The 108032-nt window shown below is 35.5% G+C and overlaps 5 protein-coding genes and 1 long non-coding RNA gene across 8 annotated transcripts; 3 read left to right on the top strand and 3 right to left on the bottom strand.

The window, feature by feature from the left end:
* The first annotated feature begins 15032 nt into the window (after positions 1-15032).
* LOC123549585 (uncharacterized) lies at positions 15033-62590 on the top strand. Of its 3 annotated transcripts, none has more exons than XM_045337778.2 (2): positions 15033-15765; positions 60556-62590. In XM_045337778.2, exons 1-2 carry the CDS (start codon positions 15152-15154, stop codon positions 61496-61498), a joined length of 1557 nt encoding a protein of 518 aa, XP_045193713.2. In that variant the 5' UTR covers positions 15033-15151; the 3' UTR covers positions 61499-62590. The 3 variants fall into 3 exon arrangements, with proteins under 3 accessions (XP_045193713.2, XP_045193716.2, XP_045193714.2); XM_045337781.2 differs by having other exon boundaries at positions 15034-15654; XM_045337779.2 differs by lacking the exon at positions 15033-15765 and adding an exon at positions 49819-50286.
* Positions 16543-18377, bottom strand: LOC123549586 (uncharacterized). The gene is made up of 2 exons (XR_006686062.2): positions 18206-18377; positions 16543-17713 (listed from the first exon to the last, which is right to left on the bottom strand). It is a non-coding gene; the product is annotated as an uncharacterized LOC123549586 (long non-coding RNA).
* A 2117-nt stretch (positions 62591-64707) lies between the features above and the next one.
* On the top strand, positions 64708-66443 carry LOC123550656 (uncharacterized). Its single transcript, XM_045339083.2, has 2 exons — positions 64708-65813; positions 65947-66443. The coding sequence occupies exons 1-2, from the start codon at positions 65489-65491 to the stop codon at positions 66441-66443; spliced, it is 822 nt and encodes a 273-aa protein (XP_045195018.2). The 5' UTR covers positions 64708-65488.
* A 237-nt stretch (positions 66444-66680) lies between these two features.
* Positions 66681-76296, top strand: LOC123550293 (uncharacterized). Its single transcript, XM_045338723.2, has 2 exons — positions 66681-68397; positions 74485-76296. Exons 1-2 carry the CDS (start codon positions 67862-67864, stop codon positions 75434-75436), a joined length of 1488 nt encoding a protein of 495 aa, XP_045194658.2. The 5' UTR covers positions 66681-67861; the 3' UTR covers positions 75437-76296.
* A 3683-nt stretch (positions 76297-79979) lies between these two features.
* Positions 79980-82789, bottom strand: LOC123550295 (uncharacterized). The gene is made up of 2 exons (XM_045338724.2): positions 82032-82789; positions 79980-81683 (listed from the first exon to the last, which is right to left on the bottom strand). Exons 1-2 carry the CDS (start codon positions 82532-82534, stop codon positions 80732-80734), a joined length of 1455 nt encoding a protein of 484 aa, XP_045194659.2. The 5' UTR covers positions 82535-82789; the 3' UTR covers positions 79980-80731.
* An 11239-nt stretch (positions 82790-94028) lies between these two features.
* LOC128557981 (uncharacterized) lies at positions 94029-98637 on the bottom strand. The gene is made up of 2 exons (XM_053546681.1): positions 98066-98637; positions 94029-95137 (listed from the first exon to the last, which is right to left on the bottom strand). The coding sequence occupies exons 1-2, from the start codon at positions 98635-98637 to the stop codon at positions 94198-94200; spliced, it is 1512 nt and encodes a 503-aa protein (XP_053402656.1). The 3' UTR covers positions 94029-94197.
* Positions 98638-108032: the final 9395 nt, after the last annotated feature.

Raw genomic sequence — 108032 nt, 5'->3', positions numbered from 1 at the left:
CACATTTATGCTGCATATAAACATTTTAGCGTACACGTGTAGTAAAATGACGACTGACATACATTTTCATATCAGCCAATCAGAGTGTGTCTATAAACTAGAACGGAACTTCACCAGGGAAGTTCAAGCAAGTTTTTTGAGTACCTGTGAAAAAACTGTAAACTACACGTTGTTTTTCTAAGATAAGAACTACTGATGAAATGTGACCGGTACACAACGGAAGATAAATTACCACTTGTTTAATATCAATAGTACACATTTACTGAACTGCGTGTTTTAGATATGAAATACGCGATTGAAATGGGTTAGTATATTTTCCCGTTCACGACCATGGTTCTTATAGAATACCTAGGGGTAGGGTGTAACACGTACGGAGGCATTTTCTTTCTGATCAGGTGCCAGTGATAAGAATAATGACATTTTGTTTGGCTAATGATTTTAACTAAATACATTGAATTGAACCTGGAAGTATGAAGTTATCAATTGATTTTGAGACACTTTGAGATTTTGTTCAGACTTTAACTTCTACGGGATATTCGTGTCCTCAGGCGGTATTGATTATACCAGAAAGGCCTTTTTGGCGTATGAAGTGAAGTTTTGAACGTCCGAAGATGTGATATCACGAAAGTGAAAACTTCAGTCTTTGAACATCTACTCTGTCCACATACTCGGCATCAAAGACTGAAATCTGGATGGAGGCATATAGCATAACAGTCATTTTACTTGAAAAATTAATGATAACGCGCGATTATCATTTGGTGAAACATTTTATTTTAACTTCCAAAAAAAAAAATCCATTTCTGTCGGACACTTAAGACAATTGCGTTTTAATTATAAACATAAAATGGTACTAGTAAGACGGGAAAAAATGTCTGAAGTATCAGACAATCTCAGATCTATGATATCATGATGCGAGAAGTTTCCTGTTAGCCGTATGTGATAACTCCATTCTTTACATGCACGGACCCAGAGCCAGGCATTGTGGGTCAATCCCCCTTTGATTCTTACATTTTACAAAGAAAATCGGTCTTGAAACTTGGTGTGACTAAGCACCCCCCCCCCCCCCTCCCCAGCCCCACCCCATGGATGGGTGACCCCTCTTTAAAGTTGGTGTCCCTCTTATCAAAATTCCTTGATCTGCACATGCTTTACTTATGAAATAGTATATTCAAACAAAATGGTGTATATGCCCACATGTTATTTCGTGCGACAATTTTCGTCTCCACCTAGCAGTTCTTGGCTGTTTCGTTAAACACATGGTGACTTGGCACGATTATATTGTGCTGTCTGAGAGTTTGGCATTATAAAGAGTCAAACTGAGTGCCACGATGCCAAAACGTATGATATCACGAGTGTATCTTACATTTGTTTCAAATCGCTTGTTAAATGTATTCATAAATTGTGTATATTGGCTCATGTTATCAACATATCTTTTAAAAGGTTAGATTTTCAACAGGTACAGTCTACAAGTAAAACGCGTATTTTAAGGAATTCGATGTACAAAGTACAATTCAAAGTGAAAAAAAAAGAAACTTTAAGAAAAACTATGAAATACTACTCAACAGTCTTTTGTGTTTGCTTTATCTCATATATTTAACTTAACTTCAAAGTATGTCGGGAAATGCATTTGTAGTAGTTGGTGTCTCATGTTTTTGTTTAAAAAATATTAACTATGATATCTTTCAAGAACACCGTCAACAATAGAATACGTTGATATTATTATCATTTTTATTTCCTATCATATATAATTTACAATCGTGCATTGTATACTGACATCATTTTATATAAAATGTTGTTGTTTTTTTTTGTAATCACACTAATATCCATGCGATGATTATTTTAATTGAAATGTTTTTATTTAATTTTCATTTTTAAAACCTCTTGTAAAAGTCATGCACTTTCGGACAATTGATATCAAAATGCACGAGAAAAACGATCATAATTACAGATAAATTGAATGGGCGGATTAAAAGAAGTAAGGTTCATTGTAAAGTTTGAAATCTCAAGGAATTTTAATCGAACTTCATCTTCATACGTTAACTTCGCAAGAGACGTTGAAGGGGAAGGCGAAGGTTGAAATCTCAAACTCTCTATTCCCTCACGGATAACTTCCTTCAGCAAATGTACAACATAAGATACTATATTAATGCATAGGTACACATGTATTCGGTACAATTTCGTCTAACAAAACACGAATTATCAACGGGCGCAGCGATGATATTAATACTCGCCTTTTTGAAACGGCAATATGTCAGACTGTAGCAAGCCATCGGATAACAGATTTGACCAACTTAAAATTGAATTGTTTTAAGACAGATTCTGCTCACTTCAGTCGCACCAAGAGTAAACCGACATAGTACATTTGTGACCAGCATGGACCTCCGAATCCGCACAGTCTGGTCAGGATCCATGCTGTTCGCTAACGGTTTCTCTAGTTGCAATAGGCTTTGAAAGCGAACGACATGGATCCTGACCAAACTGCACGGATGCACAGGCTGGTCTGGACCCATGCTGGTCGCAAACGCACTATGTTGGATTTCTCATGGTGCGGCTCAAAATATCTGGATTGATACAAATATGTATAAAAATTAAAACGGTTTCGTTTCGCCAGTTACATAATTTATTTTTCGATTTTTTTCTCGGTCTGACTAAAGTTGTAAGTTTGTCTGACTTAAATGTCCAACATTTTTGCGGCCTGCTGTTATGTCTAGCGGACTTTTGAGTACCGGTATAACAGATGGAGTGATAATAAATGCGCCTCTTAAATACACTGGCTGCAGAACTGAAATTCTGAGGTGCATTTGTGGTGCATGTTTTATGCTGTTTTCTTCCACAAAAATCTCATGAAAACCAAAGTTATCCGATAAGGACTAAATCAGTGTGTATATAATTAATGAAAGGCACTGTCCAAAAGCTTTAGAAAGAAATCTTAAAAGCTGAATGGTTTGTAGAAAAAGCTTATATTATTTATTTACAGTAAAATAATTTAAGTTGTTGTTTTCGTCACAAATAATCAAAAAGGATCAAAACTATTCGTTAAAGACAGAATCAGTGTGTATGTAAACAATGACTGGCAATGAAAAAAGGATTAATTTTGAAACCAAAGCTGAATATTTTGCACCCCCCCCCCCCCCCTCCCACACACACAAAAAGAAGAAAAGTTCTTCTGGTTTATATTAAGAATTCCTCAAATGGCACTTTCTTTGTAATATTTTACACATTGATTAGCTTTTAGCATATTATTCTTGTAAAGATATAAAACATTTCTCTAAAAAACACATTATGTTAGCTTATGATATTGCAAAATTCGTATTGTCATGTAAGAGAAAATGAAAACATTCAAATAAATTTCTTTTCTTTTCTTTTGACACTGAATCCCGCTTAACACTGAAATCCGATAATTATTTCATAAACGAGCTTTCCCACAAAAACATGTATAATAGTTTTCCTCGAGAAAAACGAAACTTGTGTGAAGATACATGTATTCCCATTTTGTCTGATTGTTCTTGTCCCTAGTACTTATGTTTAGTTTAAACAGTATTTATTTCAATCAATCAAGTACACATAACATAAACATCATTGTAACAAATACAGTTAGGCTTAGGAAAAAAGTTACAAGGTAACTTATATGAATCCATTTCCTAATACATACAAATAAATTTTTGTTATGACAGGTTGCAACAAGATTAGTACTGAAAAATGATTAACCTCGTAGAAAAGTGAATCTAAAAGAAAATTGAAGTAGAAACTGGTAAAACTGAGTATTTTTCAACCTAATGTAGACGGATGAAAAAAAAATACGAAAGTAGAAGAAAGTAATGTAAAAATATATATATATTCAGCTACTCGGGGACCCCCACTCATCAACCGTTGTGACTCGGATCAAAACGACCTGTCGCTGCTATGAATTGCTGAACTTTGATTATGACATGCTTATTTTGTTCAAATAACAGATGCTCGTTGCCGAACAGAAGGTTGTCAGTCGTAGCGGGACAAGGGAGGTTAGTCAAAAGATTTTGCCTTTGCTGGGTGTAGTTGGGACAGGATAAATAGAAGTTACTAACTGTTTCGACTAAGCCACAACTACACAATGGAGAATCAATTAGTGAGCGCCGATGGAGATCAAAGTTTAATGAACTACAACCCAGTATTAGGCGAGTATGAAGCATCTGGAGCTTGCGCGGACCAATTTTAAACAGAGCGTTGGGTTTCAGGTTGCTTCTATCATTTAAAGCATTTTTGAAAGAATGGATGGTCGTTTGGTCTGTAATAGAAGCTGGTAAACTGTTCCATTCCCGTATAGCAGAGGGTAAGAAAGATGTTCTATAGAACTCTGTTCTACATTGTATCAACGGTAACCTTTGAGAGTGTCTAAATTCAAACTTATGATCAACTCTAGGAGGAATCAAATTGCATAAGTAGCTCGGCACTAGTTCATTTTCCATTTTTTAAATAAAAGGGAAAGTTTATGTTTTCTACGCCTCTTAACTAAGGGCTCAATACCTGATTCGATGTAAAGTTTATCTAATTTACAATATTTAGTTGCTCCCGTTATTATTCTTAATGCTTCAATTTGAACGGACACTAATTCTGATTTAAAGTAGTCGGAACGACATCGCCGTATTCAAGTAGAGGACGAATAAACGAGACATATAGTCGTTCAAGATTCTGTCTAGTTAAAAGGTATTTAAAGGAACGTAGAAGTGCAAGCCGTTGCCAGGCTTTATTGACTGTGTTTGTGATATGTGCATTCCACTTGCAGTCTTCCGACAATGTTAGACCTAGATGTTTGTGTGTACTTACAGGATTTAACAAGACATTATCAAAATATAGGTCAGGATGTACAGGTTTTGTCGTTTTTCTAGACAAGGTGAGAGTCTCAGTTTTGGAAGGATTAAAAGTGACCAGCCAAGTCCTAGACCATTTCCGAACTGTCTCGAGATCTTGGTTTAAGGTTGCTGCCGACGTAGCAGGATCATCGACAATAATGTACATACTAGTGTCGTCAGCGAACAACCTCACATTTGAACGTAAATTGAGAATAATGTCGTTTATGTAGACAAGAAATAGAGCAGGTCCGAGGATTGAGCCTTGAGGGACACCAGCATTGATGAATGACCAATCAGACGAGGTATTGGCAAATACCACTCTTTGCTTTCGAAGAGTGAAATACGATTTGAACCACTGAAGTAGGTTACCACAGACACCAATTGTGGACAGTTTAAAAAGAAGACCTTCATGCCATACTCGGTCAAAGGCTTTGGAGATTTCGCAAAATACTACTCTTACTTCTTTACCGTCATCCATAGCCTTGCAAATGTCATTGTAGATACAAATGTATACACAAGCTGATTAATTGTGGAATCACCACGTATAAATCCTGATTGATAACTACTAAGTATTATTATATGTTATTTTGTGAAAGAAAATTGAAAAAAAAAGTACTTTTGTTTAACTGTCATGCCTAAAAGTTTACTCTAAAACATGATAAAATAAAGTAATAAACTTGGCATTGGCAAAGAAAAACCCGAGCAATTTAAAAACCTTAAAAACATACATGTTACTAAAACACGCACACACATGTTTTATTAACTGGCCTTGATCCAAGTTTTTTCCATAGAAATCAAAAAAAAAGAAAGAATCTATTAAATTATGAATTAATTATGATTCAAGTTTCGGATTTTCTTATCAGCATTGGTGTATGTGTATCATAGAGATTCGGACTTATTTTTTTAAACAATTAGCTTTGATTCACCCTGTCTACTTATTTATAGTGTATAAGTTACTTGTATAATCAATGATATACATGAATCAAATATGCCATTCAGATATGTGTTTATACATACTATACAATTCAATCATGAAATCAAATTTATCGTGATTAACTAAAGTCTTTAGCTGTAAAGGTGGCTATTTTGCATGCTTTCCACGAACAAAGCCGTGACAAAAAATGTAGGTCGTACTTAAGAGATAATCCTACCGTGCAAACTCTTGGAAAGCATGCCATTATTTTTCTTTTCTTTTACAAGCTTGGATTTCATTGCGTGTCTGTAAATTTCACCTTTCTTTGCATATCGTGGAAACCATGCTGTGTCTTTTGTTTAAATAAATGTACACATTCCCCCCTCCCCCAACTCTCACCAGCTTTCAATAAGCGCCTAGCTTGGAAATTACACTATTTCATAAGAAAATTATTCTTTGAAGTAGTTTTTCTCCTGCCGGCGGAGGTTTCAGTATTCCAAAGATATTTAGCTTTCAGTCGGAAATTATGTAATTGTCATGCTTTGGAAAATATAATTTATTTGCCTCTAAAGTAAAAGAAATTGAAAAGTTTCGTGTTTTCACTATATGTTCAATATAAGCGATGGTGATACTTTAAAACAAAATTGGAAGCAAGAAGATGTTCTGTTAGAATAAATATTTTCACATTAAATTGAAGAGAAGAAATTGAAGTTTACTGTCATATCTGGTAAAATATTCACAAACCAAAAGACATATTTGAAATTAATCATTGAAAATAAATTTCCTATAATCTATTGCTCAAACTAATATCAGTAGGGAAACCAGTATTGATTATCGGATAGTTTTCAAGGGGGACAACCTACTATGATAAGCCAGTCAAATATAATAAAACCTGGGGATGTGAATCTCTTACACCAATATTTCATGAATTATCCACCCTTTTTACTTAGACTTTCAGGTTAAAGTTTTGATACACTTTCACTCTATCTCAGTTATTACTGAATGGATTTGATTTAAGCTTAAAATAGTTATTCAACATCATAAGTCACATCATATGACACAAGGGCCATAACTCTTGCACCAATAATTCATGTATTATCCCCACTTTTTACTTAGAATTTCAGGTATAAGTTTTATGTACTTTCACGCTATCTCAGTTATTACTTAAAGGATTTGATTCAAACCTAAAATAGTTGTTCCACCTTATCACCCACATCATATGACTCAAGATTTATCACTCTGGTACCAATATGTCATAAATTATATCCACTTTTACTTAGAATTTCAGACTAATTTTGATGCATTTTTACTATATCTCAGTTCCTACTAATTGATTCAAACTTGAAATTGTTATTCCACATCATCACCAATATCATATGACACAAGGTGCAAAAATCACTCATGCACCAATATTTCATGAATTATACCCCGTTTTGCTTGGAATTATACACATTTAATGTTTTGATAAATTGATACATTTTATCTTTATCTCTCTTATTACTTAATACATTTGACACAGGCTCAAGCTATTGTCCAATATCTTCATTCTTATTAGAGTCATTAAACACTCTAGTGACAACTCCAGCTTCCTGAGATGTGTCAAGTTTCACTATCAAGCATCAAAATACTCGAGCGCGCTGTCTCCTGTGACAGCCGTTGTTATTTTTGAAATGCTTTCACCGGGGCTTATATGTATTTCAACTCAAATTGACATCTGGTATCTTCGTCTTGTTGATTGCACTGCCCCTAACAATGTCCGTACTCGCTTCTCTGCTTGTTTATCCCTTTCAGAAGTCGGAGTTGATTCAGTTTTTGTGTCCCCATGAGTGGCGGGAGCATATAGGTTTGGTCTTGTCCGTCCGTCTGTCTGAAGTTCGTGACGCGCCTAGCTAAAAAAGCATTTGATGTAGATTATGAAACCTTGCATGAGTCTTAATCATGATATCAACTTGCGCTTCTTTATTTTTCATTTGGCTCCGTCCCCTATTTCCAGAGTTATGGCTCCAGAAATAGTAAAAAATGCACATTTTCACCTTGTGATGTGCCTAGCTAAAAGGTATTTGATATAAACTGATGAAACCTAGCACGAAACTTTATCATGATATGAACTTGCGCATCTCCTATTTTTCGTCTGGCTCCGCCCCCTGTTTCCAGAGTTATGGCCCCTGAAATAGTAAAAAAAATGCACATTTTTCACTTTGTGACACGCTTAGCTTTAAAGTATTTGATATAGATTCGTGAAAGTTTGCATGATTCTTAATCATGATATGAACTTGCACACTTTTTATTTTTCATCTGATTCTGCCCCTATTTCCAGAGTTATGGCCCCTGAAATAGTCAAAAATGCACATTTCACCTTGTGATGTGCCTAGCTCAAAAAGTATTTCATATAGATTGATTAAACCTTGCATGAGTCTTTATCGTGATATGAACTTTCGCATCTTCTATTTTTCGTCTGGTCCGCCCCCTATTTCTAGAGTTATGACCCCTGAAATAACCAAAAATGCACATTTCACCTTGTGACGCACCTAGCTCAAAACGTATTTCATATAAATTAATTAAACCTTGCATGAGCCTTTATCAGGTTATGAACTTGCGCACCTCCTATTTTTTGGCTGCCTCCGCTCCTATTTCTAGAGTTATGACCCCTGAAATAGTCAAAAATGCGTCTAACTCACAAAGTATTTGATATAAATTAATGAAAACTTGTATGAGTCTTTATTGTGATATAAACTTTCGCACCTTTAATTGTTTGGCTGACTCCACCCCTTATTTCCAGAGTTATGGCCCCTAAAATAGTAAAATATGCTCATTTTTACCTATTGACGTGCTTAGCTCAAAAAGTATTTGATGTAAATTCATGAAACCTTGCATGAATCTTTATCATGATGTAACCATGCGCACTTGGATCTTTTCACTTATTACAGAGTTCTGGTCCTAGAAATAGTCAAAATAGTGGATATTTTGTTTGTGAATCTCATAGTTCAAAAAGTATATGACCTAGAATAATGGATCCTTTTTATAAAATATTTGTTGAGGCTATACCCCCTTAAGTTAAACATTTGAATTATTGCCTCTAGTTTGTGACAAATATACCAGTGGAGGCACACCCTGTGTCCCACAGACACATTCTAGATGTAAATAACCGTGAATGTTTAAGAACGCCTGTAGCTTGTGCGAGTGTTTATTTAATTTCTCGAAGAATTTATATAAAATATTTGAAAGTTTGCCACTATGTTCGTATTTATCCGTACTCTAAATGTGTTCGTACTCGAAATAACTTGAATGTAAAGTTATTATTCTTGAAATTGTGCTCCTGTTTACCAAATTTTTAAGTAATATGAAAACAAATTGGTAATGTAATGTTTATAATAACGAGTACGTGCTTTTAGTAGTGTTGTTGATTTGGTTATGAATGCATATTTACCGTTTCCAAGAACAACAGAATGGTTACTAAAAATGTACCGGAATCGTAATGTCATCACATATGAAAACAATACATTTAGTCCTCGTGTAATATTCTTATACAATAAAGGCGACAATACACGTTTGTGTTGTGTATTAATGTTTGCAGAAGTCTTTGGGATATATTTGTGACCCCGACCTTCGGTCTCGTTCACAAACATTCCCACGTTGATACACAAATAACGTGTATTATCCCTATATATGTTATTGTTTTCATCAACATTATAGATATTTTGAACAAAATACAGATGGATATTTACTTTTGGTGAACCTGATATTGTTTATTGATTTTTACTATCAATATGAACAATTAGTAACATTTCAATACTTATTTAAAAAAATGTCGCAGGTAACGTACCATAAACCAATATAAAAACAAAAATTGCATTTATGAATGGACAAAATTTACATTCACAGAAAAGTTTACGTGTAAAAGAATGTTAAATTCGACTGAACTAAGGGGAGTAAGTATGTTGATAAGTAGCTTTGCCTAGAATACTAGTAACTTACTTAATTAAACTCCCTATAAAGTTGATTGATGGCACTACAAGCATCTACCGGTGAGTAGAACGCGAACCCCTGATCGCCTAAATCGGCACACTCAGTCACGTCTTTCCCTCGAACAATATCCGACAATCTGGCGAAACAGACACCGTCTTCTACCAGAACTAGCCTATGTGCATCTCTTGGTTCAGCAATAATACTTCTGCCCATCATTTAATCATTCATCAGTAGCAGTTGTGCGCGCCGGCGGGACAAAATCAACTGCGGTCAGTAATTGCACGTGGCCCAAAAAATACTCGCCGACGCGTAGTATATATATTTTTTAAGTGTTCTTCAAAATGTCTTAGAAGGGCCTAGAATCCCATTTCTTTAACGCGTAGGGATACTCCCCTGCTCCGCAAATACAATTGTAGTCACATATATACTACACAGGAACTGTACCTTAGAAGGTCATATAAACCCAAACGCTGTTATACGACTAGGCAGTATGCAAGTACATGTTTCTTTCTAAGTGTCGGTTTTAATAACTTAGAATTGTTTCTCTTAATCCCCTAAGACGTTCAGACAAACGTAAGCATTGCATATACTACTAGTATTCCATTAACTTACATGCTAAAATAAAAATGCGCGTCGGCGGGACAAAACCGAGCTGCGTTCAGTGGCCGAAAATATGCTAAGTGTTCATTTAAATGTCTTAGAATGTCTTCTCTCCTTCCTTTAATTTTAGTCACATATATGCTGCCCAGAGACTGTACCTTAGAAGGTCGTATCTATCCCAGCGCTGTTACAGGACCAGGATGTATGCAAGTACATGCTCTTTCCAAGTGTCGATGTTGATACCTTAGAGTTGTTTCCTTTGTTCCCCTAAGACGTACAGACAAACTTTAGCATTGCATATACTATTATATTAAATTGTATGCTAAAAATAAAAGTGCGTGTCGGCGAGACAAGATCGAGCTGCGGTCAGTAATTGCACGTGTCCGGATAAACTCTCGCCGACGCGCAATATATATATTTTTCAATCTTAATTTAAATGTCTAAGAAGGGCTTCTCCGCTTCCTTTAACACACATATACTATTGTAGTCACGTATATGCTACCTAGAAACTATACCTTAGAAGGTCGTATAAACACCAGTGCTGTTATAGGATTAGGCAATATGCAAGTACATGATTTTTTCTAAGTATCAGTTTTAATACCGTAGAGTTTTTTCTCTTGTTCCCGTAAGAATTACAGACAAACGTAAGTATTGCATATACTATTACAGTAACTTACATGCTATAACTAAAAGTGCGCGTCGGCGGGACAAAGTCGAGCTGCGGTCAGTAATTGCACGTGGCCTAAAAAATGCTCGCCGACGCGCAGTTTATTGTTTTCTAATAGTTGAATTAAATGTCTTTAAAGGGCTCCTTCCCTTCATGTAAGGTGTAGGGACCATCCCCTGCCTGTATACAATTGTAGTCCCGATATCATTATGCTACCCAGGACCTGTACCTTAGAAGGTCATATATACCCCAACGTGTTATGCATAATTATTGTTATAATAATATTATTATCTATAATTGTTTACCTGCTGTTTATTGTCGTCGCATTGCTCGTTCTGAGCGCTTCGCACGTTGGTCTTGTGTTCCTTGTCCTCTGGAAAAACCTTTTATCGCTTGCTTTGAACCTTACGCATCCGGTACAAATACCAAGCGATGCCTGTATATCCAACGACCAGCGCACCGACAACAGTGTATAAAATATAATTAACTCTGCTCGATGCATTGAGACATTGCATATCCATCAGCACATCTGGCATTTTCGCTAACTTCGTCCTGAGCGCCTCCGTATCATTGCGGATAAAGACCAAACTCAGTCGGTTCCGGCGTTCTAGCAGCCAACTGCGCTGGAATTTGGTTTCCAGCTTGTTCATTTTCTTCTGAGCCATGTTCATCTACTTCTCCTAGACTTGGTCTGCGCTGACAGACAGGCTTGCTAAGTCTTCTGCTAGCAAGAATGACTTTAACACTGCCATATTCATAAGATCTCTGCTTGTCGTAATACCCGCCGAGCTGCCACTGCATTTGCGGATCTTTGAGGTCGAATGAATGTTATCGCCCACAATGATTTTGTTGGTGCAAGGTTACTTGAGCAAGCAGGACGTGTAGGGTGGCAGGTATTTAATGGATTGTGCATCGCAATTCAACGTAATACTCTCGCCGCCTGTCCGCTTCACAGCAAACGTGTCTTCCGTGATGGCCTTTATTCGTTGCGTGGACTGATCAAATATAATCAGTTTCAAGTCGCAATGGGCATGAATTCCTTCTGCACTGTTTGTTACGATACTGGAGAGGCGCGTCTTTGTCTTGACCGACATATCCAGGCTAACTAGGTTGAAAGGACAGGAACGGATAGTCCGCACAGACAATAGTGTACAAAATATAATTAACACTGCTTGATGCATTAAGCTATTGCATATCCATGAACACTTCTTTCCAGGAGCTTCCGGGGGCTAAACCCCCAAGGTCAGAAAACTGCCCATAAAGCTCAACAGAGACATCCTTTGTCACGCCGTCGGCTTCGGGACCAAGCCCTACACATCTTTCACGAGGTCCCAGCACATTCCCGTATTCGTTCGTGCCTCGCTTCAACAAGTGGAAAAGTCCCTGGTTAGAAACTGCCCATAAAGCGCAGTACAGACATTATGTGTCACGCAGTCGGTGCCGAGACCATGCCAATTATATCTCTCACGGGGTCCACGTATAACTCCATAGACGTAACTTGTATGTTCATCTTCGTACCTCGCTTGAATAGCTAAAGAACTGTCAGTAAATGCATGTAGACTCCCGTCTATTTGCGGACCTGACACGCCGTTCGCGGGATACCGAGAGACTGGCAACATGTCAGAATCATCTCCCGCGGGGTCCCAGCATAACCCTCTAGACAAAATGCGTACGTATATATTCGTGTCTCACTTAACTAAGCGAAAAAATATAGATTGCACTCAACGTGCAGAATCCGCACGCAGAATTTTCTTCCATATGAAGTATCCGTACTCAGGGAGCGATATCTGCACGCCTCTCCTATAGATCTGACAGGCCTTCCAGATCTTTTGTCTCAAACAGGTTGGAAGCGAACTGGTAAGGATCGGGTAGGAACTGTTCCTCCTTCGTTTTCTTAAGTCGCCTTGTCCCGCTGAGCTGCTCAGACATTGGGACAGACGGAGCAAAATATTTACGACCTTATTCTCGCATAACGTCAGCAAGTAGTGTGGTATTTCTGCAGATATCATGTTGATGATTAATAACTACACACATTTTAATATTATTACATGATTTCTTGAATACCTCGCATGTCCATAGTTTATGCTACTGACCGGTTTTTCAGACAAGACTACATTTTGCTAAAATACTTGATATTAAATGGCTTCACGGCTAATTGTCAACACTGTTGACCCATAACTTTCCAACGTCGGTCAAACCTTTGATTATTGATTGTAAAGTCATTCAGTTAGTGTGTACTTGATTATTTTAATCACTTTCATCAACACTATTGATGTTTCAAATAAAATACAGATGAATAATTACTTTTGGTCAGTCTAATATCGTGTTATTGAGTTTCACTGGTCAATATGAACAATTAGTGAAGTTTCAAGTCTTATGTCAAAAAGTCGCGGGACACGTAGTATTTAACGAAAATGAAATTGAATAAAAATGAATTGTATGGATAGAAATTACTGTCACAGAAAATGTTACGCACTAAAGAATTTTAGATGTTACTGGACTAAGATCAATAAGTATCACGATATGTAGCTTTGTCAAGAATTACTTACTTGATCAGGGGCCTCCATGGCCAAGTGGTTTATGTCGCTGTCTCGGAATAATGTGCTGCTCACTGGTTCGGGTTCGAGCCTAACTTGGGGTGTTGATTTCTTCATCTGAGGAAGGCTTCGAGCAATGTTGGTGGTTCTACCCAGGTACCAGCCCGTGACGAAATAATGCACGGAGGGGAAGCTGGGGTCTTCTGCTACCATATGACCTCTAATTGAGTTGTAGTGATGTTAAAACAACAAACACAAAACAAATTAAAACAAACTTACTTTATCAAATATAAGTTACTTGATACCGCCTGACAAATGAATTGAATAATTTGAACTTTTCTTACCAGGCTTTATAGTTACTCAATGAGTAAGTTAGATATAATAGTCACATTTTCTGTGTAAATCAAGCAAAATCAAGTGATTTATATCTCCGCCCAATAGGTTATTTAAGAAATAATAAGTTCCCAAACGTGGTTTATCGTAGAATAACCCGACTTTTGAGTTCTTATGCGTAAGAATATATCACGAAGGCCGTTGGCCTGAGTAATATATTGTTTCGCATAAGAACGAAAAACTTGGGTTATTCTACGATAAATCACACTTGGGAACTTATTATTTCGATTCTAACACGACATACTAGTATCACCAGTATTAGAAAATAATGGTAACTACTTTTTACGACCGTGCTACGCACCTGGATCGGATGACGTCATTGCACGCGAGTGGTTTATTGCAGAATAACCCGAGATAGATTTTGCTCTACATGTATGTAGGTTATTTGCTGGTCGTGTTAAAATTGTGAATGAGTGGACTATATTTTGAAAGATATAACAATAATAATAATAACTTTGCTGTTATTGAAGAGATCCTGACAAAGGTTGTGCGTGCATCATCTCACCATATTGTTCTTATTTGTATTACGTCTCATGAAAATCAATCGATGTGCTACTTTGTTTTGTAGTAATTAATGAATTTTAAAACAACTTAAGGGCAACAATTCTGCAGTAACTGAAGAGATCCTGACAAAAGATGTGCTTGCCCAGTAGTGATCTATATTTGTATTAAATTTTACGAAGATCCCTCAATGGTGGGAATTTATGGATTTTTAAACAATTAATAGGCAATAAATTAGAAGCAACTGCAGTGAGCTTGATGAAAATTGTGCATGCACCACTGACCTGTATTGCTCTACATTTATGTAAAATTCCATGACGATTGATTCATCAATAAATTACTAAGACACAATTAAGATCCCAATGTTTTACCAAATCAAGGCGTAAATCTCTGCTTTTACTGGGTCAAGGGAAATAATACTAATTTTGAGCAAAGATTATGACCTCATTAGTAATCATAAGATGTTTAAATTATTTTATTTTGATGCATAAGTATTTTCAATTTTGAACGAACTGTCGGGCGGACCTCTGTACCCTTCACCCTAAGCGGAAGTTATTTAGAAAATGTTTACTAAGACTGCATCGAATTTACTGCTTGTAAGGTTTGTATTAATGTAATTTGACACTACTCGTCAAAACAGATAATTGAAAATTGCGTAAGTCAGTGGGTGGTTTGATGATTGGATATTTTAATTCTGGTAGAGAAGTGTTTACACATTTTACAATTGGACTCGTAATAAGTTACAATGCGGCTAAAATGGAATAAATCTTTTAAATTTATGACAAGATTTACAGTGATTTTAATTATATTGAATACACTACGTAACACCTATAGGAAACATTTGACAAAGTTTGACTCTGTAGAACATTCAACCCTACTTACTGACAGCAGTATTCGCGAAAGAGTTTCATTTAACAGACTGAATGTTTCACAATTGAAAAAATGTACAGACAGGATTACTTTGAACTATAAGTTTCTAAATGTTACAAGTAGTTGCAAAGCGGCAGTTTTTCCTTCTCATCTTGCACGGAAACCATCTTGGCGTGCTGCTGACAAAAATAATCAATCATACGTATTTTCTGCGTACGTTTTACGTAAAAAACGTCAAATAGTGATAGTTGGAATAACACAAGAAGGATCATCAAAATACTATTGTCAGATTTGGAATCAAAATTTTGGAAGACAAAACATGAAGATGGAAGAGGAACCAGCAAAAGTTGTAACACTTCCGGAAGGGCGTTCACTCAGGTATGTAACTGCGCAAGTTGTTACACTGTCTACTCGGGAATATAACTGCAAAACGTATGGCATCTACTCAACTGCACAAACTGTCACATGTTTGGCAGGGCATCTCCTCAGGTAAATAAATAGAATAAGTATAGGGACCTCCAGTGGCATATACAGAATGGCTCATATCCGTATCAAGTATATGCTATAGAAAAATGTCGCCATAGGAAAGACCAGTAGACTAGCTACAAAGACGAAGACAGGACTAGGTAATAAATATGCATGAAAGCAAAACGGTAATCTTTTGAATCGTTGAGCGACCTGTGAAGTTTTCACTTTTCTCTATTTTTATATCATGATGAAATATTGCGAAATGTATGCGTGATGTACATAAAACACGCGTATTATTTTCAGTTTCTATTATTACCGATCCGTACTATCAACGTCGTTAAGGAAACAATATAGCTCAAATTGTACTGAAGTAATATTAAGTTACCGGCAGTTATATAGCAAAAATACAAAAAATAGCCATATTTGCATAACTTCTGTATTATTTCGTGTAGCGCGATCTTACATCTGACTTTCGTTTTAACTTAAAACCATATAATACATTTAGAGCATACAACAACTTTATTAATAAAATGCAGCGATAGTTCAAAGAGACTGAGCAAAACGAATTAGTATTTGACCTACTAGGCCCCAAGCTAGAAGTGGAAACCCTCTCGACCACTAGGGATTTTGAAGACCCTATTTTTTCTAAAAGCACAATGTCTATAGAGCATACTTCTGAATTCTGCCATCTGGCGATCGGGTTATCATTTAAAATACGTTACCCAAAAGGCATGTGTTTATGGCAGAAACAAACAAACTAATGAGTAGCTTTGACCTGTAAAATTTAATTGTCAATGCCCGCCTTTGATTGTTTTTATTCTAAATATATCATCTACTGTTGTAATTTAAAATATATACATTTTCATTGATACAGATTCAAGGTTTATCAACAGGTTCAGCTGGCAAAAAGTCGGCACGTAAGCCTAAAATTCTAAATATTGTACACGAATTTCAATAGATTTTAAATAATTACTGTTCAGCAGTTGTGAGAAAAGTATATACTTTATGCATTGCTATAACGTCACTTTAAACAAAAATTCAATCTTGTTCATTTTCAGTTAAATGACTATATATAATAAATTATTATCTTATCTTTATACTGATGTTCTGACTTGGAAAATGGAAATATACGCATCAACAAAATCGACCTCTGCCAATTTGATATCTTTGCCAACTTCTACTGCCAATTTTTACCACTGCACTGCTTCTGCTTCTGCTGTACATGTACTACCAATATCACATATTTGCTTTTGCTACCGCTGCTGCTGCCAATTTCACATTTTGTGCTACTGCTACTGCTATTGTTGTTATTGCTACTGCCAATTTCATATTTTTGCCACTGCTCCAGTTTCCACTGCTGCTGCCAATTTCACATTTTGTGCTACTGCTACTGCCATTATTTTTATTGCTATTGCCAATTTAATATTTTTTGCGACTGCTCCAGTTTGTTTCCACTACTGCTGCCAATTTCACATTTGTGCTTCTGCTACTGTTATTGCTGTTGTTGTTATTGCTACTGCCAATTTCATATTTTTTGCCACTGCTTCAGTTTCCACTGTTTCTGCCAATTTCACATTTTGTGCTACTGCTACTGCTATTGTTGTTTTTGCTACTGCCAAATTCATATTTTTTTTTGCCACTGCTCCAGTTTCCACTGCTGCTGCCCATTCACATTTTGTGCTACTGCTACTGTTATTGTTGTTATTGCTAATTTCATATTTTTTGCCACTGCTCCAGTTTCCACTGCTGCAGCCAATTTCACATTTTTTGCTACTGCTACTGTTATTGTTGCTATTGCTACTGCCAATTTCATATTTTTGCCATTGCTCCAGTTGCCACTGCTGCTGCTAATTTCATTTTGTGCTACTGCTACTGTTGCTATTCGCTACTGCAAATTTCACATTTATACCATTGCAACTGTTGCTCCTTCATAATTTTCCCACTTTTTTCAATAAACTGTAGTATGGAGCTGCAAAATAAGTAAACATTTGTTGAAATCATTGGAAATAAAAAAGTGATTATGTTTGTTTAGTGCGTAAAATCAGGATCATTGAGTGTAATCTCCTCAGGAAGAGCGAACGAAGCCGTATACAAATGTGGAAAATTTTATTAACCGTGGTAGTCTGCACCTCGAAAGACTCTACGGCTGTGCTCGGAGTACTAACCTAATTGCGCGACATGTGACTTTACTCTTTTTGCGGGTCCGGACTGAAATGAAACAAAAAGATCAGTGATCAGATAATTTGCAATATGCAGATTCTTGGTAAATGATCGGTAGAAATATCAGCTAAACCGAACCTTGATTATCATCTATCCGTTTATGGTACATTGCACTTTTACTTTCGTCACATGTAACTTCCTGTTACAACAGTAATAGTAATATATTCATAACATCGACTTGTCTCTTCTTAAGTTACAGTACAAAAGAAAGATATCAGTACTGTCGTAATGAAACACTTACCTTTTTGTTTTGCTGCACCGAAGTGAAGATATGGTTAATGGCTTACAGTTCCAGTTACTTACATGCAAGCTACTTTATTTTGCATTTCTATTCTGTATTTGTAATTCATAATATTCTCACCTTCCTTTGATTATAACTAAAGTTAAGTAACAGTATGCTATATATACGTGCGATGAATGTAATCAGTTACGTTTTAACTCTGTGTAGTTTGGCTGATGTCCAAAATAGCTATTAAATTATAAACTGTACAAAGTGTCTTTTGGTAAGGTGAAACAGTAATAATATAGTAGTCGCAACTTGACCGCGATGGTTGATCTTGGACTGATTATTCATATCGATTATTGTAGAAATATGGGGTGCCTAGGGTTGCCGTCAATTTTAAATTTATGAATGCAAAGAGCTGAAGAGTTTTACGTACACACCTTTTCAATAATAGTTTATATCTAATTATGTATTATAATATAAAGGTCAACCATCGAGGTCAAGTCCACTATATCTGTCATGTGTTTACGAATCGGATAGAAATATCCGTCCCGAGGGCACCTTTGCATTCAGCGGTAATGAGGCTTGCCGAATTACCGCCCATGCGCAGGTGGCCGAGGGACGGATATTTCCATCCATTTCGTAAACACATGACTGATAATTTTTCTTGCATATCGTATACATGTAAGCATTTTATTCTGGCAGATTATTTCTCTTGCATACCGTATTTTACAAATAACAGGTAGAAATACTTTCTTTGTAGCACTCTTTCTTATAGTAGAGCGCGGGAAATTAACGTCCGTAAGCAGAAGTGACGTGATGATGTTTTGCGTTACGCTCAATAACAAAGTTCTACTTTAGTTTTATCGTTTATAGCGTAACGTTATGTTCTTACAGTAAACTAACGTATTTTGAATCGAGGAATATACTATAAGGAACGGAAAGAAACTATCAAGGTACCTGCTTTTTTCGTATTTTTACATAAACAATATATTATCAGTGCATGAACCACTAGTTGTCATTAACAGCATGAGAGTCATCTCGCATGGGGGTGCCAGATGGTTTTTGCCGGCATGGGTAGAATCACCGGAAACGCCAGTCCGGTGTGCAAGCAAATGTAAATAAAAAAATGTTCTACTTGTAATAATCGACGCAAAAACTTAGTACATGTATAAACTATTCAATGTCTGTTGCTTCGTGCGTTCCCCATATTTAATCAAAGTACTGAGAGGACTGATGGGGGCAGTGCTTTGCAGTTTCAAGACTCGATGTAACCCATTCATGTCAGGAAAGTACATGCAGGCATTATGTAATGCACTTGTATGTGGCAAAGAATGGAGGGGTCACCACTTTTACAGTGCACAACTATAAAATTTATTAACTTTGTGTTCAACACACTTCTATATTTTGTTCAAAAGATAAAGATAAAAAAATCTAGTCTTGTTCAATAGCACTTGTTCATCGACAAACAAAAAACCTTTCATTGCCAGGTTTGATAAAATGTAAAAAGATGAAGCTATACAATGTATTTCAATTTCTTCAATACGTCCTGACATCATGTGTTCTTGACAGTCTAACAAAAACAGGCAAATTTTGTAACACTTTATGAAAGTTTGGAAAGAAAGTCAAAATATTCCACTATGTGAAAGTTTAAAGGAACAGGATTTCCTTGAACTGACATTGAAAAAAAAACTAGGCTATATTTTCTAATGTGTACAATACTTACCAATTAAAAAGGTCAGGAATGTTTTTTTTTTTGTTACAGATAACTTGAAATAAGCATTATTTTAATAAGAAGTCGTCATGGTGGACGGATAGCTCAGTGGTTTGCACACTGGCCTTCCAATCTTGAGGTCGGGGGTTCGGTATTGTTTTTCTATCGACCAATGAGAAAGCTCGTTATTCATTTGAGCGTGATTTGCGAAAGACTGAAAAAAAAACCAAACAACAGCCAGCTAATATCAAACAATGACAAATTAAAGTAATTGACATCGGAAACTTCCTTGAGCGAGTTCGAGTTGTAATGGGATCAATAGGTCACTAGAAATGTCATAGTCTCAAGATGCTTTAGACAGCGCCATTGACCATATCGACATTAAAGGATAAATCCCGTCTTCCGGTATTTCCGTGAATACGTTCATAGGGGCTGGCGAGATTAACCGATATAAAGACCGTGTAAAATATTAGCAATATTTTTGCCAGAAGATAAGGATTTAATAAAGTTCTTACTTTCTCACAATGAAAATACTATTTTACGACTTTGGCAACAAAATCTTTGCAAAATAATTTGTTAACCTTAAAAAATGCGAATAAATTCACACCATCGGTTTCGAGCCACGGAAGCGGCAGTGAAGAATAAAAGAAAAAAAAATCAAAAATAAAGTAAACTTTGAGGATATTTTTGCTATGTACATTTTAATTACAATAATATTTTATGATAATCTGCAATACATTTTATTAATTTTCTTTGTTAAAACCTTGAAAAATGGATAATCTTTAACACTATTCTTGGCGATATCGAGAATTGTCCGGTTGGACGCGTTGATTAGAAATGTCAACAGAATGAGTGTAGACTATCCCGGATTAGTCCAAATAATTGTACTCAAGAGTTGAATATCGTTATACTTTTTTGACTGGTCGATATCCCCCTCCTCTAGGTTGACAACGTGACATATTAGAATGTAAAATCGGTCGGTCTACCCGAGGTCTCATTATTTAGTCTGATCCCGGATGTGCAAATATTTTGACCGGTTGTCGGACATCTAAACAACCCGAACTGGGCAGGCTAGAGGTCCAGTAATCAATATACATGTACTATTATAAACTGTAATACAGTACCAGCGTATAACGTAATTGCTGGTAAAAGTTATGATTAGTTGTCATAAAGTTGCCTTTATTACGTTTATTTTTGTAAATATTTTATGTATAATTAGCTCTCACTCGAGTTCAATACAAATTGAATATGAAATTGTAACAGCGATTTCTAGTAGTCACCGTTATTTATTTCCTCTCACTGTTATGCGTTTTGAAAAAGTAGCTAAAAATCCTATATGACAATGGGAAAATCGGTGTCTTCTATGACAGAGTTATCACTTGCAAAGGCCGTGCAGTCTGTAGTTCAAAGCTCAAATTATGAGGTCAAAGAAGTAATCTTGAAACGTTATGAACGTGTTCCTGAGGCAAATAGTACCAAAATGACCCATGCTGAACTTGCCCGAGTTAAACAGGACTTATTTGATAGTTTGAGTACCTTAAAGAAGATTGTTTAATTTATTATATGCTGAGACAGCTAATTTTAACTTAAGAATTTAAAAGGTGTATTGGCACCGAGGCTTAATCCTTTTTACAGGAGGTGCAAAATTGTTGCATAAATTCTTGCACTTAAAGGTCCACGCATACAAATATACATGCACGTACGCACGCACGCACACGCAAAGCAAAGCAAGACGGTGCCCAACTAGTTTGTTCTTTGTGCCCACTTGTTTTATTTTTTGTTTACCGCTTTGTTTATGTGTTTCTTGATTATTAGATCCTAAAGTGTGAGGTTGTTCACTGTTCAAGGTTTCTGACCATTTCTAAACGATGTTCCCATTTTCAGCATGCCTTTTTCCGTAGAGGTTTATTAATATATATATATATATATATATATATATATATATATATATATATATATATATATATATATATATATATATATATATATTGTATTGTGGTGTGCACTGGTATACCGACTCCACGTTTAGATGCTGAATTAACTTTAGATATTGTTAAACATTTTAATTTGAACATTTGGTAAATTTCGTTTAATTCGGGACCAAAGGAGTAACAACGTCTAAGCCGTTTTAAGTGCCACGTTTTCATCATCAGGCGTAAGACGAATCCAAAGCTAGGCGTAAACAGGCGTAACCTGGTTATAACAATGAGTACAAGTTGTCAAACATTACATATTTCTAAAGTAGAAATCAATATATTTTGCTAGAATGTGTTTTGTATAATGATTCATGTGAAAAATCTTAAGCCGTATTTTTATAAGAAAAAAAGACCGAACATACACGAATCAACTGAATTGAAAAAATAACTTAGGTCATTAGAAATATATAGCGACGTTGAAAACAAAAAGTCTTATGTTTTATTGTTTAACCCACGATGAGTAGTCTCAATTCAAATTTCACATTTTTTCTTTGTTATTGCACTTCTAACGTACTAGAACTAAAATACGTAGTCTCCTGTCACAACTTTGCATTTGTTAGGAAAACTTTTGTGAGACTAAATACTAAAACAGCGAAACTATTTGACACAGCGATGTTTATTTCTCATGAATGTACCCTTTAAGCGTATATCCACCTTTCAGAATGTGTTGATAATTGTCAAGTTCAAATATATTATGTAACGGGTATAATTATGACTGAATATTGAATAAATTCTGTCTGCCCATATTACATTTCGGCCCGTATAAGTAAACAAATTGCACGGACGGTTGTTTTAATTGTTGAAATGTCCTTTTTACCCATTAAAATCACAGAATCCGGGATCATTAACTCTGTATCCGGGATCATTAACTTTTAGTTCACTTCATTGAAAACAGAATCCGGGATCATTAACTCTTTTTGTTCATTTCATTGAAAACAGAAACTTTTGTAAACGCATCTACCCACTCGGTTGCAAACGACCTTTAGAACATATTTTATTTTGTTTTCCCATACAAATCACAATATTTTACTGACGTATGTTACTTAGAAATATTATATATTTACGGATAAACGCTGAATAGAATCTCTATTTTGAAAATGCGTCTACCCGGATGAAATTTTATTAATTTTAATTCATATTTACCGGTTTCTATAGCTTAAGTGTCTTGCAAACTATGCAAAGCCTGCAATAGCTGTATCACGTAATGACTCTTGAGTATACAGTGCAACCTCTGCAGAGCAACACCCTTTGGGAGATTCAAATATTGACTGTTATGTAGAGGTTGTTGCTCTGGAGAGGTAAATTTGATAGTATATTTCAGCTTAGGGAAATTGATGACGTTGTTATAGAGAGGTTTTTGCATAAGAGAGGTCCGCTCTGGAGAGGCTGTACTGTACATGCAATGAGATGTTGATATTAATTAAAACAAATATAGGCTGTAATCCCGGTTGAATAAAGTATTTTAGAAGAACCTTTGCAAGCAAAAAAAATCCAATAATGGGAGGTAATGAAATATATGATACCCATCATGCCCCCTCATACTGGCTTAATCGGAGTTTACATTGAATGGAATCCGCAACACTGAAAGTACGCCCGCCTTGCGCAACAAAGCAGACATAAAAACAAAGAAAAATATCAAACAGGGAGTGCCACGCACCAAAACCGCAGCCTCCTCAAAACGAACCCCCAGCACGCAAACGCGTGCACCACACACACACTCAAAGCTTACACATCAGGACAAAACGAACAACACACACACACACACACACACACACACACCCAAAGCAAACACATAAGGACAAGACGAACAATAAGCATACACACACGCGCGCACACAAAGTCAACACACAAGGACAAAACGACCAAACAAAGGAACACAGTGGGGCACCGCCTTGGAACGGTCAGTGGCAAAAACACCACTGGGGAGCTTAAACCAGTTTATGGTGCGCACCCAACCTCACTCTTACCCCCACCATGTTCCAAAGACATGGGACAGTGTAAATAAAAGTAATCCTCTCCAGGTGAATCTCTAACACACGTAATGGAAACAAAAATGCATGGCATGTAAAACACAAAAATGCACGTGTATAAATATATAAAAAGCAAACCTTAAGAACCAAAAACGTATGTACTCAATGCCTTTTCAGAAGACAGAGCAACAAGAGAAACACCCTTAAGGGCCCGACGAAACAGGCCAGAAGACAAATATCAAAACAGTTCAGTCCTGGTAGGATTTAAAAACTGCTCATCATAGAGTCCTCCCCCTCTTCCGTCAGACGCAATCAAAGAGGGAAGCGTAGTGTCCAATTGTAAACGGGTTGAACACTAAACATGCGGTATGTCTCAAAACAGTTGGGTCGTAACCTCTTTTAATAAAACGTTTGATAATCTTTTCAAATACATTTGGAAAATTACCATGACCCAAGATCTTACGAAGTTTGTAAACCACATCCCCATAAAAAACGGGTTTAGAAATACCTTCTCGCAGAAGTGTCTTTAAATTACTATTGAATTTTAAAACTAAATCAGAATTACGATAATAAAATTTAGTAAAATATTTATGCAATTTGTAATAACGGTAGCCTTGCTGAAGAAGTTTACTTGTAATATATTGATTACGTTCATTGAAATGCTTGACATGACTACACGCTCTGGCAAACCGAATTAATTGAGAAATATATACCCCATAAGATGTAGCCTGAGGTACATCCCCACCCAAATGGGGAAAATTTACAATACTAAAATTAAAATCATCCCTCTTGTCATAAATTTTGGTATGTATAATATTGTCATAAATCGAGAGATGTAAATCTAAAAATGAAGCATCAGTATCCGAATTGTTTGTTTTAATTAACTGAAGCTCCCTAGGATAAATAGTACCCACCAAATGACCAAAAAACGGATTATCCATATTAAGAATATCATCCAAATAGCGTGATGTATTATTAAATGCAGTTATAATATCTGCTTGCGTATCTGGAGAAAGGCTCAACATAAAGTCTCTTTCATAACAATATAAAAACAAATCTGCGACAAGGGGTGCACAATTTGTTCCCATGGGAATACCAACAACTTGTCTAAAAACTGCATTCCCAAACCTGATGTAACTGTTGTTCAAGAAAAAGGAAAGGGCTTTACAAACTTCGTCACAGCTCCACATAGTATAATGTTTGATAATATTGCTAGTAAAAAAAGCTTTATCAAGATTGCAAGCGATAAATGTAGCATTCTCTCTGGCAAAAGTCTTTTGAATTAGGGCAGTTAATTTGTCATTTATTAAGTTATGTGGTAAAGTGGTATACAAAGTAGAAAAATCGTATGTACTGACTGTAGATACCTTGTAATTATTAATTTTCAACTTATCCAGGATTTCGCCAGAAGTTTAAATCGACCAAAATAAGTGTTTACCAGAGTTTTCGTATACTTTATCGCAGTATCTTTCCACGTGGGCTTTCACAGCAGTTAGACATGATGTTAATAGTTTTGAAATATTTGTAGTTGTACAAGAGCTATAATTAGCGATAAAGCGAGCTTTATCTGGTTGTTTATGCAATTTAGGAATCCAGTACATGGTCGGTAGTTTGATTTGTTGATCGTCTATACGAACTTTTAAATTAGAAACTTCAGTGATGTGATCAGTAACCAATTTGTTTTCAACAGAAGGACTCAATGTATAAGTTTTAGTGCTATTTAGTAAGTAAAACATACTTGGTTTAATAAATTCTGACCATGAAGTAATGAAATGTTGTGCACAACCCTCATGCACATAAGTAGTGAATAGTTTCTTTGTAATAGGGTCTAATATATTGTTCCCAAGTTTTGCAATAATTATCTTCCTTGAAGGAAACTTGCAGACATTTTGTGTGTCGAGTTCCTAAATATATTATAGGGATAGTTTACAAAATTAGCCAATAACAAAACAGTAAAGATATAAAGACAGTAAGTCTTGGTCTAATTCTTTAAACATTTAAAGATTACATACATTATGTAGTAACAATAAAAGAAACTTATTTATCAATAAATAAAATTTCATGGCACTGTGAGGAATTCTTCCCTAATCTGTAGTAAGTTTAAGGTTAGGAATGACTCTCAAAATGGAAGCTTGGAGAGATAATGTGTGCAGTGTAAGAAGCATCTATGCAATAATTATTCCACATTTGTATTTGTCTGTCAAGCAACAACTTAAAATAAAAGGTCTTTCTTAACATACCTGGTTATTTAACTGAAATGTTTAAATTCTTTATTAACCCGAACAAAATACTCTAATGTAAAGGATATAAGTCTGCCCTGACCTAGCTGCACGTTTTTTTTTATCATAAATTGTTACTTGAAACCTTGAAAACATAAAGAGACAAAGGGTCGCCTTTATATACGTTAGATCAATCTGAGATGTCGCCATTGAATGTAACATAGAATCCAAGGTCTTTATCTCACTTGATCCATTTAAGCTTTGTTGAACCGTAATTTTCACACAAACGAATTCGTCACACGTGTGAAAATTTCGTACGAATTCCTCACACACTGCGTGACAAATACGTACGAATATGTCACAAGTAGGTATTGTGAAATTTTCGAGCCCAATTTTCAGCTCATCTGATTTTTGGAAAAAAAGATGAGTTATTGTCATCACTTGATCAGCGTCAGCGTTGCCTTGTTAAGTTTTATGTTTAGGTCAGCTTTTCTCCTAAACTATCAATGGTATTGCTTTGAAATTTGGAACACTTATTCACCATCAATAGCTGACCCTGTACAGCAAGAAACATAACTCCATCCTGCTTTTTGCAAGAATTATGGCCCCTTTTGGACTTAGAAAATATCAGATTTCTTGGTTAAGTTTTATGTTTAGGTCAACTTTCCTCCTAAACTATCAAAGCTATTGCTTTGAAACTTGCAACACTTGTTCACCATTATAAGCTGACCATGTGGAGCAAGAAACATAACTCTGTCCTGCTTTTTGCAAGAAGTATGGCCCATTTTGGGCTTAGAAAATATCAGATTTATTGGTTAAGTTTTATGTTTAGGTCAGATTTTTTCCTAAAGTATTCAAGCTATTGCTTTGAAACTTGCAACAGTTGTTCCCATCATAAGCTGACTTTGTACATCAAGAAACATCTTGCTTTTTGCAGGAATTATGTCCCTTTTGGGGCTTAGAAAATCATGGGTAGGACAATTTTTCTATTATACAAAAAAAATCAGATGAGCGTCAGCACCCGCAAGGCGGTGCTCTTGTTAACCACCTCTTAGTACCAACGAAATTTTCACAAATATGTCACAGCAAAAAAGTTTCTAGTCACTTAGAAATGGTAGTGAAGTTTGCCAAAATCCTGGTTTTGCAAAGATATCCTGGCGGCTGTTAATAACTGATTTTCGCAAAGAGTCCGCCGATATGGATATGCACCGTGCATTTGTGTATAAAATTTTAGTAACTATTTGAAATTCAATTCATTTTTATGCAACTTGTGTGGACAAGACATTTTGATTAACGATTTACAGGTGATTTTGAGATCAAAATATATAATTATACATAATATACAATCACGAATAAGGACGGTCCGACCAAGTACATAAATATGCCTTTAAGCTTTAAAATGTTCTTAATAGTTGGTGTAAAACAGAAGTAATATGTTCATAGTTGATTTTACGAATTCAAACAATGAGAGAAAAAATCTACCGATTATTAGATTAGATAATATGATAATTATAAAAGACCAAACTGTCAAATTGATTCCCCCCCGAACCAAATAAGTCATAAATTCAAACTGACGAATAAGTAATGAATTTTAAACTGTTTTTTATTCTATTTTTTTATTATTATTATTTTATATAGTATTATTTTTATAAATAACATATCTCTTGAAAATATTTTCTAAGACATGCGAAAAGTATGTCATTTCAGCAATATATTTTCTGAATTAATATTTTAGAAATAACACGTGCACGGAAAAGATATCTTAACAGAATGCGAATCGGGATTTATAGGATTTTGCTGCATACTTATAGATTCCCCTCTGATAAACGGTACTGATCGCCGCAAACTGATAAAGATTCTCCATAATACACATCCACAACGGCGTCGAGGCACGGCAATGAAAAAATCAATAATCTATCGGCTTATCAGTGGCGTTGCAATTCCTTAGCAGCTGCTATTTTCACGCAGAATCAAGAACACATTTTTGATTGCGGGTTTATCCCGCTACCAAAGTTAAAGTGTATTTCTGACAATCATAGCATCCTTATTTTATTCCGAAATCACATCCAAAGGATGTTCATGTGCTACACAAAATAGTCCCATTCATGAACAGTGCGGATGAATTCTCAATGAACAAGCAGTTCTTATTCAACCTGTATCTACTCGCACTGACCATTTAGATTATATGAGATCTATGAATGATAAGGTATTCCAGCCCATGGTTACACCACAAGCTGGGTCAGGCACAGTTCATCTTAGATATGAGGCACATTAATTTTTTATTTGTTTCTCATTTATGTATATTCATAGACTGGCATTTAAACAGAAAATAAATCTACCAAAACCCGCAACCATCAGACTATTTCAAGGCTTTGATTTTTAGCGCATTGAAACTAGTTATTGGATTTCAGAATAGGTCACATGATCAAAACAAGCGTCGGTTTCAGAATCGATCACGTGATCAAATCAAGCGTCTTTATTATTCTTACGCTTAAGTAGATCTGTTATAATTTATATTTACAATGCAGTTTAATTTTCTTCAGATACTTTTGTTAATATAAAATGTGTAGATCTATTTATTCATATCTGGATCAAAAATATAATTGCAAAATGCAATATTAAAGTTATGTTTGGTAAATACTTTGGAACTTGTCTTCTTTGTGTTGTCAGGTTGGTCATAAGCTCGACAAGAAAATTGAAAGACGGTTTGTTAAATCTGGGGGCACGGCCCCCAAAAACGAAGTAGATGATTAAACCTACGGAACTCTCAAACAACTTAAGTATCTGTTTAATCGGTAATTCGATGTTATTTAAAATTGAGATGGTTTTTGAAAAAGTAATATGGAGGCATATTTCTGCCACGAGATAGCTATGTAGTTTTCTGAAAAGATCATCTCAATAGTGCAAGGTTTCCTGGAAATATTATTACGGTAATTTACATTATTTTGTCAATACTTTTAGTGCAAGTGCCCACAACTGCCATTGATGAAGTAGATTACCTTTCTCGATACTTTCAGAAATTTTCTCGATATTTCAAACTTTTCGGAAAAGTTTATCGCAATAGCCTAAAGTTTCCTGGAAATAAAAGGCATATCGAGAAAAAATAATTTATTGCTATAATGTTTTCAGAAAAATGCTTTAAAGGAAAGTTAAAAATATTATCAGTGATAGTTACCGAGCATCTCGTGGCAGTTCCAAGCATTAACGCGAAATTTTCCGCTAAAACATGAATAAAATATTTAGAAAATATTATTTATTTCTTAAATGTTTTCAGAAAAACTGCTCACCTTTCCTGGAAAGTTTACAAAATTATCGTGATAGCTACCTAGCTATCTCGTGGCAGAAATATGCCACCATAAAGAAATGATCTGTCTATTTCGTCAAAACACTGCCGATAAGACACAGTAAAGTTTTTATCCCCAAGTCAGAACCTTACTTATTACTGAATGCAAAATGAAATACAGTCTATAATTGATTTACTTTTTTTGAGAGCCAAATTGCATTTTATCAAATTTTTCATACTTGTTGGACCATTTGGTTAGCGTGTTTAAAAGTAAATTGGAATATATCTTGGTAGGAACGTTAATTTAAGTGATACGGCGATGATTTTTGCATCGTTTTTGTCTCCCTTTTTGAAGATCGGTGTGATAATACTATTTCCCCCAGGAAGTGGTGTATTCGCCACTACTAAAACAGCCTGCTGTAAAGTGTGTTAAAAAGCTGAGATCAAATCGTAACTTGTCTAAAATATTTTGCTTTTTTGGTTGTCTAAGCCAGGCATTTTATTATTATTATACGAAAAGACTGTTGTCCTGACTGCATCTGTAAATGTGCAATCAAAATCTTATCAATTTGATCTGTGTTTAATTCCGGACCTGCATTTTCGGAGTTTGTTTGCTCAGTACCAGACATCGATTTAAAATGGTGAGATTCTGTTTCTACCTGATCCATATTACAATTACTGCATATTCAATCATTTCTGTCAGGAGAAGCTTCGTATGGTCCCCAGTTTAAATAATGTGCTTGCCCTAAACGAGAAAACAAGGGACAGAACTAAACAAATTGGAATTTAAAAAGGTGATCTGAGGTTGTAGAGCCTGCATAACACAGAAACTGCCAAAAGACAAAATTATAAATCAGGTACCATATCCAAGGGGTGGTTATACAATACCCAACGCTATGAAAGCGGGAGTATTGAAACCGCCCCAGCCGAAATGTTCAATCTAGAAAAACTAAACAGTACCAATAACACAACTTAAAATTCGTGCTGAACGATCTGAAAAGATCTAAATATAACAGCTCCGATTGAATGTTCAGGGAGACCTTTTACGGTCGCCACAGGTCACAAACAAAAAGTTAAAAACTCTTAACTTCCTCTTCTTTGTTCAGTGTGACTTTTGCTGTATTGATAGTGCTCTCCATTGTCCTCTCAACTGTAGACGAGAGCATCTCGCAGACCAACAGAGGCCAAAAGAGTCTTGGCAGCAGGCTGTGCTGAATGATCGAAGCATTGAACTCGCCTTGGAACCAGGCGTTTCCGATGTTTTTCGTCCGTCTTCAACCATGCGTGTTGCTTATACTGTGTTGTTGCGATCACTTACACAATTGTCAAACCAGGTGCTCGGACACTTAATTGGTTTGTCGACAATTTATGCTATTCCTTCCCCCTGTACTTTTAGCTTTAATTGATTACATACTTAACTTTTCTTCACATTCTGCACTCGTGTCGTCTTTGCATTTAGCTTCATCATAGTCCAGGTAACCATTTGTCAGTGAATGGAACACCCATAGTGCCTGGATGTGTGTCTCTGGTTTGATGATGGGGTCTAGCATGAAGCCTCTGTTGGCTGGAGGTCGGATGTTGGAACAAGTTTTCGGGCCTCTGATTTACCGGTCCCCAGATTAAATGGTGTAATATGACAAACACTGTACATCTTCTTACAATACCCTTTTCTAACCGCTGACAAGACGAGGTGTAGTTGTCTACGGTGAGGTGAAGTCTGATATTGCTACTACAGTAGCTCTTCAACAGACAACGGATGCATTCTAGAACTTGATAGTGTTCTATGACCTTTTATACCAGCTTGCTTGTGAGCAATAGAGCCGTAAGCGTCGGTCAGATCAAGCCACACCACAGTCAGGTTTTTCATCTCCCGCTTTGCTTCTCTCATTAGTTTGCTAATCGTGCTTGTGTGTACCACACAGACAGAGAAACCAGTAATGACTTCTTTGCACCGAAGTGTCCACATTATGATTGTTGACAATGTACGCCGTCAGTCTTTTGACAAGAATTGTTAAGAAAATCTTGCCTTCTACACAAAGGAGGGAATTTGTTTTGAACTGAGACAGTTCTTCTGAAATTTTCTTCTTAGGAACAAAACATCCATCTGCCTCTTGCCATGAGCTTAGAACTGTGTCATTCCTCCAGACAATCTGCAGCAGAAGCCAAAGTCTCTTGAGCATCTTGGGACACTTATTGTATACCTTTTTTGAGTATCCCGCTAGGTCCCGGCGCTGACTTGTTTCTAGCATTATCCCCTATTTCCTGTACTTCTTTCCATGTACGCTCAGCAATATTCATGTTCTCTGCTGGTTGGTCTACATCTTCTAACCACAAAGAGGTTTGCTTTTTCCATGTTTGATGTGTGTTCCAAGGAGCAACTCTTCGACATATTATCTAGGTCTGACAAAGATAAGAGGTAAGGGAAGATTTCTCGACAGCACAGAGCACCAAAAACACAGCCACAGAGCCACGCATTCGCATAGTAGGCTGACAACAAAAAGAAGCTGTAATGGAAAAATATTTCAGACGGGTTGCTTCAAACATCCAACAAGTACAAATTTATTTTATGCTAAATATAGATGGAGGAGAAGGAAATGGTAAGGGGCAAAATTGGGCCATTGGGGATGCGGGGGGGGGGGAGGGGGCGGGGTGGAAGGAACCCGAAGGGGAAAGTTGAACAAGGACGAATATACAAAGGGAATGATAAGTTCCTCAATAACCGTCACACTACAACGTTCACCACGATAGCGCAGACACTTGTGTACCAAAGATAAACATACAACCACGACTAACTAAATAACATAGAAAAACAAGCTACACATAAGGAAACAGTAGGGCGCCGTTATAAACTCGCAAGCATACAAACGCACCCACACAAGTAGAAAAAAAACAATCGTGTACCGTCTTAGGATTCCGGCTGCCAAAACAAAGGGGAACCACGAAAACCTACTCAAAGTAAAGGGGGAGGGCATGCAAAAGTAGCGTAAATGCAAGGGAAAGGAGGGGCAATAGGGGGAATGAGACGGAGGATAAAACGCTTACAATAAACAAGAAAATATACGCAACAGACAATACAAGACAGACAAAACAAGCCTTCCAGATCTTTTGTCTCCAAGCAGGTTGGAAGGGAACTGTTAAGGATTGGCTAGGAGCTGTTCCTTCTTCCTTTTCTCAAGTCGCCTTGTCTCCCTGAGCTGCTAAGACATTGGGCCAGATGGAGCAAAATATTTACGACCTTATTCTCGCATAACTTCCGCAATTAGTGTAGTATTACGGCAGATATCATATAGTTGATTAATAACTACACACATTATTACATGATTTCTTGTATACTTTTCTTGTCCATAGTTTGTAGTACTGACCGGTCTGTCAGGCAAATCAAAATTTTGCTGGGTTAAAGTCAAAAGTGTTCAGAAAATATTGAAGAGTGCATTTTCTATTTCCTGTAATAAATGACTTATTAAATAGCTTTTCGGCCACTTCTCAACACTGTTGCTCAAGATGCTTCCAACTTCGGTCAATACTTTTTATTAATTGTAAAGCCAGTCAGCTAGTGTGTACTTAATCAGTTTAATTGTTTTCATCAACACTATTGGTGTTTCAAATAAAATACAGATGGATAATTACTTTTGGACAGTTTAATATCGTTTAATTGATTTTCATTCGTCATTATGAACAGTTACCTAGGTTTCAAGACTTATTTCAGAAAACGCGCGGAACGTAGTACAAAAATGAATTGTATGAATAGAAATTACATTCGCAGAAAATGTTACGTGCTAAATACTATTAAATTTGACTGGACTAAGATTGATAAGTACCTCCCTGGCCGAGTGGTTAATGTCGATGTCTGCAAATCACTTGCTACTCACCAATGTGGGTTCGAGCCTCGCTTTACGTAGTTTACGGTAGGTCGGTAGTTCTACCCAGGTGTCCGCCTGGGATGAAATAATGCACGGAGGGGCAACTGGAGTCTTCCCCATCATGAAAAGCTGGAATGTCGCCATGTATCCTATAAACACAACAAAAACAAAACAAACTTGATAAAATATGAGCTATTTGATACATGCAGCTTGACAAAAAAATTGAATAATGTAAAAAATTTACCGGACTATAGAAGTAGTATTGGCATTGGTTCGTGTGTAAAAAAACGGGCGCCATCTTGGATGACTTAGTTACTATAAATAGTAACTCATTTGCATATAAGAATTCATAATAAGTGCGCATATGCGGCGGCCGTTTTGAATTCTAAGTTTAAAATGACGTATTTATGAAAATGCTTAGGAATGTCTTGTATACTTATCTAGGGCGTGTTCGCGCACATTGAGGGTCAGCCCTACAGGTCACAATAGCCTAAATAGTTTTCACTATATATTCTATATAAAACTGACCTTTTTCAAAGAGCTACCAAACATAGCTAGACCCATTTCAGAGAACAAATCCTTACCTCATTTAAAAGAGTTATGATAAAACTGATATAAAATGAAGAGAAAAGTAGGGGTCATGTATCTTCTAAGAGAGATTTCTCTGGTCACATTTAATTACTGTAAACTGACATCAAAATCACACTTCTGTGACCTTGAAGTACTACTCATACTAAAATTGAGCTTGACTTCACCAAATACAACCTGCTCTCCCATTTTTCCTACCAAAATGTCAACAACACATCCACAATGAAATTTAAACAAAAACTAGCCTCAATTTCGACCTCTGTTGCCATGTCAAGTGAAAAATTAGTGTTCAAATACTTGACAGCCATTACACGACTAGACCAGATGGCTCACACGCTGGTTCCTTTAGTTTAGTTAGGCCGGGAGATAACACGAAAACAAAGCTATACGCATGCGTTATAAAGATCCTGTAGTATAAAAACCATTCGAAAGAAAATGTATGATATAATTACGTACTGTTGACCAATCGTTAAAATAAAAACTATACGAGAATACCTATTTATAAGATGAAATTATAAGACAAACTATTACCCACTCAACAGATGTAAACCCGTCGATATCCCACGCTAAAATGAACCAACACTTGTACGCCACTCTTTATCCGTTTAGAATACAGATTAATACCGTCGTTTCTAAACATAAAATAGCCAATCAGAAGGCGGGAAAACGAACCAATGAAACATCTCCAATAAAGTCGTTTTGACCAATGAAAACGTCGAAATTTTAACCAATCAACGCTCAATAATATTAACGAATGACATCGCGAATTCAGAAAGCGAATAGTATATAAGAGAGTGCACAGCCGTCATCCATTGGAATTCATACCGATGACTTGGAAAACTTTGACTTTATCGTTAACACTTTCACCGGCGCAGATGAATTTTGCGGGGATACAGGATTTCAGTCACGCGTTCTCTTCCGCATCTTACCGTCAAATGACAACGGTAAGTCTGAATACTGATCAGAGAATAAAATATTTTTATAGGCTTTAATCCGTACTATAGCGTACAAATACGATGATTTTACATAGCGCGATTCATGAGCGCATTAATATAATGATTATAATTTCTTTAATAAACCCGATACGAAATACAATAGAAATAATTAACTAAATTATTCATACAACTTACCAGTCCGGATAAATTCGCCTACTGAATCAAATCTTTAGATGGTTAAATAGAAATATCGTTTCACTATCAACAGCCAATCGGAATTCAGTATTTTGACAAGCGGTAACGTTTTTCCAATACACCTGGCAGGTTAAGACACGTATCGCTTTACGTCTACTCCACGCTATAGTGTACATATGTATTGATTTTAAACAGCGCGTTAACGCTTTATACATAATTAGAGAAATGATTATAGCAAAATGTCATTAATTTCTTTAATAAACCTGATACCAAAATGAAACAAAATACCTAATTTAATCGTTCATACAGCATAAACCGTGATGTGCGCTCTACCTGAGATCCTTTAACCGAATGATATTTACCTGTAGAACTGGAGTATAAAACACTTCGCTACCTACAACCAATCAGGAAGCAGAATTTTGACAAGCGATAGCGTGTAGTTTAACATTTGTCCGCATTATTGAGCGCGTTTTATAATTTCAGTGTATAGCTTTATAAATACTAACGGAATTAAAAAGCTAGGTTATTGAGTTTATTTATTTCCTCTAACGGTTTACAACAGTTTTTAATGTAATAATAGAAAGGAATGTTTACTTTTCTTTAATACATAGATGAATAAATATTGACACGACAGTCAATTAAGCACGATGGTTGTCTTACCTTACCTATCTGTTAAAAAACGTAAAGTACAACATTTCTCTATTATGCTTGGAACGACTTTAGTAGTGTTTGGTATCAAATGAAAGGTTTTGACGAGTACTATTGACAAAATGATTTGTTTTATCACATATCCAAAATGGCAGTGAATGAATTTACAGGGCGAAGTATAATAAATAGAGCCAAAGCAACGTTCTGAATAGTCAGTGTAGCTTAGCAATACTCTGATTGACTAGCGATACGGCGCATTTTGATTGGTTTAATTCTCAAAGGAAGGCTAGCTTACATGTTAAAACTTGTCATTTTTGCGATATTTTGGTTCAAAGCTTTTCGAAACTGGTATGTTATTTTATCAATTAGTGAAACGATGTTGAAGAAATAAAATACAATAAAGGAATATGTCGTTTTATTTGTGTGCACCACCACACCTACCGACGCTTCATCTTTTCCGTTAAATCAAATTCGAATGTATAGGTTATAAATAACAAAGACATATTGTTCTTTTAATTTTTTTACTGCCAAAGCTTGTATTACTAAAACAGGCTACATGTATCAACTAAAATAAGACACAATAAATTCATCATTCGACTTCTTGCGATACACATCAAACGGTTTTAAAATGTCCTTCATTTTTCGTCAGGAACATCGGTTCATAATGTAATATACGCAATACAGCCCGCATATGTTTGAATCCGTATCCTGTATTTGACTGAAGTTCATCCAATAACGCTTCTTTAACGCTTGCTCAAAATGAACTTTGTAGTGCTCTGGTCTATTACCTAGTGAATCGAAAAATTCGTCCGGCCCTCTTTTTGGAAAATAAAAGACCACCCAATGTTTTCCTGATCCCTGGCTCGTGTCTGTATTCGAAATGACGTATTTTCCTCTACGTATTTGAAGTTGGTCCGCGGCGCATATTGTCACAGGATACTCTTTTAACATTTCCTCGAGTTCGTAGTTATTCATTTTAAAATGTATAGGTGTTCCAATCTATAGTATCTTGGGTCATGCTTTCGCGATATTTCTTACGTCTTGGGCTGTCTAAATCACGACTCAAAGGTGTGTCCATTGACACTGCTTTATTCTGTTTGCCATTCTTACGCTTTCTTGGGGCAGAGGAGAAGGAAGAGGAGGAGGAGGAGGAGGAGTGGAGGAGGAGGAATGGAGGAGGAGGAGGAGGAGGAGGAGGAAGTGAAGGAGGAGGAGAAGTGGAGGAGGAGTAGGAGGAGGAGGAGTGGAGGAGGAGGAGGAGTGAAGGAGGAGGAGGAGTGAAGGAGGAGGAGGAGTGGAGGAGGAGGAGGAGGAGGGGGAATAGGAGGAGGAGGAGGAGGAGTGGAGGAGGAAATCAATATAACGAAAATTACTAATTAGATAAATTATATTTAATTTTCTTCGAACTGAATTCACCATCAAGATTAACAAAAAATCATTTTTCATGTGAAATGAAACTGATTTCATTGAGTTGAAAATGAAATGAAAATGAAATGAAAATGAAATGAAATGAAAAGAATTATTAAAATGAAATAAATAAATAAATTAATTAATTAACTACAAATGTGTGAGCTGATTTGCAAAGAGTGAGTGCGCAAACTTGCTTCATATATATATATATATGGCACCTTCGAGTTAATCAATCCATGATAATGCTACAGTCCAGCATATGTTAAAAACGTCAGTAGATGCAAGTAATGAAGTTGGTCAGAAATATACTGTAGTGACATGTGACTCGGTTGATGCTAAGAAGGCATATTCTTTGGTTCTGCAGTCTAGAGATGGATTTGGTAACATAATTGTTAGAATGGGCGTTTTTCACACAATCTGATCTATACTTGGGCCTGTAGGAATATTAATGAAGGGCAATGGTCTTGCAGAACTTGTAATAGAATCAGGAATTTGTTTTAGTGGTTCACTTGATAAAGTATTACCAGGTAAACGCTACAACCATACACTAAATGAACACAGGACTGTAATGGAAGCTCTTGAGTGTTTGCTTCTATGCAAGTTTGAAGAGACAGAACCCCGCAAGGAAAGCATTTCAGAAGACACTAATATTACAGAAACGGACTGAAAGTCTATGCAAAGAAAAGGTGTTTGAAATAATAACTCTCCTCACTTTGAAGAGTATTTCAACAGACACGAGCAGTTCAAATCAGAAATCAGAAAGATTAAGTGTGAAAGTAGCCAAACTGCTAAATTTTTGTCAATGCATGTAGACCTAATTCACATGATATTGCTGCTCATCAAAGCAACAAAGATAAATTCTTGATTTACTTTGTACAAACTGTGCTCCTTGTTTCTACGCATTTGACCACAATAATTTTGCTCGCTACCTTCTCGTTTACCTGTTGACATTGATGAATATTGATCCAGGTGCAAAAGAGCTACTCCGAAGTAATGATTTTAGTGTATCTAGGTCTTCTGTACCGGCATTGAGAAATACTGTAGATATTACTACAGAGCAGACAATTAACAGACATTCAAAGTCTGAGGTTGGCATACTTGGTTTTTCAGTAGAAACTATGCTGCATATTTCCACTGGTGCATGACTCATCATTCCAGTGCAAAGTATGTTGAAGCAACACTTCAGAATGCAGACATACATAGAGAAGACATGTTCAACCACAAGGAAGTATAACCTGCTCAAATAGGCATGAGTGAAGAGGAAGTTAACAGGGCTAAGATGGCATAGAATCCTTCACAAACCCATTCCAGGCTGAAAAAAAAACACAACAAAGATTAAATTTACTGTGTGTCGTCTGGTATTCTTGCGAAAGCAAAAGTCGCTCATTACCTTAAGGCAACTGAAATTGGTGAACAGACAATGGATGGATTATCCAAAGAAGATTGATTGAAAAGTCAGTTCCTTTCCAAGACCCCATTAAGAGAAGAAAACTTAAAACATTTTCCACAGCTGAAGTAAAAAGGAAAGTAACCAATTCTCAAAACAAAATACTACAGATAAGAGCAGAACGTAACTATATATGAACAGTTGGCTGTTCAGCACAACATAGATCTAGAATTGACACTTTCTTTTCCTCTAGGACCTGTCACCTGGCCGTTATAGCTACTGCGACTGGAAAGCCAATGAAAACAGACAAGTCAAAACTACTTCACTATGTAAAGGCTGCAGCTGTCCAAAAAGATGACATTGTTTTGTTGATTGACAGTAACGCCCTGCTACAAACTTAGTAACTGTGACAGGAAAGGCCGTACCGGCGACAGTAACCATCAGAATAAATCAACACCCTTTACAATATTTACAAATTTATTTACAAAAGATGATTATTAACAATGAATAGATGATATGAAAAAAAAACTGATTATAAGAAAGAAAAAAAAGAAAGTTCAGTATCTCTAGATACAAAAGTTCTTATAGTTCCATTCTAATCTGACGTGACACAGGTCTTTAATTTAATTGTGAACTTTAAGTAGCACAAACAATATATGACAACATATCTTCTAGTCCCTTTAAACCGTGAATACGTTGATTCCGTATTGGCTCCCTATGGTGGTAGGTGATTGCATCCCTGAGCTGACTTCAGAGGATAACAAAAATCATCGTCTTTGCGGTTTACGGCACAACCGTGGGACGAAAGCTCTGCGCTGGGAATATCACATCCAGGCGAGTGAAGACAAGTGAACCTCGGGCATTGTACTTCCGGGTTATGACATCACCTGGTAAAATCGTCTGGCGGAAGAAGCTAAAATATATAACATATGGTAAGCATCATAGCAAAACAAATAAGTCAGGGCATAAAACTGCTCCTTTGGGTACACCATACCTCCGTAGGCTCCCATAAATAATACGTGCTACTTATACAAAATATATGTGCTACTAAGTTCATACGTCACGTTATTAAAATACGTCACTAATTACTTCCATTATTACAAAAAGTACTTACTTAAAAGACTAAAGTTAAAGTATGAAATGATATGAAAAGTATATGATGAAACATTATAGATACGGACATGATAAACTGCAGCTATTATTTACAACTACAAATTAACAAAATTCAATATAAATCAAACGTTATATGATAGTTGGCATCCATATAATATCTAATGCCATACACTACAACGGACATTAATTAGATGTGCTATAGACTGGCACACAATTACAATAATATATTACATACATGGTACTAGACTTGCCATATAGATTTAAACATAACAATACAATGCAGTAATGGCGTTCCATAATTAACAAAATGTTTGACATAAGTTTTTGAAACAGTGCTTTACAATTATCACGATACAAATTTCAGTATAAATCTAACATCTTATATAAACGAAACGTTTTAGATTCCTCTTTCTAAATAATTTACAAAAGTCTGAAAAATTTTATAAATCATCCTGACATACCGAAACTAGCCAAAAATCATATGCCGAAAAGTAAATGTTACAGAATTCTGTAGAATGAACAAAAATTTACCAAATAAAAATCGTAATGCAAAATCATACAAAAATCTAACAAATAAATTTCTTACCTCGATCGAGCATAAATTTCTGGCAAGAAAATAATTCAGACATAGATTCGTCTATAATGTCGGAAGGTGGTGTGCGCAAGGCATATCTAGTCCAGTCTATTTAAAGGGTAATGTCCCGCCAAATACAAAATTTCATGGGATTCACGGATAATCCGTATGCTATGACTATTGTCATTTTCACGGGATTCACGATATAGCCGGGAAATCTAACTACTTTGGCGCGGATTTAAATTGACAATTTGAGGCCCATTATAGTGGTTTTGGGGATAAAAACACGAATTACTGAAGTTTATAAAATATCAACTTTCTTATTACTGAACAGAATTTAATAAAATTTACATGGAAATTTAAGTTATGAAATACAGAAAAACATGAGAGGTATTTTATGCGTGAAATCTGACATTTACCTCAATAACTCAAAAATTTACAAAAAGATGATGCAATACCTGCATTTACACTACAGATAAAATCAGGCCCGTATGTCAGTTTGTGACACACGTCCCCCCTTAAAAAGAAAATTTATAATTTTCTTAAATGAAAACAAAATGACATACTGAAAATAGCAAACACAACAAAAAAAAAACACACACTGTCACTATCTGTACACCTTATAATATAGCCACCTGTCTACACTCTACTTAAATAATCTGCACCTACATTTTCTCTACCAGGAATTGCTCTAATACTGATCCTATATGGCTGTAATGCCAATGCCCATCTCATCAGCCTGGAATTGCTAAGTTTCGCTTTATTCAAATAAGTGAGCGGCTGATGATGTCTCTAATACAAAGTCTTTACCGAACAAATACCGGTGAAACTTAGCTACTGCCCATACTATCGCTAAACACTCCTTCTCTATCACTGAGTACTTTTGCTCCCTAGGTAGCAATTTCCTACTAGCATACGCTACAGGTAATTTCTCTCCATCACTTTCCTGAAGCAATACTGAGCCTAAACCCAAATCTGAAGCATCTACTCTCAATATAAAAGTCTGATCTAAATCTGGCAACTTCAAAATAGGCGAACCCATTAAGCTAGCCTTCAAAGTCTGGAAAGCCTTTTCTTGACTTTCACCCCACTCTACAAGATTTGGCTGACCCTTTTTCGTCAAATCTGTGAGCGGAACTGCAATGGCGGCAAAATTTGAGATAAACTTAAAAAGTATCAATAGAAGTATGCATACAAAATAAATATCTGTCAATACCTTTGAGAAATTGTCTAACAAATCTACTACTTCCTGCTTACATTCTACTGGTAACTCCGGATTTATCTCTACATCTTTGTACGTTTCTGTACCCTGCTTTATAGGACACAAAACTATATCCTTTTCTACTCTACTCGAAAACTCATCACTACTTTCATTCGGATCTAATCTATCATAATCTCTCTGATCCTCCTCTACAATAGCTGCTCCAACCTTACTTAATGTACCCTTATCTGGTATAGACTTACTATCATCCTTCCTTTCACAGTACTGTTTCAGCATGTTTGCGTGAAAAGCTTTCAACTTTCCGTCTACATCTATCCTGTAATCTAGTCTATTTACTACCTCTATTACTACATAAGGACCCTTCCAATGTAACAACAACTTATTATGTTTCGTAGGTAACAATACAAGTACCTTACTACCTGCCTTAAACTTCCTATCTCTAGCCTTCCCATTGTAATACTTCTTGTATCTAGCACTACTTTTTGCTAACTGTTGCTGAGCTATCTTACACGTATCCTCCAACTTTTCTTGCAAATCCATAACATACTGGTAAGTGGTTTTAACCTATCATTTTCCGTCTTACCAGCCCATAACTCTCTTAGCACAGTTATCGGTCCACGGATTGTTCTACCATAAAGTAATTCAAAGGGAGAAAATTCCAAACTTTCTTGCGGAACTTCACGGTAAGCAAACAACATAGCATTCAAATACCTATCCCAATCTCTAGGTCTCTCACTACACATACGCTTCAACATTTGCTTCAAACTACCGTTAAACCGTTACACATAGGGTGATACGGTGTTGTAGTTAACTGCCTTAATGACAATAACCTACTTACTTCTGCCATAAGTTCTGACGTAAACTGCGATCCACAATCGGTAAGCATTTCCTCTGGCACTCCTAATCTACTATACATATCTACTAATGCCTCTGCTACTCTCTCAGTTTCAATACTAGGTAGTGCTATAGCTTCTGGATATCTAGTAGCATAATCTACCATAGTCAAAATGTACCAATTTTTCCTATCAGTCATAGGTTCGATCGGACCAACAATGTAGACAGCATGTCTCTTAAACGGAGTATCAATCAAAGGCATTTTTCCTAACGGAACTTTACTTACTCTACCCTTAGCTATAGTACGTTGACAAATACTACATGACTGACAGTACCTCCTAACCTCTGCCATTACTCCTGGCCAGTAAAATTCGCCTAATACCCTATCACTAGTTTTCCTTATACCTAAATGTCCTGACAGTAACGAATCATGTGCAACTTTCATCACAGTTTCTCTAAGACATTTAGGTACAATCAACTGTCTACTTTTGTCTAAATTCTGGGCGGTATACTCTCTATATAACAATCTATTCCTAATCTCAAACCTAACTGAACCTTTACCTCTACACTGCTTAATCGTACCTTCCTCAGCCTTCTTTCTACACAAATCTAAAGTGCTATTTTCTGTTGCTTTTCTAAGAACTCCTCTCTAGATATATCTAAAATCTGAGACGGAACTTTAAGCTTTACTTGCTTCTTAACTTTGGCTTGCACCCTAGTCTCTACTGCTGACGCTAAACTACTAAACTGAGGTTCTACAGCTCCCTCTACATTACCAATTATAACATCATTGGTAGGATTATCTACAACCAACGCCTCTACTGTACCCTTGAAATACGGACAATCAATATCTATTCTAGCTACATCTAGCCTATGTTCACTCCCATCTATGTACTTACATCTACGGGTTTTCTCTAAAAACTGACTTGCTTCTACTAAGTCCCGTTTCACTATCACACATGTACAACCTGTATCCCGCATAGCGATTACATCCCTACCATTACAAGTACCGGGTTTTGTAGGACATATACTTACACTAAGCATACCTAACTCCTCTACATCACTGAGTTCTATAATACTATTTCCACTCTCTGACCTACTTGACTTACTCCTATCTCTATCTCTATTTCTTCCTCTACCTCTACTCCTAGATCGGTCACGGCCTCTACCTCTATTTCTATTTTCCTTACTATTTCTATTCTCCCCTTTACTACTTTCCTGTTCTACCTCTACCTCTGCTGCTGCATTAGCACTATTACCGTACTTTCCACTCCTACAGTAATATGAGCTATGCCCTATTCGACCACACTTATTACACTTCAGTACACCAAAGGGTTGATAACCTCTACCTCTATTAGCAACATTGCTACTACCCCTATTACTAGTGCCTACATTACGTCTACTAGGATACTGTCTCTGAGGTATTTCATATGGTTTATAGTTCCGGTCCTTATTGGTTCGACTCACGACATACTTCGGACCTCCACGAGTCTTTGCAAACAAATCTGCATCTTCTGCTACATCCTTAGCTTTAACTAACCTCTTACTACTCAAATTCTGGTATAGTTCTCTATTACATACATCTAAAAATTGGTCCCTAAGTATAAAATCTAACAATCCTTCGTACGTTTTCTCTACCTTACTCAATCTAAGCCAACCATCTAAATATCTACTTATTCTGGCTAGAAACATCACAAAGGTCTCATTATCCCGAGGCCTTTCAGTTCTAAACATTTTCTTATAGCCATCGTCAGTGAGTTCGAACTGACGTAGCAAAGCGGCTTTCAGTTTATCATAATCTTTCCTATCTTCCAACGGAAGCCTATCAAAAAACTCTTTTGCCGTACCCTTTAGAAGGAACGGTAAGTTAAGTGACCATATCTCTTTATCCCAGTCCTGCGCAACAGCGTACGTTTCGTACACATTCAAGTACGCATCCATGAAATCAATTTTCTCATCAAAGGGAGACATCTTAACCTTTACCTTTTTCTTACTCATCTTTTCTAAGTCTGTCTTAAACTTATGCTCTGTTTCTAATTTCCTACTTTCTGCTTCCTCCTTCTCTGTTTCTAACTTCCTAGCTAACATTAACTTCTCCTTTTCCATTTCTAACTTAGCCTGTTCTAACTTACGTCCGTATTCTAACTTATCTAGCTCTAACTTACGTTCTGACTCTAACCTTTCCTTCTCAGCCTCTAAGCTACTACGTCGTTCATATTCTATCTTTTCCTTCTGCAACCTAAATTCTAACTCTAATCTTTCCCTATCTGCTTCTAATCTATTCTTTTCTGCTTCTACTCTTAATCTCTCTGCTTCTAACCTATCTTTTTCTCTTTCTCTCTCTGCTTCAGCTCTTATCTTTTCTGCTTCTAACCTATCTTTCTCTGCCTCTAATCTACTATGTCTTTCCTCACGTTCCCTAGCCTGCTCTTCCTTAACAAAGTTACGTAACTCCTCTCCTTCATAACCTAACTCCTGTCCTTCCTTCGTTAACTCTACTACACTAGTCATGATTACACTACGTTAACACTTTATAACACTACAGTACAACAGCTACTATAACAACCTGAGACACTAAATAAACAATCGTGAGGGAATACTAGACTACACTAGTTTACACTAAGGCTCTAACAGTCACCACTGGAGCCAACACAAAATACTATACTCTACGTATATACTACACAAAACGTCCTCATCCTAAATAATAATACACTAAGTTGCGCAACAGTACTATGTGTCAATCAAGGTTGCATAGGCAACAATCAACAAAGTACAGTGACAGTAGGCTGCAACAATACCCTAGCCTTATCAAATATCAATCAACTGTAACTAGTGTTTACACTTTAGTGTAACAAATAAACAAAAATAAATCAAAGTGCTTTATCCTAAGATAAAGTATAGATATAACACAACTGTGTAGCACTAAAACTTAAAAGTAGGTAAAAGTATGTGCAAGTAAACAAGCTTGCTAACACACACAAATAAAAAAAATAATACTGTATCTGGTACGTATACAGCACACTAATACCTAATAGGATCACTGGGAGAAGTAGGGCGACGCACCAGTAAGAGTGAGTAGGATAACTCTCCTTGTCAAGGGCGGTCACTCTCAGCACAAATATATGGTGGCTTAATCATAGAGTGACACAAAATAAACCCAAAAGAAAAATAAAAGGAACGAACTCACCCCAGAATCCAAGTGTCGTAAACAACTGTCGATCAGTCTGTGACCACAAAAGCTGGTTAGCTGAAGCTACGGATCTGTCTTGTCTTGTCTGAGGTAAGCCGTCACTCTGAAAAATGAATAAAACTATTATATGTGTACCAATAGAACAAAACAAGAGGAATCTTTACAAATTATTGCTGCAGTTAAACGGGTGTTAATAATGTTCGAATAGCTACTGTGTCTGGTCGACCAATCCCACTTCTGACACCATTGTGACAGGAAAGGCCGTACCGGCGACAGTAACCATCAGAACAAATCAACACCCTTTACAAAATTTACAAATTTATTTACAAAAGATGATTATTAACAATGAATAGATGATATGAAAAAAAAACTGATTATAAGAAAGAAAAAAAAAAGAAAGTTCAGTATCTCTAGATACAAAAGTTCTTATAGTTCCATTCTAATCTGACGTGACACAGGTCTTTAATTTAATTGTGAACTTTAAGTAGCACAAACAATATATGACAACATATCTTCTAGTCCCTTTAAACCGTGAATACGTTGATTCGTATTGGCTCCCTATGGTGGTAGGTGATTGCATCCCTGAGCTGACTTCAGAGGATAAACAAAATCATCGTCTTTGCGGTTTACGGCACAACCATGGGACGAAAGCTCTGCGCTGGGAATATCACATCCAGGCGAGTGAAGACAAGTGAACCTCGGGCATTGTACTTCCGGGTTATGACATCACCAGGTAAAATCGTCTGGCGGAAGAAGCTAAAATATATAACATATTGTAAGCACCATAGCAAAACAAATAAGTCAGGGCATAAAACTGCTCCTTTGGGTACACCATACCTCCGTAGGCTCCCATAAATAATACGTGCTACTTATACAAAATATATGTGCTACTAAGTTCATACGTCACGTTATTAAAATACGTCACTAATTACTTCCATTATTACAAAAAGTACTTACTTAAAAGACTAAAGTTAAAGTATGAAATGATATGAAAAGTATATGATGAAACATTATAGATACGGACATGATAAACTGCAGCTATTATTTACAACTACAAATTAACAAAATTCAATATAAATCAAACGTTATATGATAGTTGGCATCTATATAATATCTAATGCCATACACTACGACGGACATTAATTAGATGTGCTATAGACTGGCACACAATTACAAATTACAATAATATACTACATACATGGTACTAGACTTGCCATATAGATTTAAACATAACAATACAATGCAGTAATGGCGTTCCATAATTAACAAAATGTTTGACATAAGTTTTTGAAACAGTGCTTTACAATTATCACAATACAAATTTCAGTATAAATCTAACATCTTATATAAACGAAACGTTTTAGATTCCTCTTTCTAAATAATTTACAAAAGTCTGAAAATTTTTATAAATCATCCTGACATACCGAAACTAGCCAAAAATCATATGCCGAAAAGTAAATGTTACAGAATTCTGTAGAATGAACAAAAATTTACCAAATAAAAATCGTAATGCAAAATCATACAAAAATCTAACAAATAAATTTCTTACCTCGATCGAGCATAAATTTCTAGCAAGAAAATAATTCAGACATAGATTCGTCTATAATGTCGGAAGGTGGTGTGCGCAAGGCATATCTAGTCCAGTCTATTTAAAGGGTAATGTCCCGCCAAATACAAAATTTCATGGGATTCACGGATAATCCGTATGCTATGACTATTGTCATTTTCACGGGATTCACGATATTGCCGGGAAATCTAACTACTTTGGCGCGGATTTAAATTGACAATTTGAGGCCCATTATAGTGGTTTTGGGGATAAAAACACGAATTACTGAAGTTTATAAAATATCAACTTTCTTATTACTGAACAGAATTTAATAAAATTTACATGGAAATTTAAGTTATGAAATACAGAAAAACATGAGAGGTATTTTATGCGTGAAATCTGACATTTACCTCAATAACTCAAAAATTTACAAAAAGATGATGCAATACCTGCATTTACACTACAGATAAAATCAGGCCCGTATGTCAGTTTGTGACAGTAACCATCCCTGCAACATTCCAAGACGTAGCCGAAGCTGTGTTCAGTCAACTACCTAAGACAGCTCGAGTCGATTTTGTAACCGACACTTAAAGTCCTCGTGACTGAAAGCATTCATGTCAAATAGTGAAAACAAAACACAGTGATCAATCTAATTTCGAACAATGGAAATGTGATTCCTATGCACCAAAGATGAAGAGAAGACAACTGTATTTTGTTAATGGTGAAAAGTATTACTTACTCACAAGTGAAGATGTGAACAAAGTTCAAGCTAAATCAAAGTTAGATCCCCAGATAGAAGCGTTTGTGTTATTGGTGATATCTTCAAAAACACAAAATACTGTTTTATTTTACACTGGAACAGGTAATAAAAGACGCCATTTAAATGCTCACAACATCTTTATAAGCAAAGGACAAAGAATCTGCTTAATTTTGCCTGCAATACACCATCTGACTGGTTGACATAACCAGTGCTCGCACAGGGAAAGTAACACCAGTCAAATTAGTAGAGAAAACCCAGGTGTATGTTACAACATTAGCAGAAGTAGTGCATAGACATCACTGATCTGATGACCTCTTCAACAGCATCGAAAATCGAAAATATTGTCTGTGCAATCTATGGATTGAAGAATACAATAAAAATAACAAACTTATATATGGCATGTTTCTTGCAAAGTATCAAGTACGTGCTGGCAATGTCCCGAGTACATATAATGGTATGGACATGAGTCTATTTCCACTGTGCCAATTGTCACTTAGAATGCACATAACACGTGTGTAACCAAATATACCAAAAATAGATGAAAGTGGATAGAAATTTTGATCAGAAAATTTGTTGGAATATGACTGGTGTTCCGATAATATAGTACTTTAAGAACTAGCTGAAATTATTTGTGACACATCAGCAACATGTGACTCTGATGACTCTGATGATGACTATGAAGAAGTAGAGATGACCAATATAATTGACACCAATACGAAACAGACAGTAATTATGATGACTTAGGTGACTGAACCCCGCAACTTAATTGTTTCTCAAATTTGATTTATGTAAATTTATCTGGTTTGAAAACAGATAAGCGGTTGTAAGCGTGTAATTTTAATTACTAAAACACACATTCAGTAACGTATCGTAACGTAGGTTACAATGACAGTGCTGGGCTATATGCATTTTTATATCAAACTAGTTCGAACTTGATAAGGCTCTCACATTATCTAAGTTTGAACATCATTATAAGGAGTACATAAACAATCTTTTGACTGAGAAATGAAAATAATATATCATGAATTTTAGTAACGTATATAATAATGGTAACGTACTTGTTCTTAAAACTGTTGAACGATAAATTCTTAAATACTAATGTAATGTGTATCAAAAAATACTATACTTTAGACATATCTGATATTTTCTGACAATTAAGCCCATTGAATTAATTGATATGAGTATTTTTTATAAAACAGAATGGTAACGTAAATTGCAAAATGAATTGATCAATTTAGAGAACAAAACTAAGACGGAACATTGACAGCATATTCTGCATATCACTAAACCCACTTGCTGATGATTTTGTTTGTTTCTACCATATAAATCACCACATTCCCCAGTTTTATCATTTATTAAATAATTGTTAAGGTAACGTAAATAACAGGCTGTAACTCGAACCCGCTTGCCAGATGCCAGAATTCAGAAATATGATCTACATACAAGGGGCTTAAAAAATTATGGGGTCTACAAAAATCCCTATAGAGGGGGGGGGGGGGGGGGGAGGGTTTCACCTTCCAGCTCTAGGCCTACTAGATAAGTATACAGGACATTCCTAAGCATTTTCATAAATACGTCATTTTAAACTTAGAATTCAAAATGGCAGCCGCACATGCGCACTTATTATGAATTCTTATATGCAAATGAGTTACTATTTATAGTAACTAGGTCATCCAAGATGGCGCCCGTTTGTTTACACACGAACCAATGCCAATAGTACTTATAGATACTGAATGAATTCAAATATCATAGTAATAATTTCTGTGCAAATCAAGCAAATTCAACCGCTGAGTAGGCTGCTCCTGAATGAGGGAACTATACTTTTAAAGATATAACATCTAAAGCGTAAAAAATCTGCTGTTACTGAAGAGTTCCTGACAAAATTAGTGCGTTCATCACCTGCCTTTACTTATCTGTATTGTTATTTGCAAGCACACACGCATGTATGCACAAACGAACAGCCGGACGGACAACGTAATATCTATATCCAGGGGTCATAAAGAAGAAGTTACTAAGACTGTATTGTATTTGCTGTTCGTAAATCGACATGCGATTTCTGTGTATTTATAAATTCATAAATTTTGCATTTGTTTGCATTTGACACTTGATACACTTGATAAATATTTACACTTGTGAAACAGTCAATAGAAAATTTATTAATTTATTGTTTTACGAGGATTAGTTATTTTCATTTTGGTAGAAAAGCGTTTACATAAGAAGTTACGATGAGGCTAAAATGGAATAAATCTTTTAAATTATTGGCTATATTTTCAGTGATTCTAATTATATCAATATATTCGCTTCGTAACATCAATAGGAAACAGCTGATGGAATTTGACTCTGTAGAAGATTTTAGCCTACACCCTACTGTAGGCTGTAGTCGTCAAAGAGTTTCATTTAACAGACTGAATGTTTCACAACTGAAAAAATGTTCAGACAGGACTACAGCTTGCACGGAAACCATCTTGGCGTGCAGCTGACGTTGATAATCAGTCATACGTATTTTCTGCGTATCTTTTACGTAACAAACGTCAAATAGTGATCGTTGGAATAACACATAGAGGACCATCAAAATACTATTGTCAGATTTGGAATAAAAATTTTGGAAGACAAAACGTGAAGATGGAAGAGGAACCAGCAAAAGTTGTAACACTTCCGGAAGGGCGTTCACTCAGGTATGTAACTGCGCAAGTTGTTACACTGTCTACGCGGGAATATAACTGCACGAAGTATAATACTTCCGGAAGGGCATCTACTCGGGTTAATACATTATATAGAATTAGTATAGGGACCTATGAGTGGCCCATTTTCATATCAAATAGATGCTGTGGAAAATGCCGCCGTAGGAAAAAAAAAACAAACAAAACAGTAAACTAGCTATAAAAAGTTTGTTTGTTTGTTTTGGGTTTAACGCCGTTTTTCAACAGTATTTCAGTCATGTAACGGCGGGCAGTTAACCTAACCAGTGTTCCTAACCAGTGTTCCTGGGTTCTGTACCAGTACAAACCTGTTCTCCGCAAGTAACTGCCAACTTCCCCACATGAACAGAGGTGGAGGACGAATGATTGCAGACACAATGTCTTTTATCAAATCGTCACGGAGAACATAAGCCCCGCCTGGGGATCGAACTCACGACCCCTCGAAGCTAGAAAGTAATGTACCAGACAAAGACATGACTAGGTAATAAATATGCATAAAAGCGAAAGGGTAATCTATTAAATTAAAATATCGCGAAATGCATGCGCAACGTACATAAAACACGAGTACGTTGTATTACTTTCAATTTCGATTATCATCGATTCATACTTTCAACCTCGCTATTAACAGTATAGTTGAAAGTGTATCGCAGAAATATTAAGTTACCAGCAGTCATGTAATAGATAGAGAACAGAAACACAAGGGTATCTGACATATTCGAGAAAAAGTTACCCGCGTAATTCTCAATCGGTTTTGTATTATAACAAATGAAAATCAATATTGGCAAGTACACCTAATGTTTATACGCACCAAAGTATCTGCACTCAAACTATTCTCCTGCTGCACAATTTGTAAACCCCGGAAAAAAATTAACAATTCCGATAAGGTCGTCAAGATTTTCCCTTTTCACCTGTCGAGCAGCGGTGATTTCAGTTTGTGCCTTCATGAGACGAACATTGTTAAATTTGATAAGATCTAATAAAAAAAACCCTGAATTATGAAATCGGATGGTCTTGAGTTGTCAGTCTGCGGACGATGCGGAATGAAAATATTATGAATTACTCATAGCCAGATAATGTGTTTAACGAGAGTGACGTTTCTTTTGATCTTGGGTCGGACTTCCTTACGAACCCTGTAAAGTCAGATTTGGAGACAAACATTCAAACTAAAAGCGAAATAAAACAACAGATGAAAAAAAAGTAATTGTAACAGTTTTTCAAATTTAGATATACTACATGATGAACGGTTTGGGTAACCGGCAACGGATGAGGAAATACATGAAATCAAGTCGTCCAGACGCAATGAAAATACGACAAAAACATTTAACGGGCAGTAAACATATTTGATACATGCCGAAAATACAGACACTTTGATAATATACCCGAAATTCACAGAATAGAAAAATCGGTGCTGTCGTATTGGCTAATACGTTTTGTGATGGACATAAAAAATCGAAAAGGGGGAGATTATCCACCGAAAACGCTTAACATAATCATGTGTGGACTATTGAGACATTTGCCTGAGTGTGGTGTGCACAATATGAACTTTTTGAATGAAAGTGATCCGGTATTTGCATAATTTTATACCGTGCTTGATAGCAAAATGCAGCATCTTTTGGAACAGGGACTTGGTACTAACGTAAAACAGGCTGCTCCTGTGTCTAACGAAGACGAAAACATGTTGTGGGTCAAAGGTGTGTTCGGTATGAAAGATGCAAAAACTTAGCAACTAACTGTATTCTAACATATCCATATAGATTACATACATTAATTATGTCTGCCCCAGGAGACATATTGTTTTTGTCCTGTCCGTCCGTCCGTCCGTACGTCACACTTCATTTCCGAGCAATAACTGGAGAACCATTTGACCTAGAACCTTCAAACTTCATAGAGTTGTAGGGCTGCTGGAGTAGACGACCCCTATTGTTTTTGGGGTCACTCTGTCAAAGGTCAAGGTCACAGGGACCTGAACATTGAAAACCATTTCCGATCAATAACTAGAGAACCACTTGACCCAGAATGATGAACCTTCATAGGATGATTGATCATGAAGAGTAGATGACCCCTATTGATTTTGGGGTCACTCCGTCAAAGGTCAAGGTCACAGGGGCCTGAACATTGCAAACCATTTCCGATCAATAACTAGAGAACCACTTGACCCAGAATGTTGAAACTTCACAGGATGATTGATCATGAAGAGTAGATGACCCCTATTGATTTTGGGGTCACTCCGTCAAAGGTCAAAGTCACAGGGGCCTGAACATTGAAAACCATTTCCGATCAATAACTAGAGAACCACTTGACCCCGAATGTTAAAACTTCATAGGATGATTGTTCATGAAGAGTAGATGACCCCTAGTGATTTTGGGGTCACTTCGTCAAAGGTCAAGGTCACAGGGGCCTGAACATTGAAATCCATTTCCAATCAATAACTAGAGAACCTCTTGACCCAGAATGTTGAAACTTCACAGGATGATTGGTCATAAAGAGTAATTGACCCCTATTGATTTTGGGGTCACTTCATCAAAGGTCAAGGTCACAGGGGCCTGAACATTGAAAACCATTTCCGATCAATAACTAGAGAACTACTTGACCCAGAATGTTGAAACTTAATAGGATGATTGGTCATGCAGAGTAGATGACCCCTAACAATTTTGGGGTCACTGTGAAAGGTCAAGGTCACAGGGGCCCGAACATTGAAAACCATTTCCGGTCAGTAACTTGAGAACCACTTGACCCAGAATGATGAAACTTCATAGGGTGATTCTACATGCAGAGTAGATGATTTCTAACGATTTTAGGGTCACTCTGTTAAAGGTCAAGGCCACAGGGGCCTGAACATGGAAAACCATTTCCAATCAATAACTTGAGAACCTCTCGACCCAGAATGTTGGAACTTCATAGGATGATTGTTCATGCAGAGTAAATGACCCCTATTGTTTTTGGGGCCACTCCGTTAAAGGTCAAGGTCACAGGGTCCTGAACATTGATAACCAGTTCTGATCAATAACTTGAGAACCACTTGACCCAGAATGTTGAAACTTTATAGGATGATTGAACATGCAGAGTAGATGATCCCTATTGATTTTGGGGTAAGTCTGTTAAAGGTCAAGGTCACAGTGGCCTGTTCATGTAAAATCATTTTTTGGAAATAACTTGAGAACCACTTGACCTACAATGTTGAAACTTAGTAGGATGATTGGACATGCAGATTAGATGACCCCTATTTATTTTGAGATCACTTGATCAAAGGTCAAGGTCACAGGAGCCTGAACAGTGACTTGAGAACCACTAGGCCAAGAGTGTTGAAATTTAGCGGGATGACTGGACATGCCAAGTAGATGATCCCTATTGCAGCCAACAATCAGTGTCTCTTTGATTTTTGCTCCTGACCCCTATTGACTTCTTGCCTATAGGACTTTGCATTGGGGGAGACATGCGCTTTTTTACAAAAGCATTTTCTAGTTTTTACTAGAGAAAACTTGATGTTCTATTCTTTTTGAAATAAAAGAACATTTTCATTCCAGCGTGTTGATATTTGAGCAGAACGGAATAGTGCGGTAACTAACGGTGCGGGTATCGGATACCCGAACAGTTAGTTACCGCATTCTACTATGTTGAAAAATGGCTCTTCCCCTTCACTTAACCATACCCCTCCCTTACTCATATCCTGGAATGGAATGGAATGCCCTTGGTGTATACGATTTACTCGCACCATTTTTGTTAAGAAAAAAACACCATGCTATGATACAAATAGGAAAAATACAATAAAATTATTTATTTTTACATAAAATTACATGCATAATTTCGTAAAGCGTTAAATCTTACTTCCGTTTGAAAAGTAAACCATCATAATACACATAGAGCATACTATACCGACATAGGATCGGAAAATAAAACAACAACAACAACAACAACAACAACAACAAAAAACAATAAAACAGAATAAAAAAATCTTAATTAATAAAACAACGACTGCAACTTAAATGAGAGGGCCATGATGGCCCTATATCATTCACCTGATTTAAGTTGCTTACTTGAACAGTTAAAAGTTTCTACTAAATAAATACATTTATATCTACATTTGTAGTAGGAAATAAACCACAAGGGGATTTATAAAGAACCCTTTGAAATGCGGGGACGAATTTTAAAATGGTGGGAAAATCGGAACCTGTGGTTTATAAAGATCGGGTTCCTTATAATCTACATCATTTAATGTACGTGTTAACAAAATCGACCATATGATGTAAATATGAATGTAGTGCACCGTTGACATAGTAGGTATAGGATATAAGACGAAAACGATCCAATATGTAAAATACTGGACTGTCCGAAGCGCGTTAGCGGTTAGGACCGTCCAGTATTTTACATATTGGATCGTTTGAGGCTTATATCTTACTTAAAACATTGTTTTTATGACATAACCTATAAAAAAATACGTATAAACCATTGACGTAAAATATTCTTGAATTAATTCGGTTTTTATTCACATTAATGCATTTAATAAAAGTTGCTATATGATTATGAAATACCCTGTAGATCCTCATGACAATTTTACGCACGTTTTTCTCATAATGCACGATTGCGTTTTTCTCGGGTTTCTCGCCTTCGTGATATTGGACTTTCGTTAGCCCGGGATTCTCGTGATGCTATTAATTGTGTTTACACATGTACACTGATGTACGGAATAAGCAGTAGTATTCTCATGAGTGGCGGCGGGAGGAGATAAATTTTGTGACATTTTAGAAAGGATTTATTTTAATTCATGGCTAGGATAAAGTGATTATGTTTTTTTATTTAAATGTGTACAAGGAAACTTTCTTTGTGTTAAAAATTACAAGGGTATGGCGGATTATGATAATCAGATAATGTTTCACTGAAAGTATAGTTGAAATCGGACAGCTTGAGAAAATGAATGCTGCATGTGCACTGAATGAGAAAATGGGTTGTTTGTTTACACGCCTGACAATATACTGTTGTGATTTATTAATTCAATGACAGTTTTTGTTGGGTTGTACATGAACTTGCCCGAAAATCTTCAAATTTAGTGCAAGAAGACTTACAGAACAGACATTTTAATATATTATCGGATACAGCTACTGATAAGTCCAAATCATATTATTTTCGTTCCTTTTGACGCATAGTGGCGAGGCGGATGCAGAAAACTAAGGAAAACTTGCTTTCAGTATGATTTTTATTGATGCACTCGAAGCTACTCGTATTTATGTTGTTATTATTACAACGGATGTTTAATGTAGTCCCAACTGAAATACTGAAAAATATATTTAATATCATTCACTTTGAATCTATTAGATTTATTTTCACTAAAATCTCAGTATTTCATAAAATAGCATAGAATGAAATAGAATATACGAGTACAAAATTAAAAGATATTTCGACAAAACTAAGGTTCATGCAAGTACATGTGTCCCTTAATTGCAGTTCCTTTTTCTTTCCGAATAGGCCATCTCACAGACTGAACAAATGTGAGCAAATGCTTCACACTGGCTTCAAATACAAGAAATAAAGGCGATTTATTCTACGTAGGGTGCAATAAACGTTCATTTTTTTTTAAATGAACATCCTGTTTTTTTTTACAGTTTTTTTTCAATACGGATGTAGTACTTAAATAAACATAAACTGTAACTGTCAATACCCAACAAATCTATGAGCTGCACCATAAGAAAACCAACATATTGGTTTTGCGACCAGCCTGCGCAGTCTGGCCAGGATCCATGCTGTTCGCTTTCAAAGCCTAATGCCATTAGACAAACTGTTATCGAACAGTATGAATCCTGCCCAGACTACGTGGATGCGCAGGCTAATCTTGATCCATGCTGGTCGCAAACGCACTCTGTTCGTTTTCCCACGGCGCGGCTCATATCATTTTCAGGGGTTTACATGAACATTAACGTGTAAGCATTTGTTTTTTTTCTATGTACAGATGAACGGATAAATACGGGAAATGTGGAATGTGACATAACAAAATATGAGCCATGTATACGATGATGCAATGCTTCACCTAATTTTCGTATATCGCAAATTATTATTACTATTATTTTTATGCTTCCCGAAGGGCGAGCACTTTGCTTGACACTTTGTGCGTCTTTCCGTCCGTCCGCCCGTCCGTCCGTTGTATAACTTAAAAGGTATTAACGGCATTTTATTAAAATTTCACATAATCATAGAGCAATCAAAGAGCAGTGTCAAAGAACCATAGCTCTACCTTACCTAGCTGTTGGATTATCTCCCTTTATTATACAAAATAAGGCTTTTTCCGGAGCATTACTTGAAAAGTATTGATGACATTTCATTTAAACTTATCAAAATCATAAAGGCTATTGACAGTACGGCCTAAAAGAACTATCATGATTGGTCTTATAAAACTGCTTTTTCAATAGAGAGCAATAAATTCTTGTACAATTTTTAAAACTGGAAGAAATTATTGCTCTAGGGAAACGTCGTTTAAGGAGTAAGACTACGTTGACGCATGCAGAATACATATATGTATAATGCTATTTTTAAAATTTTGCATCTAGATCTATACATAAAATTTAATTTTGATATTAATTTTCCCTTTTATTATCAGTACTGTGTTATTTTATTGGACTGCTTTCATTTGATTACAATATTTCTATATGGAATTACGCTACATGTATTGATAAATATTGGACTACACGAAGACATTGATTTTGTATATAAATCGTTTTCCTCGTGCAGTCCAATATTAAATACACAGTCCAATATTAAAATAATATTGGACTCCACGTGGAAAATACTGAACTAAGTCCCATTGAAAGCAGTCCAATATTAAAAATACAGTACAGCGAGAACAAAGGAGTGACGTCATGACAATGTTTTAACTTACGATACTATACGTTACCGAATACATGTTTCAGCTATAGCATGATATTTGCTTCTGTTTAAACAATTTCATATAATTTTGTATCGTGTATTTGTATGATGAATAGGTAATCTGTGATGGCAAATGTTTATTGTGTAATGACAAACATTTTTACACGTGACTGTAAAAAGCTTCAAAATTCAAACATTTACTTGATAGCGTTATTAAAATTTCTCTTGATCAGTGTAATGGTTTCCATCATCAGAGTCATTAAATAACTGTATAGTATCAGCCATACTAGTCACCTCGGTGACCAAGTACGTTATTCCTTTTATATGCCTTTTAATTAATGATCAGCATGGTTTATTTCCACACAATAATACATGCTCAGAACTTCTGCAGCATGATCTTAATATTTTCCCAGAAGCATACCATGCTTTAGTTTGGTTATGCCTTTGTATGCTACATGTCCATAGATTTCACAAACAAGACTATCCTAGTTGTTATATTGAATTCAAAAGAGCAGTGATGTATATGATGCATCCGTGTTTCCCTTTTCTAGTTTCACTTGTGCTACTTTCCCTTCAATTTGCAGCAAAAAGGCAGTCGATGCTCTCTCCTGTGCTTCGAATATTGTTCTTTACATTCAGAAGGCGCCTCTTGATGCTTGTACCAGTGTATGGCAAAACCGTATCGCATGATTTCTAAGCTTATTTCACTAGTGCAATTAGCAAGTCTTTATCAGGGCTCTTTATACATGTGTATTTTGTATTCTTTCAGTATCTTTCACATTGATGTCTAAATAGTGTAGAATCACTTGTGTGTCTGCTTCTTCCTATTTGTGAAGAGTCAGGTTGTTCGTTAGGATGTATTTTGACTGATCCCATTTTTTAATCCCCCGCCGTGGCGGAGGGATTATAGGAATGGTCTGCGTCCGTCCTTCCGTCCGTCCGTCCGTCCTTCCGTCCGTAACAAAATCGTGTCCGGTCCATATCTCCTAAACCCCTTGAAGGATTTTCATGAAACTTGGGTCAAATGATCACCTCATCAAGACGATGTGCAGAACCCATGAGTCAGCCTTGTCGGCTCAAGGTCAAGGACACAACTCAAGCCTGCCATTTTGTGTCCACTCTATATCTCCTAAACCCCTTGAAGGAATTTTATAAAACTTGGGTCAAATGATCACCTCATCAAGACGTTGTGCAGAATTTATGAGTCAGCCATTCCGGCTCAAGGTCAAGGTCACAACTTAGGGTCAAAGGTTTGAGCCTTCCATTTTGTGTCCGCTCTATATCTCTTAAACTCCTTGAAGGATTTTCATCAAACTTGGGTCAAACGTCACCTCATCAAGGCGATGTGCAGAACTTATGAGTCAGCCTTGTCGGCTCAAGGTCAAGGTCACAACTGAAGGTCAAAGGTTTCAGCCTTCCATTTCGTGTCCGCTCTATATCTCCTAAACATCTTGACGGAATTTTATAAAACTTGGGTCAAATGATTACCTCATCAGAACGATGTGCAGAAATTATGAGTCAACCATGCCAGCTCAAGGTCAAGGTCACAGCTAAGGGTCGAAGGTTTGAGCCTTCCATTTGGTATCCACTCTGTAGATCTCCTAAACCCCTTGAAGGATTTTCATCAAACTAGGGTCAACTGATCACCTCATCAAGAACTCATGAGTCAGCCATGTCAACTCAAGGTCAAAGTCACAACTGAAGATCAAAGGTTTCAGCTCTGTATCTCCTAAACCCCTTGAAGGATTTTCATGAAACTTGAGTCAAATGATCACCTCATCAAGACGTTGTGCAGAAGTCAGCCATGTCAGTTCAAGGTCAAGGTCACAGCTAAAATCAAAGGTTTACCCTTTCACTATCCATAGCAGTGGCGGGGGATTTAGCTGTCTTTCAGACTGCCTTGTTTCTAGTAAAATACATTTCACTTTCACCATTCATACCAAGCGGAAAAAATCCTAGACGTTTGCTTGTAATGTCTATTTAATTCAGTGCAAATTCGGACTTAAAAGACCGATTTCCCTGAGTAAGGTATGGAACACTGCGGAAATCCTTCCAACAATGGATTTCCACATGCCTTCTTAAAAACTTCCATAAATATTCATTAACTTCATTAACTTCTATGATTTCTTTTTAATTAAATAGTCTCTCATGTGAGGTATAAAAATGTTCCATAATCTCCACGACGTTGAGCTTAGAGTTGCAAGTATACATTTGAAATTGTTTCTCGTTTCAAATAGTCTAAATGGCCGAGCGTTATAACGCTAGTGTTTTGTTACATTTAATTTAGTATGCCGCTTAATGTTTTCAGATTTATTAAAGGTGAAAAAGTTCATTACTTTATTTTTGAGTTATAAAACAAGACATTTGGCACGAAAAGTGCTACGGGATGGTCTGTGAGCATTCCCAACATGAACATTTTGAAAGGGTGTTCATTTTGAGTTTTGTGCATGTCAGCAAATACATTTGACATGTTCCGTGATTTGTAACTACTCAGGTTGATCAATTCAGTAATACGGTTTGGGCAGATTCAAGTATTGATATTCATATTACTTGATCAACTTGAGGCTGACAGAGGCTTAGATACTGTGCATTTACTGATCACTGTTCCTACAACACAGCTGACAAATTACGTAGATAAATGAACTTTAAAAGAATTTATTTTACTTTAAATCATCCTATAGACCAAAGATTGGCTTGTGATTGAACCCATGGTCACGAAAACAAATGACTACGGTAATTTGAAGCAGCTGGACACTCAAACGTACTCACACCACATGTTTTAAGTCATATACATTGTATAATGCTTCATTTTTATAAATGTTCTCGGAAATAAATCCTTTATCATAAGTAAAATTTCTCACGCATCAGTACCATAGATTAGGTGTTTTACTGCTAATTCGCTAATACACAGGCTGTCCTTTAATCTTTTATATTTAGTTTTTTTATCTTCAATTTGCTTCTTTCCCTAGATGTTATTCTTGTGATATTTGACCTTTTTGTGTCAAACCGCCGTAAATTTCAAATGCAAGGCCACCCTGATATTCCAGAAATTAGTGAAGGAGATGACTGTTGTTGTATCTGGTTTTATCAACATTGATACCGATCATGTGAATTTAGTTATCCAAACCGTTACATGTACGTACTAAATCCAAACAGTTAACTGTTTTTCGATCACGCATGCTTAACAATGGACCGAGTAATTGCAATTGTAAACGAGCTACAAGTACAGTGCTTTCGTAAATCTTAATAAAAGAATACAGAATATTTCTAAGTATCACAGTCGACATATATACTGTTACATTCTTAAAAAAACACGAGTAAAATGTAACTCAAGGTTTTATTAAAGCGTTTCAGTAATTGTGTATACATGCTGTTTTTTTTTTATTGTTTCAGATATAATGCAGTGTTGTTCCAGTGCATGTTGCCTCAGTCCGTGGAACTACCCACGCATGTTTCCTTAGTAAGCAGAAGTTGTGAGACGCCAATGAACTTGCTCGATATCCAGTACGTGCGGTCGCCGTATGTTGACAAACATAGGTTCACAGTTTGTCTGTCGCCACTTAATTTTAGATATAATCGTGATTATGAAATAATAGAATGGGTAGAACTAAACAGAATTCTTGGAGCAGACAAATTCATTATTTACAATTATTCATCCGCCATTAATGTAGCACGTGTACTGGATTATTACTCAGAACGAGGCTTAACGGAAGTAGTGCAATGGAACTTACCGGTAGGAGTAGATACATGGCCTAGAGAGAATAAAACAGTTGAGATATATTATTTTGGCCAGATTGCCGCATTACATGATTGTCTATATAGAAATAAAGGCGTTTCGGAGTTTATCGTTAATCTCGATGTTGATGAATTTATTATTCCACATGGTATAAATGTAACAAAATGGTCTGACATGTTAATGCAGCTGAAGCAGGATTCAAACGTATACTTGTTTAGGAATACTTTCTTTAAAAAAGAATGGAACAATGTAGGCATTGAAATACAAAATAAATCGTTAGTTGATAAACATCGACTTGTCACACTTCAAAAACTGCAGCACGAAACAGAAATATTTTCACCAAGGTCAAGGTCGAAATATTTTGCAAAAGCCGATGGTGTGTTTCAAGTAATGATACACGAAGTGCCTTGGATGAAGAACGCATACGTACCGATAGAAATCAGACTTTTACATCATTACAGAGACTGGGAAACACTGGATGATCCTCCGAATGTTAAAGTTTTAGACAAAACTGTACCTCAAAAGTTTGGTCAACTTTTGATCAAGAATGTACAAACTGTTTGGTCAGACTTAAACATAATAAATAATTTGAGGCAATGAGTTTAGAAAAAATAATACAAGTAAAGCCACATGCAATGCTGATCGATCATGAATTCTGTTTAGTGCAAAAGGGTAGATAGTTAGTGTTTATTTAATACCATTTGTAAGAAAAATAAAGTCTATGTATTTACTTTACACGCTAAGACGATATTAATTGATATATACAAGAAGTTACTGAGAGTGTTTTTATTTACCCTAGTATCAGTAAAATAATGATATAATCTATGGTGGCTGATTTCTGCCATTTCTCCTTCCGCCAGGATAACAATCAGCGTGCTGATACGAAAATACATTATACGTCATGTCGGCGTGCTTATTTGTTGTTCTGCAAACAAGCCAGAACGAAATGGCAGATATCATTTACCATAATTATATACTATTCTCTTAAAGTTAGCACTTTTTATAAGTTGTGATACAATTACACTTCAATTAATCATACTGTGTACATTACCGAAAACAATCTATTGGAAGTGAATCTAGGGGTTACTCCCATTGCCAGTAGGTAAGATAAATAAGAGCGAATGTTCAATACCTCTGTGTAAAGACTGTCCCTTCTAAAACAAAAGGAAAATGGATAACTAAAATTATTATATCACATTGCAATGAATTACCTTTAACAAATAATAAGACACTTACTTAGTGTAAGATCAAAAATACTTGTTTGCGCTTAGGGTAGGTAGATAAAACGTTTTTCATACTAATTAATAGATTTATCTTAAGAAAATCATATTCCACAGCCATGTTATCTTTAAACAGGAAGTTATAAGAAAGTTTTGCATGTATAGTAAAGTAAAAGCCAGTCTATTGTATTTTTCTTCAGTTTTGAGAAAAGATTAACAAAATTTTGACAAGTTATTGAATATTTAGTGTAAAAGTAATCCTAGCACCTTAATTTTATACCATTTTATGTGAAATGCCCATAATTTTAGCATACAGTATGCTGGACAAACGAAACAACCTTTTAAAACAATATTTCGGGAACACTGTTATAAAAAACGTTAAAACAATAAATTTTGATTTCTTATACCATCATGTCGGCATTCAGACTAAATTGAATGTTACTTAAATTATAAATAAATGAATTAAATGTTTCTATAACTCATTCTTTTACGTACTATTTCAAAAGATTTCGAAATTTATATATTCTCTTTCTCTATATTTATCGTCTGCAACTTTCAACAACGCTCAGTATATTCTCTTTCACAACGATGACCGCTTCTGCAAAATGTTTGCCAGTGACAATTGCCAGTGACAAACTAAAAATTCAAGGTATTGTAGGGTTAAGCTAATTTCGTTCTTTTTCTTTTTTGGTTTGCTTAATTCGTTTCAATCGTATTTTACCGTATATATGTACATATTCTATCCACACACATACAACCAGTATACATAAATACATAATGTAAATATACAAAAGTGTCGGGCCAGAAGTTATTACAAAATTAGGGGCCTTGTTCTGAGAAAGCAACCAAACGGTTATTTAGAAATACTGTCGTTATGTTATTTTTTTTTCTGTAAAATTCTAGCCATGTTTTGTAAAGTCTGGTCGAAAAAGTGTAGAATAAAGTGTTAAAAATAATTCAATTATTTTGAAATCTTGTGTGTGATACTTAAGAAATTCTACGTAATTGCTTCAAAATTCAAATTTTCATGTTAAAGAACATGTTTTCTGAAAATAAGTCCAAATTAATGTTATTTTCAGGACAATTATAGTTTCTGTCTAAAATATAGTTAATATATTCACTTATTTCCATTTTATCACATCTTCATATTTAAATAAATAAAAACGCATTTTTTTATGAGAAACAACTTTGTTCTGATGTGTTTTGATTGCTTGGATGACAAAACAAAACTACAAAATCAATAAATGTTATATCTCTTAAAACAGTTATAAGTATTCAAAGCCTTCTATGTGGCAGAAAGATAAATATCAGCAGAGTAGAAGTTAGAGATAACTCTTTAGGGCAGAATGAGTTAATACAGTGAAATCGTTTTTCTTTTATTCTTAAGATACCAATCAGCAGTATAAAGGGAAAATTTAAACATTGTTGTAGGTCACATATTATACGTGTGTTTGATTTTTAGCGGCATTCTCCAATAGTATTTCAGTTATACAACGGCGTGCAGTTAATGTAGAGGACCAGACATTGTTACATCACACTGCATCAGGTTTTTGTGTAAATTTGGACTGACAATTTACGTGTAAGAAGAGGGGCAGCCATCACATTTAAGTGTTTGGTCGCTGTCGAGGACCTCGTGGCCGCAACACCAACATGAGGATTGGATCTAGGGAGAGGTACATCAGTATAAAGCATAAGTTAGATAGTGCGGATACTCGAAAATTTCGGATGGCAGCCTAAGTTTTCTTGTTGTTCATAATAAAAGCACAGGACATTGTATACTTATAGCGTCATTATATGTTCTAAGATTCTGTTCCCGGGGACGGACATAACGCACGTACATCTAGCAGCCTAACCCAGCACAAAACGACATAATACATTTTCAAATATGTATTCCGCTTCCAATTGCAAGATCAGCTTTAAAAGTGAATCATTTCTGTAATAGAAAAGCCATTTTTTTACGCAAACATTCTTACTAACTGCAAAAGTTGAATGAACATAGGGGCCTCCTTGACTGAGAGGCTAAGGTGGCTGTCTTCAAATAACTTGCCCCTCAATTATGCGGGTTAAAGCCTTCCCCGGGACGAAGAATTTAATGAGGAAACCATCCAGCTACCTCTCGGAAGGTCAATGGTTCTACCCAGATGCCCGTCCATTATGAAATGATGCCGGGAGGGGCACATGGGTGTCTTTCTCCACCACGGAAAGTTAGAAAACCGCAATATGACCTATAATTGTCTCAATGTGACATTAAACCCAACAAAAACAGAAACATACTGGTACTAATGATACTGATGATGATGATGATGATGTGACATTAAATCCAACAAAAGTAGGATAAATATGTATATAATAATAATAATAATAATGAAGATGATGATGATGATGATGATGATGATGATGATGATGATGATGATAATTAATAATAATAATAATAATAATAATAATAATGAAGATGATGATGATGATGATGATGATGATGATAATAATACTCTTGATGCATCTGGTCCTTGATGAAGGGCTAGGACAAGTTGTTCGAGGTCAATTTGATAAAAGTTGTTAAAACTGTGAGGTTGGTCTAAAAATTTTATTGCGGTTACGAGTGCCAATCGCTGCATAAATGTCCCCGAAACTGGTTGCATTTCTTCGTGGCCTTTCGTTGAACCGAAATGGTGGCATCGGTCTGTAATTCTGCTTTTCATCTACTTCTGTGCTAAATCTATCAACAATGCCATGATCTGCAAATGATAAGAGTAAAAGTGCATTGAAGACGATCCAGTTTGCCCTCTCACTTCTTAGAACAAAGTTTACGAATTCGTCTTTCCATGTGTCTACAGCATAATAGTCTAGTAGAACAAGTAGAATTCTAGTATCAATCCTTGACACAACAATATCAAAGTTCACCACTGGATTCGACAAGTCCACTACGAACTGTTTGTGATATTGCTCAATGTCCCCTTCTTTCAGAAATCCGTCAAGTTGCTCTCGCAGGTACTGTTCATGACATTCCCCGAGCGACAATATCTTCTCTGTCTTATTGTATATATCGTTGTGCGTTAACAGCATGTCGAGAGTTTGAGACCTCTGTCTCAGTGTTTCGATGCTGAAAACTTTCACCTTCATCTTCTGGAATTTATAAGCTGTATGATAGTTTGTAAGCGTGTTGACAGTATGATTGCATTCGACAGAATGAAGCTCGATGGTCTATTTCCCTGGTACTGTACCGAAAAAAATAACTTTTTCAATCAATCTGCTTTCTGATTGGTTAATACAAAGTAGGCGTGGTTTAAATGCCACATTCTGATTGGTTAAAACAATTTTTGCTAGAGATAGTGTGCGCGGATGGTTTTAACTCTCATTCTGTATCAGAAAGATGAACAGAGCAGCCGCAAATTTACTTAGCTCATTCATGACGAAGAGCCGTCAACAAGCAATGGAAACATTTGTTGTATACAAACGAAGAGGCCTTATTAGAAGAGCTCAGAACTTGATCGAAAACATCGATAACGTCGTTACTTGCATCAACTTGGATCGCGGACGAGATCCTTCCTTGTTCAAGAGTAGCATGTCGGCGCTATCCAAACTGAACTTGTGGGAAAACGAGATCAGAGAGGCAACGAATGACAAAGATATGCCGGACATCATATCGGCTGCGAGGTTTCTCTTGGAGAACCAAGGCTTGCTGATGGATGAAATTGGTGAGTTGACACTTTCAAATTGAACTAGATATATTTTTGTTTAAGCTAATAGTGATTTGACTTTTTGAAATAACCGTGTAACATTTTTAGATAAGATTTAACTGAAATTCGTTTTTTTTCTTCTCTGTTTCAGACAACAGTGACAGAGTAAAGAGACAGTTGCTTCCGACAGATATCGCGATAGATAGTGATGAAGAAGAAGAAGAAGATGATGATGATCTACCAGATATATTTGGTCCGACTTTAATGAGAGCACCTACGTGTACTTTGAAGTCAAAAAGTCCCGTAAAAGGCATCAAAGGACTGCATAAGCTGAAACCGTACTCAAGGCCTACATCAACTGTTACAAGTGCAAGCAGCACAAGCAGTACATTGTCAGAAACGGTTTGGGAAAAGAGGGAAAATGAGATGCTGGTGGCTCATCAGAGAGAACTGTCTAAAGCTAAGCAAGAGGCAAGGGACGAACTGTTATTATGCATTATATGTCTGTCAGCCGAGAAAGATCACACACTAGTGCCTTGCGGACACACCTTTTGCAAAGACTGTTCACGTAAGAGTAAAGCTAACGGAAAGTGCTTCTTTTGCATGGCCAAAGTAAATTCGTGTGTGAAAATGAGGTTAACGGACTAAAGTATTAGCTGATGTTATTCTTTGCCATAGCATGATGACAATATAATACAAAAAACTACTCTGTTTTGTTTTTCTTTATCTTAATTCAGGTTTATCCACAACACTTATCATGATACTATGCTGATACTAATAAATTTGATTTCAGAGTAGACAATTGACCATCAGTTTGAAATACAAATGTATTCATCTACTTTCATTAACAGTATATTATTATTATTATAATAGTAACGATAATTAGAGCCTAGTAAAATGTACTTGAGCTTTTCAAGTAGACATCATTCAGTTCTCTAGATATGTTGCTTGAACTTGCAGCAGATAATTTCCTTTCTTATATACCTATATACATGTGTTGTAATTTTTGTCAAAAATACAGCTTGTATTTCACAAGTAAATATGAACAAGCAGAAAGATATCCGTATTGTAGCTTTTGTATCGTATGTTTCGGACTACTTTCATATAATATGCATAACCGGATAGAGCACATAAAAACTTCATTCTTTTCTAGTTAAACATCAACAAACATATTTCATTCGATAACAACGAAAACAAAACAAATACACTTACAAAACAACAAACAAACAAAAAATGTGGATGTAAATCTAGATCTGGGATTTTGTATTCGGCTCTCTTAGATTTTGCAAAAACGGATCAAACGAGGCGCGATCGAGCTACTATTATAATAACTCTGTTTTATTTTTTCTTGCAGTAGACATTTTCTGTATTTTAGACACAATTTAAGGACAGTTTGGTTAGTAAGAATTAACAAAATAGTAGCCTTTAACTTGCTTCTTAACATGTGTATAAAATTGGTATAGTTCATCTCTCGTCTTAGCTTCCTGGTGAAACAAACCATAAAATTGAATTATCCAAATATTGCTCATGGTTGTCTAAGATAGGCGAGTGACAAAAGCAGATTTTAGATCAATATCTACAGCCGTGGTATCAATTCTCGACGTCAAGCATAGTTCATCAATTAGATTTGCATAGCCAAATTTGGATGCTGCAGAAACATTTATTTACAGCTATTGTTGCAAAATAGTGCATAGAAATATGGAACTTATCTAATATTTATGATAACTAATGGAATACATTGATCAACGATCAATTAGTTGTAACTGTATTGGTAGCTGCGCGGATTGGTTAAAAGGAAAATGTTAGAATATAAAAGAAAAGAAAATAATTGTAACTTTTTCTGAAATACTTCATTATGTACGACGTCTGTAAAAGATCGACGTTTGAAAGCGTGGACTTAGATTTCTCCTATTGAAACATTAATTTATTGAGAAATTGGTTTGTTTCGCCTTTGTTATAGGTGGTTCATGTATTTGCTATGCAGGGATGTTGCTACAGGAGATTTTATTATGATATGCTAGTGTGGATATCTTCAGTTCTACGCAAATACACTGTAATACGTACAAATGCCGAATTTATTACGCGCAGTAGTTTATAAAATGAGATTTAAAACGAGGAAATATTTCAAAATATCAACCTTATGTTGTGGTATTGTGGTTTTATTTTATACACTGTTTCAAAGCATTAACAGGAACATATTTAAACCAGAATTTCTGTCGGAAAATGACACATTAAGTCAGCAGTTTTCTCTAAGAAGTATTCACGTTCGTAGAATAAATGACTCAACATTAGACAACCACAGTGTCGACGAATGGAACTTGGATAATCATGGTTTTAATGTTGTAAGCACGTGTAAACAAACTTTATTCCCATTTCACCTCGCACGAAAAAACTCTTGGAGTGCAACGGACAGTAACAAAACGGCTTATGTATTTTCTGCGTACCTTTTCGACACGAACAAAACTGTAATAATTGGAATAAAGACGGCAGGTTCCTCAAAGTTCTACTGCCAATTTTGGTATCAAAGTCCTCATAATCAAAACGTGAAGATGAAGTCAAAATTGGCAAAAATAATAACAATATCCGAGGGGCTTGGTTTAAGGTATGTAATAGCACGGTTACACACATAACTTTTTTTTTCTAAAAAAAAAAAGACTCTTCGGTGTTTCAGACACCGTTTGCTGCATATAAATCAAAACATCTTTGAATATTTTATAAACTGCAGCTGAAACATTGTCATAAGAAGACAACAAAAATTGAAATTTTAAATCCGGAAATATTAATGTCAAGTGTTTAAATCAACATGGTTGCCTTTGAGTCATGCCAATAAAGAGGAGTCAGTTTGCCAACTGGTGGTTTTTATGCAATTTCCGTTCAAGCCGGGAAGTTAAGTTTACATTACATGCGTATAATATTCCGATGAAACAGTGAATACTTAGTCATTTGAGCCGTGCCATGGGAAAACCAACATAGTGGGTGTGCGACCAGCATGGATCCAGACCAGCCTGCGCATCCGCGCAGTCTGGTCAGGATGCATGCTGTTCGCTAATAGTTATTCCAATTCCAATAGGCTTTAAAAGCGAACAGCATGGAGCCTGACCAGACTGCGCGGATGCGCAGGCTGGTCTGGATCCATGCTGGTCGCATACCCACTATGTTGGTTTTCCCATGGCACGGCTCATTTATTGATTGGACTGAAAGGATGTAAAATAATGTATTTGAATAATAAGTCTTACTAATGTAAAATATTGATTCTATTTAATTCCTCTATAACGTAATTGTTGTTATAGTTCATTTAATTTGACCTTGCGGGGCGTGGTTTCGCGACGGTCCACTACATTAGTGTGCAGGGTATGTAGTACTTGTAACCAATGTAGCGTTGAAATTAGTCATTAGTTACCGACGATTACGGACTTAAAGAATTATATTGCTCTACCTATTTTGCACGTTTTTGAGATTACAATTATTTGCATAAGTCACAGATTAACTCCGCCCATCCAGGTCGAATAAAACGCACTATATGTCTGTTGATGCCGCTATAAAATTCAATAAATATAAATGAAAGTTTTTTTTTTCTTTTTTATAAAAATGAGTTAAAACCAGTATAAATCCGAGTATTGTATCTAAATAATCTAGAAAAAAAGTCTACCCATGATTTGTTATGTTTTCGGTTTGGTGTGTATGTTGTTAGCCATTTATATATATGTATACAAGTAAAATAAATAAGAAAATGTGTCAGTAAGTTTCCATAATATCTTATAAATAGTTTGCTTCTCTTATTTAAATATCAGTTACCATTTATACTGTCACTTCGCAATTTTGAGTAGTTCAATGGTAGTCTCAGACAATCCGGGTCTGCTCTTCTATTGGATGATTTATTTTGTAGCCACGATATTAATCTTACGTGGTAAAGAGATATGTATGTCGTGGTGACGTGATAACTATGTCTCGGCCAGAATAAACGTATGTTGTTGGAACGAGATATATATCACGGACATGAGATAATATGTTCTGACCAGGAGATAAAGAAATATATTATCGTGGCTCGTCTGTTGTAAAAAGGTCATTTTATACCTCGAAGAACAGTTCACTGAAATAACTAGGAGTTACTATTGATAAATTATCAATTGCTGATGCAATGGTTGACCCAAGAGCGAGAACAGCTTAATCTGGAGTAAAGTGTTTTATATCTATCCATTTTCACAAGTGATCATATAACATTGAAATATTTATGAGACTCACTAGCAGATGTCTCTATAGGTTTGAAATATTTAGTTTTACTAGTAATAAAGTTTTACCTTTAATAGGGGTTTCTCTGCTAGCAGCTGGCTTCTCGATAATGTAGTACTGACTATATGTAGAAAGGAAACTTATTATTTAAACTACACGTATATTTTGGATCAGTTTTACGAGAAGTAAACATAATTATACCATAACGATTGTTGGTTCAACCTTAATTAGACCAACATTTATTTTGCACTGAGACTCAGTCCGGTCATGAAATATGCTGACATGAGTTAAATTAGTGAAAAACGCTGTTCAAGTGGCAGTTTCAGTCACAAAAATGTCAGATTCAACGACACAAGTTCTGGTTGCTCTCGGTCATAGCACTCTGAAAATGCTCTAAACCATAGCAAGTTGTGTTTTTCCAGAAATGAGTCTAGCATTTACTTTCATATTTTTCTTTGGACCATTACTGAGATATGATAAGGGAATTATGTGCAATTCAAGTTGCTAGTAGAAAGAGGTGGCATATTTACATATTTTTTCCTCAAAATACCCCCAACCATACCACGTTATCTTGCGCTCACAAAGTCATTTTTTTTTAATAAATCTTAGTATTTCCCTGGATATTTCGACAAAAATGTTACCTGAATCGAGCCAGTTTTTGTCCGATTTTACTCGCAACCTTAGCTAATAAATCACGTGGGTTTGACACCGCGCGCGTAGGCGTCAGTGAAGATAACATTTTCAAAAGAGATTCCTCGTTAATAAGGGTTTTGATTTTATTATTATGATATTGTTCTTATAAAATATTAAACGTATGACAGAGCACAACCTTATCATAGCATTCTTCGCTGGGTACACATACAATAAATTGATTGTAATTCTGTATTGCCGTCGGGCGTATATCAAATATTTGTCCTGCTATTCTATAATGATGTTGATATCCTCCATATGTGTATATATTAGCTTACAGCTAACCCGCCTCTTTCGTACTCGCAATATCTTCGCTGCAATACTGAGTAGAGTTATCAAAATTAGAGAGAAAAAAACTGTCAAAAGATATGGTCATTATCAAAAAATGTTCTTAATTTTCTGGAAAGAAATTGCTTTGATACATTATGAGAAAATACATAAAATGTAGGTGAGAAGTAAACAGGCAGAAGTAAGTAGTTTAATATTCGACGTTTATCTTTCGATATATTTTTATTAGGGATGGGAACGAATATTCGAAAATCGGTCGAATATTCGAATATGAAAATCAAATTCAAATATTCGTTATTTATTGTATTTTTTTTTTTTTTCAAAATATGTATCATTGACTTTGGGCAATAAATAAATGCTTATTCTACAGAATAAAACCGTTAATTCTGTCGTATTTTTATCGCGTATCAAAAACCCTCCAATTAACAAGAAAACAGCAATTCATAATTGGCAGAGGCCATCGTTACGGATTAAAAGTTTGCAACAGGCGTAAATGTGTCAGATGCATGTTAAAAGATGTCCAATTAACAAGAAAAGTGCAAAGCATAATTAGCTGGGGTTATCGTTACGATTAACAGTTTGCATTGGGCGTGAATGTGACACCTTTTTATCTTTTGTTCATTTTAATTGGCGCCTGTTTTAGGTAACAAGTTTAAGATTTTTTTTTTCGAAAACCATACCAAACTTGTAGATATTGTCGATCTTTTTACAATATTTTGTACGACATTTCAGAGCGTCCGCAGAATCGGTTTTCATCCGCAAACGGCCGTACTCGAAATAAATTTTTAAGTAGTTTAAAATAAAATCAAGAAATAACATATGATTGATGCAAAAGATCATTCTGAAGGAGGTTTAAGTCTGCCTTACTTGCTTTTTTACACGCCAACTGAAAACTTTCAAAATGGCGGCGGCAATACAACAGCGCGACACGTGCTTAAGTAGGACGACCTGCTTTTTTTAAATTATAATCGATTTTATTTTTTTGTATCATTTTGAAGCTAAAACACAGAATTAGGTAAATATGTTTATCATTATACTGACAGAATCGTGAAATGAAACGCTAGGTTCGGCGGGTTTTATGGCCTGGTTACCCGAAACAAACATTTTTTTGGGCCTTATTACATACGATGATTCACTCTTTAAACAAAGGATGCATTGTGTATATGCCAATCACCTAATAAGAATTTAAAGTTTCCATTAAAACAGACCAAATATTCGAATATATTCGAATAATGCAAACCGAATATTCGAATAATGATTTCAGTATTCATTCCCATCCCTAGAATATAAGTCCATTTGTATTCTTAAACTTATATTTTCTAGTTGATTTTGTCTATTTTTGCATGCTGTTATGTTGTGTTCATTTCGGTAATTGTTGTACGCATGTCTAACGGAAGACGCCAAAACGAAAACACGGAAAATTCGACATATAAGATATTTGTCGTGTTTTCTACAAATAAGGGATTTGTCATGTTTTCGAGTTTTCGTGTTTTCTTGTCGGTGGGGCGAAAACTCGAAAACACGAAAACTTGACAAATAAGGTATTTGTCGTGTTTTCAACAATACCTATAATTTGTCAAGTTTTCTTTTTTTTTCTCATGTCGGCTTGGCGAAAACATGAAAACACGACAGCACGACAAATAAAGGGCGCCAATACATATTCGACATATTCATACGACAACACGAAAACTCGACAAATAAGTATGTCGTGTCGGCGCCCTGGAAACGTCGTGTTTTCGTGTAAAATTTGTCGTGTTTTTGTGTTGTCGCGTTTTAGCCACGCCAACACGAAATAGCAGAAATCAGCCACCATAATAATTGTAGTTGAATTGCTGTAAATAATAGGACTTGGGTCATTTATGGCTGTTTTAGGATTTATTATGGTGATATCAAACATTATGTTATATACAATAGTTAAAGGGAACCAACTTTTTGTTAAAGAATAATGTTATTTTACTAATCATAATACTAATAGAATTGAGGCCAATTAGAAACAAGTTCTATAAATAGCACCAATGAAAGCTCACTTCTCCTAAGGCATAAATAGGTAGATGAATAGTGTATCCAGCGATTGATGTTGACACGTCGAGGATTCAACTGATAATTTATCCCAGTATCTTGATGAGAAAGTTATTGCAACTACACTGTAAGGGCCGATAAATTATTTAAAAGAAGATATTTCACCTTCATTGACTGAAGTTTTTTAGCTACTAGTATATGGACAGCGTATAGACGAGGTTCAGCGTTATTGGTGAAGTACAGCCAAGGCATCGGGGTTATACATATATGGTAGTTGAATGCCATGTGTGATAGCTTATAGGCGCTGAGTATTTAGGATTCAGGGCAAACATATGGAGTTGCAGCTTCAATTCAGAAGACACAGGCTAAGCATCTATGCGACAGGACTGGTATGTTGTTGATTCAAAGACACTGACTGGTGGGAACTTCAACAAAAAGACCAGTCAAGTATAGTACCTTCAGTTTATAGGACTTTGATCATTCTGAGTTGGAAGTCGTTAGTTTAAAACATTGAATGATGTGCCTGATCCCTGAAATTATTTAGCTCATAATCTAAAACATTTAAGCGAGGTATCCGGAAAAAAATACTTGTGAGATATACAGGTCTCAACAGCTCTACGTTTTAACAAAAGACATTCTATATAGTTTGTCAGCTAGTCATAGACATAGTCGACTTAGCGATTGGACTCATTTCATTGCTGAAGGTACTAAGCGTAGGCACTTCCCTGGGTCACTTAACTCATATCCTGACAGGTACCATTCGTAAAATCTTAACGATAAACCCCAAATTTTGAGAAAAAAGAATAAAAATCACAACTAAACATAGAAAGAAAGGGTTGTGTTATGGATATGTCATTCCTACATTAAGTTATATTATATTGATTGTTAATTGTCCTGGCTTTGAGACATTATTTAAATGAGTTGTTTGTTTTCTGCAGTGTTCCAGAATATCCTACCACAATACTGATAAACAATTAGTTTTAGAAAGGATTCTTCTTTGTTTTTTTGGGGTTTTTCTTTTGCACATTATGCAAAGATTCTTTTTCTGTGCTGCAATACATTAGTCCCCACAAATTCTGAATATCTTTTTTAAAGATATTTCTTGTGTATATATAAACAGAACAGTCAAAACACTCGCTCCGTTGAATTGTAATTAGCCTTCCGATGAAAATACAGTGCCCGACTATTATCTTAAATATCCTTAATGTCGGAAAAAATAAAATACATTTGTTACATGTCATTTCAATTTAGATCTTTGCCGTCAAAACGAAGTTTAAAATAAAATTTCATGTTTATTTTGAAATTTTGATGTTGCTTTTTTTAATGTGGTCATACCGCGCGTGCATTATTACGGAAAGGGCAACCTTTGTTATTATTGCACCAATGTTGTTTATAAATACGAAAATGAAAGTGTTTTTTTTCTACATGAAATATGAAATTCAGCATGTGAATTTTATTTCAGATATACGGCTCTATTGTTCCAGTGCATGCTGCCACAGTCAAGTGCCTTTCCAACACATGTTTCCATAGTAAGCGAACGCTGTGAAACACCGATGAACTTGATCGATATTCAGTTCTTGAGAAGCCCATTTGCTAACAAGCATAGGTTCACAGTTTGTCTTACACCACTTAATTTTCGATATAATCGTGATTATGAAATACTAGAATGGATAGAACTAAATAGAATTCTTGGAGCAGACAAATTCATTGTTTACAATTATTCTTCCACCATTAATGTAGCACATGTGCTAGAGTACTACTCAAAACGAGGCTTAACGGAAGTAGTGCAATGGAACTTACCGGTAGGTGTAGATACATGGCCGAGAGAAAACAAATCGGTCGAAATACATTATTTTGGTCAGGTAGCTGCACTACAAGATTGTCTTTATAGGAATAAGGGTGTCTCGGAATTTATTGTAAATCTCGATGTAGATGAATTTATTATTCCACATGGTAAAAATGTAACGACATGGTCTGATATGTTAAGACAGCTGAAGCACGATTCAATAGTGTATATGTTTAGAAATACATTCTTTAAAAAGGAATGGAACAATACAGGCATTGAAATACACAATAAATCGTTAGTGGATAAACTACGACTTGTAACACTTCGGAAACTGCAGCATGAAAGGAAGTTGTCTCTACCAAAACAAAGGTCGAAATATTTTGCAAAAACTGCTGGGGTGTCTAAGGTGATGATACATGAAGTTCCAGAAGTGACAAACCTGGTAGTTCCTATAAACATCGGACTTCTTCATCATTACAGAAACTGGGAAACTTTAAATGACCCTCCACAGGCTAAGGTCTTGGATAAAACTGTGCCTGATAAATTTAGTGAAAGTTTGATTAAGAATGTACTAAAGGTTAGGTCAGATCTACAGCAATCACCGAAAGGAATACAATGTTCGAAATAGTGTTACATGAACCAGCCTAAAATGTAAGCCGGTTTGCAACTTTGGAAGCTGTTATAGTATGTGCCTCGGAATAGAAAGAAATGTTAGTGTCTAATATTTTCCATTAATTCAAAGTTTAATGCAGTGTAAGATAATAAAAAGGTAAATGAATACTGTTTAACGTGTCTTAATAACTACCTGTATTAAGACTTCACTTGCCTAAAGTAGCCAGTCAAGTAAGTTTCCAACTGGACTTTTGATTCTCAGTTCAACTTGTCTTAAACAGCCATCTGTCTTAAATAGCCAGATTGTAATATTACCACCTCGGCTGGCTGCTTAGTACGTGGTTTACTGTAAGATGCGGCTGAGAAACAAGAACTATAGTCTACATTATTGTCCTAAGATTATTATCAATAAATATCAGTTAAGATAATTTCCAGCTATTCATAGAAAATAAAACAGTACTGTAAATTCAAAAATTCAAAATTACCATAATAGGTATGAAAAAATTTAAACTACTTTTAATTTATAGCCTCTAACTGTTATTCTTTTCTTTGATTTTAATTTTTCTATGCAATACTGAAGGTACAGAATTTAAGCAAAAGTTATGACACTGTTTACAATACACTGGATTGAATAATTTACCCCAGACTTTACAAACAAATGGTGTGAAAATGTGTAAGTGGTGAAAAGGGTGTTGTTATTAGAGAAAATTGGGACAGTTCTTAAAACGTTTCATCAGACAATTGAAATTTAGGTGAAAAAATCCATCATTGAAAGTATACTTTTATGTGTATGTTTTATTTTACATGACGTGTATAAAACTTTTCAGATCTTTAATGATATAAGATGATCGAACAATCAAATACTTTTGAATTGTGAGTAGGTTTCTTTTACATGGATATAGAAGATATTCGTTTGTTTTTACGTAAAATGTAATTTTGGTTCATCTCGTGAGCCTCGAAAATTGTATTGTCAAGAGTAGCAATAAACCACTTTTATGAATACAATTTTCGAAGCTCACGAGATGAAATAAATTCCATCCTACTTAGAAATAAAACAAACTAATCTTCTTTTTATTTTCTGCTTTTTCTGAAACAAACGCTGTAAAGTTTGACCATGTATAGCTTTCTTGGAGTGATATTCAAATGTCACTCAAATACTGATTACGGCCGCTATATAGGAAAAAAGCATGCTAAAAAACCTGGAGGAAAATTTTGTGTTATTTCGGAAACAAACACTTGATTTAATTCATGGCAAGGGCAAAGTGCTATTTTTCATTTTTGTTTAAGCGTATATAAGGAAACGTTTTCTTATTCATGTGACAAGGGTATATCGAATGCAGATAATGTTTTATTCATAGTGTCATTGGAACTGGACAGCTGCTGCCGACACGTGTACTGAATGAGAAAATGGAATATCTGTTAACAGGCCTGGCAATATACTGTTTTTTCATTTATTTATTCAATCACAGTTTTGCTAGGCTGTACATGAAAATCTTAAAGATTTACAATCAAAATATTAAACATACTACTTTCGGGTAAATCCAAACAATACTAAATAATACTATTTTTGTTTTTGATCAAACAATGAGCAAAACGAGACGGGGTGTAAAAACTAAGGAAGCCTTGGCTTCAAAATCAATTCAATCTGTACATTTAAAACTACTTACTAGTACATGCCGCGAAGAATGACAATGTTTGTGGTAACATAAGAAGAAATTATTAAAAGAAGTATCATCTGGAGTAAAATAAAAAATATGTTTGATATTTTTCACTGTGAAAATTTCAAGTATACTCGTATATTTCAATTAAATCTCGGTAGTTCATCCGAAAGCATACCTCACAGAACCTGTAGATTGTATAAAGTACCATTTAGACAAGCTGCAGGCGAAACGTATTTAAACCACTCATCATGGTATAAATTAAGTTTCAGATCATAATTCGCGTTGGTGAGAGTAACCTTAGGTCAAAAACATGCAGGATATTTTTATCAGCAGAAATATAATTTATGCGAACATCATTTGTCAGGACGGTTAGGCTGCTCGTTTGGTGACAAAAAAGTCAAAATAAAAAGAATGCTGCATCAGTGAATCATGCGCCTGAAATAACGGCTCCAGGCTGAGGATCTAATTTTCTGCGAACAATAATACATGTACCAATTCAGAAGATCACGAAGAATTTATGCGATTGACTGGCCTAAATTTGACCGACTTCGACACGAAATGAAAGAAGGTATCATTCAATGAAGATGCTTTTAGACTTTAGAACGTAATGCATGTGCTTTATTGAGAACTGCCACGATGACGTTTACATAATTTTGTTGCTTTTTGGAGGGGTGTAACGTCCCAACGCCTAAAGTATAGCTAATATATTAACTATTTTTCCAATATAAAACTAATAATCTTCTTAGAACTGCCGCATATAGCCAGGCCTATCTTAGAAAAAAGAATTACTAACTTGTGTTCATAAATGTCCTGTAAACCACAAAAAAAAAAAATCACCAGGAAAAGCAGAGGTCATGTATCCTTTTGGAGATTTTTTTGTCTGACAGGTCAGCACAACGGAACATCTTCCAAACTGACAGCTAGAATGTAGGTATGAAATCCTGTGTAAGAAGGTTTGTAAACCTTTATATAAATGCAAAACATCTTCTTGAAAGCGCTACCAAAATGTCGAGTATAGGTTCATAATGAAATAAAAACAGAGACTGGCTTACATAAAACATGAAAATGCCACTGTAACTGGGAAAATCTTGAGGAGTCTTTCTTTCCGCCATTATCTGACTACCCGGAAGTGCTGTTTGATAACCTATTTAGTGCTATTGTTCCTATAAGCCAAATGGCGACACTTCAGCTTTTAATGGTGGAGGAAGATCCCAGGTGTCCCTCCAAACAACATTTCAGGCATTGGAATGCACCGATTTTCCGCAAGCCAGCTGGATTGCCTGTGGCATTATCCGCGAGCCCGTTCATGCCAGATAATCAAACAGAGTTACTGCATGCAATTGAGCATGGACGACAGCAAGAACACGAGTCCGGTAACCAGTACAGTGAGACACGGAATGGAAAGCATTCGGTTAAAATAGCCAATTTTAGACAGAGCCAAAAATGTTATTCAGTGTGCTGATATAGATATGAGCCGCGCCATGGGAAAATCTACATAGTGGGTTAGCGATCAGCATGGATCCAGACCAGCCTGCGCATCCGCGCAGTCTGGTCAGAATCCATGCTGTTCTCTAACGGTTTCTCTAGTTGCAGTAGGCTTTAAAAGCGAACAGCATGGAATCTGACCAGACTGCGCGGATGCGCAGGCTGGTCTGGATCCATGCTGATCGCAACCCCACTATGTTAGTTTTCTCATGGCACGGCTCATTTATTATTATCATTTCTATAGATCAACATTCTTAACGATAAAGTATACAAATGGTTTGAACGTAATTAGGAAGACATTCATAGAAATGCACCATAAAACTCTGGTGGTATTCAAATACTTATCAAAAATGGCAACCAGAGGAACAATAAAAATAATAATTTTGTTTAAATAGGATAACATATATTATAGCCAGTCTAACATTATTGTCAAGTAGGTAACATAGGCAATGAAGTGAAAGACATAAATTGAAACAACGTGTTATGAACAAAAGTTAATCCTTAGTGGCATAAGCAATATGTAGTATACAATGAAAACTATTTAAAATATAGGCAATATCAGAAGATAAAATTCTATACATTGCCAAGTGGTTAAAGAATAGAATGATGTTATTTCTTATCCGCGCACCAAAACCCTAAAAATCGCTTATGTGAGAAGAGGACGGGACAGCGTTGGATTACAATATTGTTTCTACGTCTGTATGAAATAGTAGTGACAGGAATAGACTAAACAAAACATAAAAAAACATGATATAAAATGTGAACACTACAAGGCTTTTACAATTTGTGATAAGACACAAATAGGGAAAAATAAATAAGAGAGAAAATACAAGAAAAAAATGAAAACGAAAAAGAAAGAAAGATGTCAAAGAATTGTCACATGAATTATATAAATAGGTAAGAAGAGAATGAAACGAATGCAAGGCCGCTAAGTACAGTAAATAAGAAACAACGGAAAGAGAATGTATAGAAAAAGATGAATATATTATATAAGTGTAGATAAGAATGCATTTTCATGAAACTTACAATGTCTGAGAACTCATGAATGGAAAGAATGATCAGTATACACCAATGACTGATGCTGTGTATGGTGGTGGTCAGAGAGATAGCACGCACAAATCAGAAAATAAGGAAACGAGCAGCCATAACAGCAACCTTCCCACTTCTTTAGGGATATGAAATAAGAATATCAGAAATATTACTGTGAAGTGATAATTTTAATAAAATTGATTGATTATAAATTGGTATTTGTTATTTACCGCTTGAAAAGTATGCATGTAACTATAGAGCTAAGTCACGATGACATGATTCGAAATATTGCGATATCACGATGCGAAAACGCAAAAAAATCAATATTATTAAACAATAATAATATGGTATTTTCGCAACGTGTTTTCGCATCATGGCATCGTTATATCGTATTTCGTTCTCTTTCCTTGTTTTCAAGCAAAATTCATATCGTAATACAGGCTTTGTTATTAATCGTTACCAGGGAACAGGGAATACGCATTCAAAAGGCACTACATTACAAATTTCCTGTCCTTCTTAAAGCAAATGCTAGTTATAAGCTATCAAAAGAATACACATTCAAAGGAATTGTAACACACGGCTATAAAATATCATACAATCCTTTTTAGATTTCAAAAACTATACATATTCTATATAGAATCACTTACGCTTCATATCTTCATACAGAGTGCAAAATAAAGTACGGGACGTTTGCCAGCTTGACGCGTATTCTACAATCTACGCTAATCGTTACGTGTAGAACGTATCACATCAAATAGTTGCATATGAAAAAGAAATACTTTTTAGATAACATCTTTATTCAGATTACTGGTACATGTTTAAAAAATTATGAACTCCGAAATCGTCATGATAGAGAACGCTGCCTCTAGGAATACAACACATGCCACTATACAGAATTCGGTCTAATACAACACATGTCACTATACAGAATGCGACCTAATACAACGCATGTCACTATAGGGAACGCGGCCAAATACAACTCCTGTCACTATACAGAACGCGGCCTAATACAACGAATGTCATTATACAGAATGTGGCCTAATACAACGCATGTCACTATACAGAACGCGGATTATATGAATATAACGCAAGCTATCGTAAAAATACATCTCAAGTCACTTTGATAAATCATTCTGTTATTTAAAGTTTTTCTGTAATTCCAGCCAAACGTTTTGTATATTGTGAACTAATGTTTTGCCATATTTGTGTATCACAGTATTGTCAACGACTCTGTCTGCTGTAGCAGGGTATAAATCCTCACAATTTCTGTAATGATGAAGGAGCCCAATTTTCGGGGAAACAGCAAGCATTTTAGTATATGACAAACCGCGGACATCGTGTACCATTAAGCTAAATATTTCTGATGTTCGTGCAAAATACTTTGATCTTACTCTAACTGGATAAATATTTTGTTCGTGTTCAAATTTTTGAAGAGTAATTAATCGATATTTTTCTATTAATGTTTTGTTTAAGACCGATATATTTGTATTTTTCCATTCCTTTCGAAAGAAAGTATTTCGAAAAAGGTAGGCCGAATAAACTTTTCTTTTTATCTTATATAACTGCTCCAACATGTCAGACCAAGTTTGCGCATGATCTGAATGTGGGATGATAAATTCATCAAGGTCTATATTCACAATGAATTCAGAATGAGACTTGCTCCTGTACATGCAGTCATTTAATGCAGCAATTTGACCAAAATAATGAATTTCGACCGGGTTTTTTGTTTCCTGGTAGGAATCAACTTTCATTGGCAATTGCCATTGTACTACTTCCGTCGTGCCTCGTTTTGAGTATAAATCAAGAACACGCTTTACATTAATGGAAGAGGAATAATTATACACTATAAATTTTTCTGCTCCAAGAATTTTGTTAAGTTCTATCCATTCGACAAGTTCAGAATCACCATCGTAATGATAATTAAGAGGAGTGAGACACACAGTGAATAGTCTTCTGTCAGTACCTTTGTTAAAATGTTGGTCAACTCCAAGAACATGAAGAGGAGTTTCGCAGCTTTCGTTGACAACAGACACAAAATCAGGTATTGCAGATGAAGTAAGCAAACACTCAAACAGAGCTGCCGTGTACCTGAAAAATAGAAATAAAAAGCCCCACTTAATTTCAAGATATGTAAACACTCAGCGTAAAGTATATTTTCACGATATGTAAAAAGTCATCGTTAGGACGAAATAGATTTATAAACGTTTTTCTATTTTTATATAAATTATAAACCAATATTACAAATATATATTTAACACCTAATCTCTGCAAATCATGTTTGTTCAATATCTGCGCGATGTACTTTTGAAACGCGCCTTATGTAATCTTTTGAAGTTGCAATAATGCTAGTTTTTCATCGAACTAATCATTCCAGAGCACGCTTTCAACAACATCAAACATTAATGATTTTAATAGAAAATCCGAATGAAGACGTACAGTTTCCCGTGTCCTTCTGGCAGAACAATCACTCTCGCTGTCCTTTGTTCCATATTAAAAGAACGGTATTTATCCTTGCGGTACCACAGTTGACAATAATAGGTTGAATGATCTTTAATTTTAGCTCCAATAATGACAAGTTTTCTTTTGTCTTTCATAGAATAAACAGAAAACACGAAAGCTGTTTGGTTTTTGTTCACCGGGCGCCATCTTACCTCCAGTGATAAATGTACCGGGAAAAGTAGTCCTTTACAGTCACCACTGATAACTTTTTCTAACTGTACTTCTGTTTTGTTTTTAGAGTTAACTAGCAGTTCAGTTGAATTGTATTTGAACTGATCTATATGCACATCGTTACTGTATGCAGAATTATTTATATCTGATGAATGTATCTTGTGTGACACCGACAGATACAATACCACAAGAGCAACATTCACAATAATAATCCATAATAAATTCGTTTTTAACAGTATCGACATCCTTTGTGTGTGAATTCCAGTCATGACAGCATTTTTGCCCTCATCTAAAATGAATAACTTCTTTCTCAAATTGTTAAATTTTATATAGCCCGATTATAATGCGTTAATTTGTGAAATTAAAAGTTGCAATAGTTGAAAAAGATGTGATATCAATTTAGATGCTGTACTTGTTGTCAATTTAATGATACGGTGTTAAATTATATCAGTTTTACTGACAACTAGCTAATCAGTTACTAGTATCATATGTGAGAGTAAACACTGATCTTGGTTAAACTTACATATCTGACCCATGATAACTTTTCTACACAGATATCGCCGTTTGATGCACGTATACATGATTCAGAACTACGACTCAACAATTGCAAAACTGATTTGTTTTAATAATTTGACTTTTTCGGCGACGCCGTCTAAATTCGTTTTCGTTACCTATGCCACGTGACTTCAGTTTGCAAATCAAACTACTTGATAACGCATTTAGCTATTATCAATGGAATTTTATGCAACGCTCTGCCTGTGGACGGTGTGCAATTCTTCTTTACTCATGTGATTGTGATACGCTTTGAGGAAGTAGACAAGCGTTTATCCTAAAGCGTTACGTATTAAAGCTAACTTGGGCTCAGTTTATTTAGCAAGAATATTGATACTCAAATAATAAGTAAGTTTAATAAATATGATAAACCTGTTCAAATCCAACATATATCAAATTAACGAAAGAGGCTGAATACGGTCTGCGTATCACATGAAAGGGTGTGATAAGAGTCTTGTATCTTAGAGAAGTGCTTCTAAAAGGAGTTTCCTAGTTACAGTTGTGTTTGTATATGAAAAGGTTCTTGCTTTGTGCATTATTCAGATGCGTTGTAGAATGTAGACTTGTTGCTTTGATATATTTGTTAAAATTATTAACTGATTGTATTTTAATATTTGTTTTAATGTATGCAAATATTGAACTCAGTTGAAATCTGTTATTATATATGCTAATAATGACTGAATCTCATACACAGAAATGAAGGTACGCTGCATACAGTTTTCTATGTATATGATACGGCCAAACTTGCTTAGAACAGAAATATTGAAATAATTACATGTATGTTTTACGTGACCTCACTTTTTTATAGGTGTGACGTCATTGTCCAAAGATTCATGAATAGCGAATATGCATTTATTAAAGCGGGATCAGTTGGCCTATTTTAGAAATAAATAAAAATAATAAATAAAAAAATCTTTAATTGATTTTTCTCCATGTATTCTAATCAACTTTTTGTAGCATCTTTATAGGCCGCAGCCACTTTGTCATCGGTGGGTAACCCCTTTTAGGGGCTGCTAGGCTAAAACTGAAATGCCTTTATACGCGTCTCAGAACAGCTTGGTGATCTTGTCATATTTGGTCTGGAGCATCCTTATAAGTCCTCTTCCAATTTTTGATATAGGAACTTGGGCCCAATTAGGGACCAACTATAGCTAAAAGTAATATGCCTTTCTCGCATTAACCACTAAAATGTAATGGATTTTATCAAACTCGATGTGTAACATATCGTAAGTCTCCTGCTATTTTGTTACAAATGGGATAGGGACCAATTTAGCTAAAAATATAAACACGTTTAATGACCTTTCTCATGGACCGCTTCATGTATCTTCATCAAACTACTGCTGTAATTATTCGTTAAGGATAAACGAAACAAAATTGCAACCTTCGAAACCTTTTGCGAAAAATTAAAAGAACCATTTAAATTGTTAAAGTGCGGTGTTTAGTTTTGCAATTGAAAAATGTTTGATGAAAGATGAATGTCAAGATGAAAAGTCATAAACTTATTCCTTATTACAATTCGCCGACCTCATTTTTAAAGTATTTTTGTTATATATCCCTAGTAAAAAAACCCGGTCTAAAAGCGACGTTTAGCCAGGCAGTAATTGTTTGTTTTTTTGTTTGTTTTTTTTTCAAAAAAGGCTTTGTCAATTTTTCGTTGTAGTTGGTTCCGATGTCAATGCCACAGATGTTTGCATGTAAGCAGCAGATTTTCATTAAACATTAATTTCATCAACATTTATCAACATGAAGAAGTAAAAAATGGATGCAAAATTATTACCAACATATATTTATTTTCTTTAATTAATGCACTGCATACACAGTAATGGACGCCTTGTCGATTCCATGGTCTCATCCATGGTCTGTCGTGTAGCTGCATTGTTGTACACAGGCTATTTTCGTCAAAAACATAAGCACACTATATTATGATCTTAACCATTAGTAGGGAAAATACAGAAACTCACAACAGGTTAAGGTTAACGCAATTATTTCAAAAAGGTTTACAGAAAATGAAAAAGAACTAGAACTAAATGTACTGCATGCAAATATTGTGCAGCAATTGCATTAATGAAAACACATCTTATAGGATGTTTATCTAATGATGATAGCTTTCATGCAAAATAAGGAAGAAATTCTCGGTATGACATCAAGATGTCAACGGCCATCGTTGATTTACCACTTATAGAACTGCGTCATAAATACTGTGATTACAACGACAACAAGAGTAATTTTGTTATAAATATTAAAAATGTTTAAACACTTTAAATTTATTAATTGCTTGACGAAGTATTCATCCAAAATGAAATATAAAGATAATTGGTACACTAGTCTTATTTCAGTTTTTTCATACTTAAAGACAATAAAACTATATTTCCGCGATAAAAGATGATTTTTTTATAATTCTGATGAAGACTGTCAACTCTTTTTCAAAGCTTAATGTATAAATAACAAACAATAATCAGCGTAAAGTCGATATTTAAAGATATTGAACATACTATATACACTGTTGATAAAACATTAGGCGTTATATCTTGTGCTAGCAAAAGAAGGATATTGTTTTTCTCTATTTTTTTCTTTCTACAGCTGTAATTCTGTCTTTCCTTTATTGTAAATATTTGAGGTCCGTCAAAAATCGTTAAAATTTGAAAATTTCCCAAAATGCATTTACAGATCGCTGAAATCGTATGTTTACCCATATGCGTATTTATGTATCCGATGACATTATTTACATAAAAGTCCCTACCCTTTTATACATGTAACGGGGAAAATAAACGAGATTGACAACAGCGTCTCTCTCGTAAAATACGAGTATTATAACATTACTATACTTGAACTGACGTCAATGCTGCTATGTTTAATGAAAATGAACATGATTTTATGCATATCAGAATGGATGTTGAAATATTAAAATATAAAAAGTGACAACTCCACAGGTCGCTGTACACAACAAAAACAAAAATGTTGCAGGCTCGGTTTGATTGAGCCTGTTCATGGACGGTAGTTGAAATACATGCTACCGTCCACGCCCTCTAGCCCCGGGTTGAACAGAACTCAACATTTAACACATGCTTCATGTACAAAAATAATTTAGCTGCATCCGCAGTCGTGTTCATACGGCGGTGCACATGGAACCTTCAATGATACACTTGCATGTAATTCCATGAAAAGCGGCGTATGGTCCCCAGTTAAAGCGACTAACCCACACATTGTGAATTGTACTAACCCACACATTGTGAATTGTAATTTTTTTAAAAAAAGTATCACCGAAAGTCAAAATGACGCCACTATTTCATATATATACATGAAACTAAATAGTTGATAAGTTTCTAGTTTCCAGATTTACGGGAACATTCGAGTTTTCGCAGTTTTTCTCACGCATTTTTAAAAACTGTTACAACGCTTTATTTTGTACTAATCCACCGACAATTTTTGACAGTGACGTCATTTTGTCAACAAACTATAAATAACCACGGTATATCCCCGAACGGATGTATACCTATAATAGATAGAAATATGTCCTTATCTAGTCTAAATAATGAGACCTTGGGTAGACCGATTTTACATTTTGATATTTTACGTTGTCTACCTAGAGGAGGCGGATATCGACAAGTCAAAAAAGTATAACGATATTCAACTCTCAAGTACAATTATTTGGACTAGTCCTTATCGTATGAAAAACTCTAAGTAAGGTATGGTCCAGTGGATGTGTTGGCTACTTGTCACGCAGGCGATGTAAGTTCTCGAAACCAGTGGTAGGCAGTGTATATTTTATGTATTTTTGTAGCAAAAAATATTGTGTGAAAGACCTTGATTTGGAAAAAATGTTGTTTTAATATGTTTTTTTTTTTTTTGGTTAGTATTTTTAATCATCAATCATTTATTATAGTATAAAGTATACCAAATGTTAATGCAACATATGCCCGTCTCACCTTCCGTCTATTGCGTTTCAGAATAGATATTGCTTTCTCGCTATTCTGCAAAAGCTCGTTACAGTTTAAAACGTGTTCATAGCCATGTTAGCCATTTTATGTGGAGTGAAATAACGAACGTTTTCTACACAATTTATTCTGTGCGCATAATTCGTGATGCACTAGAAAATCAAGATAACTATATAGACGGAATAAAAAAATATTGTGCGAGGAAAAAAAAATCCGCCGACCGGATTCGAACTCAGTACCTTTCGGTCACTACGACAACGCCGTTATCCTCTGGGCTACGTATCCTTGCAGGCTGTAGGTAAACTAATATAATCATAATCCCGTAACATTGGAAAGTAAACACACTATGACGTCACTGTCAGGTATCCCTGATCGGATAGTACTAATAAACTTTGATAATGTGGCAGGTGAGTCCAATAAGTCCAGGGGTGTTCAAAGATATTTCTCATAGATCTATTGTGCAGCAAATATTGGATTTACCTGTATTGGAAAATAAACAGTGTCGACTGTATTGAGGTCAACTGCCACATTATCAAAGTTTATTAGTAAACATTGGCTTTATTTTGTAAACATTGATATAAATATTGTCCGTAAGTATTGACCTGGCACTCATGAATATTCCGTATGTTTCCGTAAATTAATTTTCGGTGTACGAACCCAAACAATGATATTGCTATTGAAAAGCGAATTATATACCATCACGTATCATGTGCAGATATAGCTGTGCGGACAAAGCGTTTTGCCACTAATCTCAGGGTTGAGTGTTCGAGTCCTCTGACTGACCAAATTATTTTTTATGATTTTATCTGTAAAAGACGGAAACTTGTCACACTTGTCATGTTTTATCAACGAAATACTCTACTATCGATTACCATTCTTCTACATACATAAAACCGTTCTACCAAATGTCGTTTAAAATCTTCAGGACCGGACAAGCACGGACAATTCAAAGAACTGTTGTTAGCGATACAAAATGCAATGTGTCATAAAAAAATATATAATCATAGATACAAATACAAACACAAGGAATTATATTTTAAAAAATGGTTAGAAAAGAATTCGAACCCATGGTAACGTGTTTTCAAGTCGGAGAGCTTACCACTACACCACAGTGCCGTTGGTTCTCTAAATTGATTATTTTGATAAATCTAGATATTTTCAGGACACGAATATCACGTGAAATAACGAAAACGCCCGAAAATATTGGCGAAGATTAATGAGTGCCAGGTCAATACTTACGGACAATATCGAATGAGACAAAAATACATCATGTGGGCAGCAAACTATACACTGTGCACGCGTTTATTTTGCTTTTAATAATAGAGCGGATAAGTATCTATAGGTATCGCACAGTATTGTGTCGTTTTTAATTAAAAAACAAACAAACAAATAAGTAGCACTCTCGTTTAAAGTGAAGATATACGCTTGGTATCAAAAGATGGCTTGGTGGCGTTGTAGATGAAATTTGAAAAATAAAAAAGGTAAATGCAGTACTCGAACAATCAACGCCGAGATTGGCAGGTAAACGATTTGTCCGCGCAGCTACTTTCACATGCGATATAAGTTAAATTGTAAAGTAATTTATCATGCAACTACTATGCAAACTGCAATGTGCCAGCCTGATATCACTTGCCTGGTATTTTATTTTGATATGAGGTCATTGAACATTAAGCACCTGCCATATTGATGGACTAATTTTACATCAGCCTCCTTCCACATCGAATTTTAGTACAGATCCAGTTTTGATGTTGCATGACTTTTAAAAAAAAATTCTGAAATCTCAACTAACTTCCTTAAATTGGCTTACCTACCGGCTTCTTTGTTCCGATGAGGTCTGTAAACACCTTATAGACCGCATATGAGGTCTATGAGTATTTCAAGACCTGTCCTATTTCTAATGTCTACACAAAAATCTCTAGAGCCAGTAGCGGGAATCGAACCCGGGTCGCTCCGATGCTAGTCCAATGCTTTAACCACTGAGCCAAATTGTCGACACACTTACGCATTTGTCAGAGATTAAATTTAAAGTTATGCGTAAGCGACCGAAACAATGCAGTAGAATCATGCGAAGTCCGTGCATGACATTTTAGGTGAACGCGTGATTGCCTCCGTAAATACAGTATCAATTGCTTAAAAAAAGTACTTTATAAGTGAAAAAATTCCGACCAGTTTTACATATCTTGAAAATTGATCTAAACATGACTTTACTGTAAAGTTTTAACATTCAATTCTAAGCAGGTCTTGATATTTGTCTGAAAGTTAATACGGGCATACTCTTCCGTCAAAGTGGAGAATGCTTCATGAAACAGGACAGTTTATTTTATAAAGAAAAATATTGACAAGGATATAATTGCAAAAAATACAAACTACACAAACTTCCTCCAAGTTAATTAACAGTCTGCTAATGAAAATTGTGACGATTTTCTGTACAATTAACATGGAACATAAGTAACGAAGTTGTATTCTTGAAAATAACCCAGTTAAATTGTCGTGATACATTCCGAGCGTGTCTGAAATAAGACTGACAGTTTAAACATATTCAAAGGCAGTTTTTAGGTAGTGGTAATTAGTGGGAAACTGGTTAAATATATTTGTTTTCTGAAAAATGTTCTAATTTTGCTGAATGTCGTTAATTCATATCGAACTAACAGTTGACATTTTTATGCCTTTAAATATTATTAGATATTTTGCACTGTACAAGGTTTAATTGATTCTATACTTGACATCCACAAGTATATGACAACTTCTTCACGTGAATCAGGTGTGGAGAACCAAAACGACATAAAACTTTATAACGTTTATTCAAACATGGCAATCAAAACAGATGCCTCTAACTACAAACCTCTTAATTAGTTGTACTCATTACTTTCATTGTCCAGAAAACTGAAGATTCTTATATCTTCTCGATGGTGTGCTCACAGGTTTTACCACATTTCATTGTGCCAAATCAGGGTAAATTATGATACGCATTTCTTATGATAATGTAATGATAAATCTATATCAATGCCTTCTTATACGGCAAATTAAAATCAAATTAAAGAGCTTAATAAACTTTTTTTGAAAAAAAAAACCCATAAAGTACCATTTGCGTCAAATTCTGACTAATTGACTAGACACACATTGATGATCTCAGAGAGAGACTAATTCCCAAATATGCACGGATTTTTCATGCAATGCAAAATGTCATGTCCTAATTGCTGATAAATATATTTAAAGGTACGTAGCAAGTTGGACATTTTGTTATATTAATAGTATCAAATAAACTGTGACATATATTGTCTTGTTCTTTCTTCTAACTATTTTTTTATCATACATACACGTTACAAACGTTCTTCAAATCCGAAACCAATCTGGACTATATAAAACAAAGTAGCATGTAGGTAAGTCAGTTATCATTCTCGGAATAGGTCCGCATTGTGTTTATAGACCTGTAGGGAGATTTGAAAACCTCGTTCGCTACGCTCGCTCGGTTCACAAATCCCTCACAGGTCTATAAAAAAATGCAGACCTTTTCCTCGAACAATGACTATTACTTGTCTCCACATTTATCACACAGACAATATCGTTCATCATGACATCTAAATGTTTACATGCCATTTAATCGATTCTTGGAAAGGTTTACATACACTTGACAACTTATTCTTGATTTATGCCTAACTTAAGGCATCCGTTTTTGTTAATAAGTAGCAAAAATGTTTATGTTATTATTATTTCTTTCAGTGTAAATTTAGTGATTACATTTTTAAGTATCTCTGTGTCTGGAACCGGAAGTGAAATTTTCAGGGCTTTGAACATGTAGTTGTCTGAGTCAAATGTTTAATAATGTGAAAATAAAGCATGTTTTGATTTATTCAAGTGGATAATTTTTACGCAGATAAGAGTTTATTTCATTGATATTATATTTTTATAAGAATATCAGAAAGTGTAAAGAAATTGATATAATTTATTTTTGTTGAAAGAAAACACACTCTCCTTATATCTTTTCATAAGTTAAGAAACACTTTTCTTACAAAAAGGCGAGACTAAACAGGTTAAGATCTAGCTGAATTAATAAGTGCGGCACTATAGAAAAACATGTTGTTTTTCTCACGAAGTGCACATAAAATGCATTTAAAATGCAGGTCATAGGTCACAATAAGGTAAATAGTTTTCCCTATATATTCTATATAAAACTGACCTTTTTTAAAGAGCTACCAAACATAGCTAGACTCATTTCAGAGAACAAATCCTTACCTCATTTTAAAGAGTTATGATAAAACTCATATCGAAAATGAAGAGAAAAGTAGGGGTTATGTATCTTCTAAGAGAGATTTCTCTGGTCACATTTGCTTACTGTAAACTGACATCAAAATCACACTGCTGTGACCTGGAAGTACTACTCATACTAAAATTGAGCTTGACTTCACCAAATACAACCTGCTCTCCCATTTTTCCTACCAAAATTTCAAAAATACATCCACAATGAAATTTAAACAGAAACTAGCTTCAATTTAGACCTCTGTTGCCATGCCAAGTGAAAAATTAGTGTTCAAATACCTGGCAGCCATTACGCGACTAGACCAGATGATTCCCACACTGGTTCCTTTAGTTTAATTAGGCCTCATATAAGTATTATATTGCAGTAAAGTGATTGACATAGGATGATAGGGTGTAACTTGAGTGACAATTTATCTATTTTTTACGAGAAATATTTTTATTGTTTATTACTTTCGGTTTGTACCAGAATTCATTAATGTTGCTTATGTAACTGATGTATTTGACCAATCTGTATAAATATGGAGACAAATTTAGTATTATCGGACTTAGCTGAAAGGGGACGCCCGCTCACACAGCAACCGGGTGGTGGCTCGCAAGCTGGCCAGGGCTTAAATGCCTTGCGCTGCGCGCAGCCTGAGAACGATTGCAGACGGAGACAGAGAGTTATGAAATGCTTAAAGGCTTATTTGTGCTAGATGGAATTTTGTTAGCTCTGTTAGTTAGAAGTTATACTATTGGTGACGGAAAATAAACGAGATAGAAACAAAAACAATGCATTGAGTTATTAATCCAGAGGACGTAAGAAGTAGCTACACTACACAAGTCAATAAAGATTGTCGAAGTACTGTATGGCTGCCGTTTTGTTTCGTTCAAGTTTTTCAGGGGTGGATGAATGTTCAATCCGTAAAATATGAATTTATTAATTTCTGCTTCAGAAGTCAACCTTTACGAAATAAGAGACGAGGACATATGCTGCTCTAGGTATGTTGTATGAGTTTCATGATAAATAGAATAACATACAACTGTCTTTTGATATCAATTTTATCAGGCTCGGCTCCCTCACCCCTTCCAGGTCAATACTAAGCATGCGCGGATCCAAGTCCCGCGGAAAATCCAAAATGCCCCCGGACCTTCTATCTGTTCGGCTACTATTTCTATTTCAGTCTGTTCAACAAAACCTTATTGGCGACCCTGTACTTGTAAACGGCTAGCATCCGCACAATTCACATCAAATTATTCAGCGTATAAAGACACGTTTGTCATAGTGAGAGTCCGGTCGGACCCCCTCTGAGAAAATTGGCTGGATCCGTGCATGCTAAGGACAATAGTGTGCTGACTTCGTTTTATATTATTGTTTTATTTAGTTAAATTTTCAAAACGTCATTACACTACGCGATACCCATACTTGTAGGCTGTATTGATTATCATGTTCTCACTGTCACCTGGTGTTTGCAAGCTGCTCGCTGAAGTCCGGGGATTCCGATTTATCGTAAACCGGAGAACCCTTATCAGAAATGGTAGACGAATGTTTTTATTTTTGATTAAGAAAACAACGATTTTGGACAGAATTCGATGAAAAATACATTGTTAGAACATTTAATATGCCACTTAAAGGGCAATATAGGTAAATGTTTGATTTTATAAATTCTCACACCACGACGTGTGGGTTAGTCGCTTTAAAATAATGAACCTTTTTATTAAAACATGCAAACTTTACAGAGAAGGGAAGTGTCTCTATTTGGAGTCAATTCTCCCAAGCAACTAACGACATATTGTTTATTTTTACACAACACATAACCAACTAATTTACATAGATGGGAAACAAATGCATACTGTCGTAAATTTGTGATCAATAATTTAAATTACAGCTCATTTCACATCAATATTGTAAATGTTTGAATTATTCATTTAAGTCAAAGAAAAGTGTGATTTCTTTTCATGTCCGGAAAATAACTCTGACATTGTTGCAGTGATCTTGATATTGCTTGGCACAAATGTATTTCACAATGAGATGATGTGTCATGCATAACATCCAGACTCCTAGCTCAAAGGTCAAAGTCAAACTACAAGGCCAATGGAAATAGTGTTTTCCCTAACTCCGTCATTTTTGAAATGAATCAAACATTTCTTGGCACAAACGTATCCCATAATTAGACGACTTGTCATACACAACACACAGACCCTTAGTTCAAGGTCAAGGTCACATTTACAGGTCAAACATAAGTGATGTTTTTCCTGTCCGGTCCATAACTTAGTCATCCTTGGAGGAGAGATTCTTATATTACATAGCACAAATGTATCCGATAATAAGAAGTCGTGTGATGCACAACACTGAGCTCTCTAGCTCAGAGATCAAGATCACACTCTTAGATCAAAGGGTAAAAGATCCTTTTCCCAGTCATGTTCACAATACATATATAAGTTACAAAAATGGCCAAATATTAACTCAGATATTACATATCAGCTACCAATTTTATATAAATGAAGCAGTATGGAAGAAGGCATTTTTTCAAAGTTGTTTCTTGTTTCCTTTAACAAAACTTTGAGCTGTCTTTCCTTTAAATTAAATGTTTGCGGTTCGTAAAAACGTCTATTTAAAGTTTGAAAATCTCCACAATGCATCATAAATCGCTGAGATTGTATTTTAATATTACAACATCTGCATGTATGTTTGCGTATGCATTTACTGGATGTCATTATTTATCCAAAATTACAAACTTACTTATTATACCAGGTACGTGGACGATAAAATGGCAGGCCCCGGATCCAGGACCGAATCTTGGGAGCCTGTGCACCCCACCCCCAGTTGGCTGAGGAGTGACCTATACTCATCGAAGTCGCACCCAACTATTTTGGCAAAGGAATAACATTTTCTCAAAATTCGGACCCAAAATGCACCTGAGCCTGAGGAACCAATTTCATACCTATATCTTATGTCAAAATTTTCCAGGGGGAAACCCACGTACCCCCCCCCCCCCCCCCCCCCCCCACCACCACCACACACACACGTTTGGCTATTCTGACTGTAAAAAAAGGTTGATGATGAAAGTTTTAAGCATATTGTTTTCTGTACAATGATATTAAAGTGATGCTTAAATCATTTTAAAAAGAACACAGACTTGAATGTAAAATCGCCAATTATCTATAAGTCTACAATTGTTATAATTATAAATACTCTCTAAATACAGTCAAATTATTGGCATATCCATCTTAACATGTGCAAGTTCTTTCCACACCTTTCCAACGTTTTCCGTTAGAGATGTTTCAAACTTGTTCAATATCGTTATATCAGTAACCTTCTCGTTATCGTCATTTGGATTATTCCAGTCTCTGTAGTGGTGCAATATACCTTTTTCTATTGGAACTAATACTTCATGAGAATGCGGGACTTCGTGGATCAACATAAGGTCTACGTCAGCTGTTCGAGCGATATACTTAGATCTTTCTCTTGCAGGAAAGATCTTTGCTTCATGTTGAAAAACCTGTAAAGTTACTAATCGGAGTTGTTCTGCTAATTTCTTACCACGAAAAGGTATTCTTATTTTAGCCCAGTCTTTTCTAAAGAATGTATTCTTAAACATATAAACTGATGCGTTTTCCATTTCTTTTATAATCTCATACCAATTTCCTGCTTTCTCAGAATGTGGTACGATAAACTCATCTAGGTCAATATTAACAACAAATTCAGAAAACTGTTTGTTTCTGAACAAACAATCATTGAGTGCAGCTGTCTGACCAAAATAATTTATTTCCACCGGATTATTTGTTTTAGGAAATGTATTGACGCCCATTGGCAATCGCCATTGTATCACTTCTGTCAAATTACTTTTTGAATAATGTTCAAATACTTCCTTTACATTGCTAGCGCTTGAATAATTATACACGACAAACTTGTCAGCTCCCAGGATTTTATTGAATTCAATCCATTCTACTAGTTCGTAAGCACGGCCATATTTGAAGTTGAGTGGAGACAGACACACTGTAAAGCGGCGTTTGTAGCTTCCGGTTCCCGAGGCGTTATTCACATGAAGCATATTCAATGGATATTCACAAAAGTTTGTTACCAAAGAGATATACTTCGGCATTTCGGATTGACTAATGGGACACATAAATATAGTTGACGTGTATCTGAAAATAGAAAGTGACGTTATTGGAGCATTCATATTTGTTAATAAAACAGTACTATCTATCCATTATGGGTGTAAGAAAGAGATACTGGTACAAGGTACTTTGCAGTGAGAAAGCCACGTAATCACGTAGTGAGGTTTCATGTAAAGAGTTCCGTTTAAGGTAAAAAGAAAACAATTTATTTATATTTGCAAATATATATTACGTATTTGACCATAGTTTTCGACTCTGTCTTAAACTATTTACGTTATTTTCAGGCAATATACATTTGCATTTAAAAATCTAACGCGTTGTTTTACTATTCGGATCATATTGCCTCACAGATTCTTTCAGATTTACCTCAAAGCCTCAAGATAAACTTTAATATTTCAAGATTTTTGTTTTAAACAAAAAGAGGTGAATTATCATATCAGAAATAATAAATCAGTATTATCTAAGCTGTTCATATATGAACACGAAATAAACAATTGAATGAAATATTTCAATGAAATGAATTAATTAGCTCTACTTAGATATTGATTAAGAAATAATATATCTCATCCAGTGATTTGTCGTTGAATAAAATCATTGTTTGGAGTTCAGATGCGAAGGAATTATATCACGAGGGCGCAGTCCGAGTGATTTCATAATACGCATCTAAACGACGCTCCGCTACCCCGTTTTAATTATGACGTCAGAACAGTGAATTGTTGTAAAATAACACACAAATTTCAGCCTTCTTTGTTTAAGAAGTAATATATCTCATTTAGTGATTTATCGCTGAATAAATCATTGTTTGGAGTTCAGATTCGAAGGCATTATATCACGAGTTTGTAGCCCGAGTGATATAATAATACGCATCTGAACGACAAACAATGATTTTATTCATGAGCAAATCACTAAATAAGATATATTATTTCGATTCTAACACGTTAGATTTTTGGATTTTAAGTATATCAATGACGACGTCCATCAAATATTTGCCTGTTTTTTGTCTTTTGTTTTTTTCTTACGCTCCGTTATGCTGTTTTACCCTATGACGTAATAACTGTGACATCAGAAAAATGAATTATTGTGTATTAATTCGCTGTTCTCAGCCTTCTCTGTTTATGTGTGGAAAATGAATCGGATCGTGTTAGAATAAATAGGAAAATGAATCAAGTCGTGTTAGAATGCCAAATAAACATTTAAGATATCTTTCTTTTACAGCCACATATCGAAGGCAAAACATGAGAAAGAAGCAAATGTTTCTATGTAAGGAAAAACTATTTTAATATTTATTTACAAGTAAACAATACCAAGACATTGTAATGCAATTTCCATGTATTTTGACTTGCTAGTTTTGAATTCGTTCATTTTCGGAATTAGGTAAAACTGCAGCCGATTGGCATGCGTGACAACATTGTGTGAACATAATACATTATATAGAATATATCGAAAATAAGATATAGATTTAACGAATGAAGTTCGGTTTATCAAACTTTCGCAACTTCTAACATTACAATACTGGAGGTATTTGAGATATAATTATACTATTTATCACATGTTAGACGTTGCGGAAGTGAAATAAAGCCATTACATAAATATAATAATACACTAGTGTAATAAAGCTTTGACGAGTATAGGATACGTTTGTCAAATTGACTTGCTTATAAGAATATAACATTTGTGACTTTCCACATTGAATATAGTAAACTCAGAGCCTCGCATTTTATCATTTTATTCAACGAGTTTAATAAATTCAATATGAAAAGACACTCATGTAATATTCTCTATGTCTTAAATGAAATAGTAAAGCACTGAGAATGGCGCCTAACAGTATGTTGACGCAACGTCAGCGTGATCATGTTTTACTCATAATATACTGAGATTGATTTCACATCCTGTTGAATAATTTAAGACTGCGTAAACGTCTAATGGATAATTTGCGGATCTAATAATCATTTTTCAGAGTGAACCAATTATGCAGCATCTTCTGTTATATAATTTTGATTCTGCAATGCCTTTTATATAAAATAGAAAATCAAATATAGCAGCACTCTGTCGGTTCTTGTATGCCGCCATATTATATTCTAACTGATGTCAATGTTGCAATATTTTTATGCAAATGAAAATGATTTTATGCATATCAGAATAGATGTTGTAATATAATAGCCATTTTATTAAAACATGCAAATTGTACTGAGAATGACCATGTCTCTATTTGGAGTCAATAGTATGTATACATTTCTCCCGAGCGACTAACTACATATTGTATATTTTTTCACAACACACAACCAACTATTTTACATAGATAAGAAGCAAATGCATTCTGTCGTTAATTTCATTTACAGCTTATTAAACGTCAATATTGTCAATATTTGAATTATTCATTTATGACAATGCCTGGAAATTTATTTGATATGGCTACATAGCAACTCGGCAGTACGTTATTTCAGAATACAAAGCCTTGATTTTAAACAAATGCTACTAAAGAAGAAAATCAATTTATATATTCATACAGCTAACAAAATGTCACGAATAGGAAATATCGAAGACGGGTTATACCATAATGGACTGCCTATAGAAAAACCATACAAAGTTGGTTTTGCGGACCAGATTATCAACCACCTGCATATTCCAGATATGGATCTAAATTATTTGTAGGCAAAAAATGTTTTAGACAGACATCATAGCTTATAAAGCAAAATGGAGCCTGCCGACTGCGCGTGTGAGTGTTGGCCATGCTGGTCGCAAACCCACTATGTTGGTTTTCTCATGGCACGGCTCATGTTATAAAATATAAACTCAGTAGAGCACAAGTTTGGTATTTAATGCGTGTTACATATTTTATTAAACATACCTGTACTAAATATCAGTAATATGAGATGCTACATAATTATTTTGTAGGAAAAAAATGTATTTAAGACAGACATCATTTATGTTATAAAATATAATGATGTTTCATACTTTTGTCCGAAGCCTTCGTGTGGTGCTCGAACTTCACCGACTGCTTCGTGAAGCTCCATAAAACCTTTGTTTTTATTCCACATCCAGAGTTTGCAAATAACTTTGACAGGTCTTCTGGGTTTGACACCAATAACAAAGACGCCTTTTCTTGCTTTGACATAGTAGGCTGAAAACACATACATTGTTTTGTTACTGTCCACTGGCTGCCAAATTTCTTCCGTTTTCAAATATGCCGGAAATATTGTTCTGTTGCATGTTCCGCTTGATGGCAATTGTCCTAATTGAGCACCTTTACCAGTTTTGGTTCTATTTATGTTTACAAAAACAGGCTGACCGACAGGCTTTAACTCTCTGTTATCCGTGTGATTAGTATTGTTATTATTTTCCTCCTCTTGTCTCATCCTGTCAGCACTATCGTTATTATATATATCTTCTGTGATCTCTTTTTCCGGCACGGAAATTCGTGCATCTCTCTGAATTTCTTTGTGCGGATTTAATACGTAAAAAAACGTAATCATAAATACAAGTATCAACACCAAAATAATACATATCCTCTTCATGTGAAACCGCATCTTTAAACATCGCTTCCTTTTAACATTTCAATGAAATGCTAGATTTTGTATTAGTGACTGTACAGAACAAGCAAATCTATTAATCATTTCTTAAACAATACGTGTACAAATATTTGACCACAATGAGAGTAAAACATCTGGCAGATACATTGTATCTGTTGAATAATCATTCCATTATTATTCTCAGCATTAAGATTATTGTTCTCAACATTAGTCGATAAATACCGCTATCGTTATCTGGTATGGAACAACATCAATTGAAAGTGTTTTGCCATTATCGGACAAACCCACGTAAACATTTTGAAAATTTAAAATCTTTTAAAATATAATTCTACTTCGAGGCAACTGACGGTAGTTTATATCGTGGATGGCTTCGATTTGTACTTATAGCTCTCTATAGCTGCGTTAAGTAACTAATATACCAATGTAATATTTCAAAATAAATTGCACATCACAGTCATTTTCTAGGAGTGATAACTTCACAAAGAGAAATAATAGATGTTTGAGTGATACATTGTAACATTAATCATATTTTCATCATTATATGTTGAATTTTGGTAAGGCATTGAGGCTGGTCACAAAAAGATGGGGTTTGATTACTTAAAATTTCCCAAGGCTTTCAATTTTACGTGGAGACAGACATAACAGGTGTCTAAATAGAAAATTTGCATATTAACTAGATGGTCTGAAATACACTACGCTTTCTTAAAAAGCTATTTGTATGTTCTATATATGTACTTGTCTATGTTGTCTTAAAAGGGACGGAATAAATATGTCTAATCGTAAATAATGAATTATGTACTATGATAATTAATAAATAATAAAATCTGTAAAAAGATACTTTGGAAGCAAAGAATGCAACCAAGAAGAATAATAGCAGACGCGGTTTGATTGAGTCTGTTCATGAGAGGTAATGAAATGTGCAACACCTCTCATTCCTCCTATGATATGCTATGTTACACTACCATATATTATGAACGAAAACACTCCGCGCTACAGCTCCTCAAAAACTCGCAGATGTAAGAAAAACAATAAGCTATACCGGAATGATACTTTGAGTGATCTCTGGAACGATATGCAAAAGAACACACTTTTCTAACTTGTAAGAAATCTCGGATAATTTATCTTTAGGTAACCAGTTTATAGAGTTGGGTTTTAAAACTTTTGACAAACTATATTTTAGCTGTGTAACTCCTAATTTTGATTACTACGGTCCTGTATGAGGATTTAAAAACTACAAAGCTATTGCCGGATAATGTCCAAAATAGGGCCATGAAATATTATTTAGTGGTATACAGATTTGCACCAACTTCAAATGCGATTGTTGATACTCGATAGCCTCCAAGTTTATATAGACGGTGGCTTTAAAGAATTCTTCTTAAGAATAAACTTATGTCTCTTGATAAAAACTGACTTACAAGAGGCGTTTCTCTATATGACTTTGACCATAACAGAAATGACAATAACAGGTTCTCCGGCATCAAATAATGTTATGGCTGATATACTAGACTTATAAAATATTCAAACAATAAGTTGCCAGTAGATGTTTAAGTAGCTGAAACCAGTATTTCTCAATATTATGAACAGGTATAGCCGCAGCAAGTACAGAATGGGACTGAAGAATAGTTCATACTTTAAATTTGAAAAGAAGCGACCTCTCTATATTGTCAATCTAGATACGGTATCCTACACATACGTATAGAAGGCATATAATTAGGAGAGATTCCATGTAAATTGTGTACTGAAAACTGCGTAGAAAATAAGATACACTTGCTTTGTAAATATTCATACTATAATAATATCCTTTGTTTGTGTCTTCTCCTTAGTCAGTGATGTCTGTTGTGCTGATTGCATTTTGAACGTGTGACATTAGAGTGCCGAGTGTTTCAGCTGAGTAAAACATGTTTAAGGCACCACTACATTTTCACAAGGAATGTATAATGTCATATATTCTTATTTTTTTTCCAGCACAGGCTGAACCGAAAGATAGTGTCTGTAGTGCTGGCTAAGGATGCATGACACCTTATTTTACTTTATTTTCGTTTCCTATTAAATTAATACCTTAAAAATATATATAACTCACTACCTTAGGACTGCTACTTTAAATATTAATATCAATACCTTAAAATGTATGCAGATCGCTGTTTGTAAACTGCTATCTTAAAATAATACAGCTATCTTAAGATGAATTAAGGTTAATTTATTAAGTAACAAGAGCTGTCACTAATGGTGACAAATGCCCCCACAGTGCCTTGACCTTTGACCTGGTGACCTTGACCTTTGACATGGTGACCCCAAAGTCAATAGGGGTCGTGTACTCTGAGCATGTGAAGTTTGAAGGTCCTGGGTGCAGTGGTTTGCGAGTAAAGTGCCTTCATGTAAAAAAGTTAACATTGACCTTTGTGACCTTGACCTTTGACCTGGTGTCCCCAAAGTTAGTAGGGGCCGTGTACTCAATAAGTACTATCAGCATATGAAGTTTGAAGGTTCTGGGTGCAGTGGTTTGCGAGTAAAGTGCCTTCATGCAAAAAGTTAACGTTGGCCCCTGTGACCTTGACCTTTGACCTGGTGACTCCAAAGTCAGTAGGGATTATGTACTCGATGAGTACTATCAGCATGCGAAGTTTAAAGGTCCTTGGTGCAGTGGTTCGCGAGTAAAGTGCCTTCATGTAAAAAGTAAACATTGACCCCTGTGACCTTGACCTTTGACCTGGTGACCCCAAGGTCAGTAGGGATCGTGTACTTAATGAGTACTATCAGCATGTGAAGTTTGAAGGTCATGGGTGCACTGGTTCGCGAGTAAAGTGCCTTCATGCAAAAACTTAACGTTGTGACTAACGAACGAACGAACGAACAGACAGTTGAAAACTAATATGCCTCCCTTCGGGGGCATAAAAAGGACATACAGCTTTGTTTCAACAGTGCTACACCTTTAAAATCGTAAGTTCACCTTTAAAATTCTTGAATAATATAGTGAAAATAACATTTCGTTTAAACGAAATAACTAATTCGTTTAAACGAAATAGTTATTTCGTTGAAACGAAATCATTTCGTTTAAACGAAATAAAAAAAGTCTCACATTACCTAAGTGGAAAAAAAGTGCGTAACATGTCACTTTAGGCCTAACTAAACTAAAGGAACCAGCGTGGGAGCCATCTGGTCTAGTCGCGTAATGGCTGCCAGGTATTTGAACACTAATTTTTCACTTGGCATGGCAACAGAGATCTAAATTGAGGCTAGTTTTTGTTTAAATTTCATTGTGGATGTATTGTTGACATTTTGGTAGGAAAAATGGGAGAGCAGGTTGTATTTGGTGAAGTCAAGCTCCATTTTAGTATGAGTAGTACTTCCAGGTCACAGCAGTGTGATTTTGATGTCAGTTTACAGTAAGTAAATGTGACCAGAGAAATCTTTCTTAGAAGATACATGACCCCTACTTTTCTCTTCATTTTATATCAGTTTTATCATAACTCTTTAAAATGAGGTAAGGATTTGTTCTCTGAAATGGGTCTAGCTATGTTTGGTAGCTCTTTGAAAAAGGTCAGTTTTATATAGAATATATAGGGGAAACTATTTAGGCTATTGTGACCTTTAGGGGCACCGTAATTAATGACTGATATTATCGTTGGCAGATGAGTTAGCGTCCGACCATATACGTCTGTCACACCCACTACAACTAAAATATCAGTATAAATGAAAACTACAACATAGTTTAGTGGGAAAAGGCCGCGACTTTATTTTAAAGATTTCTCATGGCATCTGGCAAGGTGACATAATGTTTAAAATGCACATACTATACAAACAGCTAATTTAAAGATGTATATTGAAAATAACCTAATTTCATTTGCCCCAGCGACACTGCAAAGGTACAAAGCATGTACTTGTGCCCCCACAACAAAAGTACATAGCTGCCCAAATTATGAAGACGTGGCTGCAGGCATATTATCTGCCAGGGATATAAACTAGCTATTTTCGTTTAGGGGCCCAGACTGTCCAAACTAAATGTTAAACATTGGGTATATGGACATTTTATCCAACAATTTAGAGGCCCAGCCAAATATCTAGGGGCCAAGGGCTACAGCCTATTTATATCCCTGCTTACGCAAGCTTACACAGTTATAATCAGCCTATATATTTATCATTATGTTTTTGTTTTAAGCTGCCGTAACAACTCGGTGGCAGTATATATAATTCCTTTTAGCTAATAGCACATATGGACAAATAATTCCTCAACAAAGCATTCATGCTAACATTTCAGTACCAAAAGGTACAATGAAAGGTACAATAGTTCAATGCTTTAGCCCACAGCGCCGCTGTGAAACTTAAAGAACGAAAAACAACTCACAGCGCCCCATAATAATTTGTCCATATTTTTTTCCTTTTCTTTTTTTAATTATTATTGACTCAAAATGAGCACAAATAAAATTACCTTAATAATCAAAATTAGAAAAGTTATCTTACGTAGGGCCTAACCAGTGCTCAACTGGGTCTTGAACTTTAGACCCCTCACAATTCGATAGTTATGGTACATGTCTCTGTCCATATATAAAGCTACATATGACGCTATTTGAACATTTTTTTTGCACTTGGCCTACAGTTCCTTCTTTCAGCTACGCTATTGACCTACTATCTACAATATGACCGCATTTTCGATAATTCTTAAAATATTACTTCTAAGATTCTTTCCATGATCTCCGAATTGAATTTAATGAAATAAATGAAAGAATACGACTCACCCGGTTCAATATTAATTTGTGTCTAAGAGCTTCCACCAATGAAGATGCACTTTGACCGTAACCATTCCAAGAGACACGATAGCTGCTTTGTCCACACACTTATTCTGAAGATCTTTATTGGCCTACCAATCATATTTCTCAAGGTTGTGGATAACTTCTCACGACGGAATTAACTTGTATTCTTGAGTCTTGTAGTAAACAACTTCTATATAAAATGAATACCATGTGAATATGCAAAATAAATTCAGTGAAAGTCTATGTTGTTCCATTGCTGACGAGGATTCAAATGGCCATGCAAACGTGGCAAATCCAAAAACGAAATTCACGCTTTTTCATTACAAATTGCGTCCAAAATATAAAGGGAAACAACTAGCGCACGACTAATTACTAAAATACTGTTCTCGTCGCGACCTTCTTACTGGAACAGAGGTCCATGAAAAATAAACAGGTTTATTATGCAAAAAGGGGCAACATAAAACCCATTAATTTTGTATTATAGTATTATCGGATTGTGGTGGTGCTTGGTGCAGGTTAGTGTGGTAGTGCTCAACTTAAGTATAATTTACTTACTTCTTTTGAACATTCGGATGCGGTGACTTTGTGTTTACATTTAAATTTGGAATATTTGAATGGCACTTTTCTGCGTGCCAGTTCATTCATTTCATTATTACGGCTTGATGTTGCATGCAAGATTCATGAATACAGGGTGAGAGTCCCTGTCTATAAGGGCCACGCCAACCTAAACAAATACAAATAATATCCGTAATTCAGAATATATTGAAACTCTGCACGACGCTAAATAGAGGCTTTTTAGAATTAACTTAACTTTTAACCACCTGATGTTCCTAGTTTTTTTAATGGGTGTCACGAGGTCCAAAACCACTGAATATCAGTTTTTTGTCTATGTTTTGTATTGTTCTCGTTCCGTGTATATATTGTATGAAATGTCTTTATGTGTTATTATTTTGTATTATTCCCATATAGCCCGATCCTATATGAATTCCTATATCATTTTCATTTCATTCATCCACCTAACATTTTCTAACATTTACCAGTTTGGACGTAACTACAAGCATGCGCACTTGCAAATAGATTCTTGATGGCTCGCGCCTGAAGTTTTTCTTGTCTGATAATTTTATTTATCAAGGTTTTGTTTTTGTGCCTTTACAGGCCAAAATACCCCGTCCTTAGAGAAAGAGAACACACGACATGGGCGACAGACGCTGTCCTGTTAAAAATACATGTATCAGAATTAGAAAGAAATATCGTAATCTGAATGCCGGTCTATTTTGCAATTACCTCCTAATGTAATAGTGCTTTTATATCTGAAGAAGCCGAACATTTATTCTTCTTCGCTGTTTAATAATCAAAGACGAGAGCTGAGTAAAGGCTCACACAATCTGACTAAAGTACATCTCCTATTACGCTACGCATAGGATCTGAGAACGACCTATTCATTGCCTCGTTCTGACGACCCTTTCGCTAGCCAATCAGAGCCTAACTTACAACATCTTGCAAATCTACCTGTAGCCTTGGCTTTTGATATTTACAATTCTTATGTCGTTATGTATCAGATAGCCGCCTAGCTCAGTCGGTAGGCCACTTGCTTTGTAAGCGAGGGGTCCCGGGTTCGAGCCCTGGAATGACTAGAATTTTTCTTACTCCTTGACATTCAAACAAGTCGTCTGATTGGATAAAATAAAAATAGCAATACTGGAAATCCAAAATCTACAGAAGACGAATATGAATGAGTCGTTCTCAGATCTTCGTTTAGAAGATCAAGTACTTTAGTCAGATTGAGGCTCACAATGCCTTTGTTTATGATGTGGCTGACATATTTTTGCTGTGAAAAAATATGATCATATTTCTTGTTAAATCCTTTTTCGATTACCGTTTTCTCAAATAGTTGCCAAAGGTCTTATGAACAGAGTCTGTGTCTGTGAGAAATAACAGTTACTCACTCAGTGCATTTTGAACATAGTCATTAATAATAAATAAATGTTGTTGGACCCTATAAGAGCTTTAGCAATATATCTGAAGAGAACAGAACATTTTCGCAACAAATAAATCAAGAAAAGACGGAACAGGGTTATCTTTTAAGTTTCATTGTACCTCACAACAGAGTTTTAAAATAGAACCTAAGTAGCTGGATTGTCAATGTGATTCAGTTAGCATACACTGACGAGATATGAAAACGCAAAAAACATATGCTTGAATATATTTTGTACTACGAAAAGAATCACCTTGAAATGTTCAACATGTACACATCTCGATACTCTGTGCCCATTGTGTTAGTTTAACGGTCTTTTGTGCTGATAAAATTTGAACACAATGGGCACAGAGTATCGAGATGTGTATGTGTTGAACAATTCAAGGTGATGCTTGTTGTAGTACAAAATATATGCAGGCATATGTTTATTGCGTTTTAATATCTCGTCAGTGTATGATGGCCCAAATAAAAAAGCACATTCTACACGTTTTTTGGGGACCTTCATGGGCTTTCTACAAAGATGCACCTTTGAATAAAGTTTTGGAAGCTGCGGACACGGCCAAAGAAAATACATTTATTGATGTCTCATTGTTGGAGTAAATCTTTCAGAACAGGAAGTTCTTGTGTATATTTCAGGATTACGGGATGAATTTAAAATATAAAGTTTCTTCCGACGGATTCGGATGTTATAAATTACTTTAAATGAATCGACTGGGTTACCAGGAGGACAAACCATATGTATATACTTACCGAATGTGAATGCTGATATGAATGTGTTAATAGGAGGGTATAAATTTGGACAAAATTGTATTAAAAATTCATAGAGAAGATACATGCTCACTGTACCAGTATTGTTTAAAACAGTTTACGGGAAGATAGAAGAAACAGAAATATCACCACTACCATTGGTGAGTATCTTTAAGATACCAGTATTGCTTGGTAATCTATCCATATGTAATTTCTGTATCAGGCGTGTATACATTTTGAAATAATATTATAAAATTTGATAGCAAGTTATAGTTTTATTAATTGATTTATACTTGTCTGATAAGCTTCCACTCACCTCCCCAGAATATTTCTGTTTAAGGAGTGTATAATTATACCGAAAATAAACTGAAGAGTTATCCGGTGCGCGTATATTATACGACGCATAAGTGTATTATACGGCATTAATTGTTTAGTAAGGGGAATATGTCATTGTGGAAACTTTATAAAAGATCTCGGACTGAAACATCTGTAAATGTGAACTCTTTTTAATAGGAATTTAGCTCATCATTCATTTTTTCCTTTTCTTTATTAATTATTTTTTCTTTATATTTTCTTTTCATTTGTAAATATTCATTCATGTAAAATAATCATGTACGTAGTGTACCGAGTGTTGATTTGTTCAAATACATTGTAGGTTCTATTCCCTGCCCAACCATTATGTCACAAAAACTGTGCTACGTTTACAGTGCAAAAAGACTTATTAATTATGCCCTCCTTCAAGGAAGGAGGGGTATATTGTTTTGCAGATGTCGGTAGGTGGGTATGTCGGTCGGTCGGTCCGAAGATCATGAAAGTTGAAAGGGAGGTTGTTTATGACCAGCGGATGATCCCTACTGATTTTGAGGTCAGCAGATTAAAGATCAAGGTTACAATGACACGAAACAGTTAAACGGTTTTCGGATGATAACTCAAGAATGCTTAGGCCTAGGATCATGAAATTTAATAGAGAGGTTGGTCATGGCCAGCAAATGACCTCTGTCGATTTTGAGATCGTAGGTCAAAGGTCAAAGTCACACTGACCTGGAACAGTTAACGGTTTCTGGATGATAATTCAAGAACGCTTTGTCCTTCTTTATGAAGTTTATTATGACCAGAAGATGACCCCTATTGATTTTGAGGTCAGTAGGTCAGAGGTAAACATCACAGTGACCCGGAACTGTTTCCGGACGATAACTTGAGAACGCTTCCGCCTATGATCACGAAACTTAATATTTTAATATGATAACATGTGTTGTGTGTTTGCGTATGCATGTATTCAATGTCATTATTTATACAAAATTCCAAACCTTATTTTACAAGTTACATGGATAAACGTGGGTACCCACGGAGCCTCAAACATAAAAATAAATATAACAAAACCTCGAAATATTATTCTTGCATAGTTGTTTCATCGAATTATTTTAAAGCCTTGATGTTTTAGGTATTGCGGGGTCTTTTTTGTAGAACATCTCTTTTTCGTCATAAAGAATGTTTTGTTGTTACCCTGTGTTTAACCCCTTTTTGTATTCACTTGCTCATGTCCCTTTGTTCAGTTCTTTATTTAACAAAGACTATGAAAAGAAAGAGACCAAGAACAGAGCCCTGTGGTATGCCTGCAGATATATAAACAGTATCAGAAGAACCTCCAGCCTAAACTTCTCTCGAATAAATAGTTATGAAATCATTTTTATAGATTCCGAATACAAAATACTGGTAGCTTCCAACTTAAAATGAAAACCTTCGTGTCATACACGGCCAACGACTTTAGATATATCATGTCATAAAAGGAACAGGTCGCCCAACACGACACAAATGAAAATGCTGCAAGCTCGGTTTAATTGAGCCTGGTCATGGACGGTAGTGATGAGGCGTGATAAGACGCTTCCCAACACTGTAAAAAGATGGGTTTATTGGAACTGTTC

This window comes from Mercenaria mercenaria, chromosome 6 (assembly GCF_021730395.1).
Source record: "Mercenaria mercenaria strain notata chromosome 6, MADL_Memer_1, whole genome shotgun sequence".
NCBI classification, from domain to species: Eukaryota; Metazoa; Mollusca; class Bivalvia; order Venerida; family Veneridae; genus Mercenaria; species Mercenaria mercenaria.
Note: the sequence above shows the minus strand (reverse complement) of the source record. Positions and strands in the feature narration are given on the sequence as shown.

Bases quoted from the DNA above. Each gene is read 5' to 3' on its own strand.
- LOC123550293 (XM_045338723.2), top strand. From the start codon at position 67,862: ATGCCGAATTTATTACGCGCAGTAGTTTATAAAATGAGATTTAAAACG. The intron at 68,398-74,484 runs GTATGTAATAGC...ATTTTATTTCAG, and splicing joins TCCGAGGGGCTTGGTTTAAG to ATATACGGCTCTATTGTTCC.
- LOC128557981 (XM_053546681.1), bottom strand. From the start codon at position 98,637: ATGCGGTTTCACATGAAGAGGATATGTATTATTTTGGTGTTGATACTT. The intron at 95,138-98,065 runs GTATGAAACATC...TTCTATTTTCAG, and splicing joins CACGAAGGCTTCGGACAAAA to ATACACGTCAACTATATTTA.
- LOC123550295 (XM_045338724.2), bottom strand. From the start codon at position 82,534: ATGACTGGAATTCACACACAAAGGATGTCGATACTGTTAAAAACGAAT. The intron at 81,684-82,031 runs GTACGTCTTCAT...TCTATTTTTCAG, and splicing joins CCAGAAGGACACGGGAAACT to GTACACGGCAGCTCTGTTTG.
- LOC123549585 (XM_045337778.2), top strand. From the start codon at position 15,152: ATGCGGCTAAAATGGAATAAATCTTTTAAATTTATGACAAGATTTACA. The intron at 15,766-60,555 runs GTAAATAAATAG...TTATTGTTTCAG, and splicing joins TTGGCAGGGCATCTCCTCAG to ATATAATGCAGTGTTGTTCC.
- LOC123550656 (XM_045339083.2), top strand. From the start codon at position 65,489: ATGAACAGAGCAGCCGCAAATTTACTTAGCTCATTCATGACGAAGAGC. The intron at 65,814-65,946 runs GTGAGTTGACAC...TCTCTGTTTCAG, and splicing joins CTTGCTGATGGATGAAATTG to ACAACAGTGACAGAGTAAAG.